Source organism: Heterodontus francisci, chromosome 18 (assembly GCF_036365525.1).
Source record: "Heterodontus francisci isolate sHetFra1 chromosome 18, sHetFra1.hap1, whole genome shotgun sequence".
Taxonomy (NCBI): domain Eukaryota; kingdom Metazoa; phylum Chordata; class Chondrichthyes; order Heterodontiformes; family Heterodontidae; genus Heterodontus; species Heterodontus francisci.
This window is the reverse complement of record NC_090388.1, coordinates 72,292,258-72,436,436: the sequence shown is the minus strand read 5'-3', so window position 1 is coordinate 72,436,436 and position 144,179 is coordinate 72,292,258. Positions and strand designations below refer to the sequence as shown.

General features: G+C 43.6%; 1 protein-coding gene and 1 non-coding gene across 5 annotated transcripts; both read right to left on the bottom strand.

Annotated features, from left to right (window-relative positions):
• Nucleotides 1-50,243: 50,243 nt before the first annotated feature.
• On the bottom strand, nt 50,244-140,853 carry gxylt1b (glucoside xylosyltransferase 1b). 4 transcript variants are annotated; one of them, XR_010976895.1, is made up of 9 exons: nt 140,514-140,853; nt 119,380-119,472; nt 85,901-86,096; nt 85,359-85,490; nt 80,893-81,144; nt 69,104-69,227; nt 67,807-67,979; nt 61,962-62,211; nt 52,466-52,552 (listed from the first exon to the last, which is right to left on the bottom strand). XR_010976895.1 is itself a non-coding variant. In XM_068050984.1 (8 exons), exons 1-8 carry the CDS (start codon nt 140,693-140,695, stop codon nt 52,391-52,393), a joined length of 1,314 nt encoding a protein of 437 aa, XP_067907085.1. In that variant the 5' UTR covers nt 140,696-140,848; the 3' UTR covers nt 50,244-52,390. The 4 variants fall into 4 exon arrangements, 3 of the variants coding, with proteins under 3 accessions (XP_067907085.1, XP_067907087.1, XP_067907086.1); XM_068050984.1 differs by lacking the exon at nt 61,962-62,211 and having other exon boundaries at nt 50,244-52,552; nt 140,514-140,848; XM_068050986.1 differs by lacking the exons at nt 61,962-62,211; nt 140,514-140,853 and adding an exon at nt 122,353-122,437 and having other exon boundaries at nt 50,244-52,552.
• trnak-uuu (transfer RNA lysine (anticodon UUU)) lies at nt 102,940-103,012 on the bottom strand. Its single transcript has one exon. It is a non-coding gene; the product is annotated as a tRNA-Lys (tRNA).
• Nucleotides 140,854-144,179: the final 3,326 nt, after the last annotated feature.

Sequence of the window (144,179 nt, the reverse complement as noted above, 5' to 3'; positions counted from 1 at the left end):
CTTGCCACCCTTCTTAAACAAAGGCACAACATTGGCTATTCTCCAGTCCTCTGGGACCTCACCTGTAGCCAATGAGGATGCAAAGATTTCTGTTAAGGCCCCAGCAATTTCTTCCCTTGCCTTCCTCAGTATTCTAGGGTAGATCCCATCAGGCCCTGGGGACTTATCTACCTTAATGCTTTGCAAGACACCCAACACCTCCTCCTTTTTGATAATGAGATGACTAAGACTATCTGCACTCCCTTCCCTAGGCTCATCATCCACCAAGTCCTTCTCTTTGGTGAATACTGATGCAAAGTACTCATTTAGCACCTCGCCCAATTCCTCTAGCTCCACACATAGATTCCCATCTCTGTCCTTGAGTGGGCCAACCCTTTCCCTGGTTACCCTCTTGCTCTTTATAGACATATAAAAAGCCTTGGGATTTTCCTTAATCCTGTTTGCCAATGACTTTTCATGACCCCTTTTAGCCCTCCTAATTCCTTGCTTAAGTTCCTTCCTACTGTCTTTATATTCCTCAAGTGCTTCATCTGTTCCTAGCCTTCCAGCCCTTACAAATGCTTCCTTTTTCTTTTTGACTAGGCTCACAATATCCCGTATTATCCAAGCTTCCCGAAACTTGCCAAACTTGTCTTTCTTCCTCACAGGAACATGCTGGTCCTGGATTCTAATCAGCTAACATTTGAAAGACTCCCACATGTCAGATGTTGATTTACCCTCAAACAGCCGCCCCCAATCTAAATTCTTCAGTTCCTGCCTAATATTGTTATAATTAGCCTTCCCCCAATTTGGCACCTTCACCCGAGGACTACTCTTATCCTTATCTACAAGTACCTTAAAACTTATGGAATTATGGTCACTGCTCCCGAAATGCTCCCCCACTGAAACTTCAACCACATGGCCGGGCTCATTCCCCAATACCAGGTCCAGAATGGCCCCATCCCTAGTTGGACTATCTACATACTGTTTCAAGAAGCCCTCCTGGATGCTCCTCACAAATTCTGCCCCATCCAAGCCCCTAGCACTAAGTGAGTCCCAGTCAATATAGGGGAAGTTAAAATCACCCACCACCACAAACCTGTTACCTTTACATCTTTCCAAAATCTGTCTACATATCTGCTCCTCTACCTCCCGCTGGCTGTTGGGAGGCCTGTAGTAAACCCCCAACATCGTGACTGCACCCTTCCTATTCCTGAGCTCCACCCATATTGCCTCGCTGCATGACCCCTCTGAGGTGTCCTCCCGCAGTACAGCTGTGATATTCTCCTTAACCAGTAATGCAACTCCCCCACCCCTTTTACATCCCCCTCTATCCCGCCTGTAGCTTCTAAAGCCTGGAACATTTAGCTGCCAATCCTGCCCTTCCCTCAACAAGTCTCTTTAATAGCAACAACATCATATTTACAACTACTCTAACGTCAGTGTGCCTCAATGTGTTAGTGATACTGAAACATTCAACAAAGCTGTCCATTAATTCTACTGTTCCTGGAACTGAGTGCTCTCATTATATACTCAACTACATCAAGTCATCAACCTAAGTGTACAGTGCCTGTCCTGGTTACATGAACTCCAGCTCCCCTTACAGTCCCATACCATCCCAACTTACACATATATTGCCATTGGGCCAATAACCTGTTATTGCTTGCCTAACACTATTTTGGGAACACCATCACCACAAGGAGTGGCGTGGTTCGGGAAGGAGGCCCACCACAAACCACCACCTTCTTAGGGCAACTAGGGATGGGCAGCCTCACCAGTTTTTCTCTCAAGCCCGAGAACACATTTTAAAAAAATTCAACAGGCATCTGCTTGAAGCAGCCAGAACTAATAGATTGCACAAGGTATTAAGATCCATATGATGTAGGCACAACCATTAGTAAAAAATGTGAGCACAGCTTCCAGATCTATTCATACCCAGCTAATTGTGTTCCCCCTTTACAAGCACTCTGCGTTGCTGTGCTGGAAAATGAGAGAGCTGCACATGTTATACATCAGTAATACATGTTACAGTACATAATTCCTCTGCATGCGACACTCTTCGAGGAGCAGTTTGTTGGGTTGATGTAGGTTCACATGGTTATAAAACAGCTCATCTATGTAATGAACTATTATGGACTTTAAATACGCTCAATAAATAAAACTTATAAATAGTACTTCAGCAATGTAGTTGGATTGTGAAAAACACATAACTCGTTTTCTAAGTAATGTGGCACACGGAGCAGCACTCAGGTAACTGAAAATGAATGGGGTAGCTTAAATTCTGTTTAGATCAGCATAAAAATGCATATTTGCCCTGAAATAAATAAATGAAATCAGCAGCTTGGCAAAGCAAATCTCTAAAGACACCATCTCATCCTGATCTGGGCTAGGCTAGCTGATCTCAGTCAGGGTGCTATAATTTGGCCTTGACAGTCCTGGGCTTGGGAGAAGGAAATCTGGGGGTTCCTGTCCCTGATCACTAGTCAGTGACTGCTAGAAAGTGTTGGAGTGGAGGATGGATCAGTCAAGGCTGTGATCTGGTTGAATAACCTCACTGCTGTAGGCTCTGTAAGAAATGCTGATTCTGTCATTTTTTCTGGCCTTTTTATATCTTTTGTATTATGAGTTTTGTGTATTTTCATGTATATGTTTTGTATAAGCTTTTGTTAAATGAAGAGTTAATTTTAGATGTGTGCCTCACTGAACAAATGCTCCCTGTACAGTTTGAGTCAACCAGAATTACATTTTGATACGTGGTGGAGGCAGGTTCAATTGAAGCATTCAAAAGGGAATTAGACAGTTATATGAACAGGAAGAATGTGCAGGGTAATGGGGAGAAGGCAGGGGAATGGAACTGAGGGAATTGCTCTTTCAGAGAACTGGTGCAGACACGATGGGCCGAATGGCCTCCTTCTGCACTGAACGATTCTGTGATTCTGTGATGTGGACTAATAACAAACAGATAAAGGGAATAAAGAGAACTGATATCGAAAATTATGTATCAATTTGTGATGTATGATCTAATAACATGAACAGTTAAAGGGAAAGAAAAGAACAGATTTTAAAAACTATCAAACAATGATCAAAATGTAACAGAAAAGCAGGATGAGTCTCATCGGAAATGTAAGATCTAACAGACCTCCAGGTTATAATGAACTGTGTGTACACGTTGTTTTGCACAAAATGGCAGGACCAATCAAAATGGCGATATGTATGAACCAACCAATCAGTGCACAGGAGAAGCCACTGGCTACGGACAATAAAGGAACAGATCTGAAGAGGTTCAGTGCATGGATTTGAAGGTGACAAAAGGGAAAGACAAGAGAAGAGGAGTCCCGAGACATCTGTGCCACTATAACCGGTGGAGAGTAAAGGCCATCTGGAATAGGGGATTGACTGTCTTAGATTTGTTAAGTATTGCTTTTAGCCTTAATATATCATCTTGATATCACTACATCAGGTGTCTCCTTGTCCAAATTCTTATTGTCTGGTCCAAGAACAAATTATCAGTAAGGTTCAAAATCTTACAGCTCACATCAGCATGGATCATTTAGCCAAGACATCAGAAGATGATTGTCACCCGAGGACTTGTGCCCAATCAAGAAAGGAGGGAAGAATGGGAGACGGGGAAAACAGCATGTTTTAAGTTTAATTGAAGACATAAATGTCTTATATTATTGTTAATTACATTCACCATCAGCAACATTTAAATTACAAAAATAATACAGACTTAAAATGTGAAATGTTTTAGAATGTCCAATCCTGCTTTCTGTTCTCAATTTAGCATGGAATGTGATTTCACAGCACCACCTTCAGAACTTTAAATGGAGTGAAGAATTCTAGCAACCTGTTTTGGTTATGAAGATTTATTCAAAATGAAGATTACTGCCACTATGAGCCTGATTTTAACTCACTCAAAACCCATTCATAAAATCAGGCCCTATATTTCTGTTGGTATAACTTAGCTTTATAAATGGTTTTGGGGTCATGCATTTCTCATCATCAATGAGCTTTAACTGCTTAAAAGTTCCTATCCTCTAGAATTGTCTACCCAGTTTCCTCCGTCTTGCTCCTTCATCAAAATCCTCTTCTTTGACACTGCCTTTTGTTCCGCATCCTAACCTTTTAATTCGTTTCCTCCTCCTCCGTGTTTCTTGTCCACCAGTTCCCTTTCCTGGTTATTGTAAAGAATTGAGACTCCTATCTGCACCTGAGCAGCAATATACAAAGGCAAATAGTGGTGGTTGTTTTTCTCTTGGTGCAAATGCAAACTTTACCACTCCTGAACACATAGGCCACGACCTTCAATTATCCCCGAAAAGAAGCATGGAAATTGTGATGCGTGATTACCCTATGTCCATTGCTTCCGATGCAAGCAACATGCAAACTTTTTGCAATCTGCTAATATAAGTGATTGCAGCACGCAGCCAGCTGTTGAATAGCTGCACAACCAAGTGGGGGCATAAAATTGTGAGAGGCTAGCATGTGTTCAAACTCGCCTGCACAACTTAAAGCCACCTGCACCTCTTTATAGGGGAGGTGTACTTTGGCTGGAGCAAGTGCTGGTAGTCATTCCACAACTGATTATGACCTGGGAAAGACACAAGAATGTCACAACATGGCATAGAGCAGGCTTTAAGATTCTCCAACAATATACTGGAGGCCTTTGTGCAGTAGGTGGGGAGTAGGAGAGATGTTATCTATCCACAGGAGGCCAGGAACCTCTCCAGACAAACGTTGTGAAGGCATTGGCACAAGATAGGCCATGGCAGTCAATGCCAGGAGTCTAGCTCTGAGGACCTGGATGCAGTGCAGCAAGAAGATCATTGACTCCATATCAGTGGTCAAGGTCAGTGAGTGTATCTTCAATGCCAGTGAAGCAGTCACAAAGAATAGAGGAATTAATAGCCCAGATAGGCATTAATGGTTAATAGCACAGATGGAAATTAATGGGTTTGTTCTAATAACCATTATGGAAGCGTGGTTGCAAAGTGACTAAGGTTGGAATTAAATATTCCAGGATACTTGACTTTTAGAAGAAATAGGCAAAATGGAAAAGGAGAAGAGGTTGTGCTGATAGTAAGGGATAGGATAAAGACAGTAGAGAGAGCGGATCTTAGCTCAGAAATCAAGGTGCAGGATCAGTTTGGCTGGAGCTAAGAAAAGCAGGGGCAGGAAACATTGGTGGGATTGGTTACAGGCCCCCTAACAGTAGTTGTAGTGCAGGGCAGACTATAAATTAGAAAAATAGAAGTGCATGTAACAAGGGTAATACAGTAATCATGGGGGACTTTAATCTTCATATAGACTGAGCAAACCAAATTTGCAGTAATAGTGTGAAGGACGAGATCATGAAAAGCATTCAAGATAGTTTTCTAGATCAGTATGTCAAGGGACCAACTAGGGAACAGGTTGTTTTAGATATAGTACTGTGCAATGTGATAGGGTTAATTAATAACCTTGTAGTACAGGAGACTCAGGGGAAGAGTGATCCTAATATGATTGAATTTTATATTGAGTTTGAGAGTGAGTTAGTTAAGTCTGAAACTAAGGTCTTAAATATGAACAAAGCAAACTATGTAGATATGAGCAGTGAGTTGGCTAAGGTAGATTGGGAAATTAGATTAAAAGATATAACAGTAGATACGTAATGGGAAACACTTAAAGATATAATTCATAATTTGAAAGAATTATGAAAGAATTCCCTTAAGGAATTAAAAACTCCATAGGAAAATGATCCAGCCATCACAACGAGGGAACTTAAAAATAGTATTAGATTAAAGGAAGAGGCTTATAATGTTGCCAAAAAGAGTAAGCCTAAGGGTTGAGAGGGTTTTAAAATTGAGCAAAGGATGACAAAGAAACTGATAAAAAAAAAAGGAAATGGGATATGAGAGTAAACTAGCTGGAGACGTAAAAATAGTTTGTCAAAGCTTCTCTCGGTATGTAGAATGGAAGAGAGTAGTGAGAGGCAGAGACAGGAGAAGGTATAATTTTTTTTCACAGACCTGAAACGTTAACTCTGCTTCTGTCTCTACAGCTGCTGCCAGACCCACTGAGTATTTCCAGCACTTTCTGTTTTATTTCAGATTTTCACCATCTGCAGTATTTTGCTTTTAAAGAAAGAGGTTAACTTTATTGTACCTAAACTGGACTAATAAAATAATAAACAATGCACCAACTTCCACTTTTACACACACACTAGAGGTTTACACACACACAAATAGTTTACAGAGTGGGGAAAGGTAGATTGGTTGAGTTAGAGTCCATAAAAAAGTATACAGTCTGTGAGGTTTGGTGATTTGGCTGGCTTCTTATTGAATTCAGTGGTCCTGAGGCTTTTAGTTTGAAGAGGTAGATGATTGGTTTGGTGAGTCCCTTGGAGATAGCGATGTGGATGATTTTCTCCAACAGAGTTTCTGATTATAGCTGGAGTATGCAATGGTGATCAGACAACAGGCAGGATTTGAAAGCTTTCAAGCTGGAATGGAGAGAGAGAGAATGGGACCCCCGCTTAGGGTCTCCTCATGTCAGAGTCTAGTTGCTTTTCCTCTGCTACAGAGAAAACACCAGCTTAAAACCACTGATGGGGAGGGCTTGTTACATGACAGTCACTCAGTGATCCAAAACATAGCAGTTAGCAGTATTTCTTCATCTTGCTGAGAGTACAGGTAGTTCCTTTAAACTTCCTGGGTCTTGGTTCTTACTGGGGATTTAGCAGACATTTCACCTCTCTCCTCACAGCCCTTTGCAATGTAGGATACAGTGTTGTAAACTAAGTGATCATCAAGCTGAAAGGATGACTTTGCTGGCAGCTTGTCTTTTTAAAAATGTCTTTTAAAAAAAAATTCAGATCTCCAATCAGTGGATTAAAGAAATTATCATTCAACAAAACACATTGGTGTAACAATGAGAAAAGAAGAATGTTGGTCTCCAGTTACCAGACCAGCACCAGTGAATCCACTGGCTAACTTATCTATTCAGTGCCAACTTAGGAACTGAAAATATTTCGAAGGACAGTTGTAAAGGAAGTGTCTTTCTGAAGCAATTTGTAAAGGAGTTTATTTTTCCTCTTTTGCAATGAGAATTCCCATGTGCCCTGCCTGACTCCAAAGCAATTTATATTGTTACTCTAGTTAATTTTGTATATCTGGAACACAGCCCAAGAAGAATAAACGTTAAAACCAACGTTTTTTTCATCTTTTCAAAGGAAAAGATTGATTTGAGGCATCTGATCCCAACTGTGAAATGTCAAATGGTTTCTGCCCTTTCCTGAAGCACCCAAAGTCATTTCAAATGACATCTTTCATTAAGTTACATGAACGTCAATGAACCCTTCATGTCAACTACACCCGCAGGTTACTTATTACACGAGTGTTATATAAAAACACTTAAAACTTGGTATGTATGACTAAATCAATTCCAAAGAACCCAAGGCAACTTTCTTTAAGGTCTAATGTAGTGGTGTGAATTTATTGTTTGTGCATGACAAGGTAGAAACACTTGGATTTGGACAGATGTGAGAGCTCAGAATGTGTAATTGGAAGCGATCACTTGTTCCACAGATTGGGCAGAAATGATCTGCATACAAAAATTGCACCTTGCAGGGACGCATAGGTTAATAAAGTCTGCTGTGTGTCCAAAACAGCATCACATGTGAACTACAGCATCCAATTTGGCAAGGTAGGTGAAAGAGTGACTTGGGGTCAATGTAGTGAAGATCACCAGACTGTTCCCTAACATTGGAGAACTGAATCACAAGAAAAGAGCAGATGAACCGAAGCTATTTGTCCACAAAAGACAGACAGTTAGGAGGAACTGTCGTAGAACTGATTAAAATGGCAAATGTGGGAGCAAATTTTGGAACACCGCTTCAAGCTAATCCATGAAAACAGGACAAAGAGGCACAGGATCAAAGTGCCAATGAATAAATTTAGAACCAATATCTGGAAGATTTTCTTCATGCAAAAACATGATCAGCATGAGGTTGGACTTCTGGGTATGGCAATAGAGACAAACACCCTGCAATCATTTAAGAAGAAAATGCTGTGTGGGAACTGCAGGGTCTTTCTGTGGGTGATCTTGGAGATGCTAAATGACATTCCTCATTGCATTTATTTATGGTCTTGCAAAGGGGGTGAGATGAGATTACAGGCCAACAGAGCTATCTTCAATCAATGAATTCTTATATTTGGCCATTTACAATGAGTTTGTTTTTTGCCAATAGGGTATCATAGTGTACAGACAGCAGACACCCATGACCAAACAACATCATTTAACAAGCATTAATGTTATTTGAGAAGCAATGGTGTCAGGATACACACTGATTCAGTAGAATATTCTATCTAGTGAAAACAAGAAGTGAATTTATAAATCTACATTAGTGATTCAATTATATAATTTACATCATAAAGATGTTACAGCAACAGTCAAGCAGCAAGCATTAAGGCATTTCTGTCATTTCAGCAAATCTTCAGCATTTACAGATTTGACAGCAGTTTGCAATTGTCAACCTTTGTTTTATGCAGACATTAATTTCTCAAACATTTATTCTGATGATTACAAATGTTGATACTTTTCCTCCCGGCCATTGTTAAGAGTTTCTAGGTGATATTCTTGTAATATTCTCTGAGAAAGATGGACTGTGACTGGCTATAATTGTCTTTCCTCTTTGGCAATCAGGTCTATTTTTTTTTTACCAGCAATTCAATGGGGTTCTCAGTTGGGGGTCTATACAGTGACTAGAAAGTGTAAACTCTTAAAAGACTGCATATTAACTGTTGACAGTTTACTGGCATGGCAGAAAGTGACCATCATCTCCAGGCAACTGAGCTGGACCCAGTGCTTGACTATTTATTAAGATGAATTCCACAGGTGAACAATTTACTGAAAATTAAAAGAAAAGGAGCTTGCTCGGAGCTCAATGGGGCAGGCATTCCTCCTTAAGTCAGTACACCTCACGGGTATGCAATCTGCTCCCCCTCCCCACCCATCATCTGATCTTCTTCTTAAAACTCCACTCAGGCAGTACTTCATTCCAAAATGCTAAAAATGAAAATTGTTCCTTTACATAAATAGGTGCATGAGTACGCATGTATGTGTTTGCATGCACATGCATGTTTTGGAGGGAAGGAGAACATAGGTACACACTATAGGGCAATGAGGAGGGAATAGGGTCTAGAATGGTTTTATGTATGCTGCACTCTATGTGTTTCAATAAAGCTGTTCAATTGTAGTTACTTATGTCTTCAGGGTCCAGGAACATCAGCTATAGCACGAAGGACACCAAAGTAAAGCATGGTTACCTGATCCCACCCGACCAGACCCAACGACATGTGTCGGGCTCGGGTTGGGTTGGGTCTCTCCTCTGGTTCCAGCATTTGGGCTCGGGTCAGTTCGGGCTGGATGTGAACACAGTGCTGCCTTGCTCAGGGAGGGAAATAATCTTCAAAATGTGAACATTCAGCCGGGACGTCAAGGTGGGAAAGGTGCTGCCGGAATGGAGGATCACAACATTTGGACAAGGTAGAGCACAATAACCTGTTTGATATAATTAACTTTGTTACGGTAGTTGGATTGGGTCGGGTCGGGCGCGGGAAAAAAATCAAAGGGCTTGGGCCCGGGTCGGGTTCGAGTTGGATGTGGTCGAGTCGGGCCTGGGTCGGGTTTCAATTTCATACCCGAGCAGGCCTTTACACCAAAGCAATGCTCTCCTGCATTTGTACTGAGGCCATGCTCTGATCGTAATGGAGAGCCATCGAAAACAGCTAAGGGGGCAGGCCTAGAATACTGTAAGACAATGCACAATGTATGTCAGCATGCCTGGTTCAAGGTGCTGTTTTGCAGAGACATAATTCTCCCTACCTTATCTACAGAACTATCAGGCTCTGAGCATGATCACTCAAAGAAATAAGATGAGAGATTTTTCGCTACAATTCCCACACTCTCTAGCCTTCCAACTCGAGCCTTTTCTGTACCCTCTCTTCCCTTCACTATTCTGTTGATCTCCTAGCAGGACTCCCATCTTCCACACTCCATAAACTTCAGCTCACTCAAAACTCTCCTACTCATGTCTTAACCTGCACCGTCCTGCTCACCCATCACTCTTGTGCTCACTGAGCTCCATTGGCTCCTGTTCCACCAAACTACAATTTTTAAATTTTCATCTTTGTGTTCAAATCCTGCCAGAGCCTTGCCCCTCCCTATCTCCGTAACCTACTCTAGTCCTACAACTCTCTGATATCTCTATGTTCCTCCAGCTGTGGCCTCTTGTGCAACCCCACTCCGATCAACCAACCATCAGTGTCTGTGCCTTCAGACGTCTAGGTTCTAAGTTCTGAAATTCACTTTCTAAACCTCTTCATCTCTTTCCCCTCCTTTGATGTTTCTTAAAACTTCTTTGATCAAGCTCTTAGTCCCCCTCCTAATATCTGTTCCTTTGCCTGATTACAGTCCTGAGCAGTGCCTTGGGGCATTTTCCTACATTAAAGACATTACGTAAATGCATGTTGTGCTGAAGCCTCGGCCTTACTCTCCCGAACATCCTCCCTAAATCTCCCCGCCGCACTTCTCTGTCCAGCTCTAAAAGCCTTTTCAAAACCCATTTTTTTGACCAAGCTTTTCGCTATCCTTCCTAATCTGTCTGTCCATGGCTCACACCTATTCATATTAAATCCCTCCATTTGTAAAGCAGCCTTGGGGTGATTACTCTGTTAAATGGTGGTTGCTGTTGCAGTTTACACAAGCACAAAGCACATCATCTTTCTGCCACCACCCCCAGAAGATTTACATCATGAATTAGAAGGAGGTCACGGACTGGATTTTTTGACCTTGCACCACCAACATGCCTGATGCAGCCTGTGTAAAGGATATATTACACTTAGCGGTTCTGTAAATTGTCTTTTATTGGGATAACAATGCTGGTTTTACCAATGAAAACAGAGGGAGCATGTGCACCAATGCCATGGGCCAAACTAAACAGACGCCATTTTAAGAGCATCTTAACGTGAAGTAATAGTTTACCAATTGGTTGTGCAGAACCCTACCCTACAATATCACAAAGGTCAAACCTAAAAATCATGTTTTTAGTAATGTTATCAAAATCGTCCAGAAAATTAGAATAACATAATACAATTAAATATAGTGTAAAGAGTTGAAAAAATCTCAAGCACTGATTAAGTTGTTTCTTTCATGATCAGATTTGAATCATTACCCTTTGAGCAATTTTCCAATCGTTTTGTGTGGCATCTCAAGTAATATTACGAGTCAGAGCACAAATTCTGAAAACATTAAGTGACTCAAAGACAATCCTCAATGCTTTCTCCCACTGGCATTCCCTGAACAATGTCAATATGTCAATTACATTTCTACCATTATCTGTGGAAATTATCACATGTCCTTTGACAAATAGTTCAGCAAGAGCAGGATCAATTCTCTGATGTCTCTCGGACAGCAACACAAAATCAAAACAACCAGGTGTGTGTTGTTGATAAGCAGAATCCCTGTGGCTGACTAATCAAGTGGCAAGCTTCAATCATTTATTTTGAAAGCCGTCTAAAATGGCTTCCCTATTCCACAGCTCCTGTGTTACTAGTCAGGGGAGAGATTTGCAAAACATGATCACCTGTAAGCCCTGAAAAGTTGAGCCTATGAAGCCCGGGTAACATAGTTCCATTTGCATTTTATACTTCTTACATGCTGGCTTATCCTGTTTGAATTACATGGGCCTGGAGCTTTGGGATGGACTGTTCTTAGTGCATTGGTTGGATAATCAGAATACCACGGAAACATATGAAAATTAATGGCTAGATTAAAATAAACTTTATACTTGGCACAAGAAACTCTATGGTAAGCAAATATGTGACCGAAGAGAACAAAATAATGTGGGCACTTCTGGAAAACTGAACAAGAGTTCAACTAGCTGAAATGTGAATAAAGCTGTGCTTATACTAATCAGGAGCTGAGACACTAAATGCAACAAATCAATTTCCTTGTGTCTTTCAAAAGGATATAATGCCAAATATATAGAAAATTAATTTGTCTCTATTTAATGTGTAAAACACAATTTTGCCATGCTACCCTGACAATGTTTATATCTATACAAATGAATAAGAAAAATTATGGGATTCCAACTTTAACCTGTCCTTTTGGGAGTCAACTGTTCAATTTCTTGAGTTACCAGGTTGCTTCTCATATGTATACCCTGCTTACTGGGTGTGCACCCATGTTCTGTCAATGTCCTAAGTTCTGCAATTCTCTTACTAAAACTCTCTGCCTCTCTTCCTGTCTTTCCTCTTTTAAGATGCACCTTAAAACCGACCTCTTTGACCAACCTTTTACTCAACTGTTCTAATGTCTCCTTGGTGTATTTTTGTTTTGTCTGATTATGCTTTTCTGAAGTGCCTTGGGATATTTTACTATGCTACTTGCACTATATAAATGTAAGTTGTTGTTGAATGGTAATGATACCATGATTTACAACATCATTTCTGTTGTGTATTGCAACTGACAGAAGAGGTTCGTTGGCTTAAGTTTGAAATATCTTAATCAGCCTGCAAACTGCGAACCAACAAGAGATAGGCATAACAGACCAGTTTTATTATTTCTCTGTGCAGGATGTGATCTGTCCAATGCAAATTATAAAAATGTCATGACAGCTTCCTTCTGCATTGCTGCTATTTAACGACAGATATCAATGCATCCATGAGAAAATAATTATTTAATAAATTCATATACAATGCTGTGACAGAAACCACACCTGCCAGATGGAAATATATTAACTTTGTCATATGGAACATTATTTGAATGCTTACTGGACATTGAACATAATTTGTTTTAAAAGACCACAGAACAGTGGCTGAAAACATGGCTGCATATTTGCATTCTAAAAGACAGTTGCATGGGGAGACAATGAGAGTACTCCTGGATTCAATTAGCCAGATGAGTTTTGTCAATAGTGATAATCAAGAGACATTGAGTCACTGATTATGTAAGAGTCAGCATTCCACACACCCGCAGCCCCACCACTGAGACTGTCTGGTAAGTTTGTAGGACAGGCTGCTCCAAACAAGGAGCTAGTCACATGATTAATCTACTGGCCAACCTGTAGCTTTTTGAATTATGCCTGACACAGAAAGGAAAAGACTGCAATTGAACTTCAAGGAGGAAGGTCACCCTCTCCCTATCTCTCTCTCTCACACACACAAAGTTCCAGGGACCTACAGAAGTAACTTAAGCCTCAAGAGAACACCAGCGAAACATGTTTGAAAGTGTGCACTGGGCCCCAACGGGAACTGCAAGACTTAACTTCAATCAACTTCAATTAACTTTACATCCAACCCAAAATCAGTAACTGAACTCCATCTATTACTTCAAACCCTTCCCCTTTAATTCTTTCTCCTCCTCTGTCTCTATTTGTGAGTGTGTTTATCGCGTATTGTATTATATCTCGTATTATATCGCATCCCGTATTTTTAATAGTTAACTGAGTTACAGTTTTAAGGTTAATAAATTTACACCCTTCTTTTTTAAATCTGAGAAAACCTGTCTGGTTGATTTTTTTGCGATTACAATTAGAGAGCAGTGAGCAAGGACTCACTGAGGGGAAGCTAAAATCACTGTGTTTATAAGTTAAACCCTGTTACAGCCAAACTAGGAAAAGGCCGGGAGGGGTGCCCTTTCTCAGCTGGTCGTAACAGAAATTTGGGGGTTAGTGTCCCGGATTAGACCCACAGACAAATGGGAAATTGGAAGTGGGAAGTGAAATTGATCCAATCAAAAACAGAAAAGATTTCAATACAGGTTTTCTTGTGGTTAGAATACTAAGAAGGGTCACTGACCCGAAACGTTAACTCTGCTTCTCTTTCCACAGATGCTGCCAGACCTGCTGAGTGAATCCAGCATTTCTTGTTTTTGTGTGGTTAGAATACTAACATGTCTATGACAGAAGCCAATAACTCCCCAAGCCAGGGTGAAGTAACTTGCGCTAAGTTAAAGGCACTGTCTATGGAAGAGGTGAGGAATATGGCTGAGCAGTGTAAGATCACTGTCCATGCCAAAGCTAGGAAATCAGAGCTCCTAAGACTAGTGGCCAACCATTTTTTCCTCGAACCTGAAGAATCAGAAACAGGGTTAGAAATAAACTCTGACAGGGTATTGCTAGCAAAGATACAACTGGAACAGAAGAATCTTGAATTAGAAGACAGGGAACGAGAGAGAGAAAGGGAGAGACCAGAGAAAGAAAAAGAGAGAGAGGAGAGAGAGAAAGAAAGACAGGAGAGAGAAAGAGAAAGAAACTTCCAGAAGGAATGTGAGGAAAGAGAGCTGAGGCAGCTTGAGTTAACTAGGGGGCAATAGAGTAACCTCAGTGAAAGCATAGAAAATACAAGTGATGCGGGGCTGTGTACGGAATTTTTAAAATTTTCCCAATTGATTCCAAAATTCAATGAGGGAGATGTGGAAGTATTTTTTGTATCTTTTGAGAAACTTGCAAGGCAGTTAAAATGGCCGGCTGAGAACTGGACTCTTCTGCTGCAAAGTAAGCTAACAAGAAAAACCCATGAGGTTTATTCCCTGTTGCCAGATGAGAGTTTATCAAGTTATGAACTGACAAAAAGTGCTATCCTTGGGGCATATGAGCTAGTACCGGAAGCCTATCGCCTATCGCTTTGAATCCACAAGAAACAAACTGATCAAACTTACTTGGAGTTTGAGAGAAGTAAGCAGCTGGCTTTTGACCAGTTGTTGAGGGCTCTTAAAGTGCAGCCCAGCTATGAAAACCTCAGAGAGGTAATTCTCCTCAAGGAGGAAAAGAAAGTGCATAGAGCGAGGCAAGCTGCAGCTCTGGCTGATGAGTTTGCTCTAATATACAAGTCGGTTCCCCAGGGGAAAATCTTTCCTAGTCACCCCCACAAATCCGAAAAGGACAAAGGGTGGGAAGATGATAGGAGCCAAAGCAGTCCTGGGAGAGAAAGAAAAGCAGGAGACACAGGGGATCCTACTCTAGCCAAAAAGGAAGATGCTGTAAGTAGGAGTGAGACCCAGAGACCTGTGTGTTTCCATTGCATAAGGCAGGTCAGCTGAGAGCTGACTGCTGGAAACTACAGGAAAAGCCTGTAGGGTTAATCAAGGGCACACCCACTGAGTGCAGGAGAAGGGACCCTGATGGAAAGCACAGCCGAACAAGTTGTGGCTTTAACTGCAGCAGTAGTAAGGCCCAGAAAACATACTGCTGCAGGTTCAGGAAAATTTAATGGGATTCCTGAAGGTTATCAGGAATCTGAAGGGAGAGTAACCCCATACTCCTCGAATGGGGCAAGCAAGCCCATAGTAATCCTCAGGGACACAGGGGTCACTAGATCAATTTTATTGAAAAAGGCCTGATCTTTGCCCCAGAGAGTGCAGTAAATACCAGAATGGGTGGTAAATGGTTTTGGAGGGCAGTGTACGCCTGTACCTTTACACCGGGTGCACTTGGAGTGCGACCTAATTTCAGGACCAGTGACCGTAGGGATTGTCCCTAGTTTGCCTGTGGACAGAGTTGACCTGCTCCTAGGTAATGATCTGGCTGGTAATGATCAGTACTGAAAGAGAGACCGCAGGAGGTCAGAGAGACAGGGCAGTGGCAGGAGATGGTCCCCTGAAGGTCCCCTGAATGTGTAATGAATCGGGCCAGGATCAAACCAGCTCCCCCAGAGGAGTCTGCATTGTCACTGCAGGCACCATGAGGTCTGTCTGTCTGAAACTTTCTTTGGAAAGTTAGAGGACCCAGGGAATGGATTAAATGGATCTTCCCTAGCTGAGGCTCAGCGAGCTGACCCAGTACTGAGAGAGTTCGCACAGGCTGCCCTGATTGAAATTGAAGCAGAGGGAGTCCCTGATTGCTATTATGCAAATAATGAGGTACTGATGGGGAAGTGGAGTTCTCCTCACAGACCTGAGGACAAAGAGTGGACAGTGGTTCACCAGTTAGTGGTGCCGCAGAGGTACCGGAGAGAAATATTAAGAATGGTCCATGAGATTACAATGGCTGTACATGTCAGTATATGAAAAACCAAAGCCTGCATAAGACAGCAGTTTGACTGGCCAAAACTCCACAAAGATGTGGAGGAGTATTGTAGGAGTTACCACATGTGCCAGGTTGAGGGGAAACGCCAACCCACAGGGAAATCTGTACTCCTAAGTCCTGTACTGGCATTTGGAGGACCCTCCAGCAGAGGGCTGGTGAATTGTAAGGGACCACTGCTGAGAAAAAAAAGTGGACAGACAGGCACAGGGCTGGCAAGACGTTAGAGAGGAAAGGGGAAACAGGGAGAAAGAGGACAGATTAACGGACATCCAAGAGGATTCCCAAATGGAAGCCCCTAGTGCCCCGTCAGCCAACCCCGAAATGTTGGAAAAATTGGACCCTACATCCTCCTATTTAAATGCAGATACCAGAAGCTCCCGACCAGAGTTGCTAACAGCATTTACAGAAACCTGCAGAGACAAAGAGACCGCAAGAGGGCAGAGAAACTGTGAGGGTGATGGCTCACCTAGTTGAAGTGCCACAGGGGAGTGCAGTAGAAGCTGGAAAAATACCTGCAAGCAGGAGTGTCCCAGAGGGCAATGGGACGATTAGCAAAGAATCCGCCCCCACAGTCAGGAGAAAAGGGAAACAACCATCCCGAAGGTGAAAAGCCCTTACATGACTCATCAGAGCACTGAAAGAGGGATCAGAGTGGATCCACCCACTTTTGAAACCCATGATCAGAATTCCATACCGGGGCTATTTAAATCTAACCCTCCCCCTGCAGACTTCAACAAAGGCACCCCAGACAGTCATGGAGATGAGCAAACTTCAAAGCTCCCCAAAAAAATCACATGTTTATTGGGAATGACCATTCCCAACGTATTGCAGGCTTATAGTGAAGAAACTTTGAACCCCTTGGGCAACACATGACTATCTCAGGCCCACCTCAAGGAAAAAGGGGCAGTTTAAAGCAGCACTGCTACAAAGGAAAGGCAGGCTGAAACAATTTTAAGATTTCTGAATGAATGAGAATGAAAGAGAGAAATGCATGTGTGCTTTCCTGTATTTTCTCTTCCTCCAAATTTAGAATGAAATGCTCCCCTAATGTCACATTTCGTTCTGCTGGATGTGGAGATGTGACGGAAACCACACTTGCCAGATGGAAATATATTGATTTTGTCATATGGAACATTATTTAACGTTGAACATAATTTGTTTTAAAAGACCACAGAACAGCGGCTGAAAATATGGCTGCATATTTGCATTCTAAAAGACAGTTGCATGAAGAGACAATGGTAGTACTCCCAGATTCAATTAGCCAGATGGGTTTTGTCAATAGTGATAATCAAGAGACATTGAGAGTCATTGACTGTGAAAGAGCCAGCATTCCATACATCCCCCCCACCCCCCAGCTCCGCCCCCCCCTACTGAAAGTGTCTGGCAAGCTTGGAGAAATCCACAAACCTTGTAGGAGAGGCTGCTCCAAACAAGGAGCTAGTCACATGACTAACCTGCTGACCAACCTGCAGCTTTTTGAATTGTGCCTGACACAGAAAGGAAAAGACTGCAATTGAATTTTAAGGAGGAAGGTCTCCTTCTCTCTGTCTCTCACACAAATTTCCAGGGACCTATGAAGTAATTTAAGCCTCAAGATAGAAGACCAGTGAAACAAGTTTGAAAGTGTGCACTGGGCCCCAACGAGAACTGCAAGATTTAACTTCAGTGAAAGACTTTACATCCAACCCAAAACCAGTAATTGAACTCTATCTATTACTTCAAACCTTTCCCCTTCAATTCTTTCTCCTCCTCTGTCTCTATTTGCATGTGTTTATCACATATCATATTATATATCGTATTATATCACGTTGCATATTTTTAGTAGTTTTAACTGAGTTAGAGTTTTAAGGTTCATAAACTTACACCCTGCTTGTTTAAATCTGAGAAAATCTGTCTGGTGGATTTCTTTACACTTACAATTAGACAGCAGTGAGCAAGGACTCACTGAGGGGAAGCTAAAAATCCTTTGTTTTAAAATTTAAACCTTGTTACGGCCAAACCAGGAAAAGGCCGAGAGGGGAGCCCTTGACCCTTTTCTCACCTGGTCGTAACAATGCAAAAGGACAAAGTAGCTTAAAAGGCAATTTTGGTTAAGAGATACTTTGTATTGAATCTTTGTAGTACAAGTTTAAAAACGTTGTCCACAAAATTCGATTCCCTGGTGTCTAGTTTTTCGGCACTGCATGTGCTGTTTTGCCTCCAAAATGGCATCTGAGGCACCTGCACATACTTCTGGTGCTAGCTGCGCTATATGCAATTCTGATGAGGGCATTAAAGCGCACACAGGGAGCATCCAATTGTAATGAGTTCTTTGTGTTGTCTGATGCAACATAAATGAGATGCATGGAGTCTAGTTTGCTGAAGATCTCTAGCAGGTTTATTAACAGCTAAACTAGTAGGTACAGTACAGAGCAAATTATTTACAGAACATTCCTTTAGGTGTTACAGAGTGACGCTGGCTTGTAGTCACATGACTACATCCTGGTACTTAGCTCATTAGCGTACTGAGATCTTAAAGGGACATCACTCTTAAGGCGATCAAACAACATCCCCTTTCTTTCCAAAGATAAGTTTCCTATGCTACAAGTAAAAACGCATAAAATTAGATAACACCAAAATTGGTCTATAGATTATAAAACTTACAGGTATGACGATAGGGATTGTGAAATTTACAAGTGTAGAGGCTTAAAAGTCCATATATCGTTTTGGTGATTTGACAACAGTTGCTCGGGGAATTTGTGTCTCATCTGTTGCTGTTTTTTCCTGAAGTTTCTCACCCTCTGCATTCAGTTTCTGTTGTTCTGCCTTCAGCCTGCTAATATTCTCTCTGGCTTTTCTCAAGATGGCCACTTTTGAGGTCTTGTCATTCTTGGAAAGTCCTGGTACCTCATCTGGAAGAGCCAACAGATAATGCTTCAACTCATTCCTCCTCTGACTCCTCAGGACATTGCATGTCCTTCACCCTCTGCATCTGAAGGTCTTGGGCTCAAGGTCGAGGACTTGTTGGGGGAGGAATACTTGGTCTCTTCTGCGGTAATGGATACCTTGGTGACTTCATGGATAGTTATGATGTTGAGGTCCTTACATGCTGGTAGTCCTGCCACTGCTGGTCCATTCGTGTCTACCAGGTAAAATTCCATGCTGACTTGCCATAGCTGCATTGCATTATCAGTGTGCCACTGCAAGGGATGGGTGACCCATTATACATAGATAACTTGGCAGTTGTTTGTATCATTGATTTCCAACGACCCCTCCTTCAGTATTCAGACTGGTAGGTATTTGCACTAGTTCCGGTGTCAATTTTAACCCTGAGTGTGTGTTTACCAAGTTTCCTTGGGCACATGATGTTAATGATAGCAAAAGCTTCCAGTTGTTTGACTTCATCAACACAATGTGAAACACCTGTGCATCTCCTGGCTGAGAATCACTCCTCTCTGAGTCTTGTCTCAGCTCTGTTTCACTGTGGACTTCGTGTATCAGCTTGCGTTTACGCAGGTCTCTGGTGCTTCGCTTGCTGCTGTTGCCGCGCCTGTCTTCTGTTTGTCTGAGTCCTACTGTGATTTCTGGTTGTGTCTTTGGAGCCAGAGTTCCTGCATATGCGGGCCCAGTGTCCTTTTGCACCGCATGCCTTGCACAGATTTTGAAATGCAGGACAACTTTGCAGTGAGTGGGACCAACCACACTTACCACACAGCTTGCTTGCTTTTTGCGACCTGGTTATGGTGCCGATACTGTCGGCTGCACCTAGTGCTTTCAGATGCTGTTGGCCAGCTACAATGGCTTTGTATTTCCTGCCATCTTCTAGCATCGCGTCAATGCTGTGACCTTTCTTTTTCACCAAGAGGTCTTTCCGAAACGTTTCAATGGGTGTTGAGACAATCACCAGCTCCATTAGACACTCTTGTCAGCTCAGTGTCTGAAAAATCACATTCATTGCCCTTAGTACAGCATCTACTGATGAACTGGTCTATTGATTCTTGTGGCTGTTGCCTGAAGGGCATCAATCCCAGGTGGGGAATTCTAAAATTCACTCTTAATTGGAGCTGATCTTCTAGCACTTTCCATACCTTTGCAGGATCTTTCAGGTCCTCGTCAGATAAGCCAGAGGTATTGATTCTATGTAACCCCTCATTTCCAACCGCTATCAGTACTTTTAGAGCTTGCTTCTCTGGTTCTACAATCATTTTGTCTATGAAGCATAACTGCATTCTTGGTTTGAAAAGTTTGAACTCGGATAGGATATCAATGGCAGTCCAGTTCATGCTGGGAAATTTGGTATCAATCTTTCTGTTCTTCTTTTGCTTTTTGGTCTTTATTTAACTTTGTTCTATTCACTCTGCGCTGTTTCCCCTTGAAGAAATTCTCTGTTTATTTAGATTAGCTGCTTGGATGGAGAAGAGCAGGTGTTTGAGAGGTGCTCTTTTTATCTTGCTTGCAACACTTCAGCTTGTCTATTTACACAGCTGTTCAATAGGCAGTTCAATTGCCTTTTTTTAACTAGAGTTTGTTTATGTTCTTCACACCCGAGTGGTTTAATGATTTTTTGAAACTTTGGCTGTGTGACTGAAGACTCTGCAGTGTTGGGTGGCTTCCCGTATGTTTTTGCTATTGGATGCTTCCTGTAATGGCGCCAACTTCAATCAGTCTGGGAGAGGAATTGTGCTTTCACTGTTTTTTTTACAAAGCCTTTGAAAAAAAATCAACTTTTTAAGCTTTTTTTTTAAACCAGTATCCCTCGACCGTCACCCAATCACAGGAATTTATTTGTCATTCTAAGCTATCTTCTACAGCTAGAGGCAAGTTCATTCTTCTTTCCACTTTTTGGGCCATGTTACGACTAGGTGCGAAAGGTGTCCAAGGGTCTGTTTACTATCTTCACCTGGTCTTATTGTAACAGGGTTTAATTTTAAACACACTGTTTTGAGCTCCCGTTTTTGTGAATCTTTGTTCACAGTTTTCCAATTATAAGACAAAGAAACCAATTCACACAAGCTTTCTCAGGTTTAAAGAAGAAAGATTAAATGTTATTAAAACTTAAAATTTAAACTCTAATACGGTTCACACCTACGGATATACGACGCGCCCACGCTAGCATGCACATGCGATATACACATGCAAGTAGGGACAGAAAAGAGAAGAAAAGATAAGGTGGAACAGTTTGAGGCAATATCTTGTTATGGTGCTTCGAGCTCACTGTAGTCCTTTTGTAAGTAGTCTTGCTTTTCGTTAGGGCCCAGTATTCGTCTTAAACCTTGTTCACATAGGAGACTGTTCTCTCTTTGAGTTTACATGCCTTCACAAGATTCATTTCTGTGGGAAAGAGATGAAGGCAGGCAGACAGGAGAGGAGGTGTTCTCAGTCCATAAGCACACGGCGTTCTGAGTTCAAAATCTGTTTTTCCAGTTTAAAACTCCCCTAGTTGGCCAGCAGGTGGTCATGTGACCAACTGGTTTGACCACGTCTCTTTCTGTGTATTGGGGGACAGGGACTGGCTCCTTTGTTTCCACGTTGTCTGGTACTATGCAAATGTCTTTCCAGTCAGGAACTTGCAATAAATAAGTTTTAGTGCTCATATGGCAAAATAATGTGTGCCTCAGTCTTGGCAGGTGGAGGGTTTGCCTGACAGCTAGTATTTCTTTTGAACTTGCTTTCTTTTGGCTGCAGGAAGGGTAGTTTTCAAAGCTGTTTTACCTGTGATCTTCAATCTCAGATCTTGTGTTTTCACCACAGCTGCCACCAGAAATGAGTTCTTTATGTTATCTGATGCAACATAAATGAGATCCATGGAGTCCAGTTTGTTGAAGATCTCTAACCGGTTTATTAACAGCTAAACTAGTATGTACAGCACATAGTAAACTATTTACAGAACCTTCGTCTGGGTGTTACGGTTGCAGAGTGACTCTGGGTTGTAGTGACATGACTACACCCTGGTACTTAGCTCATTAGCCTACTGAGATCTCAAAGGGACATCATGCTTAAGGTGATCATACAACACCAACAGAAGTATGGAGAGTGGGCAGATTGTGATGTCAATCAGCACGTAACACTGATTTGGCGCCAATGCTGCCATTTTGGCGCTCAATGGTCCAGCTAACACTGCCTGTTAAACATAGCATTCAGCAGCAGGAAGGATCAGCACCAGTGCTATTTAAAGGGATCATCAACTACTTCCAGGTGCAATAGTTTACATCCCCTTCAGCCTGCAGCTGACAGGGTGTGAGCAGAGGCAACACATAGCAGGACAAACTGCTGGAATAGGGAGGAGGCTCTCACCAGGAGACCATATCCACCCAGGATGTTCAGGGAGCAATTCTCCTACCTGACTCAGCGAGCAACAGTGTGTGAGACATCTCTGCTTCACTAAGGACATCCTCCCTGAAATCTGTCACTGGCTGCAGTCACAACTGCAACTTTAGTTTAGTTTAAAGACCACATTGCCAGTGGCTGTGATAGTAACTGTGGCCATGAACTTTTTGCATCTGGCTCATTCTAGGTTGGAGCAGACGATATTTGCAACATTTCCCACTTTTCCATACACTGTTGAAAAAGGGAGGTCACTGTTGCTTTGTATTACAACAGAGCTGAATACATTTCATTTTCTCTTGTCAGAGAGAAGCAGGCGGAGTGAGCATGTGGTTCTCGAAGATTGCCGCCTTCCCCATGGTGCATGGTGCCATTGACTGCATATCACTTTGCGGGTGCCACATATCAGCTGTCAGTTGTACCACGATCAGAAGGGATTCTACTCCCTCAACATTTAGTTGATGTATGATTATATGCATGCAGGACAATGCACAGTATCCTGTCAGCAGTCATGATGCCTTCATTCTGTGGCAATCTGCTGTACCATCTGGATTTGAGCCACCACAACAAACTTGAGGCTGACTATTGGGCGACGAGGGCTATCCTTTGATGACATGGCTTGTGACACTGGTGTGCAACCCATGCACATGTGGGCAGCATACATATAACGAAAGTCACATGAAATATGATACAGCAGACCACTGGGGTGCTTAAACAACATTTCCGCTGCCTGGACTGCTCTGGAGGAGCCCTGCAGTACTCAGCAGAATGCATGTCAAGATTCATGGTGGTCTGCTGCATGCTGCACAATCTCACTATCATTTGGGAATAGCCCTTACTACCAGCTATAGTGCGAACAGTTGAGAAGCAGGAGGAGGAGGAAGAGGAGGTGGTAGGGAGGATCCAACCAATACTACCCCCTTTTGGCTGGGATTTCCGTGGTTGACACATCCAACTGTGATACCAGTGAATGCAACCCCAATTCCCCATTCACCAACAGACCCACAACCTGCCTGCCTTCTGTCACTGACCATCACTGCACCCGCTTGGTCACAATGCAAAAATAAAAGCCACCATAAAATAAACATTCCAAACCCAATTTATAAATCAATTGTATACAAATGTCAACTATTCACTCCAGTGTATTCCTTAGTGCCTGTCTTCCATGTGCCTTTGTCTGCCCATATGCTACCCCAGTGACTGCAGCATGGCTAGTGGAAGACTGCTCACTTTCAGTGGGGGAGACTGAAAGCAGGATGACCTCAAGCAGCTCTGGCCCGAGAAAACCTTTGGATTGTAACACCTCACATGGGCAGCAGCATTGTGGGCTGGCTGGCTGACAGGTAACAGCAAGGGCACCGGTGGAGTGGCAGGGGTGGGACGATGAATGTTGCCACCTCTTGCTCTTTCATCACTGCCTGGCCAGGTTGCAGTTCTTGGGTATCTGAAAGGAGAAAGGCACAAGGGTAGGGTTGTGATGAGGGGAGGGGGGGGAAAGCAAGAGGTGCAAGCTTACACCATTTACAGCTTGTAAATCAGAAAAGGTTTTGGGACAAGGGGAAAGTGGGATGTGAATAGGAGGATTAGGCATGAGAATGCCATCACCTTTGATGGTTTCAGCCCCACCACTAGTCACAGCCTCAGTCATGACTGCTCCAACGATTGCCAGAACCACCGTCTCCTGCAAGAGAAAGAGAAGTATGTCAGTGAGTGTGGTCCAATGTTTTTTGGGTGATGTGGCGATCATGGTTGAATAGCTGGCAGTGTGTACAAACTGTAAGATATGAGTATGAGTCTTGCAGCAGTCCTAAAGTGCAATGGTGAGGCGAAGCTATGATTGTTATGTGGTTGATAGATTGTTGGTAATGGGGGTGTGGTGCGTTGCGTAGTGTGTGAGACTAGTGGTGCAGTTAGTGAGATATGTGATTTGACGACGCAGTCACTGACCTTCACCAGTCATGTAAGGTCATTGAACTTCTTGCGGTGCTGGTTCTCAGGGCTAGACTGCTGCCACTGACTACCATGGCTATCTGGTCCTACTGCCTTCGCAAAGTCTGTCTGGAGGGCCTCCTTTTCACAAACTGCAGCATTGGAAAATCTTAAAGGCCACCATGCTTGTGTCTTTCCTGCATCAAAATGAGTTTTAGAATGACTTACAGCACCTGCTGCAGCTAAATTGCACCTCCCCTTTAAGTAGCGTAGGCTAGCTTGAACAAGTGCTAGCCTCTCACAATTTTATGCCCCTGCTCAGGCCTGCAGCCACTCAACAGCATGCTTGGCGCTGGATGCATGCCACATTACTTAAATTAACAGGCAGCTTGAAATTTGTGTGCTGCCCGCATCGGAAACCAGGGGAGCAGGTTAATGCACAGCACGATCCCTGCACCCACTTCAGGGGTCTTTTGAATTTCACAACCATCATTTTGGTTTAAGGACCAAGCTACATCTAATGAATTAGTGATACCCTTTTACAAAGGCAATAAAAGATTGGCAGCACAATACTTTTTATTTTATGACCATCTAAAACTATAAGAATTCACTGCAAGAGTAAAACAAGGTACTCAGACTGATCTTCAGCTTGCAGAAACACATTGATTGCATTGGCTAACTTTATGAAGCAGGCCTCCCTGAAGGATCTATTGGAAGTAGAAGCTCAGCCTCTGAAATGCTGCTTGGGCACTCTCGCCATTTCGGAACTTTATGGGAATTTCCCTAAATTTCTTGATATTCAGGGATTTAATGAGTTTCCTCTGCAGTTCCCACACAGCTTGCAGATTTGTTAATAGATTTTGTTCGCCGTAAACATGCCTGCAATTTTTTGTATTGAAAGGAAAAAAAGACTTGCACTGTTGACGACACCTTACATGACTTTTCTGACGATTGACAATAGACTGAATGGGTGGTAATTGGTCGGTTTTGATTTGACCTGGTTTTTACACATTGTCGGGAAGGTGCCAGTGTTGTAGTTGCACTGGAATAGCTTGGCTCGGGGCATGGCTAGTTCTGGAGCACAAGTCTCCAGTACTACTGCTGGAATGTTACTGGGACCCATACTGTAATACTTCTATCATAAAGTGGAGTATCTTCTAACTCTTCCATGAGGAATGGAAAGATCTTAGGGATCTACAATAATGCTCATTTGTGTCAGTCATGGTTCATTGGTTGCAGTTTTACCTCTGAGTCAGAATGTTTAGGGCTGAAGTTCCACTCCAGAGACTTTATTCATTCGGCTAATAAATCAGTACAGTACAGGTGCATTTATATAGCACCTTTCACAACCTCAGGACATCCCAGTGCTTTACAGCTAATGAAGTAATTGGAGAGTAGTCATTATTGTAATGTAGAAAATGTGGCAGCCAATTTGAGCAGAGCAAGGTCCCAACACAGAAATCAGATATTCTGTTTTAGTGACATTGGTTACAGGATAAATATTAGCAAGTACCTCTGCTTTCCTTCGAATAGTGTGATAGGAATCTTTTATGTCCACCTGAGAGGGCAGATGGGGCCTCAGTTTAACATCTCATCTGAAAAAAAGCACTTTCGACAATGCAGCATTGCCTCAGTACTGTATTAGCTGAATGAGTCAAGTCTCTGGAGTGGAACGTCAGCCCAAAACAGTCTGACTCAGAGGCAAAGGTGCAACCAATGAGCCAGACTGACACAAATGAGCATTATTGTACGACCCTAAAAGATCTGCCATGGCATTCCTCATGGAAGAGTTAGAAGATACTCCACTTTATGATAGAAGTATTACACCATGGGTCCCATAACATTCCAGCAGTAGTACTGAAGACTTATGCTCCAGAACTAGCTATGCCCCGAGCCAACCTATTCCAGTGCAGCTACAACACTGGCACCTTCCCAACAATGTGGAAAATTGCCCAGGTATGTTCTGTCCATTAAAACCAGGACAAATCCAATCCAGCCAATTACCACCCATTCAGTCTACCGCCAATCATCAGCAAAGCGATGGAAGGCGTCATTGACAGTGCTATCAAGCGGCACTCACTCTGCAATAACCTGCTCATCGATGCTCAGCTTGGGTTCCATCAGAACCACTCAGTTCCAGGCCTCATTTCAGCTTTGGTCGAAACATGGACAAAAGAACTGAATTCTAGAGGTGAGAGTCACAGCCCTTGGCAGTAAGGCAGCATTTGATCAAGTGAGGCATCAAGGAACCCTATTAACATGGAAGTCAATGGGAATCAGGGAGAAAACTCTCCGCTGGCTGGAGTCATACCTAGCACAAAGGAAGGACCTTTGCACAATTGTTGGACACCAATCGTCTCAGCCTGAAGATAAAAACATAAGAACATAAGACATAGGAATAGGAGTAGGCCATTCAGCCCTTCGAGCCTGCTCCACCATTCAATGAGATCATGGCTGATCTTCTATTTCAACACCATTTTCCAGCATCATCCCCAGTAACACTTGATATTTTTAATATGTAGAGATCAATCAATCTCAGTCTTGAACCTACTCAACGACTGAGCCTCCACAGCCCTCTGCGGTAGAGATTTCCAAAGATTCACCACCCTCTGAGTGAAGAAATTCCTCCTCATCAGTCCTAAATGGCCTGCCCCTTATTCTGAGACTGTGTCCCCTGGTTCTGCAGGAGTTCCTTAAGGCAGTGTTCTAGGCCCAATCAGTTGCTTCATCAATGCCCTTCCCTCCATCAGAAAGTCAGAAGTGGGGATATTTGATGATGTTTACAGAGTGTACAGTCCAATTCGTAACTCCTCAGATACCGAAGCAGTTCACGCCAACATGCAGAAATACCTGGATAACATTCAAGCTTGGGCTGATAAGTGGCAAGTAGCATTTGCACCACTCAAGTGCCAGGCAATGACCATCTTCAATTAAAGAGAATCTAACCACCTTCCCTTGACATTGAACAGCATTATTGTCACTTAATACTCCACCATCAACAAACGTCCTGGAGTTACCATTGACCAGAAACTTAACTGGACCAGCCACATATATACTGTGGCTACAAGAGCAAGCCAGAGGTGTGAATTCTATGGTGAGAAACTCACCTCCTGACTCCCCAAAACCTGTCCACGATCTACAAGGCACATGTTAGGAGAGAGATTGAATACTCCCCACTTGCCTAGATAAATGCAGCTCCAACAACAGTCAAGAAGCTCGACACCATACAAAACAGTCCACTTGATTGCCACCCTGTTCACCACCTTAAACATTCACGCCCTTCACCACCGATGCACAGTGATAGCAGCAATTTCCATCTACAAGATGCACTGCGGCAACTCGCCAAGGTTCCTTTGATAGGACCTTTCAAGCCTTCCAAAAAATGTTCCTCCTTCCTGTATCCGTCTGCTTCTTTGCTTCTCCTCAGTTGGGTGACTCTCCCTATTTTTATCTTGCCCCCATTTTCTCTTTATGGCAGTCACATGCCTTTCTTGCATGTGTCTGCCTCGCCATCTTTTCCTTGTAGACACTGGCTCACCTCTCTTCCCTTCCCTGTGTCAGCTTTGTCCAACTCCTGGAGTTGAGCACGTAATCTAAGCAGACAATTCAGTGCAGTACCAAGGGTGCACTTCATTGTCAAAGATAGTTTCTTCCAGATAAAATATAAAAACAAGACGCCCCCCACCACCCCTCCCCAACCCGTCTGCCTGTTCAGATGGAGGTAAAAAAAAAAATTCCTGGACACTATTCAAAGAGGATCAGGCACCTCTTTCAGTGCACTGGTCACTGGTACTATCTCACTAACTATTTATGAGGCCGACTCCAGTCCCCCTATTGCCAGCCAGGCTGAAATCATCCAACTTAATTCAGACTAGAGCTTGCAATGTTAGACTGATGATGCACACTGGATATTCCAGACCATGAATGTGAGTGAACTAATCCACACCAAAATGCATTACAGGATGGGAAAGTAGACAGACTGACCAAAAAGCACTCAAGAGTTGGAAAGAAAACAGACAGGAGGACTTTAAAGCCTGGGCTGCCTAATAGGACCAAGAACATGGGGCAAGTGAGAAGTCCAAATACCTGAACCCAGGCCTGCATATTTGGAGTGAGAACTAAATCAGATTGGTAACTCTAAATAGATTAATGTAAGTTAGATTGTGAAAGAGCAGAACAGATAGAGAGGAAAGGGGGAAATAATCAAACTTACAATTCTAAGATTGAAGGATCACATATACTAATATTCTTAATCTGCTTCATCTAAAATCTCATGCCTATATTTAGTTGCGATACTCAAATCTCTCTAAACAGCAGCAATGCTATATTTATGTGAAATTCCAGCTCCTAACCCAGGCTCATCAGGGATTCAGTCGAGCTTCCTCATTTACACGCACTCCACTTCCATCCATCGTTTGTGTGCAATTGTATTTTGACACACTCAGTATCTGTATGCTACAATATGATTGGGCTTGTGGATTCACAGTGAAGAGCCTTATAAATGGAAAGTGAGCTTTCATTTCTAACTATGTTGCCATTATTAATGAGCACATCACTCAGTAACATTAATATGAGCCAGTTTCCAACATCATGTATAAAAGTCGACAGGCTGTTTGCAGTGGCTTGTACAAATCACAAGTTATTTTTCACTCTGTCATTATGAATCCTGAAGTCCACGTTGTTTTAACCCAAGTAAATAAATGTGTAGCTTGTTGTCAACATAATGAAGTTGGGGAGTTTCACCCTTCGTTCGAAAAAAAATAAGCAGTGTGAGAGTTTTGTGTCCCCAGGGTGAGCCCAAGTCCCTGATTAGGCCATTTTTCATCCTAATCCAGCTCCTCCAGCTGGCTCCAGGTCATGCACATTTTTCAATGGTTAATACAGCAGTGAATCCACAGACAGTTTACCACAGTACAGTTTCCAAATTGGCCCCAAGAGGTAGGCCTCGTTTGTGCCAGGACCAATTCAGAGTGTCCGAATTGTTAAGTTTACATTAATTGTACACTGCGAACTTGATAGGTGCAGATGCAGAGCCTGCTCCATCCTCTGATTGACAATATAAATGGAGCACCCTGTGAGTTAATTATACAATGGCTGTGGTCTCATAACTAGTGTGACACTACTTTCTAATGCTGCAAGCTAGCTATTGCACCACATCATCAAATTTCACACCAGAACATTTGCTCTAGTCAGAAAACCAAAGTAAGCAACTGAAATTCCCAATTAAAGGTATTCGGGGGAGCCCTTATTAAATTGTATCTATCCCAGCACACAAACAGCTCACTAAATTCATGAAAATGTGCAAAAACAAAATGTTGCAATTGCAAGAAATCAAAGGAAACACCTACACCTACGTGGTTGACTTTTAACTACCCTCTGAAGAGCTCTCGTTAGCCATTCAGTTGTATAAAATTGCTAGAAAAATGACCCACCACCATCTCAAGGGAACTAGGGATGGGCAATACCTGCTGGCCTTACCAGTGATGTTCACATTCTGAGAATGAATAATAAAAATACTAGGCTACAGGCCCACATTCCATGACAGTCCATATAAAATTTAACCCACTGCATTTGACTGACCTCACCAACCTCCAGCACTTCACTGTGATTCAATCCAGGATATTGTCAGTCACTCGTTGAACTTATTTCTTGATTCTAAATTTTTTCCAAAACATACATGAATTTCACTATTGTATAAGTAAAACACTGTTTGGGACCTGGTTTCAAGAGGTTTTATACAATCTGTGAATATGACGGGGAAATACCCACTAGAAATTTTGCTGCACATGTGCTGAGAGATCAGATCAAACCAAACCAGGATAGGGTATGGATCCAGTATTTTCATGATTATGTCCATGATATATCTTGCAAAACAGAAGCAAGAGCGTAATGCAGGTTGGTCATAAAGTATTTCAGTGTTTGAACAAATAGCAAAAATGTAGATTGGGTTGGCATTATAAAAGGATACAGTGACCTCCATTATACAGTTCTACCACTGGTTGTAAATTTATCTGACGCACATCCGTAAACTACCAGACAATATATGAAGTGGGAGATAACAGGTTTTGGTTCAAGTTTATTACTAACTGTAAAACGAGATCAATTATTCAAAACAGGCTTACGGTCATTCAACTATTCTGAACATCTTAATGTCAGGTGATGTTAATATTTAAAATGTGGTAAAGAAGTTCCATCTCCAACACTGTCATTCTTTACTTTTAGTGCAGAAGGTAAACTGTTTAACACAGTCCAATATAATTGCTGTACAATATTTTTTATTAAGTGCAAGTTTCTAGTTTTGAAATCAAGTGACCATTACTCTTCAAAAGCAATTCACAACCAATGCTGCTATTGTACACTACTGCAACATCAAACAGATGGCAAAGGCTTCAATGTCCACAGTGGGATCATGGCTCCAACATTAAATAACGATAGCATATTAACGATAGTAGCAATTTAAAAAAAAATAAATTCTGATTAGGCTGTTATTATTTTCCAAATGATAAAGTTTGGCCACATTTTCTTGGTGGTGACGACATTATTGATGAATTCATTGTGTGCGGTATAACATCTTAAAACAGCAATGCACACCCTATGGATTTATTGTGAATAAAAGATCATTATGCTAGACTGCAGGATATCTTGAATTTGAACTGGAAATGTTACAAAGAAGCATTGTAAATAAAGATTTAGCAGTAGCTGGCTCCACTTATAATGGACCTGCTTATAATAGATAATTGCATCTATTGAACAAATCCTGAAATTCAAAGTCAGTGCCTATTGAGCTAATACAGTCTTAAATGGAGTTTGAACTCATTAAACAGACAGAACTTTAATTAATAATCATCATTACATTTACTCATAAACCCATTCAATGTCAAATAACCCTATGGCATCTCATTGAGTGTTATTTTTACTATTAGTTTAGCCTGTCTTACATTCAGTTGTAAAATAAAGAGCTTTTTAATACAGTCAGAAATTAGTTTTATCTACCTTATGTTGCACTTAGGTTGTACCTTCGTTATACAGCACTAGCCACTTAATGTACCAGCTGTTGTTAGATTCAACACATGTTCCACTCACTGGCATAGGTGCAAATCTAAACAGGTCCTGGCTGCATTCAGAGGCTCTGTAATGATGTTCAGTTTTCACTGTGGAAGTAGTTATTAGAATTTCAGAGCCAACAGAAGTGAGTGCATAACAGTTAGTGGTGGCTACTGTTCAAAGAGAAATGGCATTCAAGAAGTTACTCAAACATAAGGAAGATAAACCACATTCAAAGATTCCAAGGGAAGGTTAGATTTTTTAAAAGTACCAATGATAATCTTCCAAAATTCTATGGGAGGGAAAATTATGCCAGAGGTCTGCTCAGTGTAAAAGGTGACTCCTCTCTTTAAAACCACAAGTCAACATAGGCTGACAGGATGGATGTTTAAAGCTCAATGTAATATTAGGGAAAGGAATTCTACCTATAACAGCAAAATTCTAAATGAAGAAAAGCAGTGGGGTCTTAGTGTGTGGATGCACAGACCATGAAGGATGACAGTTCAATTAAAAAAAGGTCTTAGTTTTTTTTTAATATCTAGAGCAGGGTTGTCCAACCTTTTTAGGTGGGGGGCCATTTTGCAATTTTTGCCTTACATAGAGGGCCAGAGGGGAAAATTTGGAAAGATAAAGATATTAAAAATTTACCTTACTGTTAATCAAAACAACAAATGTGCATTTCTGTGAAGAAGCTTTAAATGAGAAGATTAATTTTTTGACTTACTTTCCCATCATGACGTTGGACACTGATTTAGTTAGATACCTGGTATTTGTTTGCTTGCACAATTAGTCAATGTTTGTCCATGCGCCTGTTAGAATCATAGAAAGTTTAAGGCACAGAAAGAGGCCATTTTGCCCATCGTGTCTGTGCCAGTCAAAAAACGATCCACATATTCTAATCCCACCTTCCAGCATTTGGTCCATAGCCTTGCAGATTACGGCACTTGAGGTGCATATCCAGATTCCTTTTGAATGAGTTGAGAGTCTCTGCCTCAACCACCCTTTTAGGCATTGAGTTCCAGACACCTACCACCCTCTGGGTGAAAAAGCTTTTCCTCATCTCCCCACTAGTTTTTCTATCAATCACTTTAAATCTATACCCCCTCGTCACTGACCTCTCTGCTAAGGTGAATAGACCCTTCCCCTCCAAGCTATCCAGGCCCCTCAAAATTTTGTACATTTCAATCAGCTCACCCTCAGCCTTCTCTGTTCCAATCTTGACAACATCCTCGTAAATTTCCTCTGTACCCTCTATAGTGCAATTACATCCTTTCTGTAATGAGGTGACCAGAACTGCACACAGTACTCAAGTTGTGGCCTAACCAATGAGTTATACAATTCCAGCATAACCTCCCTGCTCTCGTATTCTATACCTCGGCTAATAAAGGAAAGGATTCCATATGCCTTCTTAACCACCTTATTGACCTGTCCTGCTACCTTCAGGGATCTGTGGACATTCACTCCAATGTCCCTTACTTCCTCTACACCTCTCAGTATTTTCCCATTTATCGTATATTCCTTTGCCTTGTTTGACCTTCGCAAATGCATCACCTCACACTTCTCCAAGTTGAATTCCATTTGCCACTTTTCGGTCCATCTGACCAGACCATAAATATCTTCCTGCAGCCTACAACTATCCTCCTCACTATCTACCACATGGTCAATCTTTGTGTCGTCTGCAAACTTCTTGATCCTGGCCCCCACATTTACGTTCAAGTCATTAACATATACCACAAAAAGCAGGGGACCGAGGGCTGAGCCCTGTCGAACGCCATTGGAAACAGCGCTCCAGTCGCTAAAACAGCCGTCAACAATTACCCTTTGTTTCCTGCCACTGAGCCAATTTTATATCCACCTTGCTGCATTCCCCTGGATCCCATGGGATTTTAGTTTTTTTAACCAGTCTATCATGTGGGACCTTGTCAAAAGCCTTGCTAAAATCCATGTAAACCACATCAACTGCACTACCCTCATCTATCTTCCTTCTTACCTCATCAAAAAATTCGATCAAGTTGGTCAAACAAGAGCTTCCCTTAACAAATCCATGCGGACTGTCCTTGATTAACCTGTGCCTTTCTAAGTAACAGTCTATCCTGCCTCTCAGAATAGATTCCAATAACTTTCCCACTACTGAAGTTAGCCTGACTGGCCTGTAATTATTCGGTCTATCCTTCGCTCCCTTTTTAATGAGAGGTACAATATGTAGAGATGCGCAGTACTCTGGATAGATGTCCATCTGTCAGGAGTGATCTTGATTACTCTCTCTCTCTCTATCTTTGTCTCTCCCTGTATTCCTCTGTGTTCCCCCGTGTTGCCCCCCCCATGCCGCCCTCGCTCAGTGTCCCCCGCCTCTGCCCCCCTCTTTTTCTCTGATAGTTGCAAGGAGCGGGAACACTCAGCACAGCAGCTTTGTGCTTGGTCAGTTTTATAAAAAATAAATTGTGTTGTCAGTTTCACAGCTGAAAGGTAGTGATGTCGGGAACAGCAGTTTCCAGCATCGGGCACATTCGGGGTTTTCTGGCAGGCTTTTAAAAAAAGTCGGAACCTGCCGGAAAACCCCAAAGCTGTCTGAAGTTGGGAAACTGCTGTTCCCAATGTCAGCACCTGCCAGCTGTGAAACAGAGTGTGATTTTTTTTTTTAAAGCCAGTCTGAAAGAAGACATCAATAGAAAATTTATCATCTCTAAAATACATCTGCGAGCCTGATGGAACCCTTTGGTGGGTCGGATCCTGGCCCGCAGGCCATATGTTGGACCACACTGATCTAGAGGCATATAATACAGAAGCAAGGAGGTGATGTTGGATCTTAGTTGAGCTGCAGTTGAAGTATAGTGTAGAATCTTGAGCATTGCATTTTAGGAAGGTTGGAGAAACTATGAAAGAGGCGTACTGTAGATTCAACGAATGTTGCCAGGGCTGAAGAATTATCTAAAAGCAAAATACTGCAGATGCTGGAAATCTGAAATAAAAACAATAAATGCTGGAAATACTCAGCAGGTCTGGCAGCAGCTGTGGAGAGAGAAACAGAGTTAATGATTCAGGTCAGTGACCCTTCTTCAGAACTGACAAATATTAGACAGATTTTAAGCAAGTAAAGCAGGGGTGGGGCAAGAGATAACAAAAGAGGTGTTGATAGGACAAGGTCATGGAGAATAACTGACCAGAAGGTCAGGGAACAAAAGCAAACTGTATGTTAATGGTGTGCTGAAAGACAAAGAGTAAGTACAGAGAGGGTGTGAATAGACTGTAAAGCACAAAGGACTCCAAGCACAGACATTAAGAAATTTTTTTTTTTTAAAACAGTAACAGTGGGTAGGCACAGTAGAAACAAACTAAACACACTAAAAAACCTAAAATAAAATAACCAAATAAAAAAGAAAAAAAAGAAAAAACTAAACATAAAAAGGGGGGGCCCATCATGCTCTGAAATTATTGAATTCAATGTTCAGTCCGGCAGGCTGTAGTGTGCCTAATCGGTAAATGAGATGCTGTTCCTCGAGCTTGCGTTGATGTTCATTAGAACACTGCAGCAATCCCAGGACAGAGATGTGAGCATGAGAGCAGGGGGGGTTGTTGAAATGGCCAGCAACCGGAAGCTTTGGGTCCTGCTTGCGGACTGAGCGGAGGTGTTCCGCAAAGCGGTCACCCAATCCGCGTTTGGTCTCCCCAGTGTAGACAAGACCACATTGTGAGCGGCGAATACAGTGTACTAAATTGAAAGAAGTACAAGTAAATTGCTGCTTCACCTGAAAGGAGTGTTTGGGGCCTTGGATAATGAGGAAAGAGGAGGTAAATGGGCAGGTATTACACCTCCTGCGATTGTAGGGGAAGGTGCCGTGGGAAGGGGACGAGGTGGTGGGGGTAATGGAGGAGTGGACGAGTGTGTCACGGAGAGAACGATCCCTTCGGAATGCTGACGGGAAGGGAGGGGATGGTGCGTTTGGTAGGGCATAATGTTGGATGTGGCAGAAGTGGCGGAGGATGAGCCTTTGGATCTGGAGGCTGGTGGGGTGGAAAGTGAGGACAAGGGGAACCCTGTCGCTATTCTGGGAAGGAGGGGAAGGGGTGAGGTGCGGGAAATGGGCCGGACACAGTTGAGGGCCCTGTCAACCACAGTGTGGGGGGAATCCTCGGTTGAGGAAAAAGGAAGACATAACAGAAGCATTGCTGTGGAAGGTAGCATCATCAGAGCAGATGCGTCGGAGATGGAGAAACGTGAGAATGGAATGGAGTCATTACAGGAGGCAGGGTGTGAAGAGGTGTAGTCGAGGTAGCTGTGGGAGTCGGTGGGCTTTTAATGGATATTAGTAGACAGCCTGTCCCCGGACATGGAGACAGAGAAGTTGAGGAAGGGAAGGGAAGTGTCAGAGATGGACCAGGTAAAGGTGAGAAAAGGGTGGAAATTAGAAGCAAAGTTGATAAAGTTTTCTAGTTCAGGGCGGGAGCAGGAAACGGCACCGATACAGTCATCAATGTACCGGAAAAAGAGTTGGGGTAGGGGGCCTGAGTAGGACTAGAACAAGAAATGTTTGATATATCCCACAAAAAGAGAGGCATAACCAGGACCCATGTGGGTATCCATAGCAACACCTTTTACTTGAAGGAAGTGAGTGGAGTTGAAGGAGAAGTTGTTTTTTTTAAATTCATTCATGGGATGTAGGCGTCACTGGCCAGGCCAGCATTTATTGCCCATCCCTAATTGCCCTTGAGAAGGTGGTGGTGAGCTGCCTTCTTGAACCGCTGCAGTCCATCTGGGGTAGGTACACCCACAGTGCTGTTAGGAAGGGTGTTCCAGGATTTTGACCCAGCGACAGTGAAGGAACGGCGATATAGTTCCAAGTGAGGATGGTGTGTGACTTGGAGGAGAACTTGCAGGTGGTGGTGTTCCCATGTATTTGCTGCCCTTATCCTTCTAGTTGGTAGAGGTTTGGAAGGTGCTGTCTAAGGAGCCTTGGTGCATTGCTGCAGTGCATCTTGTAGATGCTACACACTGCTGCCACTGTGTGTCGGTGGTGGAGGGAGTGAATGTTTGTAGATGGGGTGCCAATCAAGCGGGCTGCTTTGTCCTGGATGATGTCGAGCTTCTTGAGTGTTGTTGGAGCTGCACCCATCCAGGTAAGTGGAGAGTATTCCATCACACTCCTGACTTGTGCCTTGTAGATGGTGGACAGGCTTTGGGGAGTCAGGAGGCAAGTTCCTCACCTCAGGATTTCTAGCCTCTGAGCTGCTCTTGTAGCCACAGTATTTATATGGCTACTCCAGTTCAGTTTCTGGTCAATGGTAACTCCTAGGATGTTGATAGTGGGGGATGGTATTGCCATTGAACGTCAAGGGGAGATGGTTAGATTCTCTCTTGTTGGAGATGGTCATTGCCTGGCACTTGTGTGGCGCGAATGTTACTTGCCACTTAGCAGCCTAAGCCTGGATATTGTCCAAGTCTTGCTGCATTTCTACACAGACTGCTTCAGTATCTGAGGAGTCACAAATGGTGCTGAACATTGTGCAATTGTCAGCGAACATCCCCACTTTTGACCTTATGATTGAAGGAAGCTCAGATGATTGACCTCCAACAATCATAACCATCTTCCTTTGCGCTAGGTATGACTCCAGCCAGCGGAGGGTTTTCCCCGATTCCCATTGACCTCAGTTTTGCTAGGGCTCCTTGATGCCTTACTCGGTCAAATGCTGCCTTGATGTCAAGGGCAGTCACTCTCACCTCAATGTGATAACAGGTTCAGCCAGGCGGAGGAGGGTGGTGGTGGATGGGGACTGGTTGGGCCTCTGTTCAAGGAAGAAGTGGAGAGCCCTCAAATCATCCTGGTGGGGGATGAAGGTGTAGCGAGATTGGACGTCCATATTGAAGAGGAGGCGGTTAGGTCCAGGAAACTGGAAATTGTCAAAATGATGTAGGGCATCAGAAGACTCACGGATGTAGGTGGGAAGAGACTGGACGGGGAGAAAAGATCGAGTCAAGATAGGAAGAAATAACTTCAGTGGGGCAGGAACCGGCTGAAACAATGGATCTGCTGGGACAGTCCTGTTTGTGGATTTTGGGAAGGAGGTAGAAGTGGGCTGCCCAGGGTTGCGGGTCTATGAGGTTGGAAGCTATAGAGGGAAGATCTCCAGAGATAAGATCAGTGACAGATGAAGGATTATAGTTATGAAACGAGGCTTAAAAAATTAAGCCTGTTTTTAATAGAAATAAAATGCTTAAATAATGCCATGATTGAGGTCTTCAGGATACTGGAGGGTTATGATAAGGTAAATAGAGATGAATTGTTTCCAGTGATTGATGAGACAACAATAAGGTCAAAAATAAAGAAAGTCATTAAAAATAAAGGGAAGGTTGGAAAAAATTTTCTATGCAGAGGTACAATGATTCCAGGGATGTGGGATTTTAGCTACAAGCTTAGGTTGGGGAAGCTGGGGTTATTCTCCTTGGAACAAAGGAGATTGAGGGAAGATTTGATAGAGGTGAAGAAGATTCCGAGGGGTTTGGCTAAGACAGACAAAGAAAAGCTGTTTCCATTAGCTGATGGTACAAGGATCCCCTGGTGCAGGGTGTCATCGACTGCACGGTTGACCATACCACCCTCCTCCAATGCCTCTATTCTGTCGTACAGCTGGGTGGGACTGTAGTTGCCTGGTACCATCCTTATCTATTTAGTTGTAATGAGAGATTCACCTGCAAAGGCTTCTCTTCCTGCTCCCCCACCATTACCCCGGTGCCCCCAAGTATCTATCCTTTGCCCCTTCCTAACTCTAACCTAAATGCTGACCTTCAGCAACATCAACCAAAAACACATCAAGATCCACATTTATGCTGACAACACTAAACTCTACCTCACCACACCTCTCTTGACCCCTCCACTGTCTGTAATTTACCACGCTGCTTGAGTGACATCCATGGAACAGTAGCCTAGTGGTAATGAACTAGACTGGTAATCCAGAGGCCCAGACTAATGCTCCAGGCACAGGAGTTCAAATCCCACCATGGCAGCTGGAGGGGAAATTTAAATTCAATTAATTAATTAATCTGGAATAGAATGCTAGTCTCAGTAATGACGACCTTGAAACTAGCAGATTGTTGTAAAAACCCATTTGGTTGACTAATACCTACAGAGAAGGAAATCTGCCATCCTCACCCGGTCCAGCCTACATGAGACTCCAGATCCATGGCAATGTGATTGATTCTTATCTGCCCTCTGAAATGGCCTAGTTATATCAAACAACTATACAAAAGTCAAATTAGAATAAAACTGGATAGACCCTCCTGCATCGACCTAGGTACTGGAAAAACCCTGTACAGTCAACCCTGCAAAGTCCTCCTCACTGACATCTGGAGACTTTTGCCAAAACTGGGAGAGCTGTCCTACAGACTAGTCAAGCAACAGTGTGACATAGTCATACTCACCAAATCATACCTTACTCCTCCATCAGCATTCCAGAGTACGTCCTATCCCACCGGCAGTGGTATACAGTTGGTAGGGAGTAACCCTAGGAGCCTCAACATTGACATAGGACCTTATGAAGTCTCATGGGCAAGGAAACTTCCTGCTAATTACCACCTACCACCATCCCTCAGCTGAGGAATCAGTGCTCCGCCATGTTGAACACCACTTGGAAAAAGCAGAGGGTAGTACTCTGAGTGGGGGACTTCAATGTCCATCACCAAGAATGGCTTGGTGGAACCACTACTGATCAAGCTGGCCAGGAGCTGAAGGACATAGCTGCCAGACTGGGCCTGCGACAGGAGCTGAGCAAGCAACAGGGAAAAACCTACTTGACCTTGCCCTCATCAATCAACCTGTCGCAGCTGCATCTGTCCATGACAGTATTGGTAGGAGTTACCACCACACAGTCCTTATGAGGACTCCCTCCATCGTGTTGTGTGGAATCACTACCGTGCTAAATGGGATAGATTCAGAACAGATCTAGCAGCTCAAAACTGGATACCTATGATGCACTGTGGGCCATCAGCAGCAGAATTGTATTCAACCACAATTTGTAACCTCATGGCCTGGCATATCCCTCACTCTACCATTACCATTAAGCCAAGGGACCAACCTTGGTTCAATGAAGAGTGTAGGACAGCATGCCAGCAGCAGAAGGAATACCTGCAAGTGAGGTGCCTGGTGAAGCTAGAACACAGGAACATACATGCTAAACAGCAGAAGGTAAGCCATCCCACAACTGCTGGATCAGATAAAGCTCTGCAGTCGTGCCACATCCAGTTGTGAACAGTGGTAGATACTAACTAATTAGAGGAGGCTCCAAAAACACCCCCATCCTCAATGATGGCAGATCCTAGCAATCAGTGCAAGACAAGGCTGAAGCATTTGCAACTATCTTCAGACAGGGGCAGCACAGTGGTTAGCACCGCAGCCTCACAGCTCCAGTGACCCGGGTTCAATTCTGGGCACAGCCTGTGTGGAGTTTGCAAGTTCTCCCTGTGTCTGCGTGGGTTTCCTCCGGGTGCTCCGGTTTCCTCCCACATGCCAAAGCCTTGCAGGTTGATAGGTAAATTGGCCATTATAAATTGCCCCTAGTATAGGTAGGTGGTAGGGAAATATAGGGACAGGTGGGGATGTGGTAGGAATATGGAATTAGTGTAGGATTAGTACAAATGGGTGGTTGATGGTCGGCATAGACTCGGTGGGCCGAAGGGCCTGTTTCGGTGCTGTATCTCTAAACTAAACAGAAGTGAAGAGTGAATGAGCCATCTTGGCCTCCACTTCAGGTCCCAGCATCACAGATGGCAGTTTTCAGACAATTCAATTCACTCCACGTGATATCAAAAAATGGCAGAAGGCACTGGATACAGCAAAGACTATGGGCCCTGACAAAAATCCCAGCTGTAGTACTGAAGACTTGTGCCTCAAAACTAGCTGCGCCTTAGCCAAGCTGTGCCAGTACAGCCGAAACACAGGCATCTACCCGGCAATGTGGAAAATTGCCCAGCTCTGTCCTGTCCACAAAAAGCAGAACAAATCCAATCTGACGAATTACCACCCCATCAGTCTACTCTCAAACATCAGCAAAGTGACGTAAGGGTGCCATTGACAGTGCTTTCAAGCAACACTTGAACAGCAACAACCTGCTCACCAAAGCTCAGTTTGGGTTCTGCCAGGGGCACTCAGCTCCAAACCTCAATGCAGACTTGGTCCAAACATGGACAAAAAAGGTGAATTCAGAGGCAAGGTGAGAGTGACTGCCCTTGACATTAAGACAAAGTATGGCATCAAGGAGCCCTAGCAAATTGAAGTCAATGGGAATCAGGGCGAAACTCTCCACTGGCTGGAGTTATAACTAGCACAAAGGGAGATAGTTGTGGTTGTTGGAGACCAATCATCTGAGCCCCAGAACATCACAGCAGGAGCTCCTCAGGACAGTGTCCTCAGCCCAACCATTTTCAGCTGCTTCATCAATGACCTTCCATCCAACATAAGGTCAGAAGTAGAGATGTTTGCTGATGAGTACAGTGTTCAGAAACATTTGCAACTCCTCAGATACTGAAGCAGCCAGTGCTGCATGCAGCAAGTCCTAGACAACATTCAGGCTAGGCCTGATAAGTGGCAAGTACATTCGTACCACACAAGTACCAGACAATGATAATGTCCAAGAGAGAATTGAATCCTCTCCTTTTGACATTCAATGGCATTACAATATCTGAATTCCTTCATCAACATTCTTGGGGTTACCAATGATCAGAAATTTAACTGGACTAGCCACATAAATACTATGGCTACAAGAGCAGGTCAGAAGCAGGCAGTGGTAAGTAACTCACCTCCTGACTCCCCCCAAAGCCTGTCCACCATCTGCAAGGCATAAGCCAGGAGTGTGATGGAATACTCCCCACTTGCCTGGATGAGTGCTGCTCCAACAACATTCAAGAAGCCCGATACTATCAAAGGCAAAGCAGCCTGCCTGATCAACATCCCATCCACCACCTTAAACATTTACTCCCTCCACCATCAGTACAGTGGCAACAGTGTGTATCATCTGCAAGTTGCACTGCAGCAACTTGTCAAGCCCTCCTTCAATAGCACCTTCCAAACCCACAATCTCTACCACCTAGAAGGACAAGGGCAGCAAACGCATGAGAACACCACCACCATCTGCAAGTTCCCTCACCGTCCTGTTTTGGAACTATATTGCTGTTCCTTTACTGTCACTGGGACAAAATCCTGGACACCCTTCCTAACAACACCGTGGATCTACTTACATCACGTGGACTGTAGCGGTCAAGGCAGTGGCTCACCACCACCTTCTCAAGGGCAATTAGGGATGGGCAACAAATGCTGGCCTTGCCAGCGACACCCACATCTCAAGAACAAATAAAAATTGGATGAGCAGAAATTTCCTCCAGTTAAATATTGGTATGACCAAAGTAAGCATCTTCAGTCCCTGCCACAAATTCCATTCTCTTGCCACTGGCTCCATCCCTCTCCCTCGGTATGATCTGAGGTTAAACCAGACTGTACACAACCATTTTTGAGGAGGGTTGATGGCACTTTTGAATGGGAGAGGGACTGTACCCGAGAAGAGAACACCATTAATAATATCAGCTAACATGGGGGCCAGGAAGGGAAGTTGGGTGGTCAGCAGTTTAATGGGAATAGGGTCGAGGAAGCAGGTGAGTCTCATGGACAAGATGAGCTGGGGGGTGGTGGGGTGTGATGGCATTGCCCGAGGGGAGATAGGAAAGAACAAATAAAAGTGCAAGTTCAGGGCTAGGGCAGGGGGAGAAGCTTAGAGGAAATTTGACCTGGTGGGCTATCAGACGCCCCGGAATGAGCTTCCGAGCACACATTTGCAGAGTCATGAAGACTGCCTATTTTAACGCTGTAGCATTATCTGACACCACCCCTGCCTAACCTAATCTGCTGCTGAAACTCTCATTCATGGTTTTTGTCACTTGACTATTCCAACCCAAACCAAGCCAGCCTCCCAACTTCCACCCTCCATAATCCTAAGCTCATCAAAAACTCTGCTGCCTGTGTGCTTACTCACATCAAGTCCCTTTCACCCATCGCCCCTGTACTCCCCAGTTAAGCAACAATTTTAGAATTATCATTCTTGTTTTCAAATCCCTCCATGCTCTCACCCCTTCCTATTTCTAAGTTATTCCAGTCATACAACACTGAGATAGCTAGAATCTTCTAATTCTGGCCTTGAGCATCCCCAATTTTAATGGCCTCACCACTGGCAACCATGCCTTCAGCTGCTGTGGCCCTAAACTCTTGAATTCCCTCCCTAAACCTCAATGCCTCTCTTTCCCTCGTTCCTCCTTCCACACACTCCTTAAAGTCTACTATTTGGACCAAGCTTTTGGTCATCTAATATTTCCTATCTGATTCAGTCTTGCACTTTGTTTGATAATGCACATTGGGATATTTTACTATGCTGAAAGTGTTACATAAATGAAAGTTGGTGTTGTGTCAGAAAGCTTGTGGGCCGAGTCCCACTCCAACAACTTCTGCACATAAACTAGGTTGACACTTCAGTGCAGTACTTAGAGCGTGCGGTTCTGTAGAGGTGCTGCTACTTGGATGAGACATTAAAATGAAGTCCCTTCTGTCTTCTCAGGTGGATGCTAAGTATCCCACATAATTTGAAGAGTAGGGAAGTTCCTCCAGTGTCCTAGCCAAGTTTGAAGTTTTTCCCCTGAATGTCATCAACTAGAGTAGCTGTATTACATCCCCTTGTTCTTGAGTGCTCAACCAGAGGGAAGTTATTTCAATGTTTGCCATATTATTTTAGACAGCTCAATTGGATCACCTCTTGAATTCATCGCTAGGAAATGGTTAAACAAAATTCACCCAATCTTTCATCATGACCAAGTACATTTATCCCAGGTATTACTCAGATGAATTGTTGTTCAACTTCCTTCAAAAGTATTTCCTAAGGGAGGCACCTAAAACTGAAAACAATGTTCCCAATAAGTGTTCTAACTACAATGCAACGTACCATCTTATTTAAAAAATAAATATACATTTGTCCCCTTACCATGGGTTGTAATTTTGTCCAATAAGGAACCGAGCCATGCAAATCCAGAAGGTCCCAGTTTGACTTTGGCTCCTTACAGACACAACTATAAAACTTAATATATTTCAATATTTCAGCTATTGCTAGGTTTCACTTAACACTATTATGCAGCTATTCTCAATGCCCAAGGGCAAGGATAAGTTTACAATTTGTATTCAATGTGATACTGAAAATTTCCAGCAGCTTTTCCTCCAAAAATGAACATAAAACATTCAAACCCCTCCTTTTAGCAGGCTGGCTGCCATAACATTGGACAAGCTCTGTTCTCGCTTGTGATATTTAGAGGACTTCTCCTCTGAGCAGTCATCTGTGCTTGTTGCCTTCTTTAGTTGTTTTCCAGTGTAACTAACCATGCACCAGGTTATCTCTGTACTGTATGCTACTACTTCACTTCTGGCCTCAGAGAGTTAAGCTATTAAGCCACAAAATACTTCTGTTCTTTACAAACATTCGCCCTTTCTAGAAACTTGACCCATTATATATTACATTACAGCAGGGGTCCCTAAAGTATGGCACGCAGGCCAAATGCGGCCCAATTAATTTTTCTGACAGCTCAGACAAATGCTTAAAAAAAAAATCAACCGCACAAATTAATTTAATAAGCATTAAGGTATGGCCTATGGAAATGGGTATAAATCTGACCATGCACAGCAGAGAAAACACAAACCCATGTCTCTCTACTCTCATTGGTTCAATTGAAAAGCACACAATATTGAGGCCAACCAAAGGCAAGTAGCAAATAGGCCTATTAAACAGAATGTATTGCAATGGTTCCCACTCTACATCAGACTTCAATATTTTTATTGTTGTCTTTTTCAAGTACCACATCACTAAGCCATCATGTCAAAGAATGAAAGATTGATGCAGAATGTCGCAAATTTAATGAAAAGTGGTCAGACAAATATTTTTGTGCCCCTCACGTAGATAAAATTATTTGCTTGATATACCAAGAAACCATTGCGGTTTACAAGGAATATAACGTTAGAAGGCATTACGAGACAAAACACCAGGACAGGTTCTCTGAATATACGAGTGAATGCAGGAAGGAAAAATTTGAGCAGGAAATTTGAGGAAAACGTTGCCTCTGTTAGAACCAGCTACAAAGTGTCTCAGCTAATAGCAGCAGGCGGCAAGCCTTTTACAGGGGGAGAGGTTATCAAGTAGTGCATGCTACAAGTAGTCAAGGAAATATGCCCAGAAAAGCAAGACCTCTTCGAAGCGGAGTCTGTCAGTTAGCACAGTTACTAGAAGAGTAGAGGACTTAGGTGACGACCTGTTGACACAAATACAAGGTTATACCCAAAATTTTGATGCTTTTTCTATTGCTTTGGACCAAGGTAATGACATTGTTGACACAGCTCAATTGCTTGTATTCATTCGTGGTATTGATGAACTGTTCAACATTACCGAGGAACTGGCAGGGCTGCAAAGTATGAAAGACAGGGGCAGACATTTTTACGAACGTCTGCAAAACACTCGAGCATCTGGATTTAAAGTGGGAAAATCTGAAGTGTGTTATCAGTGATGAGACAAAGAACATGACAGGGAAAAATGTCAGGTTGATGGGTAGAATTAACAGCCACGTAGAATCAATGGGCATAGTGAAACCAATCGGATTACAATGCATTATCCATCAACAGTCGCTTTGTGGAAAGGCACTAGACTTTGATGAGGTTATGAAAGTCTTAGTGTTGCCACGGGTTGCCTTTGTCGGTGGGGGAGGCCATCGCATCTCACTGGACAGCTACTTCCCGCCTCAAACCGGGCAGCCCCCTCTCAGAAAGGTTCTGTCCCGCCACAGTCCACCTGCTTCAACGGGTGCTTGGAGCTCAGGGTCATTGCCCGACAAGTGGACTGTAACACCACGACAAAAAAATGGAAAGAAGGTACCAGCCCTTCGTTTTGCAAGCTGGAACACAGAACTATGTGTCCTAGCCTGTCGGAAGACCTGACACAAACCAATGACTCTCGGAAGACCGCCATCATTAACAACGAGCTCAGTAGACTCAATGTGGATATTGCAGCACTTCAGGAGACACGCCTCCCTGCGAGCGACTCTCTAAGAGAGCAAGACCTTCTACTGGCAGGGTAGGGATCCTGTAGAACCAAGACAGCATGGAGTGGGCTTCACCATCAGAAACTCTTTGCTCAGCATGATAGAGCCACCTTCAAATGGCTCAGAATGCATACTGTCCACCGCCTCTGGTCCAGTACACCTACTCAGCGTCTATGCTCCAACACTCTGCTCCCCACCTGAAGTTAAAAGACCAGTTAGTCATAAAGAGATACAGCACTGAAACAGGCCCTTCGGCCCACGGAGTCTGTGCCAAACAACAACCACCCATTTATACTAATCCAACATTAATCCCATATTCCCTACCACATCCCCACCATTCTCCTACCACTGACCTACACTAGGGGCAATTTACAATGACCAATTTACCTATCAACCTGAAAGTCTTTGGCTGTGGGAGGAAACCAAAGCACCTGGCGGAAACCCACGCGGTCACAGGGAGAACTTGCAAACTCTGCACAGGCAGTACCCAGAACCGATCCCGGATCACTAGAGCTGTGAGGCTGCAGTGCTAACCACTGCGCCACTCCTACGAGGAATTCCATAATATTAGTAGCATTCCTAATACCGAACATTTGTTCCTATCGGGAGATTTGAACGCCAGGGTTGGGGCCGACCATGACTCATGGCCCTCCTGCCTTGGGCGCTATGGCATTGGAAGGATGAATGAGAATGGACAGAGACTGCTGGAGTTGTGTACCTATCACAACCTCTGCATCACCAACTCGTTCTTTCATATTAAACCCTGTCACCAGGTTTCATGGAGGCACCCAAGATCACGTCGGTGGCACCAGCTGGACCTCACCGTCACAAGGCGAGCCTCTATAAACAGTATCCAAATCACACGCAGCTTCCACAGTGCAGACTGCGGCACCGACCACTCCCTGGCGTGCAGCAAAGTTAGACTCAAACCAAAAGAAGCTACATCACTCCAAGCAGAAGGGCCACCCACGCATCAACACTAACAGAATTTCTTATCCACAGCTGTTACATAAGTTTCTAAATTCACTTGAAAAAGCCCTTCAAAACACTCCTGCAAGGGAAGCAGAGACGAAGTGGGCCCACATCAGAGACGCCATTTATGACTCAGCAATGGCCACCTTTGGCAAATGTGAGAAGCAGAATGAAGACTGGTTTCAACCTCACTTTGAAGAGCTGGAACCTGTCATAGCCGCTAAGCGCATTGCACTGTTTAACTACAAGAAAGCCCCCAGTGAGCTAACATCCGTAGCACTTAAAATAGCGAGAAGCGCTGCACAAAGAACAGCCAGGCGCTGCACAAATGACGACTGGCAACACCTATGCAGTTGTATTCAGTTGGCCTCCGACACCGGAACCATCAGAGGAATGTATGATGTCATGAAGAGAGCTTTTGGGCCAACCATCAAAAAGTTCGCCCCCCCCCTCAAGTCTAAATCAGGGGACACGATCACTGACCAACGCAAGCAACGGACCGCTGGGTGGAGCACTATCCAGAACTGTACTCCAGGGAAAATGTTGTCACTGAGACCGCCCTCAATGCAGTACTGTCTCTGCCAGTCATGGATGAGCTGGACGAACAGCTAACAAAATCAGAACTCAATGATGCCATTGATTCTCTAGCCAGTGGAAAAGCCCCTGGAAAGGACGGCATTACCCCTGAAATAATCAAGAGTGCCAAGCCTGCTATACTCTCAGCACTACATGAACTACTTTGCCTGTGCTGGGATGAGGGAGCAGTACCACAGGACATGTGCAATGCCAATATCATCACCCTCTACAAGAACAAGGGTGACCGTGGTGACTGCAACAACTACCGTGGAATCTCCCTGCTCAGCATAGTGGGGAAAGTCTTGGCTCGAGTCATTTTAAACAGACTCCAGAAGCTGGCTGAGCGTGTCTACCCTAAGGCACAGTGCAGCTTTCAAGCAGAGATCCACCATTGACATGCTGTCCTCCCTTCACCAGCTATAGGAGAAATGCCACGAACAACAGATGCCCCTCCACGTTGCTTTCATAGATCTCACTAAAGCCTTTGACCTAGTCAGCAGACGTGATCTCTTCAGACTACTAGCAAAGATCGGATGTCCACCAAAGCTACTATCACCTCATTCCATGACAATATGAAAGGCACAATTCAGCATAGCGGTGCCTCATCAGACCCCTTTCCTATCCTGAGTGGCATGAAACAGGGCTGTGTTCTCGCACCTACACTGTTTGGGATCTTCTTCTCACTGCTGCTCTCACATGCGTTCAAGTCTTCAGAAGAAGGAATTTGCCTCCACACAAGATCAGATGGCAGGTTGTTCAACCTTGCCCGTTTTAGAGTGATGACCAAAGTACGGAAGGTCCTCATCAGGGAACTTCTCTTTGCTGACGATGCTGCATTAATATCCGACACAGAAAAGTGTCTGCAGGGACTCATCGACAGGATTGCGGCAGCCTGCAACGAATTTGGCCTAACCATCAGCCTCAAGAAAATAAATATCATGGGACAGGACGTCAGAAATGCTCCATCCATCAATATCGGCGACCATGCTCCAGACTCAACTATCACCAGTAACCTGTCTCTCGATGCAGAAATCAACAAGCGCATGGGAAAGGCATCCGCTGTTATGTCCAGACTGGCCAAGAGGGTGTGGGAAAATGGCACACTGACACGGAACACAGAAATCTGAGTGTTTCAAACCTGTGTCCTCAGTACCTTGCTCTATGGCAGTGAGGCCTGGACAACGTATGTCAACCAAGAGCTATGTCTCAACTCATTCCATCTTCACTGCCTCGAGAATCCTTGGCATCAGGACCATATCTCCAACACAGAAGTCCTCGAGGTGGCCAACATCCCCAGCATATACACCCTACTGAGCCAGCGGCGCTTGAGATGGCTTGGCCCTGTGAGCCGCATGGAAGATGGCAGGATCCCCAAGGACGCATTATACAGTGAGCTTGTCACTGGTATCAGACCCACCGGCCGTCCATGTCTCCGCTTTATAGATGTCTGCAAACGCGACATGAAGTCGTGTGACATTGACCACATGTCGTGGGAGTCAGTTGCCAGTGATCGCCAGAGCTGGCGGACAGCCATAAGGGCAGGGCTAAAGAGTGGTGAGTCGAAGTGACTTAGCAGTTGGCAGGAAAAAACAGAAGTGCAAGGAGAGAGCCAACTGTGTAACAGCCCCAACAACCAATTTTATTTGCAGTGCCTCTGGAAGAGTCTGTCACTCTAGAATTGGCCTTTATAGCCACTCTAGGCGCTGCTCCACAAACCACTGACCACCTCTAGGCGCTTACCCATCGTCTCTCGAGACAAGGAGGCCAAAGAAGTGTCAACGGTAAATTTCATCCATCCTCATGCACTCAACCACAGAGAATTCCAAAGTTATTTGGAAGAAATTGATGCACTTTACAGCGACGTGCTCTACCACAGTGACATTCAGTGGCTCAGTCGCAACAGTGCTCAAAAGATTTTTGGAGCTGCGCACCGAAATCGACACATTCATGACTGAGGCAGGCAGGCCTGGAAAGAACTTTTGACAGCCAGTGGCTATGGAAGCTCGCTTTTCTAACCGATCTGACTCAGCACATAAATGATCAACATTAAATTGCAGGGCAAAGGGAAGCTAATCTGCGATTTACATAGCTATGTGAAAGGGTTCGAGATGAAGCTGCAGCTGTTTAGTAAGCAGTTAGCCGAGGGCAAACTCGATCATGTTCCAGCTTGTGCAACTCTCAAACGGAACCAAACTCTGGGAACTGAATTTCCAATGGACATGGCAGTGCAGAAGGTTGCATTGCTCCAAGAGCAGTTTTCCGAAAGATTCCAAGATTTCTACCAACATGATGCTGACATACAGCTTTTTGAAAATCTGTTTGTTGTCAGTGTTGATTCAGCACCAGAATCTCTACAAATGGAACACAATGATCTCCAGACAAAACAATGCTTTGAAGGACAAGTACAATGAAGATGATTTGATTGAATTCTACAAGCACCTCCCAAGTGACAACTTTGCATGTCTGAAAAAAATTGCTTGGGGCTTTATTACTATGATCGGCAGCACGTACCTTTGCGAAGACATTTTCATGGGTGAGGATTGCCAAATCAAGGTTCAGATCAAGACTATCAGACGATCATCTGCACACTGGAGTGTGCATTGCTGTCTCCAATATGATCCCAGTCATTGGCCGCTTAGTGAGCGAGAAGCAAGCACATAAATCACACTGAGGGTTTCAGAGAACAATTCCTCCATCAGGCCCAAGAGGGTGAGTACATGTTTGTTAATGGCCCTTTAGTAAAAAAGTTTGGGGACCCCTGCGTTACAGTATTAAAGTGTAAGTAACTATTTGAAGACGGGTCCACAACTCTGTTTTCACAAGTTTCTTCCAGGATTCATCAGTCTTGCTAGTTATAACTATTTTTACATTGGTGGTCAGGTTCCAGGAGAGCAGCACTCAAGCAGAGTTGCAATCTCAGAGCAGCATTCTATTTCCTGCTGCTAATCTCTTTCGAGTGTACAAATATGTTTCAAATATCACCCAGTTTTTGTCTATTTTACCATGATAGCTCATCCTCCAACATTTCATTCAGTTGGCATACTAGACTTTGGATGAGCAAATCATGATCTGAACACCCAACTTGCTCATTTTGATTTATGATCAGCTTCTCCAGGACTCATTTAATCAAGGCTTGAGACTTGGCTCACAAACCAAGCTCCAATGCTTCAGTACTTATTTGAATGATTTCAAAGCAATATGATGCACTACTGGCTCACATCCAGATTTCATATTCAATTTTATTTCAGTAAAAATGCACATTGTATATTAATGTTTACCGTAATAGTTTTTGCTGTTTATAATCAGTTATTAAAAACATCTAGATGTAGATAATTGCATGTTTACATATAACTTTTAGTAGTGACTTGTAAAAGCCATGTTAAACCAAATGTTTTAATCTGAAAGCACTAAAATAATAAGCACTCAAGCTAGTGAAATAGTAACTCAATTCTCATTAATTTACCACTAAATTTGAGGCAAGTAGCCAAGTATCAAGAATGAAGCTAAACAGCACTTTTAAAAAAAAAATCTGCATTTTATTTTTAAGTGCACTCAACACCCCTCACCTCCATCTCCATCTCCATCTCTTGTGACACCCAAGAATAGCCAGGCATTTAACACGTACAAAAAAAAACAAATGCAGTCCAGAGACTACCATGTCAGACAAGATTACCTGTGGGTTTTCTTTACTCTGGTCAAATTAAGCACATTTACAATTAGTTTCATGTATGGATACCTCAAAAGGTCACTAAAGAGCTTGTATTCAATTAACAGTGGGGTCAAACAAACATTTTTAAATAAGAAAAAACTGAAATTAGTTGAATTCCAGAGTAAGAAGCCAGATGTAAGAAGTGCTCAACTCAACACTGCTAATTCAAACTATTGAGTTCAGAGTTAGAATCCTAAAATCACAGCAACTCACAAGACTGCTGTTCGATCTAACATTGGCATGTCCACCTGGGCGTTAAACACTACAACAGGGTAGCAAAAGCAGGTTTCTACTGACTGGACATGCATTCAGTTTAGTGAGAGGTGAAAGAAGGGAAGGGATAAAGCAATACACTGAAGTGGTGAGGCTTTGTAAAGCAAGAGTGAAATCACAATGAAATTCAATATAACAAAAAATTGAACTAATCCAGTTATTTTCACATTATCACCACATTGTGAAATTCTATTATGCCTGCAATTGTAAAAATAAATTTAAGAGAACATTCCAGGAGTAGTTTAAGTAAAATTGCTTGTGCAGAATTATTGCTGCCTTGCCTACGTAATCACTGCATTCCAAAAGTAGTTGCGTGGATCAGATATTTCTACATGATAGAAATACACTATATAAATCCAAGTAATAAAGTATTTATTCACATTTCTGAACTATTACCTCAATTTTACCACATTAGCCTGAATATTTACAGTTTTCATAATATCCTTCCCAGAAAGCCATCAAAAATATCTTGCTGGGGCAAGACTTTGACAAAACTCTCTAATGTCATATCCACTAAACGAAAATCGACGGTTAGAGGCAATGAATACACTTCAATGCATTCAGAGTGGTGATTATCTTTTAACATTTTATATGAAAGAGGCTATCTTTTTCCTGCAATATCACAAATTTCACTGATGTATTAAAATGGGTAGAAAGTTACTTATTGAACTTTGCAACTGCATATTTCTGGTGCAAGCTCATCTGCTATGTAAACTATCTGCACTTAGACTCACTACACTACACTACATCACAAAGCAATTTGATTCCATTTTTGCAAAGATGTGAAAAATTGTTCGATAAAAGGAATAAATGTGGCACATTATCTAGTATGTAGTTATTGCTGGCAAGATTGTAATCAGTTAAAGTGAACTATTTAGTTACTCAGTTTCAATCAATAACCAGGCAAGCAATCAACTCAAAGCACTGATATTTTGCACTATTGGAGTCCAACAGTGACCCTGATTGATCCTTACACTTGGGAGTACAGCAAAAGCACCTAATGCGGTGTACTATTCAAGACCTGATTGTCAAACATACAAGACGCTCCTGCATTAACTTTGCAACACATAACTACAGATTAATACCATCATTTCATAATGAAAAGCACATCATAGATTGTCGACGAATTTAGTAAATCTTCACATGACAGAAAAACACGCCTTTCTCTGTAAACAATCTCTTCCACTAAATAAATTCTTCAAATGAAGGTAAATTAGTGCTCAAGTGTGAGATAATGATTACATTCATGGATGTCGTCCTTGAGGTTTCAGTGTAGACACAGTGCTTGGTGTGAGCTCTTTCACTTCTGTACGTCACCTCAATATTTCAACATCCTCCAGATCGTCATTTAGATCACGTGAAAACTCAAGTCCCTGCCGTTCAAGACAAAAATCCATTCTGGAGGGGAAAAAAAGCCTTCAGTGATTTACCAAAATCACCTTCCTCTTGAAATTTTGTCCTGTAAAGTTCTTGTACTCTTCAGCAGCTGTTGTGTAAAGACCTGATGAATCCTTCCACAGTATGTATTTGTAGTTTTCTGCAGTTCTTTTTCAAGTGGATGTAGAAGTGAACGGATGGGATCTTCCCCAAAAGGGTACTGTAAAGATTGCAAGACAAGAACAACAAAGTATTAATGAACTACTTATATGTCAAGTAAAAACACACATTTTAGTTTATTTGAAAAGCAAAACTTAACTCAGTCTTTAAATAATACCAGCTTTTGAACACTGAATGATAACCTTTCAGATACATCTCAGATTTTCAGGAGTTAAAATGCAAGTTAATAGATATTTGAGAGACTAATGAAAGGATAATCTCACAGTAACCATTTACAGTTTATCATCTCCCAACTTAGTCAGGATGAAATATAACATCTGTTTAACGTTCCTGTACATCACTTCATAAAATATGGTAACGAACTGATACAAAATACTGATATTGCACCCCACCCCCCCTCCCCCCATCATACGGTCTACAATTTGATTAGTCATGCTATAGTGGGGATATTGTCATCATTGGCAAGGGTGTGGTAAAAAACCTTTTGGAAGTCCATTATTACCTCATCAACTGCATTACCCTCATCAACCTTCTCTATTACCTCACCAAAAAACCCAAAGTAAGTTAGTAAAACACTATTTACCTTTAACAAATCCCTGCTGGCTTTCCTTAACTAATCCACACTTGTCCAAAGTTAATTTTGTCCCGAATTATCGTTTCTAAAAGCTTTTCCACCACCAAGGTTAAACTGACTGCCTGTGGCTGTTGAGTTTATCCTTACACATTTTTTTTGGAACAGGTTATGTCGCATTTGCAATTCTCCAGTCCTCTGACACCATCCCATATCTAAGGGGGATTGGAAGATTATGGCCATTATCTCCACAATTTCCACCCTTACTTCCTTCAGCATCCACCGATGCATCCCATCGGGTCCTAGTGACTTCTGCCAGCCTGCAGTCACTTTCCCTCTCTACTCTTCCCTACCACTTTTTTCAAAAATACTTTCCTTTTCTTCCTCCCTCATTGGGCACTACAACACTTTTATTTACTTGACTTCCTGCACTGTTTTGCTGTTGCTTGAGGAGGCTCCAGGTGTGAAAAAGCAGGTCATTGAAGGAAGACATAGGTAAGTAGCCCACAAGCATCTCTGACGAAGCAGGCCTCTGAACCAGGTGGGAGGGTGAGCTGTGAACTGCTGAAGCACCATAAGGAGCAAATTGGACTGCTAAAGAGGCACTGAGAATGAAAAGGAAAAGACTTCTGGACATCAGAAGGGGCAGCACTCTGCAATGGAGTGAATTTGCAAATATATGCCCACCCTTGGAAAGTACTAACGCATGAACTGCAGGTGAGGTACATGAATCTCAGGTGAGGGGCAGGTTCAGGTTTGACGGTGATGCCCTTTTTGCTTAAATGGTATGGTAATCAGGGGTTTCATGCTGGAGTTGTCAGCAGAGTATACATTCAGTATATCAAAATAACAATCTAAATCTTGCAAAAGCTGTTTCCATGCAACTCTGTGCCACTGCTTTGTTTTGCATTTATGCCTTCCAAAAATCTCCCCAAAAAGTTGGCAGTTTCACATCTGAGGCAAATTTGAACTTACATCATCATGGGGACGAGTCACTGAGCTAACATAAAAGGGAAGGATTTATGGGCCTCACTTCCAATTTTGGATACATGGGATAAAATCCTACTTCTCTTGTCTTGTATTTCTTTGCCAATTGTGACCTTATTAACTTGAGGGAAAAAACAGCTGTGATTGCCAACTTCAATGTGGTCGCTGGAAGATTATAATAGTGATAAGTTATATGAAGGTCTGTGGTAGATGTAAAGAAACAAAGGCCTTCAAGTTAGATTGTGTGAATATTAGTTTACAAGCGCCGAATGCATCCAAAAGAAATTGCTTTATAATAAAGTCTCTAACTCATTTATTTTAAACAGGTTAGTGCGTCCTTTAAAACAGTCCACACAAAAGAAAATACCTTTGTATCCAAATACTTGCATAGAGTAACTTCAAGGCCAATCTAATACATGAAAAATTTTCCGTAGCATCACACCTTCTGTCCATCACACTTGAAATGTCTCAGAATTTGATGTGAATTTTTGCATCATACTTTAAGTATTAAAAAAAGCAGTCATTTGCATTTTTACAGAAAAATGCAGAAAACTAGATCCACAACTATAGCCCCTCAACTGACCTGACCACAAACAAAGCCAGACTGATCCCAGTCTGAATTAATCTTTGAACGATATGAACTAGTTTGTCAGACTTTATTGCCTTAAAAAGGTACACAATCTACACTTCAGCAGCAGAATAATTCATTGTATTTTACATGGTGTAATATTCCTTTTTTTCCCCAAAATATACTTTATTCATACAAATCTGTAAAAAATCAATGACAAAACAGTTCAAAACAGCACCAAGTTGACATTCCAAAAAGTGCAAAGGAAATCAGTTTTCTTCGATACAGGAGTGAGTTGCCTCACAACCCTTCCATTCCATTTTACATGCCATATACATTTTACAGCAAACCCATAACTGGTGTATACAGCCCGAGGGGTTTCCCATGGGTCCAGCCCCTCAGTTCACTTTGGTGGGAGGACCTTACACAGTGGTCTTTCCCCATTGAGACTTTGCAGCGGCTGCCCCAAGCTTTAGCGCATCCCTCAGCACGTAGTCCTGGACCTTGGAATGTGCCAGTCTGCAACACTCGGACGTGGACAACGCTTTGCGCTGGAAGACCAGCAAGTTTCGGGCAGACCAAAGAGCGCCTTTCACCGAATTGATGGTCCTCCAGCAGCAGTTGATGTTTATCTCAGTGTGCGTCCCTAGGAACAGCCCGTAGAGCACAGACTCCTGTGTCAGAGAGCTGCTTGGGATGAACCTTGACAAAAACCACTGCATCTCTTTCCACACCTGCTTTGCAATGACACATTTCAGAAGGAGGTGGGCAACTGTCTCTTCCCCACCGCAGCCACCTCGAGGGCAGCGTGTGGAGGGGGACGAGACTCCGAACGTGCAGGAAGGATCTGACGGGGAGGGCCCTTCTCACCACCAGCCAAGCTATGTCTTGGTGCTTGTTTGAAAGTTTTGGTGATGAGGCATTCTGCCAAATGACTTTGGCAGTCTGCTCGGGGAACGATCCGACCGGATCCACCATTTCCTTTTCCCGTAGGGCCTTGAGGACATTCCGTGCAGACCACTGCCTGATGGATTGGTGGTCAAAGGTGTTTTCCGCAGAAACTGTCCCACGAAGGATAGGTGGTACGGCACGGTCCAACTGGATGGAGCGTTCCGCGGCAATGTGAACAGACCCATCCTTCCTAACACCGGGGACAGATAAAACCTCAGCACGTAGTGACACTTGGTGTTTGCGTACTGGGGCTCTACGCACAGCTGGATGCAGCAGCACATGAAAGTGGTCATCAGGATGAGGGCGATGTTGGATGCATTTTTCCCGCCCTTATGCAGAGGTTTGAACATCGTGTCCCTCTGGACCCGGTCCACTTTAGATCTCCAGATAAAGCAGAAAATGGCTCAGGTGACTGCCACGGCGCAGGACTAGGGTATGGGCCAGACTTGTGCCTCATACAGCAACAACGTGAGCGCCTCGCACCTGATGACCAGGTTCTTACCCACAATGGAGAGAGATCGCTGCTCCCACATGCTCAGCTTATGTTGTACCCTGGGCTACTTGCTCTATCCGGGTTTTGGCACACGTCCCGGCCCTTCCGAGCCATATCCCCAGCACCTTCAGGTAGTCTGATCTGACGGTGAAGGGGACAAAGAATCGGTCGGCCCAGTTCCCAAAGAACATGGCCTCACTCTTGGCGTGGTTGACTTTGGCTCTCAAGGCCAGTTCGAACTGGTCGCAGATGCTCATCAGTCTGCAAACGGACGGTGGGTCCAAGCATAAGACGGCGACGTCGTCCATGTACAGGGAGGCTTTTACCCGAGTGCCTCCACTGCCTGGGATTGTCACCCCTCTTATGCCCGCATCATTCCTAATGAAATCAGCTAAAAGGTTCGATACAGCAAACAACCAAGACAGGGCACAGAGAACAGCCCTGTCTGACTCCAGATTTGATCGGGAAACTTTCTGATTCCCACCCATTGATTGAAACTGCGCTACTGATGTTTGTGTAGAACAGTTTGATCCAATTGCAGATTCCCTCCCCAAACCCTATTTTGGAGATCACGTCCATCATGTCGGTGTGCGATATCCTGTAAAAAGCCTTCTCCTGGTCCAAGCTGATGAGGCAGGTGTCCACCCTCCTGCCCCGTACATAGGCGATCGTATCCCTGAGTAGCGCGAGACTATCAGAGATCTTCCTGCCGGGTACAGTGCAAGTCTGGTCGGGGTGAATCACCAACTCCAGAGCAGACTTGACCCGACTGGCGATGACTTTGGACAGAATCTTGTAGTCAACATTAAGCAGTGAGATGGGCTGCCAATTTCTGATTTCCACCCTATCCCCCTTCTGCTTGTAGATGAGGGTGGTGATGCCTTTCCTCATGGATTCCGACATGCTGCTGGCCAGAAGCATACTCTCGTATACTTCTTGCAGGTCTGGGCCAACCCAGTCCCACAGAGCCGAATACAACTCAACCGATAAGCCGTCACTTCCGGGAGTTCTACTCGTCTCAAAGGACCTGACGGCATATGTCAGCTCATCCAGAGTTAGCGGTTTGTCCAGTCTCTCTCTCATGCTGCCATCTAAGACCTCCGTGATAGATGACAGGAAGGACTGGGAAGCTATGCTGTCTGTGGACTTCACGTCGTACAGCCCAGCATAAAAGAATTTGCTGATCCTTAGTATGTTGGACTGCGACGACATTACCAAGCCATCCTCTTCCTTCAGGCTGCTGATCATAGAGCTCTCTCTGCGTACCTTTTGGAAGAAGTAACGCAAGCACGTCTCATCCTGCTCAACAGAGCAGACTCTGGACCGGAAGATGATCTTGAAGGCCTCTGTGGCAAAGAGAGAGGCCTGCTGGCTCTTCACCTCTTGGAGATCCTCCTTGACCTCGACCCCCGACTGCAGCCGGAGCAGATTTTGCATTCTTTTCTGGAGTCGGGACATTTCCCTCTGTCTCTCTCTCGCCCTCTGAACACCTTTGGAGATAAGGAACTTCTTGATGTTCTCCTTGATTGAGTCTCCAGTTCACTGGTGGGAGGCAAAGAGGGGTTTCACGGTTCTCGAACCTTTGTAATCCCTTTTGAGTTCCTCAACATTCTCTGGGGTTAGCAGTGTAGCATTGAGCTTCCATGTCCCCCTGCCAACTCGCTGGTCATCCTGTAAGTGACAGTTGGCCAGTAAGAGGCAATGGTCGGAGAAGAACATCGGCTTAATGTCGGTGGATCTGACCCTGACAGCACGGGACACAAACAGTAAGTCAATCCTGGAACGGGCAGACCCATCCAATGTTGACCAGGTGTATCTGCGCTGCGCTCCATCTGCAGGGTTGCTGAAGACATCATGCAGCTTGGCATCTTTTACTGTTTCCATTAGGAATCTGGATGTAGCATCCAGTTTGCTGTCGTCATTGCCGGATCATCCAGCTGCATCGATGATGCAGTTGAAGTCACCGCCTAGAATGACTGGCCTGGACGTCGCCAGCAACAGTGGGAGCTGCTGGAAGACAGTCAGCCACTCGCTGCATTGAACCGGGGCGTACACGTTGATCAACCAGAGCGGAGCATCGTTGTACCTTACATCTGCTACAAGGAGGCAACTGCCCACCACCTCCTTAACTTCGGAGATGGTGAAGTTACCTCCCCACAACAGAATACCCAGGCCGGAGGAACGGGCATCATTACCCCCTGACCAGGTGTAATATTCCTGTCTTAATAAAGCAGCACATCACAAGAAAGATCATGGGAGATTTTTCTTCAATAAGATCAATTATACTTTGTAACATACATCTTAGACAATATATCCACTCCAGATTATTGGGACTGAGAGAACTTTATGTAGATCTTGTACTGTAAAAACCACCAGAACCTTGTCAAAAAAACTTAAGCTTTCAAACAAAAAGCCTTTCATGTGTGTTTGTTTCTACTGCATTAACATTAATGCTAGCATATGCAGAATACAAAATAAGACCAAAGAAACTGCACTGAGTGATAAAAGCACTTTGTATATATTGTTTTTATGATACTCACAGGACATAGGCTGCAATCAAAGTTTTATAGCAATACACTTCCGCTGTAATCAATAGTCTATTCCTAAACAGCAGACATCTTTATTTCTATTGTGGAAATCTGTCAATTAAAAGCCAGCTACTTGATATTGATTTTTCAAATATAAATTTTAACTGAATTTTAGGCATCCTCCACTTGAAAGCCCAAAAGACATTGAATAGCTACTAAAAAACTGCAAGCAAGGTCATGTATTCAATGATCTTAAAAGTTTACTTTGATTTCTCAACATTATCAGAACATTGTCAGAAGGGATGTGTGTGCTCACATGTGTGGACTGCTTAACCATTTGAAATGTTTATGCTGTTACAAATCCAACATAGAACTATAGATGCAACTAAAACCAAAGCTCAAGATCACTAGCCACTCACAGAATTGATGGGTATTGGAGTGCTTCAAAAACTTCCCTCTCCCTCTTGGGAGATGCAGTGTGTCCAAAATGCAGTACTATTATGAACATAAAATAGGAGCAGGATTAGGCACGCATCCTCTTGAGAAAATCATGGGTGAGCTTCCAGATGAACTCCATTTTTCTGCCCCATTCCCATTTCCCTCAATTCCCTTAGTGCCAAAACGCCATCAATCTCGGACTTGAATATACTTAACAACTGAACATCCACAGCCCTCTGGGGTACAGAATTCCAAAGATTCACAACCCTCTGATAAAGAAATTTCTCTTCATCTCAGCCCTGTCAAGTCCTTTAAGAATTTTATCTAATTTTATTTGTTTCAATGAGATCACATTTTTTGAAACTTTAAACAGAATGGGTCTATATTGTCTGATCTCTCCTCGTAGGAGGGTCTTCTCATCCCAGAAATCAATGCAGTGAACCTTCCTTGTAACCCCAGTAAGACAATATCTCTTTCCTCAGGCAAGGAAACCAAAGCTGTACATAGTACTCCAGGTGTGGTCTCACCAAAGCCCTATATAAAAAATTGTAGTAAGACTTCCAGCAACACTATGGAGGCCTAGTGCCATTTTGCCAGGGTGCACTGCACCTGGGCACTGGAAGCCTCTGTATTAGCACCATCCTGGCATTAGACAGCCCAACCGACTGATACCATGCCAGGATACCTAATTTGGACCAAGCCAAATCTGTACAATCACTCTACAAACAAGTGTTAAGCAGCATAATGGGCCATGCATTAGCAGCCCCAACTTTGCAGAGCTAAGTGCGGAACTTGCTCTCTCCTCAGCCTCTGCTCCACCTCGCTGTCACGCTGCTGACCCAGAGCCACCATCATTGCTGCCACCATACCTGTGGCAGCCTATGTGTGGATAGGTCACCTACTCCTCTGCCTTCCCTGTAAGGAAGTAGCAACACTCCCTGGCAAATCCAGGTACTGACCACAACACCTCTTAATATGCATTAGTGTTCCTTAAGGGAACAGACACCCAAACTGCAGCTAAGGTAATTTTTGAAGAATTTCTGCTATTGCAAAGTGTCTGGAAGTACGCTGGAGTACATCTCCTTTGTAGGGTTCAGAAGATGCAGGCATCCTAGTCACCACCAGTTCTGCTCCGCTTCCTTCTATTGTATGTCACCTTGTCTTGAAAGAGAGGATAGAATGTCAATGATTGTGTAGCGCTGTGGTTAGTTGATATGCTTGTTTGTTGCTGTCAGTCCCTCGAAACGAGGATGATGTCTGCCAGGCATTCATGATTTGTGTCTCCTCAGCTGACTCAACAGAACAATCCTGAAGCCATAGATCTTTGGGCAGAGGACTGGAGCTGCCCTGAAGTGGAGGAGGGTGGGGGACAGGGGGTGTTCTCAAGCCAGGGTGCTTGCTTTCTCCTCTTCCGCTTTTGTTGCTTCTCCGCAATAACATTTATGTGGTCAATTTCCAACTGTTCTGGCTTGTTGGATGAAGCACTGCCACAGGGTATGGTTTGTGGCAAGTTCCTGCCACGCACCAATGTTAATTTATCCCCTTTTCAATGAGACCTTCAGAGAGCATCCTTAAAATGTTTCCTCTGTCCTCCTGGAGATCGGGTGCTATCCTTAAGTTGAGAAATTGGAAGCCAATTATTTGGCATGCAGATGCAGTGACCAGATCAGCGGTGCTGATTTCGCATAATCATGGTTGCGATGCTGGAGGAATTGGCTTCAGGTGAGGATGCTGGAGTTTGTTCACCTGTCTTCTCACTAGACTTGACTATCCTACTGAGACACCGCTGGTCAAAATTCTCCAGCGCCCAGAGGTGCCTTTGGTAGGTGACCTAAGTCGTGCCATATAGAAGGGTGGTGACAACAGCAGCGTTGTAAACTAAAGCCTCAATACTCTGATGTCAAAGACCCGGTTGCATAATTTTTGAAAAGCTGCACTAGCACAGCTGACTCTGTGCAGGATCTTCAATGGTGATCTTTTGAGAACACTGCCGAGATACAAGTGCTCAACGACTTCTAAAATCTCCCCATCAATATGAATAGCTGGAGGTGTAGATGCTTGCCTGGAAGAGGGCGGTGGAGGATATTGGTCTTGCCGATGTTGAGCCAGAGACCAACTCTTTTGTATGTGGCATTGAAGAGTTTAAGGGTGCTCTGATTGTCACTTACAGCGTGGGCCACAACTGTGCTGTCGTCCGCATATCCTAAGTCGTGGATATGCTGGAGGGTCACCTTCATCTTGGTTCTCAGCCTGTTTATATTGAAAAGCTCCTAGTCAAGACAAAACTCAATCAATCAATCAATCAATCATGATCCTTTGTGGAGGTTGGTCACGAATGACTAGGCTGAGGTAGACAGTGAGGAGAGTGGGCGCAATTACACAACCTTGCTTGATGCCTGTCCAGACATGAAAAGGTTCGGTCTCCAATCCATTGCAAAGGACGACTGCTCTCATACAGTCATGCAGAAGTCACAGGATAGTAGCAAATTCTGTTGGACATTCAAGTCTCTGGAAAACTTTCCAAAGGACTTCGCAATTGATGGCCAAATGCGTCTGACAGATCAATAAGGCCATGTGGACATTTTTGCATTGTTCCAGACATTTTTCTTGAACTTGTTGGCCGACAAAGATCATGTCTGTGGTTCCTCTTGATGACCAGAAACCACACTGGATGTCTTTACTGATGGGTAGGAGGCAGTTCAGGAGATTCATGTGTATGCCATTGCTGAATAGCTGGAGGTTATGTGGAGACATTGAGAGGTGGGTGGGAGGCTGGCAGCATTAGTAGGTGTGCGAGGGCGAGGTGGTGTGCTGAATATTCGGCGTGAGTGATGTGACTGTGCTGCATTGAGTAGCATGAGAGGCTGGTGGTGTGGTGGGTAGGAGATGTCATGTGAAGATGCATTCACTGACCTTGATCACCCACGTGAGGTTAATAGACTTCTTTTCTGTTGCCAGGACCTCAGATCCAGAGTCCAAGAGTTGGTCTTCCTGGCCACCCGTTCCCACTCCCTTCTGAGCGTGCTCCATGGTATCTCTATCAGCCAGCAGCGAGGAACTCACTCAGTCCTATGGTGCAATCATGGTAATGAGGTAGGAGCACCAAATTTGTGTGCTGTCCACCTTCAATGGAACTGGAGTGGGCAGGTTGCAAATCATGACCCTGTGCTCAAAAAAGACACAAATTTTTAGCCCCCTTGCAATAAAGGCTAACAAGAAGTCACTAGTGGGAGTGGTCTACAGGCCCCCTAACAGAAACCATAATGTAGGACGAAGTATACAAGAAGAAATATTGGGTGCTTGTGATTAAGGGACAGCAGTGATCATGTGCGATTTTAATCTACATATAAACTGGAAAAATCAGACTGGCAATAATAGCCTGGTTGAGGAGTTCATAGAATACTTTTGAGATAGTTTATTAGAGCAGCACGTTCTGGAACCAGAGAGTAGGTTATATTAGACTTGGTATTGTGTAATGTAACAGGATTAATTAACAACCTCAGAGTAAAGACACCTCTAGGTAGCAGAGACCACAATATGATTGAATTTTACATCCAGTTTGAAAGAGAGAAGAGTGAGTTTAAGACTAGTTTAGTTTAAGTTTAGTTTAGAGATACAGCACTGAAACAAGCCCTTCGGCCCACCGAGTCTGTGCCGACCATCAACCACCCATTTATATTAATCCTACACTAATTCCATATTTCTACCACATCCCCACCTCCCCTATATCCCCCTACCACCTACCTATAATAGGGGCAATTTACAATGGCCAATTAACCTATCAACCTGCAAGTATTTTGGCATGTGGGAGGAAACCGGAGCACCCGGAGGAAACCCACGCAGACACAGGGAGAACTTGCAAACTCCACACAGGCAGTACCCAGCATTGAACCCGGGTCGCTGGAGCTGTGAGGCTGCGGTGCTAACCACTGCGCCACTGTGCCGCCCTTAAATAACCTTAAACCGTAACCTTAAATAAGGGCAACTATGTGGGCATGAAAGCTGAGTGAGCTGAAGTGAACTGAGCTACTAGGCCAGGAGATTGATCAATAGAGAAGCAGTGGCAGACATTCAAGGGGATATTCCAGAATACTCAGGACAAGTATATTCTTACTATAAAGAAAAATTATAAGGGAGGACCCACCATCCGTGGTTAGCTAAAGAAGTTAAGGAAAGCATCAAACCTAAGGTAAAAGCATATAATTGCGGAAAGGTGAGTGGCAGGTCAGATGATAGGTCAGAATATAAAGAACGGCAGAGAATGACTAAAAGGTTAATCAGGAGAAAGAAATTAGAATATATGAGAGGAAGCTAGCTAGCAATCTAAAAATGGATAGCAAGAGTTTCTACAGGTATTTAAAAAGGAAAAGAGTAAGAAAGTTAGTGTTGGTCCTCTAGAGAGAGAGAGTGGGGAGTTAACAGTAGATAATAAGGAAATGGCAGATGAAATGAACAAAGATTTTTGCTTCTGTCTTCACTATAAGAGGATACAAAAAACATTCCAGTAATAGCTGTAAATCAGGTGGAAGGAAGAGAGGAACTCAGTGAAATTACAATCACCAGGGAAGCGGTACTGAGCAAACTGATGGAGCTGCGTGCTGACAAGTCCCCGGGTCCTGATGGGATTCATCCTAGGGTCTTAAAAGAGGTGGTTAATGGTGTAGTAGATGCGTTGGTGTTAATTTTTCAAAACTCGCTAGATTGTGGAAAGGTTCCATTAGACTGGAAAAAAGTAAATATAACCCTTCTATTCAAGAAAGAGGGGGGCAGTGGGGAGGCAGAAAACAGGTAACTATAGGCCAGTTAGCCTGATGTCTGTCGTGGGGAAGGTGTTAGAATCGATCATTAAGGAGGCTGTAGCTGGGCACTTACAAAAACTCAAGGTAATTGGGAATAGTCAGCATGGCTTTGTGAAAGGGAGATCATGTTTAACCAATTTATTGGACTTCTTTGAAGGAGTAACACGTGCCGTGGATAAAGGGGAGCCCGTTGACGTACTGTATTTGGATTTCCAGAAGGCATTTGACAAGGTGCCACATAAAAGGCTCATGGTGTAGGGGGTAACTATGGGCATGGATAGAAGATTGGCTGGCTGACAGAAAACAGAGAGTACGAATAAATGGTCCTTTGCTGATTGGCAGGATGTGACGAGTGGAGTCCCGCAGGGGTCTGTGCTTGGGCCTCAACTTTTTACAATTTATATCAATGACTTAGATGAGGGGAGTGATGGCATGATAGCTAAATTTGCAGATGACACAAATATAGGTCAGATGACACAAAGATAGGTAGGAAAGTATGTTGTGAAGAAGACATAAGGAGCTTGTAGATCAATATAGATAGGTTGAATAAGTGGACAAAAATCTGGCAGATGGAGTATAACGTGGGAAAATGTGAAGTTGTTCACTTTGGCAGGAAGAATAAAAAAGCAGAGTATTACTTAAATGGAGGAGAATGACTGCAGAACTCCGAGGTGCAGAGGGATCTAGGTATTCAAGTGCATGAGTCACCAAATGTTAGTATGCAGGTAAAGCAAGTCACAAAGAAGGTTAATGGAATGCTATCCTTTATTATGAGAGGAATTGAAAATAAAAGTAAGCATGTTATGCTTCAGTTATACAGGGCATTGGTGAGACCACATCTCGAATACGGTGTGCAGTTTTGGTCTCCTTATTTAAGGAAGAATGTGAATGTGTTGGAAGCAGTTCAGAGGAGCTTCACTAGAATGATACCTGGAATGAGCAGTTTGTCTTATGAGGAAAGGCTGGACAGACTGGGCTTGTTTTCACTGGAGTTTAGAAGAGTGAGGGGAGACTTGATTGAAGTATACAAGATCCTGAACGGCTTTGACAAGGTGGATGTGGAAAAGATGTTTCCTCTTGTGGGTGAGTCCAGAACTAGAGGGCACTGTTTTAAAATTAGGGATCACCCTTTTAGGACAGAGATGAGAAGAGATTTTATCTCAAGAGGGTTGTGCGACTTTGGAACTCTGCCTCAGGTGGTGGAGGCAGAGTCATTGAATAATTTTAAGGCTGGGGTAGATAGATTCTTGTTAGGCAAGGGAATCAAAGGTTATCAGGGTAGATGGGAGTGTGGAATTCGAGACATAAACAAATCAGCCATGATCTTATTAAATGGCGAAGCAGGCTAGAGGGGCCAAATGGCCCACTTCTGCTCCTAATTCGTATGTTCCTGCTGTACCTGTATGCTAACTTTAAGATTTGTATACAAGGGCACACAAATTCCACTGAATCCAAAAATTTACTAGTCTCTCACCTTTTAAAAAATATTCTATTTTGACATCCTTCCTACCCAACTGGATAACTTCACACTTCCCCAGATTATTCTGCATCTGCCACTGTCTTGCCCATTTAACTGGTCTATACCTCACTGCAACCTCATTACATCCTCACAGCTTACTTTCTCACCCAGCTTTGTATAGTCAGCAAACTTGTATATATTAAACTCGGCTCCCTCATCTTTGATACTGATTGTAAATAGCTGAGTCCCAAGCACTGATTCTTGCAACACCCCACTAATTACAGCCTGCCATCCTGAAAATGACTCGTTTATTCCTACTTTCCATTTTCTGGTACGTTAACCAATCCTCAATCTATGCTAATATGTTACCCACCAATCCATTGACCACTAATCTTCTGAACCCTTTTGTTTTCACAGGGAAAGAATCTACTTATTTTGAAATCAGTACCACCTATTGTGAGGATATAGTAGTTTCAGAATGTAAGGGATGCTGGCTAGCGCAATCTCAAAAGGTGCATCATGGACATGACAGATGGAGTGATGAGCATGGAGGATTAAAAACATGGGTATGGTCAGGAGGGAAAGTAGTGAGATAACATCTTATTTAGCACCATAATTGAATATGAAGGTTCAAACTGCTGCCGAGCATCACTGTACCATCAATGGACACATATGCTACAGCCACAGAGTACTGGAATTAAGAAACTACATTTGATTCTTGGATACACAAGTCAGTGCATTTAAGAAACTGGAATTATATGTATATTGAAGTAATTTGCTTATTTAATGAGCGACACTGGGGCTGATCAGTGGGAATTATAGCCGAAGAAAGGAGCAAACAACAATGGGGGAACTCCAAAGATAAAAATGTACTTTGTTACAAAAAGCAAATGGAAAATGAAACAAGTGCAGCATCAGAAACAACTCAAGAAACATATCTTCTATTGCAGAAGTATTTAAGTATTTCCTACAGTGATGGCCTCTATGTTTTGGCTAGGAGATCAACATAAGCTCTAGCGTGAATAGTGGAGGTCAGCACACCTAGTAAAAAAAGGAAACTAAAATTAATCCTGGCTACAAAAAAATAATTTTAGCTTGTAGGAAGTTATAATTTGTCAAATAGTTGCTGTGTAGTTATCTTCCAAATTTAGAATCATAGAATGGTTACAGCACAGAAGCAGGCCATTTGGTCAGTCATATCCATGTCAAGTGTCTGAAAGAGTAATTAAGCTAGTCCCACTCCACCACCTCGTCCCCATAGCAAATTTCACTTCAGGTGCTTATCCAATTCCCTTTTGAAAGCCATGAGTGAGTCTGCCACTGCCAAATGGTCAGGCAATACATTCCAGATCCTAACCACTTGCTGTGTAAAAAGTTTTTCCTCATGTCGCTGTTGGTTCTTTTACCATTTACCTTATATTGGTTGGTGTCCTCTGATTCTTAACACTCCTGGGACAGGAATTTTAAAACAGAAGTGAGAAACAAATGTAAAAAATAGGTTTCAAGCAGCTGGTAGTTTAACCTTATTAGAGAGAGAAGTTAACCCACTGAGGTTGATACCCCTTCGAACAAACAATTCATCTGTTGGTCTGCGCCTGGTTTCTGTTATTGAACAGCTGGGAGCATCTGATGACAGATTCCATGACAATGTGACAAACAGACAAACAATGCTGACAGTTCTCCACTTTCTTCTTATATCCAAGATATGGCATTGAACAACACAGGCACAAATTGGATAAACTCCATGGCATAGCATCATGGTATTCGGCTCTGGACAGCTGAGGGACTAGTTAAAATTAGAGATAATTGTGCTACCTAAAGAGGCATTCATGTTTTTTTTCAAATCTAAAATCCTTACAGAAACCAAGTAAAAAATGCTCAAGGTGAAACAAAAGACAAAACTGACTCCATTTAAAATTAAAAAATGTTAATATGCATTCTAGTAAAGAATAGCGCTAATGACTGGTATTTCATAATTTGTGGCGGGAGCAACCTTTTGATCTATTAACTTATAAGGACATTGAGCATAAAAGGAACTTACAACTGCTGCACATGTGAATATGGGAGGGGGGGCTTTATGTACACAAGAGCTCATTACCTGCCACAGTGGTGCCTTTAATTGATGCAACTTTGCTGTAGAATGAAAAAGAAAAACCACCCCTATGCGCATTGGACTAATTACAAGAGCCATTACTATTGATTTTGTGTGAAAAATAACTACAGCTACATCATATTTCATCACAGGAAACCATTGCTTGAAATTCCCAGTCTTAAAAAGCATGTAACAGGAGCCAAGTAAATAACCCCTTAGAAGAGAAAAATGAATACACAGAGCAGTAGCAGACCCAGGGGCAGCTTAGTTCCATAGATTTCAAAGAAATTCTTTTTTGCAATGGTATTAAAACGTTACATTTATGGTACATTGATGGGTCATTTTAAATAGAGGAAATAAAGACCTTTAATTATTTTGAAGGCTATATTTCTAGGTTACAGCACTTACACTTTTTATTGCTTCATACACAGCCCTGAAAGCTGGCTGCTTTTCATCGTGGTAGACGCCACGATTTCCATGAAGAACAAAGATTCCTTCATCCTCTGCTGCTTTGCAGTTGCTGCCATACATGCAGTGGTCAGGACGATAATTCCAATGACATGGAAAAATAAACAGGCTTTCTGAAATAGGAAGAACAAAGTTTCAGATAGTGCAGTGCAAATGATTATTTCCCAGACCAGTCTTTATTTTTATTTTAAATTTTTAAAAAATGGATCTTTAAAAGCAGTGAAATCTTATGCAAACATTCCATGTCAATTTTCTGGTAAGATCCAGTTTTTTCTTTATTCATTCACAGTGACACAGGCATCACTGGCAAGGCCAACATTTATTGTTCATCCCTAACTATGAGCTGCCGCCACCTTGAACTGTTGCAGTAATGTGGTGAAGATACTCCCACAGTGCTGTTAAGAGAGTGAGGACCAGGATTCTGACCCAGCAATGATGAAGATGCTGATACGTCTCCAAGGATGGCGTGCAACTTGAAGGTGGTGGTATTCCCACACACCTGCTTCCCTTGCCCTTCTTGGGTCTCGAATTTGGGAGGTGCTTTTGAAGGTGACTTGCTGCAGTGCATCTTGTTGATGGTACACACTACAGCCACAGTGCACCAGTGGTGGAGGGAGTGCAGGTTTAATGAGGTGCCAATCAAGTGGCCTGCTTTGACCTGGATGATGTCCAGCTTCTTGTGTTGGAGCTGCACTCATCCAGAAAAGTGGAGGGTACCCCATCACACTCCTGACTTGCGCCTTGTAGATAGTGGAAAGGCTTTGGAGAGTCAGGAGGCAAGTCATTCGCTGCAGAATTTCCAGCCTCCGACCTGCTCGTGATCAGTTCTTATGTGGCTCGTCACATTAAGTTTCTGGTCAATAGTGACCTCCAGAATGCTGATGGTGGACAAAATTAGACAATGGTAATGCCATTAAAATGTCATGGGGAGGCAGTTAGACTTTCTCTTGTTGGAGATGGACAATGCCTGGCACTTAAGTGGCAAGCAATATTCGTGCCACATATCAGCCTAAATCTGAATGTTGTCACGAAATATACCTGCAGGGATTGTTAGACATCCAACAGGTCATTTTCATTTAAAACTAAAACAGCATCAGAAGCTCTCAACGCAAATTGCATTGACACAACGTTATTTAAAACATGAATGGATCTTTTGCAAGGGCTTAGACAAGCAGAATATTAATAGAGGAGGAAGAAAGAAAGAGGAGCACAGGGGAGCAGAAAAGAGAAAATGCACCTGGGTTGTGGTGGAAGATAATATTGAGTAAGTCTTGGTCTCCCCATGTAATATTGAGCTTATACTTCTTGAAGAGAGGTAGAAGCAAATCTTCCCATTTCAGCTTTGCAGTCGTCATATCATTCTATGTGTGATAGAAAAAGTACACATTACTCATTTTAACGCTGCAATTTGCTGCATACACAGTTGAAACAGGTCAAGTAATTTTACTAATTAAAAACAGATAATAGAAACTTATATTTTTGAAGAAAAATATCCAAGTTCTTAACAAAACACAATTAAACCCAACTATCCAGTTCCAAGCACTGATTAAAAGTTATCCATTTGTCTACCAAGTGAAGACATTTCAAATTGAGGTTTTTCGCCTACTTGAGATCAACTATCGATTATTTTGGACAGAAGAAAAAATGCAGCCTTTCGTCATCAGATGTCACTACACTTCGCTCCTAATGATTGAAGCACATTTCGCACCCATTTATACTGGCAACTGAAGGGCAAAGCAAACCTGAAATGGGCAGACCTAAAAATGGCAATATATATTTGCCAAGTTCTCTGTTTGAGAGCTTCATTTAAAGCAACTCCACAAAGTATGGTCTGACCAAGGTTTGACAACTTGGTATCAGCTGACAGATCTGGTGAATAACTTCTCTCTATCTCCTCATACCCGTTCTTTAAGAAATTGGACAGCCAAGGGAAATAATGGCAGTGTAGTGCAGCTTGGGGTCAACTATGCCAACTTGAAACATTCCCTAGAAACAAGGCAGCTTACATTTTGCAAATTTAAACTTTTATCTTCCTTTAAAGCAGAGCTGAATACATAAAAGAAACTACTCCTCTTGCAAGTACAAAAAGAGGTGGGCAACAAAAATAATAGTTGCTCAAGTGGGTCACAGGCAGCTTTCAATGCAATAGTGAGGGGAACACCCCATAATACAGCAACAAAAATGCAATTGTAAGCGTCGATCAAGATGCCAAAGCAGAAATTGTTTATGACACTACCATAAAAGTGATAAATGCCTTCATATGGCATTCCTTTGCCTATTCTAACAGAGCTAATTATGGCATAAGATATTGATGGATTTTAAACTGGAGTACAAGATGGCCACTAACAGCACAGGAAACCTGTTGATTACCCAAAACCTAAATCTTCATTAGATTTTACAATTAAATAAAAGCAAATTCTATTTTTTTGGCTCTCATCTTAGACAACAGTGTTAAGCTACAGCAGCTTGCATTTATATCGCACCTTTACACAGGACCATTGTGCATAATCAGACAAAAATAGATGCTGAGCTAAAGAAGAGGATATTATCAAACAACTGGCCTTCAAGGAGGTCTTAAAAATTAGAAAGAGAAGTTGAGATGTAGTGGACTTTCGGGAGGGAATTCCAGAGCATGGAGTTTACAAGATTGAAGCCATTGGTGGGGAGTAAGAAGGTGGGGGGAATGCACAACAGGCCAGAATTGAAGGAACAGAGAATTTTGGTGAGTTTGTCAGGCTGGAGGAGAGAGACAGGGAGGGCAAGGCAATGAAGGACTTTAAACACAAGGGTGGGAATATTAAATCAGTGGTGTCTCATTCTATTCAGGTATTGGGCATTCACTGTGGATATGGATATAGACAAACAAAAAAATATATAGCTCCAATTCTATCCTTCACCACATGGCTTTCCGGAATAGAACAGAAGCAAAATGCAGGTCAATCAGCATTGGGATGACAGGTTAGTAGGATCTGGTACAGTTTAGAATAGGGCAATTTTCAATGAGCTGAAGATGGAAGATGGGAAGTGAGCATTGGAATGGTCATATCTGAAGGTTTCAGATGATCAGCTCATGGATGAATGCGATGCAGAGGTTGCGAACAATCTGAGAAAGTGGCAGGGAGGGGGATGGACTTCTTGAGCAGATTGACAACTGCAGCAAAGACTCTGCAGTTGGCAGCTTAAAAGTGTAATTTTAAGTGAATTATCTGTTGGGAAAGGCTGAAGTAGCCAAGAAAAACAACACTGAAGGTCTAAAAGACTAAAAAAGATATAAATTGTATTGATGCCAAGAAATATTTTATTCTGTTGGAGTTAGTTATGCGTGAATGAGAGCAGGAACACCTGTGAAGGAATGAAAATGAGAATGGTGGGTATGGAGCACTATCCATTTTGGACACCTTCATATCAAATGTTACAGTTTAATGCACAGCAAAGCTCTTTGCCCCAGCCTTGGAAAAGCAGCTTCTACTGCAAACACAACTGTGACATACTTCCATTTTTCACACCAGCTATTCATTTATCCTAAGTAAGGCTACTAATCAGTCTTCAATTGGGCAGATTTGGCTGTTACCTCACTATGTAAAGTGACCAAAAATGCCTTAAACTCATTTCATATAATATTCTTAAGGCTGGCAGAGGAGATATTCAAACAGTCAATCTGTGGGATGCATTTGAACACAGAAGGTAACTTTTCATCCGTAGGACCTCTCACTCACTCTGCCGTTCAGTCCGCTGCTCCACACGTCTACTTAACGGACATTAAACACAAAGTGCCTTTTCGAACAGATTTCAAATGTGTTTTTCTAAATTTTACAAGATGTGGGTGATTCTGGCAAGGCTACATTTATTGGCCTGAGAAGATGGTCTACACCAATTCATTTCCTGCAATTCACACTATGAAGGCTCACATGGAAACTCAGCTACAAAAACTCATGGACTGTCTCTCCCATGCCTGTAACTTGTTCTCCTAGACTATAAGCATCAAGAAAACCGTGGTCAGGGGACAAGGTGTTGCATCTCCGACCCTGATTACATTAAACACTCCCCCCGCCCAACCCGAAGTGGCAAGCAAATTCTGCTATCTTGGGTCCACGGTGACAGACATTCTGGCCCTTGATGCAGAGCTCGATACACACATAGAGAAAGCAGCTACCACCTTTGGCCGACTCACAAAACATGCATGGGATAACATCAAGCTGACCCTTTAGAACCAAGCTGATGGTTTACAAGGCTTGTTCTCAGCATTCTGCTATACAGCTGTGAAACATGGGCGACTTACAGCTACCAGGAAAAGCAGCTCAATAATTTCCACCTTCACATTATGGGTATATCCTGGCAGGACAAAATCACAAACGCAGCAATCCTCCCAAGTGTGTTGGCACGAATCAAAGAGGTGGGTCTCGGTGGATCGGAAATGTCTGCAGAATGCAAGATAGTCGGATACCCAAGGATCTTCTGTATGGTGAAGTAGCTGGGGCCAGACGACCAGTGGGGTCCCCAAAGCTCCGCATATGAAGGACGCTTGCAAGCATGTCATGAAGGTCCTAGCTATGAGGAGAGGTTGGATTAGCTATGAGGAGAGGTTGGATAAACTCTGATTGTTTTCACTGGAACGACGGAGGTGGAGGGGCGACATGATAGAGGTTTACAAAGTTATAAGCGGCATGGACAGAGTGGATAGTCAGAAGCTTTTTCCCAGGGTGGAAGAGTCAGTTACTAGGGGACATAGGTTTAAGGTGACAGGGGCAAAGTTTAGAGGGGATGTGCGAGGCAAGTTCTTTACACAGAGGGTGGTGAGTGCCTGGAACTTGTTGCCGGGAGAGGTGGTGGAAGCAGGTACCATAGAGAAGTTTAAGAGGATTCTTGACAAATACATGAATAGGATGGGAATAGAGGGATACGGACCCTGGAAGTGCAGAAGGTTTTAGTTTAGGCTGTCATCAAGATTGGCGCAGGCTTGGAGGGCCGAATGGCCCATTCCTGTGCTGTACTGTTCTTTGTTCTTTGTTGACTATCGCAGCTGGGAGTCACTAGCTGGCGAAAGAGGGAAATGGTGACACATCCTGTGGACTGGTGTACACTACCATGACGACCAGTTGCTACAGCAGCTTGGCAACAGGTGCCAATGTCAAAAACAACAACTCACAGCATCACTTGGCAGCTTCACATGCAGCACTTGTGGCAGCACCTGCCTCTCAAGGACTGGCCTTCACAACCATCAGCAAAGGTGCACCAAAAATCACTGAGGGAGTTACAAGAAATCTCCCAGAATTAGAGATCCAAGAGATTAGCAGGAAATGAGGAATTGAAGGAAATTAGTATTAGAAAGAAGGTTATATGGGAGAAATTAATGGGGCTGAAGGCTGATAAGTCCCCAGTACCTGATATTCTACACCCCAGAGTGTTGGAAGAGGTAGCTATGGAGATAGTGGATGCATTGGTGATCACCTTCCAAAATTCTATAGATTCTGGAGCGGTTCCTGCAGATTGGAAGGTCGCAAATGTCACCCCACTAGGGAAGGGAGGGAGAGAGGAAACAAGGAATTACAGACCTGTTAGCCTTATAATCAGTTGTTGGGAAAATGCTAGAGTCTATTCTAAAGGATGTGATAAATGGACACTTGTATAATAATGATCTGATTGGGCATAGTCAACATGGATTTATGAATGGGAAGTCATGTTTGATGAACCTGTTGGAGTGTTTTGTGGATGTTACTAACAGGATTGATAAAGGGGAGTCAGTGGACATGGTATACTTGGATTTTCAAAAGGCCTTTGATAAAGTCCCCCACAGGAGGTTGGTTAGAAAAATTAAAGCACCTGGGGCAGGAGGCAATATACTGGCATGGATTAAGGATTGCTTATCAGGCAGAAAGAAGAGAGTGGAAATAAACAGGTCATTCTAGCATTGGCAGGCTGTGACTGGTGGGGTACCATGGGCCACAGCTGTTCACAATATATATCAATGATTTGGATGTGGGGTCAAAATGTAGTATGTCTAAGTTCACAGATGACACAAAACTAGGTGGAAATGTGTGTTGTGAGGAAGATGCAAAGCGGCTTCAAGGGGATTTGGACAGACTTAATGAGTGGGCAGGAATGTGGCAGATGGAATATAATGTGGAAAAATGTGAGGTTATCCACTTTGATAGGAGGAACAGATGTGCAGAATGTTTCTTAAATGGTAAGAGATTAGAAAATGTAGATGTACAAAGGGACCTGGGTATCCTGGTCAACAAGTCATTGAAAGCGAACATGCTGGTGCAGCAAATAATTAAGAAGGCTGATGGTATGTTAGCCTTTATCGCAAGAAGATTTGAGTACAGGAGTAATGAAGTCTTGCTTCAATTGTATAGAACCTTGGTTTGACTGCACCTGGAGTACAATGTGCAGTTTTGGACCCCTTACCTTACGGAGGATATTATTGCCATAGAGGGACTGCAACGAAGATTCACCAGACTTGTTCCCGGGGTGGCGGGACTGTCCTATGAAGAGAGATTGGGGAAATTGGGCCTGTATTCTCCAGAGTTTTGAAGAATGAGAGGTGATCTCATTGAAACCTACAAAATACTTAAAGGGATAGACAGGGTAGATACAGCTAAGACGTTTCCCCTGGTTGGGGAGTCTAGAAGCAGGGGAAAATTTCAAAATAAGGGGGAAGCCACTTAGGACAGAGATAAGGGGAAATTTCTTTACGCAGAGGGTTGTGAATCTTTGGAATTCTCTACCCCAGAGGGCTGTGGAAGCTCAGTCATTGAGTATGTTTAAAGCAGAGATTGACAGATTCTAACATCAGTGGCAGGTAAACTATTGGAAAAAATTCTGAGTGACAGAAATTTCCACTTGGAGAGGCAGGGAATAATCAGGGATAGTGAGCATGGCTTTGTCAGGGTGATCGTGTCTAACAAGCTTGATTGAATTTTTCGAGGAGGTGACTAGATGTATAGATGAGGGTAAAGGCAGTTGATGTAGTCTACATGGACTTCAGTAAGGCTTTTGATAAGGTCCCGCATAGGAGATTGGTCAAAAAGGTAAGAGCCCATGGGATCCAACGCAATTTAGCACATTGGATCCAAAATTGGCTTAGTGGCAGGAGGCAGAGGGCGATGGTCAAGGGTTGTTTTTGCCAGTGGAAGCCGGTGACCAGTGGTGTATCACAGGGATCGGTGCTGGGACCCTTGCTGTTTGTCATGTACATTAATGATTTAGATGTGAATATAGGAGGTATGATCTGTAAGTTCACTGGTGACACGAAAATTGGTGGTGTCAAATAGTGAGGAGGAAAGCCTTAGATTACAGGACGAAATAGATGGGCTGGTAAGATAGGTAGAGCAGAGGCAAATGGAATTTGATCCCGAGAAGTGTGAGGTGATGCATTTTGGGAGGACTAATGAGACAAGGGAATATACAATGGATGGTAGGACCCTAGGAAGTACAGCGGGTCAGAGGGACCTTGGTGAACTTGTACATAGATCACTGAAGGCAGCAGCACAGGTAGATAAGGTGGTTAGGAAGGCATATGGGATACTTGCCTTCATTAGCGGCATAGAATGTAAGAGCAAAGAGGTTATGATGGAGCTGTATAAAACGCTAGTTAGGCCACAGCTGGAGTACTGTGTACAGTTCTGGTCACCACACTATAGGAAGATTGGAATATTGCAAGAAGATTTGAGTACAGGTGTAGTGAAGCCTTGCTTCAATTGTATAGAACCTTGGTTAGACTGCACCTGGAGTACAGTGTGCAGTTTTGATCCCCTTACCTTAGGGAGGATATTATTGCCATCCCGGGAACAAGTCTGGTGAATCTTCGTTGCACTCCCTCTATGGCAATAATATTTGCACTGGAGAGGGTGAAGAGGAGGTTCACCAGGATGTTGCCTGGGCTGGAGCATTTCAGCTATGAAGAGAGACTGGATAGGCTAGGGCTGTTTTCCTTAGAGCAGAGAAGGCTGAGGTGGGACCTGATTGAGGTATACAAAATTATGAGGGGCAGTAATACGTTAGATAGGAAGAAACTTTTTCCCTTAGCGGAGGGATCAATAACTAGGGGGCATAGATTTAAGGTAAGGGGCAGGAGGTTTAGAGGGGATTTGAGAAAAAATTTTCACCCAAAGGGTGGTTGGAATCTGGAACACACTACCTGAAGGGGTGGTAGAGGCAGGAACCCTCACAACATTCAAGAAGTATTTAGATGAGCACTTGAAATGCCACAGCATACAAGGCTACAGGCCAAGTGCTGGAAAATGGGATTAGAATAGATAGGTGCTTGATGGCTGGAACAGACGCGATGGGCCGAAGGGCCTGTTTCTGTGCTATATGACTATGACAGATTTCTAAATACAAATTACATGAGGGGATATGAGGATAGTGTGAGAAAAAGGCATTGAACTGGATCAGCCATGATCGTATTGAAGGGCAGAGCAGGCTCAATGGGCTGAATGGCCTCCTCCTATTCCCAAGTTCCCAAGACACCCCAACTCTAAATGGATTGTTCGCTGCACGTTCAGAACCTTTTGTAGATGGTAGGATGCCAACCATTTTTTTACCATTACACTAGGAGAGCAACAAATTGAGCACGGTCAAATGCAACTTAACAGCAATATTATAGACTGTTAACTCAATATGAACTTGAAGTATCAAAACAGGACATTAACATAAAATCAAACATCAATGTCCCAACCACGTTTGGAAGAACTGCACTGTTAAGTCGAAGGACAGTTTTGAGACTGCAACTAGGAGAAAACAAATCTGCAGCCTCTGACAAGGCCTTACATTTAGACGGGTCTCTAATTCGGAGACCAAATGGAGTTGCTAAATTCTCAGCATTTTATATTCCAAATTTTTTTTTTTTTATTCATTCATGGGAAGTGGGCAACACTGGCTTTGCCAGCATTTATTGCCCATCCCTAATTGCCCTCGAGAAGGTGATGAGCTGCCTTCTTGAATCGCTGCCGTCCATGTGAGGTAGGTACACCCACAGTGCTGTTAGGAAGGGAGTTCCAGGATTTTGACCCAGTGACAGTGAAGGAACGGTGATATAGTGCCAAGCCAGGATGGTGTGTGACTTGGACGGGAACCTGCAGGTGGTGATGTTGGCATGAATCTGCTGCTCTTGTCCTTCGAGGTGGTAGAGGTCGCGGCTTTGGAAGGTGCTGTCTAAGGAGCCTTGATGCGTTGCTGCAGTGCATCTTGTAGATGGTACACACTGCTGCCACTGTGCGTCAGTGGTGGAGGGAGTGAATGTTTGTGGATGGTGTACCAATCAAGCGGGCTGCTTTGTCCTGGATGGTGTCGAGCTTCTTGAGCGTTGTTGGAGCTGCATCCATCCAGGCAAGTGGAGCGTACTCCTGACTGGTGCCTTGTAGATGGTGGACAGGCTTTGGGGAGTCAGGAGGTGAGTTACTCACCGCAGGATTCCTAGCCTCTGACCTGCTCTTATAGCCACGGTATTTATATGGCTACTCCAGTTCAGTTTCTGGTCAATGGTAGCCCCTAGGATGTTGATAGTGGGGGATTCAGAGATGGTAATGCCATCTAATGTCAAGGGGTGATGGTTAGATTCTCTCTTGTTGGAGATGGTCATTGCCTGGCACTTGTGTGGCGCAAATGTTACTTGCCACTTATCAGTCCATGCCTGGATATTGTCCAGGTCTTGCTGCATTTCTACACAAACTGCTTCAGTATTTGAGGAGTTGCGAATGGTGCCAAACATTGTGCAATCATCAGCGAACATCCCCACTTCTGACCTTATGATTGAAGGAAGGTCATTGATGAAGCAGCTGAAGATGGTTGGGCCTAGGACACTACCCTGAGGAACTCCTGCAGTGATGTCCTGGAGCTCAGATGATTGACTTCTAACAACCACAGCTATCTTCCTTTGCGCTAGGTATGACTCTAACCAGCAGAGAGTTTTCCCCGATTCCCACTGACCCCAGTTTTGCTAGGGCTTCTTGATGCCATACTCGGTCAAATGCTGCCTTGATGCCAAGGGCAGTCACTCTCACCTCACCTCTGGAGTTCAGCTCTTTTGTCCATGTTTGAGCCAAGGTTGTAATGAAGTCAGGTGCTGAGTGGCCCTGTCGGAACCCAAACTGGGTATCACTGAGCAGGTTATTGCGAAGCAAGTGCCGCTTGATGGCACTGTTGATGACACCTTCCATCACTTTGCTGATGATTGAGTGTAGACTGATGGGGCGGTAATTGGCCGCGATGGACTTGTCTTGCTTGTGTACGGGACATACCTGGGCAATTTTTCACATTGCCGGGTAGATGCCAGTGTTGTAACTATACTGGAACAGCTTAGCTAGGGGTGCAGCAAGTTCTGGAGCACAGGCCTTGAGTACTATTGCCAGAATATTGTCAGGACCCATAGCCTTTGCAGTATCCAGTGCCTTCAGTAGTTTCTAGATATCACGCGGAGTGAATCAAATTGGCTGAAGTCTGGCATCTGTAATGCTGGGGACTTCAGGAGGGGCTCGAGATGGATTATCAACTCGGCACTTCTGGCTGAAGATTGTTGCAAATGCTTCCGCCTTATCTTTCGCACTGAAGTGCTGGGCTCCCCCATCATTGAGGATGGGGATATTTGTGCAGCCACCTCCTCCACTTAGTTGTTTAATTGTCCACCACCATTCATGGCTGGATGTGGCAGGACTGCAGAGCTTAGATCTGATCCGTTGGTTATGGGATCGCTTAGCTCTGTCTATTGCATGTTGCTCATGCAGTTTGACATGCAAGTAGTCCTGAGTTGCAGCTTCACCAGGTTGACACCTCATTTTGAGGTATGCCTGGTGCTGCTCCTGGCATGCCCTCCTGCACTCTTCGTTGAACCAGGGTTGGTCTCCTGGCTTGATAGTAATGGTAGAGAGGGGATATGCGGGGCAATGAGGTTACAGATTGTGGTTGAATACAATTCTGCTGCTGCTGATGGCCCACAGCGCCTCATGGATGCCCAGTTGTGCATTGCTCGATCTGTTTGAAATCTATCCCATTTAGCACGGTGATAGTGCCACACAACACGATGGACGGTATCCTCAATGTGAAGGCGGGATTTCGTCTCCACAAGGACTGTGCGGTGGTCACTCCTACCAATACTGTCATGGACAGAAGCATATGTGGCAAGCAGATTGGTGAGAACGAGGTCAAGTACGTTTTTCCCTCTTGTTGGTTCTCTCACCACTATATTCAAATGAATATAAAGTTCAACGAACTTGGCATATAATTCTGATGCCCATTCAGAACAATAAATTGTCCATTTTTTGCTCTTCCTTCCGTTCAAAGGGTTCATAAAATATTACCAAATGTTGATAAAAGCAAAATACTGCGGATGCTGGAAATCTGAAATAAAAACAAGAAATGCTGGAACCACTCAGCAGGTCTGACAGCATCTGTGGAAAGAGAAGCAGAGTTAACGTTTCGGGTCAGTGACCCTCCTTCGGAACTCAAAGAAGGGTCACTGACCCAAAACGTTAACCAAATGTTGATAACTGTTTTGCTTGCATGTAGCAGGTACAAATGTGACAATCAATCAAAATGTTATTTGATGCTTAATATTCAGTAATTTAAAAAAATTGAAGCACATATTGTGATGAATTTGTAAAAGTACTTGCGTAGATGAGAAATATTCCCCTCTAATACTCTGTACAGATTCCATCACAGAAAAGATGACTGAACTCCCCAATCTGAGCAGTCCACAGCTACATAAACCTAACAGCTCAACAGAAAATAATTACAGTACCAAAGTCAGCTTCCCCATCTTAATAAGCAACCAATTTATCTCCTCTCGGTGCATTTCAGTTGGAAAGCATATGACATATTATACACTATCCAGTAATTAGCTTTGTTCCATGTTTAAATTGACATCAGACCCTTTTCCTAGCACCAATAGTGTTGCAGTGGTGCCAAAGGATAGTCTAATAGCGCCATCCACTGGTCAAAGTAACTACTAATATTTAACCCTGCAGAATGTAGACTTTTTAAGATTGTAGTCATTAATTTAAAAAGTTCTGCTACAATATTCTCTAATTTGGTCACTAAATCTGACTATTCTGCTGTAAACTATTAACTGGTACTTGTTAAAAGATCTGTTGTTTAATGATGGAATTCCATTCGCAGTATAACACGACAATTGATATCAGCACCCTGGGATAAGGTGAGCAATGGCAGGGAGACCATCAGTCAGGGCTCCCCATATTGATCACTATCCTGTGACTGCTGCTGCAAAGTGTACAAATGTGGATGCTGGATAAGAACAGGACCAGATTTGACTTTTAGGCTTCCACAGTCAAATATACCCCACGCCACTCAACATTCATTTGTCTGGTTCATGCATGAAAAATAGCACCCTGATCAACACACTGGGTTGCTTGACCCCATGGAACTGTGCAATGAGTCAGCATCTTCAGAAAAAGAGGGATTAAAAAATATTTCAAACATTGAAATAGTAGATCGCAGCCAGGAAAAATATATGTTCAGTTACAATGTAATTTTAATTAACTGGCTGCTTTCTGGCTTAGATTTTATATTTGACTATCATTTTACAAATTAAATACAATTAAACCATATGCTATATAAACAAACATTTATAATCAACTAAACAACAGCAATGTGACTATGATTGAAATCTTCAAGAAATGCCCATATGTCATCCATAGGACGCGAAAAGAGTCTGTCTCCACATAGAGCGAGGGATCCACGTCCTTCACGATCAACTTAAAAAAGGACAAAGATATCAGGAAGAATGGAAAATAGGTACTGTAGAATCAGCTTGGTGCAGATATATGCTGAATACAGACTGCTCAAGATACGTCTATTTGTAAACAGTTTCATTCAATACTGGAATAATTTTCACAATAAAAAATTGGGCTGACACAAAGAAACGCATTGGTATAATCAACTTGGAAGAATCTCTTCATTTACTTCCTATCTCCTTTAAAATACACTACAATAGATCAAACAAACCACAATGTACACAAAAGAATGCCACAGTTTCACATACAAGCAATAAAAAAATCCAGACACGCTTACCTTAAAGTATTTTTTTCGAATACGGGTCATGTTCATCAACATAACTCCAGAGTTGATTCCAGTCTTCCCATAATATGGATGTCTGGCGAAACGGTTATACCAGCCAATTCGTGGCTCCTCGTGTTCTGGTGCCATTCCAGCAATCTGAGTATGATTGAAGTCTTCAAGAAATGCCCATATATCATCCATAGGACGCAAAAAAAGAATGTCTGTGTCCACATAGAGCAAGGAATCCACGTCCTTCAGGATCAACTTTAAAAAAGGACAAAGATAATCAGGAAGAACGGAAAATAGGTACTGTAGAATCAGCTTAGTGCAGATATATGCTGAGTACAGACTGCTCAAGATACATCTACTTGTAAACAGTTTAATTCAGCTGTGGAGTCAAGGTTTTCAGCTCCAAATGCTTTTATATAAAAGGCAAAATTTAATATACTTTACAACAGTAACAGTCCCTTGATAAATGAACGTTTGTACTGACAACCAATTTCTTATAAGTATCCTCAACAGCAGTGCTTGTTTTGGAATTATCTTCATTTATAAAAGACTTTCATTTACTGTCATTCAATAAGGAATGTTGCTCAGTGTGTCCACTCCACAGGACGGGCATCTCTGTTTATTAGTCTTGCTAAGAAACCAATCAAGGCTTGGCTCTGGAGAAACACTGACTGAATTTAAAGCCACTGAAGCCTCCTGATTAGTATAATCTAAAATAAATTTTCTGATGTCCCTCAGTTTTCCCCTTGTTCCAGGTTTTAAACTGGTGGTCTGAGACAGCCTAGTTTAGTTTAGTTTAGAGATACAGCACTGAAACAGGCCCTTCAGCCCACCGAGTCTGTGCCGACCATCAGCCACCCATTTATACTAATCCTACACTAATCCCATATTCCTACCACATCCACACCTGTCCCTATATTTCCCTACCACCTACCTATACTAGGGGCAATTTATAATGGCCAATTAACCTATCAACCTGCAAGTCATTGGCATGTGGGAGGAAACCGGAGCACCCGGAGAAAACCCACGCAGACACAGGGAGAACTTGCAAACTCCACACAGGCAGTACCCAGAATTGAACCCGGGTCGCTGGAGCTGTGAGGCTGCCGTGCTAACCACTGCGCCGCCCCTACAAAGACACATTTTATATTGATGTCCTCTTCTGGTGATATTTTGATGCTAGTTACTCTTTTTGGTGCACAATGATTTGGGAGTCTGCGTCAAGGCCAGCACCTACAATTTCAGTGAAGATTAAAAATATAAATAGCACATATGATTATGATTACCCCCAATCCATGGGGCAGATCCATCTGGATTACAAATGCAAATATCTAACCCCCTTTTTTAATAGCCTGAACAAGTTGACAAATATTTGACAAGATTTTCAAATACTGTTGAGAGTTTTGGTCTCAACATTGAGGGACTTTCCCTCATGGCAAAAGATGCTGCATAGGACCAACAGCCCACATATAAATGATGTCACTCAATGCAAAGGAGTGATGGTTAAATGTTTGCCTGGGCTGATCTGTCTTGGAGGGACTGCCTCTGTTGTCAGCAGTTAGGACAGACAACGCAGCATTTAACAACAACGTTAGGGAACCCTCTTATTCAACTGTTGCTGGACAATGACAAGGCATCAATTAGCTTTACTCAACTCATACCATTAGGATATTGACTTCTACTTCACTGACATGTTACAGTTATCAATTTGGCCATGTTCTGTGCCCTCTCTCACTAGATCTTGATTATGCTGAAGTGGCCCAATGGGCATGACAGGACAGGTTATTTGTCTTGGCCTTTTTCTTGATCAGGACTTCACTTTGTTGGGCTCAAACAATGCTCAGCATTACTGATGCAGAGGTGCCAGTGATACTTCCACTTACTATAATATAGTCAGCAGATCTCAGTTTTCACTTCATTTCGATATCGCCCTGCACAATACAGAACTTGACAAAAGTCAAGCAGGTAGAGAATGCAAGATAAATATGGAAAATAGATATAATGCTGGGATTTTCCAGTGTGCACTCACTAGCCTGTGATTTTGCTGTCCATGGGTGGCGGGGGAAAAAAAAAAATCACAGGCTGGCAAACATACAAGTGCAGGACCTCAGCAAGACTCCAGCCATTGTTTTTGGAAGATAGGCATCTATCGTGACCACCTGCAGTGGTGAAAGTTGTCCTCCCCTTAGAGGAGTCTTTGTTTACTAGAGGAAGACATGGTGATAGATTTTTAATGAAAACTCATGCGTCAAACACCAACTATGGCAGGTGTCCATGAGTGCTGAGGGAATAAAAAAAAAAAAACTTGTATTTTATGTCAAACCTTTATCGTGGAAAAAGTGACAAAGTACTTCTGAAGCATTTCTCTTCTCAGTAGTGGGAGAGGAAAGACAACCATTCTAAGTATGGTTGGAAAAAAAAATTGGTTTTAAAACTGAGGACGTAGCAAGGTTGCGGTGTTTAGAGAAAGGGCTGGAGAGAGTTGCGTCAAGAGAGGTGAAGGTTCCACCACCGATGATGAAATGGAGGGAGAAGATTGCAGAGGCCAGAGTCTGATTATCAAGAGATAGTGGCTGAGGCTGTGGATAGCCTTAGAAATGAAGAGGAATAATTTGAATCTGGTGTACGTAACACTATATAAAAACACTGTTGATATCAATTGACAATGCCTATAGTTATTATATGCCATTATAAAAAGTAAGTGCCTAATAACAAAATAAAAACTGTGTTACACCAACTACACTAACAACCTAACCATAAAAAGCAAATGGAAATCACTTTCTGCCTGGTTCAAGAATCAAGTCAAAGGACTTAGTCATAGAAAACATTGTTCAGGTCAAAGAAAACTGAACTTCTGTTTTGTTTCATGTTGGGCCTTTCTTTGCAATGTGGGAGCAGAGAGATACCAAAGGCGTTCACGCAACCCAACAATGATGTATTCCAATAGCAAGAAGAATGCTTGGAGACACTGTTCACCACGTGATTTGCAGTTAATCTAACATCTCAACTCCAGCACTCTGTACAGGATACTGAGTGAAGACAATGAGTAAAGTCCACTAGCATGATACCAAAAGAACGTCAGCTGATTTTCAAGAAGCTGTTTTGCCTAGGAGTATGATTACTTTCTTGAGGCCAATCAACCATTTTGTAGCAGAATACCTCACAAGCTACCTGACTGAACCGTTGACCATGATAAAGTCTCCCTACCTTGAATGCTGCAATTTTTTCTTCAGTTCAGAAACAGGAGCCAGGTGGAAATATGTTTTCTATATAATCTATACCCAAACAGATTTCTTATGTTCTGGTTATTTGAGGGAAAGCCTAACTGAATGTCAAGCCGAACTGAGTGGCCTAATTATAAGATGTCAACAGGAAATATCACGATTGTCACGGTCCTGTAGTTTTTCTTTCGTAATATGCGGTTTGCCTAGAATCATTATTGCTTTAAGAACCAGCAAGCCTTAGGAGTTATAGGAAGGTGCATTTTCGTTGCCTTAGAAACAGCCATTTGGAGACTGCGATTCAAAGGGTGCATTCTCATTACCATAGGTATAGCCACAGGGAGTGAGCCTGATGTGATACATTTGTTACAATTCAGTTTTGAACTGGCAGTTAGTAAGACAGTTTGTTCTAACACAGAGAGACACAGAGGACACAGCTGTGATGAACACACCTGAAAAGAGCTCTCAACCACTTAAACTGAAGGAAGAGAAATTTAGTCTGTTTATTATCTCCCAAAATTCTAAAAAAAAGTCGAGCCAAAACAGAGATCTCTGGTAATTTAAATTGAAGAAAGGGAAGTTAGACTGTGACAATCTTTTATCCCTCAAAAACTCTAAAGTCAGATTGATTCTATTGAAAGTGTTTGCAAGTCGTTAATTGTTGAAATTCGCTGGAGAAGGAAAGCAACATCCTCTGAGGACTTCAAGCAACATTGGACTGTAAATTTGCAAGGACTCTAATTTTTTTCCTTTTTAAATGTTGTTTATATTTTCATAGTGTTTAAGAATTTAGTTCTTCTAATTAAAGAGTTAATTTGTTGATTTAAAGACACCTGGTTTGGTTAGCCTCATTTGGGGGTTAATAGATGGTACAATTTGGCTGGGTCTTTCTTTAATTTGGAAAGTTTTAAATGACACGTTAGCCGATCTGTGGAGCCGACGGGATTGAATTAACAGTCCCACCACAATCAGAATCGTATATTTTGATTGGGGGCTTTGACAGGAGTGGTCGGTCGTAACAAGATGTCCACATATTTCCTTGAAAAATAAAAGCATTAGGATATTCCATAATTACTTTTGTTTCTACAGTTTCAGGAAAAGTCCCACATTGAGACAGTAGTATCTGAACAAAGAAATACAGTAGCCTCATGTTAGCATTCTTAATTAAACATTTTCATTAAACAGTCATACCAAGTAACATAATTGTTGCAATAGATTTCAATATAAAACACTTAAAATGAATCTTACAGGTAGAAAGAGTCTCTGTGAAGCACAGGGCTTGAATAGTTTCTTCCATGTCGCCGCACTTACAGCTGGAAATGTTATTGGGTAGATGGTGTGACTGAACTTCTGATGGAATGCTTTCTTCCAGGTTTCCAGCTGTGTGTAAAATAGAAATGCATTACTAACAGGATCTTCTAACAATTTTAATTGCCAGCCAAATGCAACCAGCACATTTAGGCAATTTCTCCTGCCAATCCAATGATCTGCTTTGTGTGGGAAAGTACCGAGTGGAGTTCAAGCATCTTTTCATTCTGGGGTGGGGAGAAAAAAAACTAAGTTATTACAGAACCACTGTCACCTCCAAGCTGTCCAAAAAGTAGAATTAGCAAAGGCCAGAGAGGAGGTCATCCTAAGCACAGGAGATATTTAACCCTGCAAGACAAGCAAAGGGAAAAAATGGCAGTAATAGCATTAAATAGAAATATACCCACAGGACACTTGCTAAATTTCTTTATAAACTTGTTTAAGGGAGAAAAGGTGTGTTCAATATCAATGAAGGTACATACCGAGCTATTGAACTTCTCATGGAGTTCATCTTCTGCAAATATGTGGAAATGAAGTGGTTTCTGACTAAACAAAACTGCAGACTTCAGCATAGTTAGAGTTTCTTCCAGTCTCTGTCCACAAGCCACAACGGCCAGATGCATTCTCCCTGAAGAGTTTTTTGATGGGCCTGCAGGGCCCCATCTTCCTACTTCATGCCTGTGAAATGAATCATACCAAAATATATCATGGACTGTGGAAAGATTTGATCCAATGCACTCTCTATTGTAAAAACAACCATAAGCCCATGCATCTTCTCATCAAAAATAAGTTTTTCCTCAGTGTATTGATGTGACCTGGAAATCCATTTCACAGAAAACCAATGGGTATATTCCCCTTCACCGCTGGACAGTAATCTGGTAGAGCAGATCTCCCGCCTATTATAGTACCTGCATGATTTTACTTCAATGGATTTTAATGGGATGAAATTCAGGTAGTTCTATAATGGGCAAGAGCATACTGCCCAGGTGGTGAAGGCAAAAGTTAGCCCCTTAAACTCTTTCAAACAATTTTACCTTTTACAAAAAGCAAACAATTGGGGAATCTAATGGAAGCTTCAATCTAGTGTTATTTGGAATCTTTACACCTACACTCTATATAAATCAGTCATCCATGCATTTCATTTTTCTTTAAAATTCACATCTAAAAACCTGAATGATCAATTATTCTTCAGTATGTCTCAATGTCTTATACAATCCCTTCTCCAAATTAGGCCCCAAGAGTACACCAAATTTCCCCAGTACTATTCAAATTAATTTAACTGCACAAAGATAATTTAAGAAAATTTGATTATTTTCTTAATCCCTGCTGCAAACAATAAGCAGTCACAACAATACTTCCCTAAATCAAAATGGCTACCTGTGCAGAAAAATATACTATCCTTCCACAACTCTCAAACCAAACTTATCCTCTTGCTGTTGGCAAAAAATACTCTGCAAGAAATGGAGCTTGAACGATCTCAACCGACTCAATACATAGATGTTCATTCTTAAGTAATTATTGAATTTCTCTCTCATTCAGAAAGACCAGTGCAAGAAATGAAAAATAATTCACTGTTGCAGAAAGAAATACTCTTCTCAGATGTGCTGATTCATGCTTGGGAACAGTTCTACAGATTGTGGTTGCACTCCAGACATTAGCCAGGTAACCATTCCACATGTGTATGCCAAGTGTGTTGGTAGGCTGTTCAACTTTGGGAGGAATCATAGCCAAGTCTGATCTTGTCCTACCCAAGATCTAGACACATGCACTTTCAAAAGGAATTTTCTGGACAGTGATCAGGAAGCCTACCTGATTGAAATTTCAATCTCACCCAGCAACAGTGATGCAAATAGCAGTACTCCTACTGTCATTCCATGTGAGATCAGCTCAGTCAGCATGAGCCAGGGGATTGAGCCTGGGCCCTTCATGATTTATACAGCTTAGGTTCTCACTGAATCATTGAAGGAATACAAGTGTGGCTGAGTAGTTCAACAATCCAATATCAGGTTCAAATGGGGATATGTGCCCTCTTGGCCCACATCCATTTTCACATCTAAGCTGAAAATCGGGTTTAGTCCCAGAGGTGTTGTAACTAAGTGCCTTAATGGAACAGCAAACTATCCTTTAAACCCCAACTCTGCCAATTATAAAATCATTCTCTTGTTCCTCTGAGAATTCGGAGGTATCTTGGTGGTCTCAACAAATTCTTAACGGAAAAAATCTACAGAATAAATTGCCTCTAATCTGGCGATAAAGCTGTTGCTATTGAAGATTCACTTATGCAGAAGAAATGCTCTTCTGTGGTTGCAGTACAGCTACAGGACCTCTTACTGTGAACCTGGTCAATGCTGTACCAAGCCAGAAGTGCCATGCGGTGCCTTCAGTATGCTGTTTAAGCATACTAGAAAATGAAATCAAAATCTACCTTCCTTAACAATTATATTCACTGGATATTACCAAATCAAGATTCAAACCCGTCCTCTATGTTATACTTTGGGATTTAGGAGGGATTCCAGATTAATTTATTGAACTGAGTGTAAATTAAATTCAGCATATAAGGAGTTAAATTGATAAGCACACACAAGCTTTTGAGAATGTGGATTAGATCTAAAAGATGAACCAATACCACATCAGCTTAAGACAATGAAGGTTTATCAAGACATTCCAGTAAACATTCACACAGGAGGCCAGTACTCATTTTAATTGGTAGCTGAACTGAATCTCCAAGCTCAGAACACTGGGCCGGGGTGTGTGGGGGGGCGTGGTTAGAGGTCAAGTTGTTGGCTTCCTGCTGAACCGAGATTACAGATGCCTGCAGGAATCTACAGTGGAAGGTCACAGAAGGCAAGAACACCCTTAAAATTAGAACCAACTAAGTTTAGAAAATAGCTAGTCAAAAAGTGCATTTAGCTTTATTTTTTTTATCCCAAGGAACACTATGAAATAAAATTCAGTTCAACAATTTGTTTACATATTTCATGTCAGTTTGTTGATTTACAATTGGATTCATTTCACTGGAACATACATCTTCAAGAATACAGGAAAAAGACATATTGAGAAACACAGGAGATCACCATATCCAGTCTGCACAACAAAATGCTGCATTATTACCCCAAAGTCATAACGTATTATCAAAGGATTAGATACTGGGTAGTTCAGGTTACCTCCTGACCAAAAAGTTTAATTAGGGGAGACTGATGATACTGCTAAATCAGAGAAAACATCGAGTGTGAGATCTGAAATTTGTTACAACAATCTACCCTATGTGCATACTCCACTATAACGATTACATTCACTTTATATTATAGTGGGCCCACATCAGAGACGCCATCTATGACTCAGCAATGACCACGTGTGAAGCAGAATGCAGACTGGTTTCAACCTCACTTTGAAGAGCTCGAACCTGCCATAGCCGCTAAGCGCATTGCACTGTTGAACTACAAGAAAGCCCCCAGCGAGTTAACATCCGTAGCACTTAAAGCAGCCAGAAGCGCTGCACAAAGAACAGCCAGGCGCAGCGCAAATGACGACTGGCAACACCTATGCAGTCGTATTCAACTGGCCTCGGACACCGGAAACATCAGCGGAATGTATGATGGCATTGAGAGCGCTTTTGGGCCAACCATCAAGAAGATCGCCCCCCTCAAGTCTAAATCAGGGGACACGATCACTGACCAACGCAAGCAAATGGACCGCTGGGTGGAGCACTACCTAGAACTGTACTCCAGGGAAAATGTTGTCACTGAGACCACCCTCAATACAGCCCAGTCTCTGCCAGTCATGGATGAGCTGAACGAACAGCCAACAAAATCGGAACTCAGTGATGCCATTGATTCTCTAGCCAGTGGAAAAGCCCCTGGGAAGGACGGCATTACCCCTGAAATAATCAAGAGTGCCAAGCCTGCTATACTCTCAGTACTCCATGAACTGCTTTGCCTGTGCTGGGATGAGGGAGCAGTACCACAGGACATGCGCGATGCCAATATCATCACCCTCTACAAGAACAAGGGTGACCGCGGTGACTGCAACAACTACCGTGGAATCTCCCTGCTCAGCATAGTGGGGAAAGTGTTCGCTCGAGTAGTTTTAAGCAGACTCCAGAAGCTGGCTGAGCGTGTCTACCCTGAGGCACAGTGTGGCTTTTGAGCAGAGATCCACTATTGACATGCTGTTCTCCCTTCGCCAGCTACAGGAGAAATGCCACGAACAACAGATGCCCCTCTACATTGCTTTCATAGATCTCACCAAAGCCTTTGACCTTGTCAGCAGACGTGGTCTCTTCAGTCTACTAGCAAAGATCGGATGTCCACCAAAGCTACTAAGTATCATCACCTCATTCCATGACAATATGAAAGGCACAATTCAGCATAGCGGTGCCTCATCTGACCCCTTTCCTATCCTGAGTGGCGTGAAACAAGGCTGTGTTCTCGCACCTACACTGTTTGGGATCTTCTTCTCCCTGCTGCTCTCACATGCGTTCAAGTCTTCAGGAGAAGGAATTTTCCTCCACACAAGATCAGATGGCAGGTTGTTCACCCTTGCCCGGCTTAGAGCAAAGACCAAAGTACGGAAGGTCCTCATCAGGTAACTCCTCTTTGCTGACGATGCTGCATTAACATCCCACAAAGAAGAGTGTCTGCAGGATTGCGGCAGCCTGCAACGAATTTGGCCTAACCATCAGCCTCAAGAAAATAAATATCATGGGACAGGACGTCAGAAATGCTCCATCCATCAATATTGGCGACCACACTCTGGAAGTGGTTCAAGAGTTCACCTACCTAAGCTCAACTATCACCAGTAACCTGTCTCTCGATGCAGAAATTAACAAGCGCATGGGAAAGGCGTCCACTGCTATGTCCAGACTGGCCAAGAGAGTGTGGGAAAATGGCGCACTGACACGGAACACAAAGGTCCGAGTGTATCAAGCCTGTGTCCTCAGTACCTCGCTCTACGGCAGCGAGGCCTGGACAACGTATGTCAGCCAAGAGCGAAGTCGCAATTCATTCCATCTTCGCTGCCTCCGGAGAATCCTTGGCAGGACCCTATCTCCAACACAGAAGTTCTCGAGGCAACCAACATCCCCAGCATATACAGCCTACTGAGCCAGTGGCGCTCGAGATGGCTTGGCCATGTGAGCCACATGGAAGATGGCAGGATCCCCAAGGATACATTGTACAGCGAGCGCGTCACTGATATCATACCCACCGGCCGTCCATGTCTCCACTTTAAAGACGTCTGCAGACGCGACATGAAGTCCTGTGACATTGACAAGTCGTGGGAATCAGTTGCCAGTGATTGCCAGAGCTGGCGGACAGCCATAAAGGCGGAGCGAAAGAGTGGCGAGTCGAAGAGACTTAGCAGTTGGCAGGAAAAAAGACAGAAGTGCAAGGGGACAGCCAACTGTGTAACAGCCCCGACAACCAATTTTATCTGCAGCACCTGTGGAAGAGTCTGTCACTCTAGAATTGGCCTTTATAGCCACTCCAGGCGCTGCTTCACAAACCACTGACCACCTCCAGGCACTTACCCATTGTCTCTCGCGACAAGGAGGCCAAAGAAGATGTGCATACTCCACTAGAACAATTGCATTCACTTTATATTATCAAAATGGCATGCACACTCCGGTTTAAAAGACAATGTACTATGTTCTCTGAAGACAAACTCTACAATAGGATCTCCACTTGACTGATATTCCTACTATCAGCCAAAATAGACTTGATAAACAAAAGGCTCAAGAAAAACCATGATCTTTCATTGAAACTAACAGAACTGTAGGTATCAAACCTACTAACTGAGCAGCATGGTCAATAATTGTAATTTGGATGCGGTGTGTTATAAAAAAAAAGTACGTCTGTGTGAACTGGTGGGAATATCTATATCTAAAGAGCATCAGACACGATGTCTGAAAAGAGTTTATGGGCTCCATTAGATGGCTGATCAGAGCTGCTTGGGAATCACAATGCAGCTACTTTTAATCATGTCTCAATTTTGTCTTTTTCAATTGATTACACGGAGATGAATCAAATGTATTTAGGATTGACACTATTATTTGACAAGCAAACTGAATGCAAGGAATGCTCTGCTCCAATTGTTATATCTTCATTCATCAATTTTAACAAGACATCTTGAATTGAAATTTCTACAGCTCACTGCAATTCGACCACAAATAACATTTCTATAACTGCACCTTTTCATCTATGATACAAAACAGTTAAATTTAAAGGTTTTAAAATATAAAACAGTGAAGTATGGCAGCCTCCTTTTTAAAAAAAAGTACCAACTGCAATTCACTAATACTACAATAGAGGGCACTACACACCCACCCAAAATAGAAAAGGTGAACATCATCTCGCGCAGAACTTGCTAATGTGCAAGATATTAAACTACGATGATTTAAATTCTGCCCACTTAATAGCAAACAAAGACAAATATTTTGATGAAATGAAAAAGGTTCAACAAGCAGTAATTAGCAAATATAAAAATACAAAAAGACAAAACAATTGGAGCATATTGTTCGGATAATACACTGTAGCATGTAATACCAAGGATATTGTTAAATCAGGGACTTAGAACTAATATTCACCCAAAAGCTCTGGAGAATGGAGGGATATGCATACATACGAATTAGGAGCAGGAGTAGGCCATTCGGCCCCTCGAGCCTGCTCCACCATTTGATAAGATCATGGCTGATCCGATTGTGGCCTAAACTCTACTTTCCTGTCTACCCACTATAACCTTCGACTCTCTTGTCAATCAAGAATCTATCCAACTCAGCCTTGAAAATATTCAATAGAGTCATACAGCACAAAAACAGGCCCTTTGGCCCATGGTGTCCATGCCGGCCATCAAGCACCTATCTATTCTAATCCCATTTTCCAGCAATTGGCCCATTGCCTTGTATGCTATGGCGTTTCAAGTGCTCATCTAAATACTTCTTAAATGTTGAGGGTTCCTGCCTCTACCACCCCTTCAGGCAGCGTGTTCCAGATTCCAACCACCCTCTGGGTGAAAAAAAGTTTCCTCAAATCCCCTCTAAACCTCCTGCCCCTGACCTTAAATCTATGTCCCCTAGTTATTGACCCCTCCACCAAGGAAAAAAGTTTTTTCCGAACTATCCCCCTCATAATTTTTTATACCTCAATCAGGACCCCCTCAGCCTTCTCTGCTCAAAGGAAAACAACCCTAGCCTATCGGGTCTCTCCTCATAGCTGAAATGCTCCAGTCCAGGCAACATCCTGGTGAATCTCCTCTGCACCCTCTCCAGTGCAATCATATCCTTCCTCTAGTGTGGCAACCAGAACTGTACACAGTACTCCAGCTGTGGCCTAACTAGCATTTTATAAACTCCATCATAACCTCCGTGCTCTTATATTCGACACCTCAGCTAATAAAAGCAAGTATCCCAAATGCCTTCTTAACCGCCTTATCTACCTGTGCTGCTGCCTTCAGTGATCTATGGACAAGTACAGCAAGGTCCCTCTGACCATCTGTACTTCTTAGGGTCCTACCATCCATTGTATACTCCCTTGCCTTGCTAGTCCTCCCAAAATGCATCACTTCACACTTCTCAGGATTAAATTCCATTTGCCACTGATCCGCCCATCTATATCGTCCTGTAATCGAAGGCTTTCCTCCTCACTATTTACAACACAACCAATTTTCATGTCATCTGCGAACATACTGATAATACCTCCTATATTCACATCTAAATCATTAATGTACACTACAAACAGCAAGGGTCCCAGCACTGATCCCTGCAGTACACCACTGGACACAGGCATCCAATCGCAAAAACATCCCTTGACCATCACCCTCTGCCACCAAGCCAATTTTGGATCCAATTTGCCAAATTGCCCTGGATCCTATGGGCTCTTACCTTCTTGACCAATCTCCCATGCAGGACTTTATCAAAAGCCTTACTGAAGTCCATGTAAAATGACCGTGCCTCCACTGCTTTCTGGGGAGAATTTCACAGACTAACAACCCTCAGGGGCAAAAATTTCTTCTCATCTCCATCTTAAATGAGACACACCTTATTTTAAAACTGTGTCCCCTAGTTCTAGTCTTTCCCATAAGGGGAAATATCCTTTCAGCATCCACCCTGTCAAGTCCCCTCAAAATCTTGTGTTTCAATAAGATCACCTCTTAATCTTCTAAACTCCAATGGATACAGGCCCAACCTTATCAGATAACCCTTTCATCCCAGGAATGAATCGAGTCAACCTTCTCTGAACTGCTTTTACTGCAATTATATCCTTTCTCAAGTAAGGATGTTAGAGAAACCTCTAAGCCTGTTTGCGAAGAAGACACTGAGACTAGAATGCTTAGGTAGAGAATGTTTATTGCTTGCCACATAGCTTACTTCTCCACTCCTAACAACACCCAGCCAGTGCTGACTGGCTCTTTATATATACACACACACGAGCACAATTAACTAATCAACACCCAACACCTGTTCACCCTATTACTTCAACTACAAGGTATTTAACATCGATTAACAACTTAATACCCTAACAAAGGAGACCAAAACTGTACACAGATGTTCTCTCACCAACGCTTGTACAACTGTAGCAAAACTCCCATTTTATATTCCATTCCCCTTGCAATAAAACATTCCATTTGCCTTCATCACTTGCTGTACATGCATACCAACTTTTTGTGAATCATGTACCAGGACACCCAGGTGTCTCTGTTCCACAGATTCTGCAATCTCCCTCCATTTAAATAATATACTGCTTTTCTATCCTTCCTGCCAAAATGGACAAGTTCACATTTTCCCACAGTTCTCTCCATCTGCCAATTTTTTGACCACTCATTTAACCTATCGATATCCTCTTCACAACTTACTCTCCTACCTTTGTACCATCAGCAAATTTAGCAACCATACCTTCATCCAAGTCATTGATACAGATTGTAAATAGTTGAGGCCCCAGCACTGATCCTTGTGGCATTCCACTAGTTACAGCTTGCCAACCTGAAAATGACTCATTTATCCCTACTCTCTGCTTCCTATTAGCTAACCAATCCTCTATCCGTGCTAACGTTACCCCCTATACCATGAGCTCTTACTTTGTGTAGTAACCTTTGATGTGGCACCTCATCAAATACCTTTTAGAAATCCAAGTACACATCTGCAGGTTCACCTTTATCCACATTGCTAGTTTCTTCGTCAAAGAACTTCTAATAAATGAGAGAAACATGATTTCCCTTTCATAAAACCACGTTGACGCCACTGATCGCATTAAAAGTTTCTAAGTGCCTTGCTATAACCTCCTTAATGGATTCTAGCATTTTCCCTATAACTGATGTTAGGCTAACACCTGTAGTTTCCTGCTTTCTGTCTCCCTCCTTTCTTGAATACAGGAGTTACATTTGCCATTATCCAATCTGTTGAGATCATTCCAGAATCTAGGGAATTTTGGAAAATTACAACCAATGCATCTACTATCTCAGCAGTTACTTCTTTTAAGACCCTAGGATGCAGGCCATCAGGTCCTGGGGATTTGTCAGTCTTTAGTTTTAATGGTGATGACTGCAACTGTTTTAAGTTCCTCCCTCTTTTTCACCTCTTGATTTACAAGTAGTTCTGGGATGTTACTATTGTCTTGTACAGTGAAGACAAATAAAATATCTGTTCAACACTTACACCATTTTCTTATTCCCCATTAATTAAGACATGCTCTCTAGAGGACCAACGGTTATTTAACTTACTCTTTTCCTTTTTAAAAATGTGTAGAAGCTCTAACCATTTTTATATTTCTAGCTAGCTTTCTCTCATGCTCTAATTTCTCCCTCAGTTTTCTTGTCCTTCTTTGCTGGTTTTTAAATTCTATCCAATCTTCTGACCTACCAATAATCTTCACGGAATTGTATGCTTTTTCTTTCAATTTGATACTATCCTCAACTTCCTTAGTTAGTCACGGATGGTGTGTCCGTCTCAGAGTCTTTCTTTCTCTCTGGAACATATCATTGCTGAGTGTTATGAAATATCCCCTTAAATGCCTAACACTGCACCTCTACTGTCTTCCCCTTTAACCTAATTTCACAGTTCACTTTAGCCAACTCTGCCTTTATACCCTTGTAATTGCCTTAAAACACTAGCCTTAGACCCATACTTCTCACCCTCAAACCGAATGCAAAATTCAATCACGTTATGATCACTGCTACCTAAAGTCTGCTTTGCTATGAGTTCATTAATTAACCCAGTCTCATTGTACATTACCAGGTCTAAAATAGCCTGCTCCCTGGTTGGCACTAGCACGTACTGCTCTAAGAAACTGTCATGAATACACTCTACAATCTGATTTGTCCAATTTATCTGTAGATTAAAATCACCCTTTCTCACAAGCCCCCATTATTTCTCCCTGTATACATAGTCCTACAGTGCAGCTACTGTTAGGGGGCCTATAAACTACTCCCACAAGTGGCTTCTTACCTTTGCTATTTCTCATCTCTACCCAAATTGATTCTACATCTTGATCTTTGGAACTCAGGTCAATTAACAGAGCTACCCCACCTTTTCCTACCTTCCTGTCCTTCCAAAATGTCAAGTACTCTTGAATATTCAAGGCCTTGGTCACCTAGCAGCCACATCACTGTAATGACTATCAAGTATTATGCAAGCCCCTTGCCTTTATCTTAAATAGCTCACCAGAATCAGGTGCTGATCCCCTGGACTAGAAGGTGGCCAATGTAGCTCCAATTTTTTTTAAAAGGGGTATAAAGTACAACTAAGTTAGGCCTAATACCCCGTCAGTAAGAGATAAAATGTTTGAGGGCATTATCAGAGTAGTCATATAGTGCATCTCTAATAGAGAAGGCTATTTCAGGGTAACCCAGTAAAAGGCCACCAAAAAGTTGATAAAAAAGGAAAAGATAGAATATGAGAGTAAACTAGCTAGTAATATAAAACAGATAGTAAGATGCGTATATCAAAAGGAAGAGAATAGCTAAAGTAAAAACTGGTCCCTCAGCAGCAGAGATAGGAGAAATTATCATGGGGAACGAGGAAATGGCACAGATATTGAACAAATATTTTGTGTCTGTGTTCACAGTAGAAGACAAAAGTTCCATAACAGAAATAGATGGTAACCTAGGGGCTAAAAAAAAAAGCAAGGAAATTCCTATTAGCAGAGAAAAAGCATTGGAGATACTTAAGGAACTAAAATTTGACAAATTTCCAGGAACTGATGGCCTACACCCTAGGATTCTAAAAGCGATAGCTGCAGATATAGTGGATGCGCTAGCTATGATTTTCCAAAATTCCTTCGATTCAGGAACGGTCCCATCAGATTGGAAGTTGTCAAATATTACACCACTTTTCAAGAAAGGAGGGAGAGAAAACAGGGAACTGCAGGCCAGTTAGCTAGAATCTGTTATTAAGGAAGTCTTAACAATGCACTTAGAAAAGCACAGGATTAGAACAAGTCAACATGGTTTTATTAAAGGGAAATCCTGTTGGACAAATTTATTAGAGTATTTTGAGGATGTAACGAGTAGGGTAGATAAAGGGGAACTAGTAGATGTAGTACACCTGGATTTCCAAAAAGCATTCAATAAAGGTGCCACACAAAAGGTTAATAGGCAAGATAAAGGCTCATGAAGTTGGAGGTAATATATTAGCATGGCTAGAGAATTGGTTAACAGATAGGAAGCAATGAGCGAGCATAAACGGGGCACTTTCAAGTTGGCAGGCAGAAAATAGTGGAGTGCTACAAGGATCAGTGCTGGGGCCTCAGCTGTTTACAATCTATATTAATGACTTAAATGGAGAGACAGAGGGCTGAATAATCCATGGTGAGGCGAAAAATGGCGGCCCGTGTGGGCCGCACAAAGAGCTATCACAATTCCAATCACGGCAGCTCATTTAAATAGCCAGGCCGGACTGCGCCGCTGCCGCCCCCACCCCCGGCCAATCAAGTGGAGGGGGCGGGCTTTCCGTCTCCGGCAATGGCATCAGCTGCCTTCGTGCAGGCGCCGACGCCATTTTTAAAGGGCCGTTAGCCCTACTGACTTATTTGTCTATTTAAAAAAATTGAAATGAAAATAAATAAATACATCTTTTTCCCTTCTCCCAACCACCCAATAATTACATTATTTGCCCTCCCCCCTACCACAAAGCACTTACCATCTGACCTTCCCTCTACACCCCCAAACTGCACAAACTTTAAACTTCAACCCCTCCCCCCATCCCCTTGATGCATGACGTTAATTTGACCCCTTTCCCCACACTCAGAAACTTACCTTCTCCCCCTTCCCCACCAGGGTTGAGCCTCGTTTCCCTGGACAGGGATCCCAAGGCGTGGGAGTTCCGGCCGCAGGGCTGAAGAGCACAGCGGGTCATCTAGATTAATGGTAAGTACATGCAAATTGATTCATTTCCTTTATTTGAATATGGTGAATGTGCTCCCCTCGTCGAGCGGTGGGTGGGGGGGGGGGGGCGTTCACTACCGTGTCCTGCTGCTGCCGGGAGCATCGTGCCAGGCCCCGCCTGCGTCGAGGTCCATTGCAGGCCTCATCGGGGGCCATCTTCAGCCACAGATCCCTACATCGAGGGCTCCTTAAAATCTAGCCCAGAGAGTAATGTATCTAAGTTTGCTGATGATACAAAGATAGGTGGAAAGGTAAGCTGTGGGGAGGACACAGAGGCTGCAAAAGAGATATAGACAGGTTAAGTGAGTGGGCAACCAGATGTCAGATGGAGTATAACGTAGGGAAGTGTGAAGTTATGCACTTTGGTCATAAGAATAGAAAAGCAGAATACTTTTTAAAAGTTGTGAAACTTGTAAAATGTCGATGTTCAATGAGACTTGGGTGTGCTTGTACAAGGACCGCAGAAAGTTTGCGTGCAGGTACAGCAATTAGGAAAGCAAATGGCATGTTGGCCTTTAATGCAAGGGGATTGGAGTACAGGAATAAGGAAGTATTGCTACAATTGTACAGGGTTTTGGTGAGGCCACATCTGGAATACTGCGTGCAGTTCTGGTCTCCACATATAAGAAAGGATATACTTGCATTGGAGGCAGTGCAACAAAGGTTCACTAGATTGGCCCCTGGGATGAGGGGGTTGTCCTATGATGAAAGGTTAAATAAATTGGGACTGTATTCTCTGGAGTTTAGAAGAATGAGAGGTGATCTCATTGAAACATACAATATTCTAAAGGGACTGGATAGGGTAGACACAGAGATTGTTTCCGCGGTCGGGGAATCTAAAACACGGGGGAACAATCACAGGATAAAGGGCCAGATCATTTTGGACTGAGATGAGGGAGAAATTACTTCAGTCAAATTACTTCAGATTCAGTTGTGAATCTTTGGAATTCTCTACCCCAGAGGGTCGTGGATGTTCCACTGTTGAATACATTTAAGGCTGGGATAGACAGATTTTTGGTCTCTCAGGGAATCGAGCGATGTGGCGAGCAGGTGGGAAAGTGGAGTTGAATCCTAAGATCAGCCATAATCCTTTTGAATAGCAGAGCAGGCTAGATGGGTCATATGGTCCACTTCTGCTCCTATTTGTGTTCTTGTGAACCCAACATGGCTTCTGGAAAAGAAGGTTAAGCCTCACCAATCTGAAATTTTTGAAGGTGTCACTGGGATAGTGGATGAGAATAACCCCATAAACATCATCTACCTGGACTTTCAAAAAGCTTTGGATCAAGGTACTGTTTAACAGATTAATCTACAAATTAGCATTTTAAAGGAATAGTGGTAATCTGTTGTGGTGGATTGAGAGTTGGTTCCATGCCTGTATGGAGACAGTGATTAAAGGATTTGGATCTAGCTACAGACTGGTTACCAGCAGTGGCCTGCCAGGGATTGGTATTAAAACTTTTGCTATTTACTATTTTTGTTAATCCTTAATTGCAAATATAGAGAACCAGAAATTGATGATTTTGAGTTGACCAGAATTAAAATGAAAGCTATCCTTTCTTTTGCAATGATCAGATGAGATGCTGTTAAATTTGGCAGGACCTGAGGAAAATCCATTCTTCCGGGTTTCCCAACCTCAAAGCAGCCACCCCAACACTCCCTCCCTAATGAGGTAAGGTTCTAGGTATATAGTGGTGTTTATGATTACACATTTTAAACCACAATTATAAGCAATCTGGAAAAGGACTCAATCTCAAAACAACTGAACTGAAAAAAAAGCATTAAGTAACATTTTTCTTCGAGTGTGCTAATTTCATTCTTCCGTATAATTGTACTTCTTACAGTAAAGATGATTAGTATATTTTAGCCTAAGATAGATTATAAAGGATGTAATAACTGGACACTAAGAAAATAATGGTAGAATCAGGCAAAGTCAACATGGATTTATGAAAAGGAAATCATGTTTGACAAACCTGTTGGAGTTTTTTTTGAGGATGTAACCAGAATAGAGAAGGAAAACCAGTAGATGTGGTGTATTTGGATTTTCAGAAGGCTTTTCATAAAGGTCCCACACAAGAGGTTAGTAAGCCAAATTACAGCACGTGGGTAATATATAGGCATGGATTGAGAATTGGTTAACAGACAGAAAACAGTAGGAATGAAAAATGGACATTCTCAGATTGACAAGCTGTGACTAGTGGGGTACCGCAAGGATCAGTGCTCAGGCCCCAGCTATTCACAATCTACATAAATGATTTGGATGTGGGGACCAAATGTAATATTTCCAAGTTTGCTGATGACACAAAACTAAGGAATGAGAGTTGTGAGGAGGATATAAAGACGCTTCAAGGGGATTTAGACAGTCTAAGTGAATGGGCAAGAATATGGCAGATGGAATATAATGTGGAAAAATGTGAAGTTACCACCTTGATAGGAAAAACAGCAATGCAGAGTATTTCTTAAATGGTGAGAGATTGGCAAGTGTTGATGTCCATAGGGACTTGGGTGTCCTTGTTCGTGAGTCACCGAAAGCTAACATGCAGATGCAGCAAACAATTGGGAAGGCAAACGGTATATTGGCCTTCATTGCAAGAGGATCTGAGTATAAGAGATTTCTGCATTTGGAGAGACCAGACCTGGAGCCTTGTGTACAGTTTTGATCTCCTTTTCCAAGGAAGGGTATACTTGCCATAGAGGGAGTGCAACGGAGGTTCACCAGATTAATCCTGGGATGGCGGGATTGTCCTATGATGAGACATTGGGGGAGGCTGGGCCTACATTCTCTACAGCTTTGAAGAATGAGGTGTGATCTCATGGAAACATACAAAGTTCTTGCATGGTTCGACAGGGTAGATGCAGGAAGGATGATTCCGCTAGCTTGGTGGGCAGAGGGGTGGGGGGTTCTAGAACCAGGGGGGACACAGTCACAGAGTAGGGGGTAGGCCATTTAGGACGGACATTAGAAGGAATTTCTTCACTGAGGGTGGTGAATCTTTGGAGTTCTCTACCCCAGAGGGCTGTGGAGGCTTAGTCATTGAGTATTTTCAAGACAGATTAATAGATTTCTAGATATTAAAGGCATCACGGGACATGGGGATATTGTAGGAAAATGGCATTGAGGTAGATCAGCCATGGTCAAGTTGAATGGCAGAGCAGGATAGAAGGGCCAAATGGCCTAATCCTGCTCCTATTTCCTATGTTCTTATGTTCCTATGCAGTCTGTCAAATTTGTTCTGATCTGGAAATATCAAAAGTGATGGGTTCTGACATTATTTCAGTTATAAATCCTAACAATATAATGGTTCATTGTTTGTTATCCCAGATATTTTGCAGAAACTCAAGTTTCAGTTCAGAGGAACCATGTGCTCCCTTATGGAAGATGACTTTCTGCAGAACACAAATAGATTACTGGGAAGTAGCACAAATTGAATTGGTATCATTATACTAAATAAGTCTGGTGACAACACTGGTTGATGTATGCTTGTACCCAACAGCAGAATGCAACATAAATATTTCTGTTGGACAGGACCAATTCACTTAAGTGGTTATACATGGACGCTACTTACCTTTAATTAATTAAATACCCGACAGCCACTACCCAACTTTGTCCTTCATTTTCTTTTCTTTATTTCATTTATTCTTCTATTTCTTTTCCCCAATTCTTCCTCCAATTATTTTTCTGGAAGCTTTTTCCTTCCAATTCCTTGCATTTTGGGGGCATGGAGTTGGAAATAGGCAGTGAAGGAACTTTTTTTTTAAGAACTGCTTTCTGCACCTTTGCACTGCTTTTGTGAAGAACTATGTACAAATACTATGTCAATAGTTAAACCATCCCACAACCACTGGAACAAATCAAAGCCATGCAGTCCTGCCCCATTCAGTTATGAACAGTGGTGGACAAGTAAACAACTAACCGTAGTAAAAGGGTATCAAAGGGTTAATCTTGAGAATGTAAAGAGTACCACCCACCATGACGATGTAAGAGATCACATGGGAGAGACTTGAGAACAGGAGACACACAGGCTAGTGTAGTGTGTATATAGTTATGAAATAATTATTAAATGTTCAAATTCTACAGTCCAAGAACCTCTCTGGTAGAGTCAATAAGGTGGCAAACATACAGAACCCAAACATATAACATGGTGGACAGCCGTGGGATTGCACACCCTGAAGAAAAAGTTTGCAGCAACTATCATCCTTCAGCCAGAAGACAGAATTTAAAATAACTAGCTGAAAAAAAACTACAGGCCTTAAGAGGCAGACAGAAGCTCCACAGAAGAGAAGCATGCCTGCCTGCAAATCAATTCTACTGATCGGATGAGTCATAGTGCCAATGGTCGAGGAATCCCGGTTTTATAAAAAAAAGCCTGTGAGGAGCTTTATAATAATTTCCTAAAGGCAGCAGTGAGAAAAAAAAACGGGGAAAATGCAATCACTCACTTGGGCTGAATGTGAGGGTGAAGAGTGGGAAACTCCCAACAAGCGTGGGTAATCCCCGAACACAGCAGGGAGACTCCATTAATGCAGCCAAGCCTAAAAAAAAACACCAAATAACCTGCAGCTCAGAAGAAAGGGGAAACCCTTGAACTATCTGTTGAAACAACTGGGAACAAACATCTTTGTTAACTCCATTAGGCAGCTGAGTAAACAAATAAAAGTGAAATGCATAAGCAAAGGGAAAACCCCTAGAATAGCCTCTTAAAAAAAAAACAGCAGGGGACACTTGAAAACACCAGCTACACTCCATTAAAGCAAGCTCGCCCGAAAAACAAAGTTTCTTGAGGGAGAACACAGAGTCAGAGAGATACAGCACTGAAACAGGCCCTTTGGCCCACCGAGTCTGTGCCGACCATCAACCACCCATTTATATTAATCCTACATGAATTCCATATTCCCTACCACATCCCCACCTTCCCTCAATTCTCCTACCACCTACCTACACTAGGGGCAATTTACAATAGCCAATTTACTTATCAACCTGCAAGTCTTTGGCTGTGGGAGGAAACCAGAGCACCCGGCGGAAACCCATGTGGTTACAGGGAGAACTTGCAAACTCCGCACAGGCAGTACCCAGAACCGAACCCGAGTCGCTGGAGCTGTGAGGCTGCAGTGCTAACCACTGCGCCACTGTGCTGCCCCTAACAAACAGTGCCCAAACAGGGACTTGAGCCCTGGACCCTCAGATTAAAAGTCTGATGCTTTACCGACTGAGCTATCCCAGCTCACTCTTTTAAAACAAAAGGTCCATAAAATTAAGAAAATGTGATTCAAAAATTGGGAATGCTGGAGTGTTTCTAAAGTCACGAGAGACCCAATCAGACTTAAAATTGGGTACTATGAAGAAAAAGTTCTCAGATTCAGAACTGCATCAAAATTGGACAGGTCAGAAGCAGAGCAAGTGAACATATTATTACATTTAATTGGTGCTTTAGCTGATGATATAATAGCAAGACAAGGTATGAATGAAACATCAGTCAAATTTGCGAAGTCTTAAAAGCCTGGGATTTCTACTTTAATCTGTACAACAGACCAATCTTGCAAGGTGAAGACAGACTTTAGTTCAAGACACCTCCTGCAACTGTTCAGTTCCAGAGAGCTGAAAAAGATACAATGGGGAGTGGTGGGGGAAGCGATAGACACCTTTAAACCCTGCCAGTGATGTGGCGCCAGAAGTTCCCATAGGCACGAGCAATGTTCTGCCAATAAAGCAGAATGCTTTTATTGCAGAAAAATAGGGCATTTCAGTAAGATGTGCCAAAACAAAATCTCGACTAAGGAAAAGTACTTAAATCAAGTTAACCAAGTTAAACAACCTCCTGCAGTAGACCAATCAAAACATTTTCCAGGTAAGATCAATGATCCACACCAAGCATTTTGATCAGCAGACTATGTGTCAACGGACACATCACTAATTTCAAACTCGACACCGGAGTGTAACTGTCTAATTGGACAAAGAGCCATGGCTTTCCACACACTTTCTGCAACCTACTGAAACTCAGGTTACACAGCCCTGGAGGGGTTGAACGTGGAGTAAAGGGGAAGTTACAGGCAACACTTTAGCATAAGGGAAAGCAGATATTAGAAAAAACTGGGCTGCATTTTAGGAACCGGATGTAAAAAAAAACCGCCCCGCCTGCCCGAGCACCGCATCATGGAGCCACTGTGATTTCAAACGCAGCAGTTCCTTTGCATGGCTGCAGCGTCCGCCCCCCGCGATGACGTGGAGGGGCGGGTGAGCCGTCGCAGGCAACTGCGCCGGCACCAATGCGCAGGCACCAGCCCTATTTTTAAAGGGCTTACAGCCCTTAAATGGAAATACAAAAATTAAAAAGGCCAGGTCAGTTGAATTACCAAAAAGCAGAAATAAATTCCCATTAAATTCATTTTCCCACCCCCCACCATGGCATCTCAAAACATTCCTGCCCTTTTGCCCCCCCAGAATTCGTTTATTAAAAATTGGACCATCCCCCAGCCCAAAGTCCAGCACCTTTGCCCTTCACCCCTTCCCATCACCCCACCCCGACCAATCCGCAGTGATTTTAACCCGCTCTCCTCCCCCCAACACAGAGGAAGAATCCTCCTCTTCCCTCCCCACAGGTGTCACGCCACATTTCCCCAAACGGGGATTCGAAGGCACTGCATTGTCAGCCTCCCAAATGAAGATCGGTGCGGTGATTTAGGCGGCGTCGGGACCCTCATTAAATCAGGGTATGTAAATTAGTTTACATATTGAAATGGAGGTTCTGTCAGAGTGGCGGGGCGGCCACCACGAGGCTTTGCCGCTGCCAAGATCGGCACGGGGCCTGCTGCTATCAGGGCCGGTGGCAGGCCTCCGCTGCACCGATCTTCATTGGCCCCCCCCCCCACCAACATTCCAGAGGGTGGAGGGGCTTTAAAATCCAGCCTACTATGTCCAAAGAAATTAGGAGTTCTCACACCTAAGCAGAAGAGCTTGTATTGACCTTCACCTTATAGAGAAAGTTGAAGAAATTAAACAAGAATCCAGGAGTTACTTTCAAGAAGAATTCCCAAATTGTTCACAGGTCTAGGGAGACTGAAGACCGAATATAGTATTACTTAGCAAAAAGACACTAAACCACTTAGTCTCTTCACGCCAAGGAAGTTTCCTCACTCACCAATGAAGAAAGTGCAACATCAACTAGAGTAATTTCTCCTGTTACTGAGCCTACAGATTGGTGTTCAGGAATGGTTCCAGTCCTGAACCAAATGGGGATCGTTACACTTGTGTAGACTTAACTTAATAAGGCAGTGGCACGAGAAGTCCATCCGATGTCCTCAATGGATGAAAGTTTGACAAAGTTATCCAGAACCACTGTCTTCATGTAGCTTGATGTGAATAGTGGCTTTTGGCAAGTTCCATTAGATAAGAAGTCAAGGCTATTGACGACCTTCATTACTCCCTTTGGAAGACTTTTTTTTTTTTAAAATAGACTTCCATTTGGTATCATGTCAGCACCAGAAATATTCCAGAGAACAATGACAAATATTCTACAGCGCCTTGACTGTGTAATCTGCCACATGGACAACATCCTAATTCACAGGGAGTCCCTAGAAGAACATAACCAAAGGGTTAGAGTGGTTTTGAATCGTCTGCTGGATAAATGAGAAGTGTGAGTTTACAAAAACGTTCTTTTGTTTTTTGGGTCACATTGTCAGCAGTAGCGACATAATGGCTGACCCACAAATGATGAGAGTCATTAGCAAATTTCCACTTTCTACTTTGACTCATGATCTTTAATGGTTTCTTGTCCTGGTCAAAATTCCTACCTAACTTGGCCCAAGTTACTGAATCTCTGCGACAACTGCTGAGGCAAGCTCAGGCATGGTGCTGGGATGCATATCAGAAACAAGCATTCCAATGGACCAAGGAGGAGATACTGATTTCGAAAATGTTTTAGCTCATTATAACCCTTCAATTCCAGCTACAATCACATCTGACGCCTCGTTCAGAGATAGGGACAGTCCTTTTCCAAGAACACTCCAATGGAAGTCGAAGCCCTGTTTATTACACATCACGAGCACGAGCACTATCTGACAGAGATGATATATGCCGTAATAGAGAAGGAAGCACTCGCAGTCACTTGGGCTTGAGAAATTTTCAAACTACATTATTGGCTTAAAGGTTAGCATTGAGACAGACCACAAACTCCTAGTTTCCTTAGGCCACGAAAAGGAACTCACTGGAATGCCACCATGGATCCTGAGATTCTGGTTGAGGCTCATGCGGTTTACTTACAAAACAGGATACGTACAGGGCAAGCAATAAAAGACCAAAGTAATTCATGACAACGCTACTTCATCGGATAACGTCATCAGGATGCGCCGCGTTGCGCACATGCGCAGACGGTGTCATGCCCTTTGCGCATGCGCTGCGGTCCGACTCTCCAGGACTGATTTGCGCATGCGCAAAGGACGCGGTACGCGCATGCGCACACAGTCTATTCATCTCTGCGCATGCGCTGCGGACCAACCTGCCGGTAAAGTTGTGCGCATGCGCAGATGACGTCATAGCGTTATTTCGTCTTCCTCCTGACGCGCCAGTTTGGCCTCTGCGCATGCGTCAAAGCTTCGGCGCGACTTTTTGAAAGTGGAAGGAGCGGAGGTTTCGTCGGGCATCTTATCTGAATTATTTATTCGTTTTGGAGACTTGCTTCATTTTTATTTGACACAGGAGATTGTTCCAAGGTAAGTTGCTCTGCCTTTGTAAGTTGCTCTGAAAACATTTCCATTGTCTGGGCCACCGCATGTTCTCCAGTCCCTGTTGTGAGTTGCTCTGAAAACATTTCCATTGTCTGGGCCACCGCATGTTCTCCAGCCCTTGTTGTGAGTTGCTCTGAAAACATTTCCATTGTCTGGGCCACTGCAGGTAGCAGGATGAAGGCACAGTGACTGTGATTTCTGGCGCCAAACAGTACACACTGCAGATACATGATGGCCAGGCTACCTGCAGCTGCATCTTCTCCATTCAGACTTTGTTGCCCTGCAAACGTGCTGTTGTTGTGCAGAGGCGTCTGGGTCTGCCTTTGGACAGGCTCGCCCCCAATTGTCGCTGGCGTGCATCTTAGACACCAACGACGACAGGCATGGCTGCTGCCATTGTGATTACAGAGGAACAGCCAAGGCCCCTCAGCCACAATGAAAAATACCGCTTGCTTTCAGATCAATTGTACCAGCTGCAACAGGCCGTTCTGCAGAGTGGAACGGCAGCATTCATGAGGAGACTGGACTGGCTGCGGCAACAGACTCTCCGCTGGCAGCAAGGACTGGCTGATGAGATGGAGCCATTTACTATGCCCAACAATTGCCCGGAAGCACCTTCGGATGGAGGTGGCCGCGCGCTGGACATCAGTCACGTGTCACAAACCCTGGATCCTGAGCGTCTCACCCCCTGGCCTAATGATCTGATGGACCATACATATGCCTACCTGTTCAAATCTCCACTTCCCCTACCTGCGGTACCCTCTCCTTGCTGCTCAGTTACACAGTCACCTGCTCCTACACCCATCAGGGCAGTGCACATGGACACACAGTTACCTGCTCCTACACCCATCAGGGCAGTGCACATGGACACACAGTTACCTGCTCCTACACCCATCAGGGCAGTGCTCATGGGCACACAGTTACCTGCTCCTACACCCATCAGGGCAGTGCTCATGGACACACAGCCACCTGTTACCCCATCCGACGTTGAAACAACCATGCAGAGCCTTGTGAGACTCCGCAATTGCCAGTTGCTGCCTGTCAAGCAGAGAGGGCGTCCAAAGGGGTCAAGCACTTGGGGAACATTCAGCAAGAAGAGACTGAGCACTAAAAGAAACAAGCATGCCGTGTCCAGTGGTAGCAGAAATGTGAATGCTCTTGCTGTGAACACAACTGGTGATAGTAGTAGGCAGGATTAAATGGGAATGGATGGAAAGACGCACGAGTAACATAACCACTGGCAGGGAACTGCTGGGCTAAATGGCCAGCTTTATGTTCATAGCCCAAAAGAAATGTGCTTCTTTTCCAGCACCCTCACATCATTTATGTTTTCCCTGAGGGCAGCATTGAACCATCACGAGATAGGGGCAGTAACATCATCCTGCCTCCTGCAGCTGAGGTGGGTACTAAGTGATTCATTGGCGGTGTTATCAGTACATGCCTTTACCGCAGAACACAAAGCATGCTCAACAGTAATTTCATTGGAGGGAGGGAAGCTCTGACACTGATGTTCTTTCCTTATTTTCTTTCATGTAAAACGTGCCCTTGAGAAAACAATCCTTGACACTTAAGGACGGCATTCAAGCAAAGGAGGCAGTGCAGGAGATGACGCAAGGATGTGATGATTCCTGCATCTGAGGTGGGTAATAAGTGCTTCATTGGCGACGTTATCAATTGGTGCCTTCACTGCAGAACTTAAAAAGGTGTGCGCAACAGTAATTTCAGTGGATGGAGGGAGGCAAGCTCTGACTCTGATTTGCTTTTCTTGTTTTCATGTAAAACATGCCGTCGAGAAAACAATCCTCGAGACTTACGGTCAGCATTTAAGCAACGAAGGCAACTGGATCATGCTGCGGAGCTCATCACGATGTGAAAAGGAACATTGCATTTATGGATGAATTGGGAATGAACATTGGGATGCACTTGGGGAACATTCACCAAGAATAGATTGAGCTCAGACTCTTGTGACTTTGCCTTCTTCACATGGACAATACAGTAGTGGAATACCACCACAAGGCTCTCCAGGAACAATCTCTTCAGCTGTGCATAGCAGAGAATCGGCCTGTCTGTCTAACGGGAATGCTGGACACAACACTCATGTATCCATGCACAGCAGTTCCTCAGATACTTAATGAACTTAATAAAACTTTTCAATAATTAAACCCAGAATTGTTGAGGTTTTGTTTTGCATGCTATTTCCCCGACTTTGCAACTGCACTTCAGATATTCAACTATGGTGGGGGGGGGCATAGGGAGGGGTGGGTGAAGAGGGGGAGGGGTGGGGAGAGCAGGGAGGGGTGGGGAGAGGGAGCATGCAAAATGCAGGGACCAAACAGTTGCAATGCCTGAAGTACTGAGGAGATTTAGAGAAAGCAACTGGGTAGGGGAGAAAGCAACTGGATTGCGCATCCGCAGCTGGAGGGAACGGCTGAATGGAGAGGGCCGGAAGCGAGAGGCCGTAGAGAGCCGCGGGGAGCGAGCGTGCGAAGACCTTGGTGTCACCGGGTCCAGGGACTGGCCAGTAAGTCTTTTGCTGCACTCCTCTTCCGTTCCGCTGCTCCCCCTCCCACTCTCTCCCCTTCCTCCCTCTCCCCCCAGCTCTCCCCCTCCCCCTTCCTTACCCCTCCCTCTCCCTCTTTCACCCCCCCTCCCGCTTTCTCCCCCTCCCCCCTCCCCCTCTCCCTCTTTCTCCCCCCTCCCTCTCCCTCTTTCTCCCCCCCTCCCTCTCCCTCTTTCTCCCCCCCTCCCTCTTTCTCCCCCCCTCCCTCTCCGGCACCGCTACCGCTGGTCTCCCCGCGCTGCTCTCCCCGGCCCCCGCGCTGCTCTCCCCGGCCCCCGCGCTGCTCTCCCCGGCCCCCGCGCTGCCTTTCCCGGCCCCCGCGCTGCTCTCCACGGCCCCCGTGCTGCCTTTCCCGGCCCCCGCGCTGATCTCCCCGGCCCCCGCGCTGCTCTCCACGGCCCCCGTGCTGCCTTTCCCGGCCCCCGCGCTGATCTCCCCGGCCCCCGTGCTGCCTTTCCCGGCCCCCGCGCTGATCTCCCCGGCCCCCGCGCTGATCTCCCCGGCCCCCGTGCTGCCTTTCCCGGCCCCCGTGCTGCTCTCCCCGGCCCCCGCGCTGCTCTCCCCGGCCCCCGCGCTGATCTCCCCGGCCCCCGCGCTGCCTTCCACGGCCCCCGCGCTGCCTTTCCCGGCCCCCGCGCTGATCTCCCCGGCCCCCGCGCTGATCTCCCCGGCCCCCGCGCTGCCTTTCCCGGCCCCCGCGCTGATCTCCCCGGCCCCCGCGCTGATCTCCACGGCCCCCGCGCTGATCTCCACGGCCCCCGTGCTGCCTTTCCCGGCCCCCGCGCTGATCTCCCCGGCCCCCGCGCTGCCTTTCCCGGCCCCCGCGCTGATCTCCCCGGCCCCCGCGCTGATCTCCCCGGCCCGCTCCACTCTCTCACTCCGGCCATTGTATTCTGCCACGTGTTTGTTAGGTTTCGTCTCTGTGATTTTTTGAATAGCGCCATCTTTGGTCCTGGCAGCTGCAACAGTCGCTGGCTATGACGTTTTCGTGGCACATGCTACATCTGCGCATGTGCCAAAACAGCGCCACCTACCGATCGCGTTGTCAACAATTGCGGTCATAAAAGACAGCAGATGAATTGTCGCAAGTGACAGTCAACCATCCTACTCAACAGGATGTTAACTTTATTAATGAGAGAGAGTCATATTCACAGGTCACTGCATCACAATGGCCAGCAAGTTCAAACAGACTCCAACAAATTGGTCAGGTACAGAGGGAAGATGAAGAATGCATCTACATCCACCAAAATTGCAAGCAAGGTTGGCCACAACACAGCCCCAAGGATAAGAGAATGAAAATCTTCTTCGAACACAGAAGACACTTTCCCATAGTTGATGACTTGCTGGTATATGACAAGAGACTGGTGATTCCAGAGTCACTGAGTAGACATCTTGGACAAAATACACAGGATTATACAGGCATAATAAATGTACAGCACGGGCTCAAGCATCAACGTGCTGGCCATGAATCTTGAAGGATATCGAAGTGATTGTGAATTGTGACGTATGCGCAGTTTAAAGATCCAAAACAGAACCTTTAATATCGACCCAATTCCCAAATAGAATGTGGGAACGGTTGGCAATAGATTTATTCTGCTTTGAGGGGAGATCCTATCTAATCATAGTTGATTAGTTATCAAGCTGGACTGAAGTTAAACGATGTACACAACAACTGAAGTAGTCAAAATTTTGCAAGGAGTTTTCACAACACAAGGTATATCTGATCAGATAGTATCTGATAAAGAACCAAAATTTGCAAATGATTACTTCAAGCATTTTTCAGATAAATCGGGATTTTTTCCATTTAAAAAGTTCTCCCAAATATCCACAATCAAATGGAGGAGCTGAGCGAGCAGTCAGAACCATTAAAGCTATGTTGAAAAAAAATCAAGATTTCCAATTAGCACTACTGATCTACAGGACTACTCCATAATTATGCGGATTAGTACCATCAGAACTCTTATCGAACGCAACTTCCAATTCTACCCAAGAAATTACTTCCAGCATTGCAAAGCAAGGATCATCAGAGAGTACAAGACAAAGAAAAGTCATCTTGAAACAAACAGACCCATAATTATAACAGAATATACCGCACAAAAAAATACCTACCGAAGTTGCCAGTAGGGCAAAAGGTACAGGTATGACACCAAAATAGGGAAAGGGTAATTCTCCAGAAAGATGAGAATCAACAGTGATCTTGTATACTACAAACTCAAGAAGGTACTCTACGAAGAAATAGAAGAAACTTCATTCCTTTACAGCAAAGACGTCAATTGGTCATACATTTAGACGACTCAGGTGATGAACCAGAAATTCAAAAAGCACCGAATACTACAAACCTCAACAAAGGCCGTCCAAGTCAAGACACAGGAGATCAGGGAAAGACGACCAATCTTCCACATCTGACAAGAAAATTATGGAGAGTTGTGAAGCCTCCTGATTGACTTCTTAGGTTGAATGAGACTAGGGGAGGGAGATTGGGGTAGTATGCAAATAAAAAAAGTGAAAGGATGCAAATATATATATATTGGGATAAAGGACTTGCCGGTGGGGGGGGGGGGGGGGGAGAAAGGTGTAGTAGAAGGATATCAAAGGGTTAATCTTGAGACTGGTATCTCTCTGACTATAAAGATTACCGCCCACCATGACGATGTAAGAGATCATGTGGAAGAATTGAGAACAATTACAGTGTAGCTTCTGAATAAGACACACAGGCTAGTGTGGAGTGTATATAATTACGAAATAAATATTAATGTTCAAATTCTACAGTCCAAGAACTTAATAAGGGTTAATAGGGTGGCAAGCATACAGAACCCAAACATATAACACTAACAGGAGGAGTAGGAAGGGGAGAGAGTGGAAGAGGCTGCATGAACATCCACATCCTCAATAATATAAAAGCAAAATACTGCGGATGCTGGAAATCTGAAACAAAAACAAGAAATGCTGGATTCACTCAGCAGGTCTGGCAGCATCTGTGGAAAGAGAAGCAGAGTTAACGTTTCGGGTCAGTGACCTCAATGATTGGGCAGCTCTGTATGTGAGTGCAAAAGATAAGGCTGAAGCTTTTGCAACCATCTTCAGTCAGAAGTGCCGAGTGAATGATACATCTCAGCCTCCTCCTGAAATCCTACCCATCACAATTCGATTCACCCTATACGATATGAGAAATGGCTGAAGGTAACAGATACAACACAGGCTATGGGGCCCGACAACAACCCGGCTGTACTGCTGAAGGCTTGTGCGCCAGAAGCCAAACTGGTCTATAATACAGCTGCAACACTGGCATTTAACAGCTGTCATGCAGGCCCCCACCTGCCAAGAATAAGAGATATTAATTTCACCACATGGATATTAAATTTCAAATTGTTGCTGGGAAGAAGAGAAGGTGTGATACAAGGGGTTGCCAAGCTCCTGGCTGGAAGGACATTTTTGCATATTAACAGACACTGCTTGGAACAAAGGACCATCTATTCCCTGACCCACCCAATACACAAAGCCATAAGTGGCTACACCAGTCACGTGACTACCCTGCTGGCTAACTTCGGGAGTTTTAAATTGTAGAGACAGTGTTTGAACTGGCAGAAAGCGGAATGCTCCTGGACTGAAGGAGACCTCCTCTCTCCTGTCAGCTCCCATCTCTTTCTCACGGAACGCCAAAACCCCCTGAAGACACATGAAACCCAAGAGAGAAAAGTCTCCTACAGTGAACAAGGTTTAAGAAGGATACTGGGTCCCAACAAAAAGCAAGATCTACCTACAATCAAGGAGTACAACGAGCTCAAAGCAGTAACAAAAAAACCCTGATCAGAGATTGCCTCAAACCTTTCCACTTTATTTTTGTTCTGCTCTTTTCTGTCTCAATTTGCACGTGTGTACAGCATACACATGCTAGCGTGGGTCCGTCGTGTATCTGTAGGCGTCAACCGAATTAGAGTTTCAGTTTTAATAAATTTCAATCTTTCTTCTTTAAACCCAAGAAAGCCTGTTTGTGCTCATTTATTTGCCTTATAATTGCAAAGTGGTGAACAATAATTCACCAAGGGGGAGCTAAAAACAGTGTGTTTAAAATTAAAACCCTGTTACGGGAAGACCAGGTGAAGGCTGAAAAGGAACTCTAGATCTCTTTCCCGCCTGGTCATAACACAGCCAAAATGGTAAATTGCCCATGTATGCCCTGTCCATAAAAAAAGCAAGACAAATCCAATAAGGCCAATCACCACCCCACCAGCCTACTCTCATTCATCAGCAAAGTGATGGAAGTTATCATTGACAGTGCTATCAAGCAGTACTTGCTCACCAAATAATCTGCTAGCTGATGCCTAATTTGTGAATTCCTCTTGAATGACTCAGCTCCAGGCCTCATCACACCCTTGGTCCAAACATGGACAAAAGAGCTGAATTCCAGAGGTGAGGTGAGTGATGAGATGAGATGAGATATGAGATGAGATGTGATTGCACTTAACATCAAGGCAGCATTTGACAGACTGTGGCATCAAGGAGCCCGAGTAAATGTGGAGTCAATGGGGATCAAAGGGAAAAAAACTTTCCACTGGCTGGATTCATACCAAGCACAAGGAAAGATGGTTGCAGTTGTTGGAGGCCAATTATCTCAGCTCCACAAGAATACTGCAGGAGCTCCTCAGAACAGTGTCCCAGGCCCACCTATCTTTAGCTGTTTCATCAATGACCTGCACTCCCATAAGGTCAGAACGTTCGCTGATGATTGAAGAGTGTTGTTCAGTTCTATTCGCAATTCTATTTTATTTATTTATTTCTATTTAGAGATACAGCACTGAAACAGGCCCTTCGGCCCACCGAGTCTGTGCCGACCATCAACCACCCATTTATACTAATCCTACATTAATCCCATATTCCTACCACATCCCCACCTTCCCTCAATTCCCCTACCACCTACCTATGCTAGGGGCAATTTACAATGGCCAATTTACCTATCAACCTGCAAGTCTTTGGCTGTGGGAGGAAACCGGAGTACCCGGCAGAAATCCATGCGGTCACAGGGAGAACTTGCAAACTCCACACAGGCAGTACCCATAATCGAACCCGGGTCACTGGAGCTGTGAGGCTGTGGTGCTAACCACTGTGCCGCCCTCAGATAATAAAGTAGTAGGTGCCCACATGAAGCAAGACCAGGACAACATCCCCCACCATAAACATTGTGGGATCACTATTGTCCAGAAACATAATCAGTTAACCCACATAAATACTGTGGCGACAAGAGCAGATCAGAGGCTGGGAACTCGCCTTCGGACTCGCCAAAGCCTTTCTACCATCAAGAACTCAGGAGTGTGATGGAATACTGTCCCCACTTGTCTGGATGAGTGCAGCTCCAATAACACTCAAGCAGCTTGACAGCATCCAGGACAAAGCAGCCTGCTTGATTGGCACCCCATCCACCGCCTTAAACATTTCCTCTCTCCATCACTGACACAACATGGCTGCGGTGTGTACCACCTAAAGATATACAGCAGCAACTCAGCAAGACTTCTTTGACAGCACCACTTCCACCTAGAAGAACACGTTGCTGCAAGCGCATGGAAACACCATCACCCGCAAGACCCGGCCAAGTTACGCGCCACCCTGTCTTAGAAACATATCACTGTTCCTTCATAGTCGCTGGGTCAAAACCCTGGGACTCCCTACCCAACAACACTGGGAGTACCTTTACCACAGACACTTCAGCAATTCTGGAAGGCAGCTTACCCACCATCTTCTCAAGGGCAATTAGTATTGATAATAAATGCTGGCCTTGCCAGCAATGCCCCAAACATCCTGTGAATGAATTTTAAAACAGCCAGGCAGACAACTTGCTCCCAAGGCTCTCTATTCAGTCTTATGTAGTTGTCGGGATTTGTATTATGACAGCTTGCCAATAGCTCCACTCCAATTTTTCTTCTTCTTCTTGTTCTAATGATATGTGAACCTTTATACGATAGCTTTTTGTCACAACGAACCATCAACAGTCGTAACTTGATTAATTTCTACTGGCTGTCCATTTCATGAAATTAAGAAAGCAACAACTTTGAGTGGTTTCAATACAGTTCAAATTGCTACATTTGAAGCTATTTCAAAGAAGATTCTTGTTAGGCAAGGGAATCAAGGGTCATCGGGGGGTAAATGGGTGCAGAATTCGAAACACAAACAGATCAGCCATGATCTTATTGAATGGCGGAGCAGGCTCGAGGGGCCGAATGGCCTACTTCTGCTCCTAATTCATATGTTCGTATGTTCGTAACAGGTCAAAAATCTGATGGTGCTCAAGTCTAAACTAGAAAGCTTACTACTTTACAAAATAAAAGCTTTCTAGCCAAATTAGAGTAATTAAATTTTAAAATATGGGTACAGACGATTATGAGGGAATCAATGGATCTTTAGAAGATCCCACAGATTCTTCCCTTATTCTTTTAGTAACTGTCATGCTAGGCCCCCACCTGCCAAGAATGAGGCACATTAATTTTGTCATGAACATTGATTTTAAACTCTTACTGGAGTGAAGAAAGGGTTTGTTAAACAGATCAGCCGTGGCTGGAAAGTACATCTGCATGTTAACAGTGTGTTTGGAAGGACAAAGCAGCCATTCCCTGACACATTCAACCCACAATGGACTTCTGATCACCAGACGTTGAAGGTGGGGGAGCTCGCATTCCAGGTTGACTACAAAGATGGCCGAATACACAAACAGACATGGACAAACCAGCTAGGCACATGACTAACATGCTGGGCAATCTGAGTTTTTTGAATTTGTACAATCGGTTTGGGAAGAAAGCAGTTTGCTCCTGGACTGAGATCTCCAGTCTGTCTGCTCCCATCTCTTTCTCACAAGCCTCTGAATCCACATGAATCCCAAGAGAGAAAGGTCTCCTGCAGTGAATAGGGTTTAAGAAGAATACTGGGCAATAATGAAAAGCAATATCAACCTACAATCAAGGACTACAGTGAGCTCAAAGAACCGTAACAACTCCTCTTCAGATATTGCCTCAAACTTTTCTACTGCTCTTTTCTGTCTCTATTTGCATGCGTGCATCGCGTATGCATGCCAGTGTGGGTGTGTCATGTATCCGTAGGTGTCAACTGAATTAGAGTTTAAGTTTAATAAATTTCAACTTTTCTTCTTTAAACCTAAGAAAGCCTGTTTGTGCTGGTTTCTTTGCCTTATAATTGGAAAGCGGTGAACAAGGATTCACCGAGGGGGAGCTAAAAACTCGGTGTGTTTAAAATTAAACCCTCTTACACAATAAGTCCAGGTGAAGGCTGAAAGGGAGCTCTAGACCTCTTTGTCACCTGTCGTAACATAACCATATGCAAAAGGGTTTAAACACAAGTCAGACAACTACAAATACTTCAGTCTTAGATCAATAACTGGCAAAATAACAGCCAAGAAGCTCAGGCATTTTGGAGAAATTTGTATCCCAAGTGGACTGGAAAACATGACATGGTGCATAGGGAATTCCAGAAACACTGATAAAGTTCCCCACAAAAAAGACTATTGTAGAAGCTGAGAGCAGAGGGAATTCAAAGGAAAACCAACAAAGGGATAGGAAATTGGCTGAAGGAAAGGAAGCAATAGATACTTGATGAAGTCGAGAGGCAGGAGAGAAGCAGCATTGAAAGGAGTGCCCAGAAAGAACGGTACTGTGGCTCCAGTCTCTAATCTACAACTTGGATTCAGAAACTCAAATCATAGAATGGCCTCCTTCTGTGCTGTAACCAGCTTGTTGTAACCATGCTGGGTCTCAAAGAGCAATTCACCAAGGAATGTCATGTCCTGGCCAAAATTTATCCCTCCATTTAGGATTACTGCTCTTGGATAACTTTTGATGTAAAAGAACAGATTAAGTTGGTCATTTCTCACATTGCTACTGTGCAACAACTTTAATGAATCTAAAGTTTTTGCTTCTACTGTCCTACCCGGAAGATCATTCCCAATGATTCTTCTCTGTTGCCGCTATCCTAACTCTCAACATTCCATCCTGTGCATCCATCAGCCCTGTGCTCACTAACCTATGTTCCCCACCTTGATCACTTCACCATTGGTGCCTGTTTCTTCAGCTGCCAAGGCCCTAAAGCTCTGGAACTCCCTCCCTAAACCTCTATGCCCCTCACTCTATCTTTTAAGGTGCTCCTTAAAACCTCCCTCTTTGATCAAACTTTTGGTCAACTATCCTTATGTGATTCAGTATCAAATACTGTTTATAACACGCCTGTGAAGTGCCTTTGGACTTTTTGGTGTGTTAAAAGTTCTATATAATTGCAAATTGTTATTGTGACACCAGTTATTAGTTGACCTTTCACCTTAGCAATAGATCAAAAGTTATCCAAGAGCAGAAATCCTAAACAGAGGGATAAATGTTGGCTGGAACACTCAAAAAAGTTTGGCTTATGTTGTTTTGCTCTATTTAAGTTTCCTTAGAAGTAGCCCTTTGGAGTCAGCCTTTCTACAAGAACATTTAACTTTCTTTAATACCTCTCAAGTCCTTTCTTCGTCACCTCCTTTTGAGGTAAAAGTGCCCCAGTTTCTCCAGTCTTCTCATAAAACTATCTGATGCTAGGGATCCATTCTAGGACTCTTTTCTGCCTTGTTTCAATAACCTGAATGATTCCCTCCTGTATCGGTGACCAAATCTGAAATGCTATGTGACTAGCTCATCGTACAATTTTAGCAGGATATCCTCCAGCTTGTCCACTACGGATTTCATAGCGCCATTGCTTTATTACTGCTACACGGTAACAAGTTTAGTGCTGCGACTATTAGCCTTTTCAATGTCATCTTTTTCTAGTTCCACACCAATCATAATAGAAATCTGTCTCCCATTTTTTCCTTCAATGTCAGTACCTGGTACTTGTGTCTGTATCTGGCACTGCTTCATTAATTTATTATTTTAGCTAATTACTTTTATTCTGCCCTCCGTACACTTGGTCATCTAAAACTCTGCTGCCCGTATCCCAACACATACCAAGTCCCCATTCACCCAACATTCCTGTTCTTGCTGACTTTGTCTCAGCACAAGCAATGCCCAATTTTAAAATTCTCACCCTAGTTTTCAAATCCCTCAATGTCTAAAAGAGGGCACCTCCGATAGTGCAGTAATTCCTCAATATTGCACTAAAATGACAGCTTAGATGCAAGATTTCTGCTGCTAGATAACTTTTGATGTGAAAAAAGGCTTTCTGCTTCATAACCATGCCTACCCCATCACTTTGCCTCTCATTAGCACTATTGCTGCTCACTCCCTTATCTGGGAAAAATCAAATAGTCTCTCAAAATAAGTGAAAACACATTATGCAGTTTTTTGATCAAGTGAACCCTGGATGATTTCTGCTCCCTCTCTAAACTGGGGGTGCCAAGTTCAAATGTAGAAACCTGTTTGAGTTCAACAAACACAAAGATTAATGACAAGGATTAAGTTTAGGACCTTCCCTGGCTGGCTCAGCTACTCAATTGACAAATTCATTGATCCATTGGAAGGGCCTTACTTGGTGGTCATTTACTTGTCATCACATATGGAGCCCCAGCTAAGATTCCTGAAAATATTGATTAGTTATAGGAAGCCAAGAAAATTTAAGTGGCAAAATAAAACCATGACTATAACAACTCACATACCAACCACAGATCAAACCATGTTAAATTCAGCTCGGGAGTATCTGGACCAGATTACTGAAAATAGCCCATGACTGTTATTGCACTTATGAAATAAATATCAAGGTTTAGAAATGAGAGATATTAGTCTCCAAGAGCACAAAACTCTCAAATATTCAGAGCAGAATATATGCTCATAGTGAGATAAAACTGCAGTTTGTAGCTACAACACAAGATGGAGCTTAAACCAGCATTTTACAATTTATACTCATGATCTAGTTTAATAATTACATTATTAATAAAAAGAGATTTGTTTTTCTGTTCTGCATAGGTGCAGAAAGTGGGCAGAAGACTTTGAACTTTATGTGCAATGAATAAGGACTAAGGAAGTAATTGTACAATCAGCAGCATGGCTGCGATCATGTTGCTCAATTGTTTTAAGCATATAAAATACACCCATGTTACCTACACCACATCTCAGACATTCAATATCTAAATTTCAGTATGTCTGCCTCTCCACACGCAAACACTTGTTTGCCTCAGTGTATAGGAATACACTGTCGTGTATTAAAGCTACCAATTTGTCACAATTTTCTGCTCATTTTCCAAATTTAGGCACTCCCCACCTGTCCACACGACAAACTCTAATCCTGTGAAAACTGGAGCATAGAAGTTAGACTATTCTGTATACAAATTACAAGGCAGCCTACCTAAACGCAGATTCCCAAAAGCAGTTCACTGCACAAACACCAGTGGGCAGCATCCAATATGGATTCCAGAAAGATACAGACACATCCTTACACCTGATTGGATAAAAAGAAAGTGACTATGTATGAAAAACAACTCCTCCCTTCATAAGCAAAGTACAATAAAAAATAAAATTACCAAGCATTAAGGAAACCATAAAAAAGTACTACTGAATTCAATTTATGCATTATATATTGTCGACAAAAATTATGGCCTTAAAATTATGCTGTGCAATAATAGATTTTGAAGCTTGTCTGAAATTAATGAGTTGAAATAGTGGAGAATTTAAAACAAGTTTAGCATAATTAAAGAGTCAACATTTTTGTATTCCAAATTTCTTCACTGAATATTTGGGGTTTATGCCAATTGTGACTTTAATTGTTTACAATTCCTATTTTACTTTTAAACAAGTGTTAGTGAAGTGTAAAGGATGCTTTAAACCCTCAGAGGAACTGACGCTTTCCTGGGAACCCACTTCTTTCTAAATAGATGAACTTAATCCACAAAGTTGGCGTGACTGAAAATAGAGCATACTGCAGGAGTATGACATGAGACTATGAGCATGTTTTATGCACCATGTCTACCAAAGGCTACCTAAAGTAATTTATTTAAAGCAGCAGATGTGTGTAGGTACCACAAGGGACTGGGAGGACTGACCACACTATCTTGTCAGGACATGGTGCATTTGTGAATGTGAGGGGTGCAGGGGGGAAATTAAGCAAGATAGGATCACGCTTGACTCCAGAACTTCATCAAGTAGCCCACAGTCTAGACTCACATGCAAAAGAATTGCTCGGAAAACATACCTGCACAATGGCACTTAGCAGTTACCTTGGGAAAGCAGAGGGGGAAAATTCTCAAATGCTGTATAACATTTTGTCTATAACCAAGACATGAAGCTAAAACTTAATTGTAACAATGCACTTTACAGCTGTTGTATCTTCAACTTTAAGCCAATTTGGCATCACAATTATTACTCACTGCTATGAAAAACCACAGCGGGATCTGGAAACAGAAATATCAGCAAATGAGATGGTCATTCATCTGTGTTAGTGTCAGCTCCAAATTCAAATCATCTACCTTATCCCAAATCCCTTCCTTCCAACAGGATCCTTTGACATATTTCTTCAAATGTTTTATCTAACTCTGTTTAACTTCTCCAATGGCTACTTCTTGTAATGTATTATGTATTCTAAAGACACTGCATGAAAAAATTATTTCTAATCTCATTTATACTTAGTCATAGAGAGATACAGCACTGAAACAGGCCCTTCAGCCCACCGGGTCTGTGCCGACCATCAACGACCCATTTATACTAATCCTACATTAATCCCATTTCCCTCTCACATCCCCACCTTCCCTCAATTCTCCTATCACCTACCCACACTAGGGACAATTTACAATGGCCAATTTACCTATCAACCCGCAAGTCTTTGGCATGTGGGAGGAAACCGGAGCACCCGGAAGAAACCCACGCAGGTCACAGGGAGAACTTGCAAACTCTGCACAGGCAGTACCCAGAACCGAACCCAGGTCGCTGGAGCTGTGAGGCTGTGGTACTAACCACTGCGCCACTGTGCCTTCTAGTACTAATCTTAAATTTATGCCCCATTTTTACCAATTCACCAACCAGGGATGTAATGTTTGGTTATTTATCCTCTCAAACCATGTCAAAACTTTAAATGCTTCTATATTATCCCTCAACTTTCTCTGCTCTGGTGAATATAATTTTTTTAATTCTATATTAAATGTTCCAGAGACACAAAAGCAAAATATTGCAGATGCTGGAAATCTGAAATAAACACAAACTACTGGAAACACACAGCAGGTCAGGCAGCATCTGTGGAGAGTGTGTTACCGGTTCATGAGCTTTCACCAGAACTCTATTATCGACCTGAAACGTTACTCTTTCTCTTGCCACAGATGCTGCCTGACCTGCTGAGTGTTTCCAGTAGTTTCTGTGTTTATTCCATAGAAATGTACATCAGTTTCTGTTGGTAGACACACCATTTTCTAAAAGCGGGCTGACAGACAGCCTGCTCCAAGGCCTTTGCTACTGCTACATTTGTACCATTATTGAAGACATGAAGGACAGAGGTTCCAGTTAATTTAGATCCCTACAAGGAATGAACATCTTCCTCAGGAACGCCGCAGATGATCATCTGGTTATTCTGCAAGATTATTCAGGGGCAAGCACTTTTCACGATTAGCACACAACCAATTTATCTGTGGCTCTGTAATTAGTATGGGAGCAGAGGATGACTACTCATCTGGGATGCAACTCACTGATGCAGGCTCACAAAAGTTTTAATTTGGGGTTGCCAGCACCTCTGCCCTAGAGTTGGCTACTTACCAACAGATTCAGAGATTCTATCCCTAATCCACAGCAGCATTACCAGCATTCCTTCCCATCACATCCCAGACACAACTGCCACTTCTAACTTCTCCATCCACCTGAATCCTGATACTGCTGCTTCTACCTACTACCCAAGTCGCTGCCTTCTGCTGCCTCCAACTTGGACATTCATCCAGCTCCAGCACTGTTGTCTCTCACCATTATTGTAAGGAGATTGGAGTACAAGAATAATGAAGTCTTGCTACAATTGTACAGGGCTTTGGGGAGACCACACCTGGAAAACTGTGTAGTCCAACCCCCTTGCAATAAAGTCCAACATTCCATTTGCTTTCCTAATTGCTTGCTGTACATGCATGATAACTTTTTGTGTTCCTTGTACGAGTATACCCAAGTCTCTGAACATTTACAAGTTTTATGCCTTTTAAAAAAAAAATCTGCTTTTCTGTTCTTATGACCAAAGTAAATAACTTCACACTTCAACAGGTTATACTCCATCTACCACCTTGTTTCCCACTCACTTAATCTGTCTATAAGTTGCTTTGCAGCCAGTGTCCTCCTCACAGCTTATATTTCCACCTACCTTTGTATCATCAGCAAATTTAGATATATTACTCTCTGTCTCAGTCAATTTTGGTCTCCATATTTGAGGACAGATATACTTGCATCGGAGGCAGTACAGCAAAGGTCCCTGGGATCAGAAGGTTGTCCTTTGATGAGGCGCTGAGTAAATTGGGTCCATCTTCTCTGGAGTTTAGAAGAATGAGAGGTAATCTCATTAAAACATTCAAGATTATGAAGGGGCTTGAGAAGATGGGTACTGAGACATTGTTTGCTTCTGACTGGGAAATCTAGAGCAAGGGGGCACAGTTTCAGGATAATGGGCCAATCATTTAGGACTGAGATGAGGAGAAATTATTTCACTCAAAGGGTTGTGAATCTTTGGAATTCTGTACCCCAGAGGGTCGTGGACGTGCCAATGAATATATTTAAGGCTAAGATAAACAGATCTTTGGTCTCTCAGGGAGTCAAGGGATATGCGAAGCTGGCAGGAACGTGGAGTTGAAGCCCAAGATCAGCCACGATTATATTGAATGGCTTGACAGGCCATACGGTTTACATCTACATGTTCTTATACCTCATTTGCATTTACAAAATAGTTGATTCAGAGCCCACTTGCGCTATAAACAGTATTGCAAAAAAAAAATCCAAACAAAAACGTTCTGGGCATTTCCAAAAGGCACTAAAAATAGCTAACACTTAACTTTCTCACTCATATAAACCCTGTGACTATAGGGGCAAAAAAAAAAGCACTGAAACCAGTAATGATTCTTCAACTGTATATGACTTTATTTAGATTATTAAAGTGGACTAATTCGTTGTTTGAATGTATTTGATGAGTCAATTAGAATGTTATCCTATAACATCTGGAAAAGATGCTAACAAAGTAGACTATAATACATCTGAAGCCTTGTTTTCTTTTGACATTTGACTCCAAAAACAAAGTTACAATATTGCACCACGACATCAGAGGAGATTTGTGCACTGACGCAGGATTCCCCCAGCCAGCCAGGGCCCACCAAGTTTCGTGTGCACAGAGGACGACTGCCAAAGTCATCCACAGCCAAAGAGCATTCTGATCAGCAGCCTTCCTCCAGTCAGGCTGTTAGCACAGAGGTGACACCGCGCAAGAGCACCTGCAAACGTTTTTATAAAAAACACCACGACACAAATGGGTCTGCACGGGTGACACTACACGGTAAAATGTTAAATCACCAAATGTTCACCAACGTGTTGTTTTTACTGTGTGACCAGCGTATGCCAACATGTACCGATCGTGTCTCCTCCCATTAAATCATGGACCTTTCAGAACTGCCGGAATATCATTGCTATGCCAGCATTATTCATGTGCATCGCCACGGATGCAGTAACATGGACAATGGCTCAGTCTGCTGTTGCCAGTAATGGTGGAGACAAAGATGTTGCAGATGCAAACTGCTGCACAATAGGTGAACGAGGGTGCTGTGTGGCTTGCAGTGCACATGGTGGTCTTTATGGCATGGAGAACCGTTGATCAATAAGGCATTATCGTGCATCCCTTGCTTGCTGCTTGCCCTGCCTGGATGCTCTAACCTGCCATGCGCCTTTTCTGCTGTAAGCCCTCAGCATCATTATTTTCTGAGGAGCAGTCCTGCTTGCGGCTCTCCTCATCCTGCAAGGCCTCCCCCCTATTGAGTGCGTAGTTGTGCAGAGCACAGCACACAGCAACTATATAAGTTACCCTTTCCGGTTCGTACTGCAGGGCACCACTCGATCTATCCAGGCAGCAGAAGCACACTTTCAGCATGCCGATCGCCTGCTCAATGTAGTGACGTGGCAGGCGTTGTATCTCTCCTCTGCATCACTGGTGGGGTTTCTCACCGGCATCAGGAGCCATGTCTGCAAGGGGTAGCCCTCATCTCCAAGAAGCCACCCCTCCATGTGAGCCAGTTCAGTGAACAGCAACGGCACCTGGAACTGGCATGGTATGAAGGAGTCATGGCAGCTACCTGGAAAGCGGGCACAGGGAGGAGAAAGCGCTTCCAGAGACCACATACTAGCTGCATGTTGAGCGACTGGAAGCCCTTTCAGTTTAGGTATGCAGCTGGTCGCCTGAGAAGAGCCTTGATGGCCACATGAGCACCGTCTATGACCCCTTGTACCTGTGGGAATCCTGTGATGGAGCCAAATCTAATGGCCCTCTGGACCTGGCTCTCAGGGTCCATCCTGAAGCGGACATAGTTATCAGCCCTCTGGTACAGAGCATCAGTGACTTCCCTGATGCAGTGGCACCCTGCTGTCACCTCACATAGGTTACCTGTCCCTGAAATGATGCAGAGGCATAGGAGTTAAGAGCCGCTGTCACTTTGAGGGCCACAGGCATAGGATGTCCACCAAAGCCCATCGGCTGCAGGTCTTGGTTCAGCAGGGCAGAGACGTGTCACCGCCTCTCTCCAAATCCGCATTCGCCTCTGACACTAGCATTCAGACATCTGCAGATATGTAATACGGGACCTGTAGATGCGCGGCGTTCTAGCCTTGGGGGGCTGCTGCTGCTCACCACCAGGGGCTTCCACGTGGGTTACACCTGCCTCTTGGTTTTGCCTGCAGTGCATATAGCTCCTCACGACAAACAGATCAATGAATGCAGGATCTACCATCCCCATCTCCAAGTTGGAATTAAACTCAGTTCCTTCACTACTTCAAAAGGTACCTAACAGGGCAAAGAATGATGTGGATTGGTACATCAGCTGCTTTCATGCATCAACTATGTGGCATGGCAAAGCATTGCCCATCTTAGCTTCCACTAAGTGGCGCAGCATTATCACATTCAGATTGTAGCAGTTACATTGATTGGCCCACCAGCCAGATTACCTTTAAACACCTCCCATTTTCGGCACCCACCCCACACAAAGGGTTCCTGGAGTGCCTTTGATCCTTCACTCTCAAACATTCAAGGGTGCAGAGTGCCCCCCTTTATGGAGGGAGGGTACACAATATCTTTCTTCATGCTTGCAGAGTTGTGCCCCCGGTAATACCATCCCCCTTCCAACTCCGTACACACTCATACAGAGTTGAGACCTGCCTCACAACACTAACCTTCACAGTCTCCGAGCACTGCAACTTCTGTTCCGCCGGCTTTTATCAGTCAAGAACGGGAAGGCATGTGAGACACGCCCGTTCACCTGAATATTTGAAATTGTTTACGAAGAGACAGAGGGATGCATAATGCAGCAAGGTAAGTAGTGCTTTGCAAACTGAAATTGGGCTCCTGTCGCCGAAAGGTGTCGGGGGTCGGGGGTGCGGTCACTACAAGGCCTCGATGCCATCAATATGGGGCTGGACCTTCCCAGCGTCAGCGAGAGTGGCGGGCCTCTCCTTGAGGCATTTTCCAGCCCTCCCCTCACCCGCCATGCCCACCGACGTCGGGGGGGGGGGGGGCCTGTAAAATTCAGCCCATTGTCTTGAGTTTTGAAAGTACGGGCTGGTTGAGTACAGTCAGTACTCAGCCTATTGCGAACAGCCGAAGGGATGCGCTGTTTGATATGATTTGCCAGTCCGTGGGATGTTTGGCCTACGTACCTTGCACTGCAATGGCACTGGAATTCATCTACCATATTATTCATTTGTGTGGTAGGCAGAGCATCCTTTTGACTTTTGGCTACATATATTCACAGGCAGGGACATGTCTTTTGCAGGCAAAAATAACATGTCTAGGTTTGCACCTTTTTTGAATTAAACAAAAGAGTGGAGGACAATAGCTCCCTGGTGCATTCTCCATGGCAATGCCTTGATCAGAGTCAACTTGCCAACCAATCAGCTTTTCTCATGTAGTGTAAATTGTTGCTCCCTTTGAAATTTGACATCCTTGTGTGTGTCCTGATGAGTGCAAGACGAAAAGCTTCGAACGCTATGATTTTTTTTTCCAGCAATACTCAAGTTCTGTACTACCAAGTGACTATTTATCTAAAGTCATAAAAGATGTTCTCATTTGACAACATGGAAACTCTCGTTAACTTTGCTAACCCATCTGTTGAGATTTTTTACATCATAAGAATGATGCTTCTTACAAACCATATGGTAGTGCTCGGAGGATACGAATTATGCGAATAAGCAAACCTATACAACTCAGTACAGGAGTTCTTAGCAAACAGTACTTTAGCCATATTTCAAAGCGACACAAGTACAATATTAATTTATACTATAGCAAGAATGTCATTTTAAGTTAGTTATTCAACTGTGGTGACACCCTTCACACACTGGAATTGTCTAATTTAGCACATGTACAAGAAATCTTAGAACTAAAACAGTCCTAATACATATCACTGCTTTTTCACTTTATCTACAACAGAGTATAGCTAGAGGAAACCATCGCAAATACAAATGTCATAATTTCACTTTGCTGGTGTCTGGGAGCACAGAAAATCCCATGAACAAGTTTCAGACACCAAACAGCACAGTTAAGTCCCACGGTCTCTTGTAAAATCCTCAGTGACGTGTCAAAGTTTTCCTGGCTACCATGAGTTGGGTCTTGATATTTGATGCTTAAAATTTTTATCTTTCTGCTTTTTGCCTATTGTCAAATGCTCACTGGTTTCCAAATTGTTGTTTTTGTACTTCACCCCTGCCATCTGTATTTGTTTATTTTTTGTAAAAAATGTTTAAAAATCTACAAAAACATTACTTGGAAACTTTTCACCCAAACAGTCCCCCTCTGAAGTAGAACAGACTGTATAATCTCCAACTAAGGACACTGTTTAACATTATACACAATTCTTTTACCCAAACTCCATTATACTACATTGTACTACATTATAATTCACCCACAGTGCTCCTTTGGATATATATGTGCAGCTCTTTCCAAGTACAAGATGATGTGAATTCTTCCATTGGCATGTGTCATAGCCTCCTTTGGATGTTTTTAAAGCATGAAAATACACATTTCTAAAGCACTGCTCCAAACTGTAGGTTATTTCATATTAGAATAACAGATAGTTTTGCTTTGTGTAGTGCCCTTTTTGCATTTGAACCTCAGTGTGAAATCATGTGTTCTGCACCTACCTTGACTGAAATGACAGTAGCAGCAGTTGCTGTAGCTTCACACCTCTAAGTAGTGGAACCATTATTTAAAGAGCCAGGGCATGTTTCTATGCTGTGTTCAGGAGGATACTTACCTGGCAGGGGAGAAACCATGGTTAGTAGCCTTTGATCCTGTTCCAGGTAGGTTTTGCGTAAAATGGCTGTAACCAATTCTAGAGCTTCAGGCCAGGGAGGGCGAAACACCATTCGGGTGGTGGTGAAGAATAATGAAAGAGGTGCACCTGTAAACCGAACCTTCTTCATTAAGAAAATCCTTATTGATTGCTGTGGGTTCCAAGCTGCAGACATCTTCTGCCGGCAGGACTTCCCCAGCGGTGGATATTTTGACGAGACATTTAAGAACGTGGTGGGATGCAACAAGTTCTTGAAGGTGTTCAAGGACAAGAGAAACCAGGCGCCACTGTCGATCCTCACAGTGGAGCCGCTCTTCATGCTGCCATCGCAATGCGACCGAGTGGTGACAATCCAACTCTACAATCCTTATGTTCCTGTCATGGATGTACTCACCTTCCTCGCCAGGTAGTTTGAGGCAGCCGGCAGCAGCACTGATGTTAAGGATCCATTTGGGATTTGGACTAGCAAGCCGCTAGGTCAAGGTTGACTCCAATGGAGCTATCATCCATCCTCCCTGCAGCTTCGCTATCGGGGAAGTCGAGGCTTCTTGGTCTATGCGGGGCAGCCCAAAGTTTGTTACATCTGTGGCAAATCTGGTCACATGGCAACCAACTGCAGCACAGTCGTCTGCAAGAACTGCAAGGAAGGGAGGCCATCAGACCAAGGACTGCAGCAGAGTAAATGTTGCAACCTGTGCGGTGGGGCAGGCCACCTCTACAAAACCTGCCCCGAACGCTGCCTCAGTTATGCTCAAGCGGCAAGGTCCAAGGAAAGGCTGGGAGAAGGAACGGTGAACCCATCTGGTGCTGGGAAGGAGACAAGCAACCCTCCCCGCAGTGAGGAAAGTCTACCTGAGAAGAAAGGGGAAACAGCTGCAACCAGCGACCCAACACCTATCCCATGCCTGGAAACCCCTCCTCTACAGACAGAATCAATGGAGGAGGAGGTAGCAGATGGACAAACTGGTCAGTGGCAAATGGTGCATAGGAAAACCTCAAAGAAGAAACCTCTGAAAAAGGAACAGGCCACCACCTAAACCAGTGGCAAGAGGAGGCCTGGGTATTCCGCAGCATAGAAGCAACATCATCATCTCTGAAGTTAAGGAGGTGGTGAGCGGTCGCCTCCTCGCAGCAGATGTAATGTACAACAATGCTCCGCTCCAGTCGATCAACATGCACGCCCCGGTTCAATGCAACGATCGGCTGACCATCTTCCAGCAGCTCCCACTGCTGTTGGCAACGTCCAGGCCGGTCATTCTAGACGGTGACTTCAACTGCATCATTGATGCAGCTGGTCAATCCGGCAGGGACGACAGCAAACTGGATGCTACGTCCAGATTCCTAATGGAAACAGCAAAAGATGCCAAGCTGCAGGACGTCTTCAGCAAACCTGCAGATGGAGCACAGTGTAGATACACCTGGTCAAGACCGGATGGGTCTACCCATTCCAGGATTGACTTCCTGTTTGTGTCCCATGCTGTCACGGTCAGATCCACCGACGTCAAGCCAGGATGACCAGCGGGTCATTGGGGGGACATGGAAGCTCAATGCTACACTGCTAACCCCAGATAACGTTGAGGAACTCAAAAGGGATTACAAAGGTTGGAGAACCGTGAAATCCTCATTGAGTCTCCAGTTCACTGGTGGGAAGCGATCAAGGAGATCAAGAAGTTCTTTATCTCCAAAAGGTGTTCGGAGGGTGAGAGGGAAATGTCCTGACTCCAGAAAAGAATGCAAAATCTGCTCCAGCTGCAGTCGTTGGGAGTCGAGGTCAAGGAGGATCTCCAAGAGGTGAAGAGCCAGCACTCCTCGCTCTTTGCCACGGAGGCCTCCAAGAACATCTTCCGGTCCATGGTCTGCTTCATTGAGCAGGATGAGATGTGCTCGTGTTTCTTCTTCCGAAAAGTACACACAGAGAGCTCTGTGATCAGCAGCCTGAAGGAAGAGGATGGCTCGGTAATGTCTTCGCAGTCCGACATACTAAGGATCAGCAAATCCTTTTATGCTGGGCTGTACGACATGAAGCCCACAGACAGCATGGCCTCCCAGTCCTTCCTGTCATCTATCACAGAAGTCTTAGATGACAGCATGCGAGAGAAACCGCTAACTCTGGATGAGCTAACAAACACCGTCAGGTCCTTCGAGAAAACTCCCGGAAGCAACGGCTTACCGGTTAAGTTGCATTCGGCTCTGTGGGACTGGATTGGCCCAGACCTGCTGGAAGTATGACAGTATGCTTCTGGGCGGCAGCATGTCAAAATCCATGAGGAAAGGCATCATCACCCTCATCTACAAGTGGAAGGGGGAAGAGAGTGGAAATCAGAAATTGGCGGCCCATCTCGCTGCTTAATGTTGACTACAAGATTCTGTCCAAAGTCATTGCCAGTCGAGTCATGTCTGCTCTGGAGTTGGTGATTCACCCTGACGAGACCTGTACTGTACCCGGCAGGAAGATCTCTGATAGTCTCGCGCTACTCAGGGATATGATCGCCGATGTATGGGACAGGAGGGTGGACATCTGGCTCATCAGCTTGGACCAGGAGAAGGCTCTTGACAGGATAGCGCACACCTACATGATGGATGTGCTCTCCAAAATGGGATTTGGCGAGGGAATCCGCAATTGGATTCAACTGCTCTACACAAACATCAGTAGCACAGTATCAATCAATGGGTATGAATCATAGACTTTCCTGATCCAATCTGGAGTCAGACAGGGCTGTCCTCCCTCCCGTCTTGTTTGTTTGCTGTATCGAACCTTTTGCTGAGTCCATTAGGAAGGATGCACGCATAAGAGGGGTGTCAATCCCAGACAGCAGAGGCATTCCGGTCAAAGCCTCCCTGTATATGGATGACGTCGCCATCTTCTGCTCTGATCTGCTGTCCATTCGCAGAGAATATGTACACTCGACATCAGGCAAGAAGCTATTAGTGTAGCTTTTGGTTTGGTGATGAAGTAGATCAGAAAGTTGAACAAAAATAATTTCTAACCAATAAACTCCAATGGATTTACGAATTAACATGAAGCACTAAATAAATGAAATTCAACATATGGTTAGAACCAAAGATGAGAACAGAGATTCTGCAAATGGGTGTTAAACAGGCAGATGTCCCGTCACCAAAATTAGGAAACCGATGACAGTCTCTGATCCACAACTGTTTTATTGCCAATTCATAGTTCAGTTCAAACATCAGTTCCCACTCTTTCCTTCTGGACTAACTCTCTGTCCAGAGGCAACTCCCCAACTGGGCAAAAACCCAGCCCTTAAATACAAAACTATAATGAGCATCACCTGCTCTCTATTAACACCAACGTCAGTCCTGTTTAATTAAAGGGACCAGCATTTTCAATATTGTCAATGGGCAGCAGAAATGCTGCTTTTCTCTAAAAGTACTAAGAATGTTAGACATCTAATGATGGAACAGTTAATTAGCTTTTTCATTTGGAACTCTTATCAGTCTGTACCTATCTGGAACTCACCTGTGAGGTAGAACCACATCTTGCAAACTAGAATCACATCGGTGCAGGCACTTTCCTGTGACCCCATTTCTAAATCAGATCAACTGCTTTTCCAATAATTTGTTTATAGTTGCAAACTGGAACTGAATTAGGAGGACGTCATTCATATACTCCTGGGAAATGTTCTCAATTAGAATTATTTTTAAATATTTGTAATTAAAAATTCCTCTCTTTGGTCAACTCCCTCTCCTTTTCTGCCACTGAGTCCTTGCTGGGATATTTACATCCCCTTAACAGCAATTATGCTTGTGCGAGAGACAGTCAGCCAGCAGGGTATTCAGTTAAAGAGGCATCACAACCAGGCAGATTCCATCCTCGCATGACAGTTACACATGCAATATTTTCCCAGCAGTGGTCACTGGCTCGCAATCAGGAGCTGGTACATAGAAAAACTGGAGGAGGAGTAAGCCACTCGGCCCTTCGAGCCTGCTCCGCTACTCAATACGATCATGGCTGATCATCCAAACTCAGTAACCTGTTCCCACTTTCTCCCCGTATTCCTTGATCCCATTAGCCCCAAGCACTATAACTAACTCTTTCTTGAATATATTTAATGATTTGGCCTCAACAGCTTTCCGTGGTAGAGAATTCCACAGGCTCACCACTCTCTGGGTGAAGAAATCTCTCCTCATCTCAGTCCTAAATGGCTTACCCCTTATCCTTGGACTGTGACCTCTGGTCCTGAATTCCCCTGCCATCAGGAACACCCTTCCTGCATCCAGTCTGTCCAATCCTGTTAGAATTTTGTAGGTTTCTATGAGTGCCCCTCTCATTCTTCTAAACTCGAGCGAATACAAGCCTAATTGACCCAATCTCTCTTCATACGTCAGTCCTGCCATCCCAGGAATCAGTCTGGTGAACCTTTGCTGTACTCCCTCCATAGCAAGAAAGTCCTTCCTCAGATAAAACTGCACACAATACACCAGATGTGATCTCACCAAGGCCTTGTATAATTGCAGCGACATCCTTGCTCCTGTACTCGAATCCTCTTGCTGTGAAGGCCAACATACCATTTGCCTTCTTTACCGCCTGCTGTACCTGCATGCTTACTTTCAGGAACTGGTGCACAAGGACACCCAGGTCTTGCTGCACCTCCCCCTTTCCCAATCTAATTACCATTCAGATAATAATCTGCCTTCCTGTTTTAGCCTCCAAAGTGGATAACCTCACATTTATCCACATTATACTGCATCTGCCATGTATTTTCCCACTCACTCAACCTGTCCAAATCACACTGGAGCTTCTCTGCATGCTCCTCACAGCTCACATTCCCACCCAGCTTTGTATCGTCTGCAAACTTGGATACATTACATTTAATTCCCTCATCTATATCATTAATATATATTGTGAATAGCTGGGATCCTAGCACTGATCCCTGCGGTACCCCACTAGTCACTGCCTGCCACTCGGAAAAAGACCCGTTTATTCCTACTCTTCGTTTCCTGTCTGCCAACCAGTTCTCTGTCCATGTCAGTACCTTACCCCCAATCCCATGTGCTTTAATTTTGCAGGCTAATTTCTTATGTGGGACCTGATCGAAAGCCTTCTGAAAGTCCAATTGCACTACATTCACTGGTTCTCCCTTATCTATTCTACTAGTTACATCCTCAAAAAATTCCAGTAGTTTTGTCAAACATGATTTCCCTTTTGTAAATCCATGTTTACTTTGTCCGATCCTGTCATTGTTTTCCAAGTGCTGTGCTATTACATCTTTTATAATGGACTCTAGCATTTTCCCCACTACTGATGTCAGGCTAACAGATCTATAATTCCCCGTTTTCTCTCTCCCTCCTTTTTCAAATTGTGGGGTTACATTAGCTATCCTCTAATCCATTGAAACTGTTCGAGTCTACAGAATTTTGAAAAATGACCAGCAATGCACCTACTATTTCTAGGGCCACTTCCTTAAGTACTCTGGGATGTAGATTATCAGGCCCTGGGGATTTATCGGCCTTCAATCCCATCAATTTCCTTAACACAATTTCTCTGGACAATTATCCTCTCCTTAACCAGGCACACGAAAACATTGTTGAGTTCCACCACACCCTCAGTTGAGACTCCTTAAACTTACCACAAATCAAAGAGCAAACCTGGAATAGTCCTGATTTGTATGGCTCAGTTATGCACTGAATAAACTCTCAGCCATTGAGGAGCCCTTTATTGGGGTCTATTCTGAATGCCCCAAATTTACAGACTTGTATGCTGCAATGATCTAGAGCTGAATTTGAGACAGCGTAGAAAAGTGCCCATTGTTCCAATACAACTGTGCTCCAAGCTTTACCTTAAACAGGCTTAATAATAAACATAGAAAAATAATTTGCCACTGCAGCCAGATTTTATTCCCTCTATCAATGATGGAGCAAAGCCACTTTTCTTTCCAGTACCAAGATGACAGTTTTACCTGAAAGCAGTCCCTCCCAAATTGTGGCTCTGAACAAGAATACCTAATATTTCAATTTTGAACTACCTTAGGCAATTGTTTGCTTTGCTCTACCCTTTTGTCTGCCTCGTGCTCCATTAGCACTACAAAATGTTCCCGCTTGTCAGAGCTCAAACAGATGCATTTCAACAGTGATTGATAATTAACGATCTGCTGCACAAAGTATCAATTTTACCAGTAGCTTCATAGTCCCAATACAAACCAGAAAAAGTATATTTTGCATAAGTGGTGACACCACACAGTGTCGGCAGTTGGTACTATTATGTAGACAAGCACTTCCAAGGACGAGTAATACAAAGTAACTGCCCCAATAAAAATGAAAGATTTGAAATATGGTTCAGAATCATCTATTAACTGTTGAACTACTTCAATCAGGTATTCACCACTTTTCAAAAACACTGATCCAGATTCTGAAACGGAGTGCAGCTTCAGGATGCGACGCATGCACTTATTAGTGTGGAATTCCTGAAGTTGTGGTCTGTCACTCAGTGCTCTGTCACAGGCTGCGCTGTGGGCCCCCCAAGACAGCAATCATCGAAATCAGCAAAAACTCCCCCTTTTCTGACTTTGCATTGCTGTTTGAACAAAGTACAACTTTTTATGGGGTTTCTATCAGGTGTACCTGGGTTTTTACACTGCAAAGTGAGTAATAACCATTGAACAATTGAATCGAACCAGAAAAAAAAAGTTTATATTCAAGAAATGTTATTAAATATTTCCAATATGATTTTAAAAAAGGAAAGAAGGTACCAGCCCTTCATTTTGAAAGCTGGAACGTCAGAACTGTGTCCCCGGCCTGTTGGAAGACCTTACACAAATCAACAATTCTCGGAAGCCGGCCATCATTAACAACGAGCTCAGTAGACTCAATGTGGACATTGCAGCACTTCAAGAGACATGCTTCCCTGCGAGCGGATCTCTAAGAGAGCAAGACAACACCTTCTACTGGCAGGGCCAAGACAGCATGGAGTGGGCTTCGCCATCAGAAACTCTTTGCTCAGCATGATCCGAGCCATTTGAAGGTGGCTCGGAACGCATACTGTCCATCCGACTGCTCACTGCCTCTGGTCCAGTACACCTACTCAGCATCTATGCTCCAACACTCTGCTCCCCACTTGAAGTTAAAGACCAGTTCTACGAGGAACTCCATAATATCATTAGTAGCATTCCCAATAGTGAACATTTGTTCCTGCTGGGGGACTTTAACGCCAGGGTTGGGGCCGACCATGACTCACGGCCCTCCTGCCTTGGGCGCTATGGCATTGGAAGGATGAATGAGAATGGAGAGACACTGCTGGAGTTGTGTACCTATCACAACCTCTGCATCACCAACTCGTTCTTTCATACCTGTCACCAGGTTTCATGGAGGCACCCAAGATCACGTCATTGGCACCAGCTGGGCATCATCGTCACAAGGCGACCTCTATAAAGTGTCCAAATCACACGCAGGTTCCACAGTGCGAACTGCGACACCGACCACTCCCTGGTGTGCAGCAAAATTAGACTCAAACCAAAGAAGCTACATCACTCCAAGCAGAAGGGCCGCCTGCGCATCAACACTAACAGAATTTCTTATCCACAGCTGAAGTTTCTAAATTCACTTGAAAAAGCCCTTCAAAACAATCCTACAGGGGATGCAGAGACAAAGTGGGCCCACATCAGAGATGCCATCTATGACTCAGCAATGACCACCTATGGCAAGCATGAGAAGCAGAATGCAGACTGGTTTCAATCTCACTTTGAAGAGCTGGAACCTGTCATAGCCACTAAGCGCACTGCACTGTTGAACCACAATAAAGCCCCCAGCGAGTGAACGTCTGTAGCACTTAAAGTAACCAGAAGCGCTGCACAAAGAACAGCCAGGCGCTGCGCAAATGACTACTGGCAACACCTATGCAGTCGTATTCAGCTGGCCTCCGACACCGGAAACATCAGAGGAATGTATGATGGCATTAGGCCAACCATCAAGAAGATCGCCCCCCACATGTCTAAACCAGGGGACACGATCACTGACCAACGCAAGCAAAAGGTCCGCTGGGTAGAGCACTAGCTAGAACTGTACTCCAGGGAAAATGTTGTCACTGAGACTGCCCTCAATGCAGCCCAGTCTCTGCCAGTCATGGTGAGCTGGACGAACAGCCAACAAAATCAGAACTCAATGATGCCATTGATTCTCTAGCCCGTGGAAAAGCCCCTGGGAAGGATGGCATTACCCCTGAAATAATCAAGAGTGCCAAGCCCTCTAAGAACAAGGGTGACCGCCGTGACTGCAACAACTACTGTGGAATCTCCCTGCTCAGCATAGTGGGGAAAGTCTTTGCTCGAGTCATTTTAAACAGGCTCCAGAAGATGGCTGAGTTTGTCTACCCTAACCTAGAGTGTGGCTTTCGAGCAGAGAGATCCACCATTGACATGCTGTTCTCCCTTCGCCAGCTATAGGAGAAATGCCGCGAACAACAGATGCTCCTCTACGTTGCTTTCATTGATCTCACCAAAGCCTTTGACCTCGTCAGCAGATGTGGTCTCTTCAGACTACTAGCAAAGATCGGATGTCCACCAAAGCTACTAAATATCATCACCTCATTCCATAACAATATGAAAGGCACAATTCAGCATTGCGGTGCCTCATCAGACCCCTTTCCTATCCTGAGTGGTATGAAACAGGGCTGTGTTCTCGCACCTACACTGTTTGGGGTCATCTTCTCACTGCTGCTCTCACATGCATTCAAGTCTTCAGAAGAAGGAATTTTCCTCCACACAAGATCAGATGGCAGGTTGTTCACCCTTGCCCATCTTAGAGCAAAGACCAAAGTACAGAAGGTCCTCATCAGGGAACTCCTCTTTGCTGATGATGCTGCATTAATATCCCACACAGAAGAGTGTCTGCAGAGACTCATCGACAGGATTGTGGCGGTCTGCAACGAATCTGGCCTAAACATCAGCGTCAAGAAAACGAACATCATGGGACAGGACGTCAGAAATGCTCCATCCATCAATATCGGCGACCACGGTCTGGAAGTGGTTCAAGAGTTCACCTACCTCGGCTCAACTATCACCAGTAACCTGACTCTCGATGCAGAAATCAACAAGCGCATGGGAAAGGCGTCCGCTGCTATGTCCAGACTGGCCAAGATTTTGTGGGAAAATGGCACACTGACACAGAACACGAAAGTCCGAGTATATCAAGCCTGTGTCCTCGGTACCTTGCTCTACAGCAGTGAGGCCTGGACAACTTATGTCAGCCAAGAGCAACGTCTCAATTCATTCCATCTTCGCTGCCTCCGGAGAATCCTTGGCATTAGGTGGCAGGACCCTATCTCCAATGCAGAAGTCCTCGAGGCGGTCAGCATCCCCAGCATATACACCCTACTGAGCCAGCGGCGCTTGAGATGGCTTGGCCATGAGCCGCAGTGGCTGTCCGCCAGCTCTGGCGATCACTGGCAACTGACTCCCAAGACTTGTGGTCAATGTCACAGGACTTCATGTCGCGTGTGCAGATGTCTTTAAAGCAGAGACATGGACGGCTGGTGGGTCCGATACCAGTGACGAGCTCCCTGTACAATGCATCCTTGGGGATCCTGCCATCTTCCATGCCATCTTCTCCGGAGGCAGCGAAGATGAAATGATTTGAGACGTCACTCTTGGTTGGCACACATTGTCCAGGCCTCACTGCCATAGAGCAAGGTACTGAGGACACAGGCTTGATACACTCGGACTTTTGTGTTCAGTGTCAGTGCGCCAATGCAGCCCAGTCTCTGCCAGGCATGGATGTACAGCCAACAAAATCGGAACTCAGTGATCCCACTGATTCTCTCGCCAGTGGAAAAGCCCCTGGGAAGGACGACATTACCCCTGAAATAATCAAGAGTGCCAAGCCTGGTATACTCTCAGCACTCCATGAACTGCTTTGCCTAAGCTGGGATGAGGGAGCAGTACCACAGGACATGCGCGATGCCAATATCATCACCCTCGATAAGAACAAGGGTGACCGCGGTGACTGCAACAACTACCGTGGAATCTCCCTACTCAGCACAGTGGGGAAAGTCTTTGCTCGAGTCGTTTTAAACACTCCAGAAGCTGGCTGAGCGCGTCTACCCTGAGGCACAGTGCGGCCTTTGAGCAGAGATCCACCATTGACATGCTGTTCTCCCTTCGCCAGCTATGGGAGAAATGCCGCAAACAACAGAACTACGTTGCTTTCATCGATCTCACCAAAGCCTTGCATCACAGGCCTTTTTCCCTTTTTACCCCATGAAAAAAAAAATTGCCTTCCCCCTCTATGATGAGCAGCCTGCAACTGTTTATGAATAAAAAGCACTGCCCAGTGTGATTAAAAATATGATTTTCAATCATGTGCCTGATACATGTGCGATTACTTTAAAGTTGTACTTATGCTTTTTGACCAACCAGCTCAATGGTCATTGTTTGTCTCTGAATCTGTCTCAATTCCACAATATAAATGGGGTAAATAAAAATTCCACTATTTGACCATACATGTAATTTGTGTCAGAGATTACAAGGAAATCATTCTATTGCGGGGATCAAATGACTAACAAACCACTGAAGCTTTATTCCAAGCTTTATACTTACAGTTGTAAGTCATCAACACCTTGATTAGATTTGTCTTGTAATGACCTTACATCTATCATTCCTACCAGATGTGCACAATTTGATGACCCTTAACAATAGCAACTTTTATTTATATAGCATCTTCAACGTGATAGAAAATTCCAAGACCAGATTTAGAAGAGTGCATATATCTCAGAAGTTTGTGGGGCTGGAGGAGATTACAGAGGTAGGGAGGGACGACACCATGGAGGAATTTGAAATCAAGGATAAGGATTTTAAAATTGAGACACTGCATAAGCGAGAGCCAATGTAGGTCAGCGATCACAGGGATGATGGGTGAATGGGACTTGGGGCAGCAGTGTTTTGGATAACCTCAAGTTTACAGAGGTTGAGTGTGGAAGGTGGGCCAGAAGTGCATTGAAATAATCAAGTCTGGAAGAGAGAGGGACAGTACGTGAAGAGAGAAAACCATTAACTATAACAACTAACATGAAAATCAGGAGGGAAGTTAGGTGGTCAGCTGTCTAGTAGGAATAGTGTTCAGGGAGCAGGATGTGGATTACATGGACAGGATGAGCTTGAAGGAGGCATGAGGAGAGATAGGCAAGAAATTAGAGAAAGATGCAAGTTCAGGCTAGGGTAGGGGGAACTTTAGATTAAGTTTGGCCCAGTGGGCTAGGGAAAGGGAGGGAAGCGACAGAGGAAGCTAATCAGATGCTCTCAATCTTAGAGGCAAAGAAGTCCACGAGCTCCTCACACTTATTGTTGGAGGTCAAGGTGGTGGGGACAAGGTAGAGGGTTTAAGACGACTGTTTGGAATGGAGAAAAGCAGCCAGAGGTTATCTCTGCATTCCGGAAAGATCCTGGAATAACATAAATATTTTACAAATATCTAGTTGCTAGCAGAAAATCTTCCACGGCATTGCTCACTGGATCAGAAGATAGTGTTTTTATGAATAAAGAGATGGGCAAAACATCAAATACATAATTCAGCATAAGGGCCATTGACTTAAAGCGAATAAGTGAATTTGCAGTTCTGTAGGAAAACCTCATATGCCAAATGGGACGTATTAATATCGGTTGGAAACTTACCTTAGACTTTTAATGGGAAAAAAATCCTCCAAGTTACCCTTGAAAGAAAACTAGCTGCCAAAATGGCCACTGCAGTTTACATTTCAAACACCAGGAGATTGGACTGGAGACAGAGTCTAACAGAAGCTCAGCCAGAACAACAGCTTGCCCTAAGTGATTGAATTACCTAGAATGGCTTTATCAGCATGGCCGTCGAGGCCATTCTCACCCACTGACTTTAAAAAAGCCAACCCCCCCTCCAAGTGTGGATAGACACCCTGGGGCATGTAGCACCTTGAATTTCATTAGAAGATTCTGGAAAAAACCTCATTGGAAACAAAGGGTATTGATAGACCCATGTGACTGCCGGCTCATTTCTGAGGAAACTAAAGTTTTGCGACACAAAGAGCAGACAGGCAGTAACTGAGGGTATAGCAGCAAAGACAGCAGCTGCTCCCCCTGTCTCTCTCTCTCTCTCCCCCCAGAAAATATCAAGAAAGGAACCGACTGCGACTAGAGGACCCCCTCCAAGTCTACAGACCACTAGAGCCAGCAACCAGGTGAAGAGAATCAACAACTAATTCTACCTTCAGCAGCCCTGAGCAAAGCAAGCCAACCACAGTGCCCTTGGACAAGCGAGGACTTTAAGACTACAGCTTCGGCCGAGAACTACTGGATTTACAGACTGTATTTAAGTCCCATTTATTCTAGACTTCAATCCAACCACCAAATCTGTTTCCCTCTATAATCTATTTGCATGTGTGTGAGAATGCATAGTGTATTTTTAGTATTTTAAAATTGGGTTAGAGTGTCAAGTGAAAAATTACCTCTTGTTTAAACTCAAGAAAACCTGTCCGATTGGTTCTTTGTAATCACATTAGAGGAAAGGTAAAACATTCACTGAGGTGGTAAGCATAACCACTGTTTTTATAAAAGGAATAAACCCTGTTGCAGTCAAACAAGAGAAGGGGCAAGAGGGAGCCTGAGGCACCGCTCCTCACCTGGCGATAACATTATGATACTTGGATTTTTACCAGGATTTTTATATTGAATTCCATAATTCTGTCCATTTTTTTTTGAGAATCATAAATTAGTGAAAGAACTTGCATTTCTCTTGCACCTTTCACAACCAAAGGACATCTATTTATTTTACAGCCAATTAGGGCACGGGGGGGGGGGGAAGACGGGCACGGGGAGAGGGGGGGGGGGAATGGATAGGCTGTACATTAACCCCCGCCCACCAGCCCCCGTAATGCCCAGAGGGGGAGGGTAGCTGAGTTCACCCGCTGAGCCTGTAGGAGACGCTTCTGCGCGGGTTACCAGGGCTCCCTCCGACGCCACCACCGTGGGTACCACAGCGCCTCCTGATGAGCAAGGCCTCCCCTCTCCTTTACCTGCTCAGCGGCTCCAGCCGCGGCACAGCTGGGAGGCCTGCTTCCCGTCCCCGACCTTTCCCAACCCGCGCGGTCGGCCCTCGAACTCCTTCCTCCGCCTCGACGATCTCGTTGAACACATAAAGGATGAAAAGGAAAGCAAAGACCGAACACAGCAATACCGCCCGCAGGTAACGCCGCATGGCCGCCCTCGTGGCTCCGCTGTGAGCCCGACACGGGCACGCGCTACCGCTGGCGGTTATTTAAATAAGAATTCCCACGCGCACACCACCGTTCCAAAAGCGTCACAAGCTTTTTAAAAAACTTTTTTAAGGGTTAACCAGAGTTCCCACCCACATCCTCTCCCTTGGGACTTTGCATTGTCAATCATGTGACGCAATCACGCACGTCCTATGGGTTGCTTGGCAATAAGCACCCGCTTACTCAACCTGCGCTGTCCTGAAAAAAGGTTTGTATTTACATAGCGACTTCAAGGCATCCCAGAGGCTTTACAGCTGATGAAGTACTTTTGAAGTGTTGGAATTAATGTCATGTAGGAAACAGAGCAGCTAGTTTGTGCACAGCAAGTCCCACGAACAACCGGATAATCTAGTAACGTCTTGATTTTAAAATTCTCATCTTTGCTCTCAAATCCCTCCATGGCCTTTCCCCTCCCTATCTCTGTAATATCATCAGCATACCAACCCTCCAAGATATCTGCACTCCTGTAATTCTGGCCTGTTGTGCATCCCTGATTTTAGTCGTGCCATGCCGCGCCTTCAGTTGCTTCGGCCCCATGCCCTGTGTTACGACCAAGGCGGGAAGAGTGCACTGTTAATTCAGTCCCACTTCTCCACAGGTCACAACATATATTTACATTTTTCCACTTACCGAAACAGTCACTCTATTTTACCCCAGAATAAAGCACGCCAGCCAGGTTTCTTTAATAAACAATAAAACTATCTGTTCATTATAAACTAAGTCTCAACCAATAATAAAACAAACATACATGCAAATTGAAATATTAAAGCCTCTTGTTTATCTTAGCCCTCACGCATGCATACATTAACTCATTAACGCATTAACTTACACATAACCGGTTAACTGGAAAAAAGGGATTTTTGTTTACAAACTGTTACCAAGAAATAGAAGGAATAAAAAAATACTTAGACTGAAAAGTAGGTATGGAAGATGTCCTTTGTTTTAATGAGGTGTCCCAAAGGCGAATAGGCGCCTGTCATTGGAATCTTCCTACAACAGTTCCTTCCAGGCGATATAGAAGATCAGTTTGGGTAGGCTTTCAAAAGGATGCAGCTACAGAAGGCTTCACATAGGTCTTACATCAGGTGTGCAGCAACAAAGGTTTCAATTCTCACACATTCAATGCAAAGTTCCTTCAAAGATGCAAGATTTCTGCAAACATGCAGGATTTCTTCAAAAACAGGAGGCAACAGGAAAGACACTTGACACAGGTTTTGCTTTTCAAGAGAAGGATGGGCTGGCTGGATCTTCTTCTGTTCTCCTGGCAAGTCAATAAGCAAACTCCAATTTTCTGTTTTTAGCCAAACCAGCTGGCTTTTTTAACAGTTCAAAATGAAACCAACTTTTTCCAGAAACAAGTCCTATGACAACCATTAATCCTGGCCTGTCATTCCTTTGCAAACATCCTTTCAGAGTCACAAGCTTAACCCCGTGTTGGGTTATTTGCAAACAGATGCTTTCTGGTAAGACCTGCCCACCAGCCAATCTTCTGTTCACCTTCCCTTTTGTTTTTTAAAACACAAAGTTCAGCAATCTCCATATGACTCAATGTCCAGAATTCAACTATATATTCTTTAAGACAGATTTTACCAAAGAACCGGAATCCGTCTCGTAACACCTGGAATACCCTTCCTCCACCATACTTTCCTCCTTTCAGTCATTACTTAAAACCTACCTCTTTGACCAAGCTTTTGGTCATCTGACCTAATATCCCCTTTTGTAGCTCGGTGTCATACCTTATATAATGCTCCTATAAAGCACCTTGGAACTCTAATAAATTTGTCAAACATGATTTCCCTTTCATAAAAACATCGTATTATGATTATCTAAATGCTCTGCTACTACTTCCTTAATAATGAATTTGAGCATTTTCCCAATGATAGATGTTAGACTATTAACTGACCTATAGTTTCCTGCTTTCTGTCTCCCTACTTTCTTGAATAGAGGTGTTACATTTGCAGATTTCCAATCCACTGGGACCTTCGCGGAATCTAGGGAAATTTGGAACATTACAACCAATGCATTCACTATCTCTGCAGCCACTTCATTTAAGACCCTAGGATGCAGGCCATCAGGTCCAGGGGACTTGTCAGCCTTTAGTCCTATTAGTTTTCCTCGTAATTTTTTCCCTCCCTTTTGCCTCTTGATTTTATACTACTCTTGGGATGCTTTTTGTGTCTTCTACAGTGAAGACTACAAAATACTGGTTCCAAGTCTCTGCCACATCCTTGTTTCCCATTATTAATTAAAAACAAGAAATGCTGGAACCACTCAGCAGGTCTGGCAGCATTTGTGGAAAGAGAAGCAGAGTTAACGTTTCGGGTCAGTGACCCTTCCTCGGTTCCGATGAAGGGTCACTGACCCGAAACGTTAACTCTGCTTCTCTTTCCACAGATGTTGCCAGACCTGCTGAGTGGTTCCAGCATTTCTTGTTTTTATTTCAGATTTCCAGCATCTGCAGTATTTTGCTTTTATTATCCCATTATTAATTCCCCAGTTTCATCCTCTAAGGGACCAACACTTACTTTAGCTACTCTTTTTTATATACTTGGAGAGGCATTTACTGTCCTTTTTATATTTCTTGCCAGTTTACTCTCATACTCTAATTTCACCCTTTTTTAGCCATCCTTTGCTGGTTTCTAAAATATTCCCACCCTTCTGGCCTACCACTAATCTTCACAATATTGTATGCCTTTTCTTTCAATTTGATTCCATTCTTAACTTCCTTAGTTCTCCACGGATGGTGCATCATAGGAACATAGGAGCAGAGTAAGCCATTCAGCCCATCAAGCCTGCTCTGCCATTCAATTAGATCATAGCTGATCATCTACCTCAATGCCACTTTCCCGCGCTAGTCCTATATCCCTTGATGTCATTAGTATCCAGATAGCTATTGATTTCGGTCTTGAACATAGAATCTTTGAAAGTTTAAGGCACAGAAAGAGGGCACTTGGCACATCGTGACAATGCCGGCTGAAAAACGATCCACTTATTCTAATATAATATAATATAAAATAAAAATAAGAAATGCTGGAAATACTCAGCAGGTCTGGCAGCATCTGTGGAGAGAGAAGTAGAGTTCAGAACTTCAGAACTTCAGAACTGGCAAATATTAGAAATGTAAAAGGTTATAAGCAAGTAAATGGTAGGGGGGGAGGGTGGTGGCAAGAGATAACAAAAGAGAAAATGTAGATAGAACAAGATCACAGAATAGCTGACCAGAAGGTCGTCGAGCAAAGGCAAACAATATGTTAATGTTGTGTTGAAAGACAAAGCATTAGTACAGATAGGGTGTTAATGGACTGCAAATTGAACAGCCGCAAGTACAAACATGAAAGAAGTGGGTAAGCAAACTGAGCAAACTAAGATAAAATGAAATAAAGTAAAATAAACACAAAAATATAGATATATATAAAAAAAAGGAAA

Excerpts from the sequence above, each read along its gene's own strand:
- gxylt1b (XM_068050984.1), bottom strand. The coding sequence starts at position 140,695 with ATGCGGCGTTACCTGCGGGCGGTATTGCTGTGTTCGGTCTTTGCTTTC. Across the intron at positions 67,980-69,103 it reads TATCTTCCACCACAACCCAG|AAAGCCTGTTTATTTTTCCA; the intron begins GTGCATTTTCTC and ends TTCCTATTTCAG. Across the intron at positions 52,553-67,806 it reads TGTATGAAGCAATAAAAAGT|TACCCTTTTGGGGAAGATCC; the intron begins GTAAGTGCTGTA and ends CAATCTTTACAG.